The sequence below is a fragment of the Physella acuta genome, unplaced genomic scaffold, assembly GCF_028476545.2.
Source record: "Physella acuta isolate Inbredline_101_S28 unplaced genomic scaffold, ASM2847654v3 ptg000006l, whole genome shotgun sequence".
Lineage (NCBI taxonomy): Eukaryota > Metazoa > Mollusca > Gastropoda > Physidae > Physella > Physella acuta.
In genome coordinates, this window is record NW_026731526.1 from 397,903 (window position 1) to 520,000 (window position 122,098).

At 38.0% G+C, this 122,098-nt stretch overlaps 5 protein-coding genes and 2 non-coding genes across 7 annotated transcripts; 2 read left to right on the forward strand and 5 right to left on the reverse strand.

Moving 5' to 3' along the window:
• Positions 1 to 3,969: 3,969 nt before the first annotated feature.
• LOC131939832 (uncharacterized) lies at positions 3,970 to 11,974 on the reverse strand. The gene is made up of 11 exons (XM_059298385.1): positions 11,852 to 11,974; positions 10,893 to 11,072; positions 10,529 to 10,639; positions 9,134 to 9,244; positions 8,880 to 8,931; positions 8,337 to 8,473; positions 7,693 to 7,931; positions 6,317 to 6,490; positions 5,661 to 5,799; positions 4,988 to 5,064; positions 3,970 to 4,594 (listed from the first exon to the last, which is right to left on the reverse strand). Exons 3-11 carry the CDS (start codon positions 10,542 to 10,544, stop codon positions 4,547 to 4,549), a joined length of 993 nt encoding a protein of 330 aa, XP_059154368.1. The 5' UTR covers positions 10,545 to 10,639; positions 10,893 to 11,072; positions 11,852 to 11,974; the 3' UTR covers positions 3,970 to 4,546.
• A 1,195-nt stretch (positions 11,975 to 13,169) lies between these two features.
• On the reverse strand, positions 13,170 to 18,362 carry LOC131937031 (uncharacterized). Its single transcript, XM_059294244.1, has 6 exons — positions 18,299 to 18,362; positions 15,921 to 17,076; positions 14,998 to 15,065; positions 14,116 to 14,281; positions 13,472 to 13,577; positions 13,170 to 13,355 (listed from the first exon to the last, which is right to left on the reverse strand). The coding sequence occupies exons 1-6, from the start codon at positions 18,360 to 18,362 to the stop codon at positions 13,170 to 13,172; spliced, it is 1,746 nt and encodes a 581-aa protein (XP_059150227.1).
• A 10,204-nt stretch (positions 18,363 to 28,566) lies between these two features.
• Positions 28,567 to 35,513, forward strand: LOC131937721 (thymidylate synthase). The gene is made up of 8 exons (XM_059295370.1): positions 28,567 to 28,662; positions 30,601 to 30,728; positions 31,608 to 31,784; positions 31,879 to 32,049; positions 32,923 to 33,023; positions 34,100 to 34,174; positions 34,940 to 35,011; positions 35,268 to 35,513. Exons 1-8 carry the CDS (start codon positions 28,625 to 28,627, stop codon positions 35,403 to 35,405), a joined length of 900 nt encoding a protein of 299 aa, XP_059151353.1. The 5' UTR covers positions 28,567 to 28,624; the 3' UTR covers positions 35,406 to 35,513.
• Positions 35,514 to 36,793: 1,280 nt separating this feature from the next.
• Positions 36,794 to 42,144, reverse strand: LOC131939922 (protein ILRUN). Its single transcript, XM_059298491.1, has 5 exons — positions 41,798 to 42,144; positions 40,796 to 40,950; positions 40,322 to 40,519; positions 39,833 to 40,011; positions 36,794 to 38,128 (listed from the first exon to the last, which is right to left on the reverse strand). The coding sequence occupies exons 1-5, from the start codon at positions 41,956 to 41,958 to the stop codon at positions 38,066 to 38,068; spliced, it is 756 nt and encodes a 251-aa protein (XP_059154474.1). The 5' UTR covers positions 41,959 to 42,144; the 3' UTR covers positions 36,794 to 38,065.
• Positions 42,145 to 44,529: 2,385 nt separating this feature from the next.
• LOC131940024 (uncharacterized) lies at positions 44,530 to 106,295 on the reverse strand. Its single transcript, XM_059298601.1, has 7 exons — positions 105,719 to 106,295; positions 49,606 to 49,785; positions 48,901 to 49,075; positions 48,174 to 48,456; positions 47,064 to 47,174; positions 46,231 to 46,488; positions 44,530 to 44,993 (listed from the first exon to the last, which is right to left on the reverse strand). Exons 1-7 carry the CDS (start codon positions 105,945 to 105,947, stop codon positions 44,676 to 44,678), a joined length of 1,554 nt encoding a protein of 517 aa, XP_059154584.1. The 5' UTR covers positions 105,948 to 106,295; the 3' UTR covers positions 44,530 to 44,675.
• On the reverse strand, positions 60,325 to 60,398 carry Trnai-aau (transfer RNA isoleucine (anticodon AAU)). Its single transcript has one exon. It is a non-coding gene; the product is annotated as a tRNA-Ile (tRNA).
• Positions 61,846 to 61,919, forward strand: Trnai-aau (transfer RNA isoleucine (anticodon AAU)). Its single transcript has one exon. It is a non-coding gene; the product is annotated as a tRNA-Ile (tRNA).
• Positions 106,296 to 122,098: the final 15,803 nt, after the last annotated feature.

Sequence of the window (122,098 nt, forward strand, 5' to 3'; positions counted from 1 at the left end):
ACTGGGAATATAAATTAAGTCCACCCATAAAAACCCACAGTCCAGCCAGGGCCTAACCCCAGAACCATGTTTAATTACCCCCCACCCCCCCCCCCCCCGGGAAGCCATGCCACCCCCACCCTTAGAACGAATGTTTGAAGACCTACCCATTCACAACCTGTTTGTTCCTCTTACCTCCCAGTCTACGTGTGATAGAATGGCCTGCGTGATGTCAAACAGCAATTAGAAAAGATGGTTGACTGTGGGGTGACAACCACCCCTTAACCCCCCCCCCCCTCCCCCCACCCCACGTCTTAGATTTCATACTAGAGATGTGGGAGTAGAACAAGAAAAAAAATTGTTGCAATAGACAGCATAATGTACACAAAATGTGTGTATAGTGAGGGGAGTGTCTGTTTGGTTTTGACGACATGAAAGACTGCAGTCCTGAACTTTGAACAGATATCTTTATATGGGCATAATTTTTATACTGCAAATAGAATTAAACCTAGTCCATACTAAAGTATCTTTTCCTGTAATATATTTAGAAATATATTTATTATTTTTTATTCTTATTTTTGTTTTTAGATGTAGTTTCATAAATGTATTCAAAAGTATATATAAACTTTTAGTGGTTTTTCATTGTTTAATTTTTTTCTGTTCTAAACTATATAATGAAATCTATAATAATAATATATAGTTAAACAATAAATCCATAGTTAATGCTGGGGGGAGGGGTTGGGAGGGGCGATCAGACATTGTTTACGGCAATAAATTATTGTAAACAGTATGGCATTACGTGACTGTAAAGGCATGGTGGACTGAGGACATGGTGGTGAAAAGCCTACCTATCTATTCCTACTTAGATCTATATCTTAAGTCGAAATGACGAAGTGGATGTCTGTCAGTGGTAGAGTTTGCTGTCAAATTGTGTGTCTCAGTTTTGATAAATTTTGTTGTCAAATCGCGTGTCAGTTTTGATAAAATTTGCTGGCAAATCGTGTGTGTCAGCTTTGATAAAATTTGCTGGCAAATCGTGTGTGTCAGCTTTGATAAAGTTTGTTGTCAAATCGTGTGTCTCAACTTTGATAAACTTTGCTGTTAAATCGTGTGTCTCAACTTTGATAAACTTTGCTGTCAAATCGTGTGTCTCAACTTTGATAAACTTTGCTGTCAAATCGTGTGTTTCATTTTTGATAAACTTTGCTGTCAAATCGTGTGTCTCATTTTTGATAAACTTTGTTGTCAAATCGTGTGTCTCAGTTTTGGTAAAGTTAAAGTTTGTTGTCAAATCGTGTTTTATTTTTGATAAAGTTTGTTGTCAAATCGTGTGTCTCAGTTTTGGTAAAGTTAAAGTTTGTTGTCAAATCGTGTTTTATTTTTGATAAAGTTTGTTGTCAAATCGTGTGTCTCAGTTTTGGTAAAGTTAAAGTTTGTTGTCAAATCGTGTTTTATTTTTGATAAAGTTTGTTGTCAAATCGTGTGTCTCAGTTTTGATAAAGTTAAAGTTTGTTGTCAAATCGTGTGTCTCATTTTCGATAAAGTTAAAATTTGTTGTCAAATCGTGTGTCTCAGTTTTGATAAAGTTAAAGTTTGTTGTCAAATCGTGTGTCTCATTTTCGATAAAGTTAAAATTTGTTGTCAAATCGTGTGTCTCAGTTTTGATAAAGTTTGTTGTCAAATCGTGTGTCTCAGTTTTTTTATCAATTTCTGCTGCAGAAATCTCAGCTAAATTCATTCCAACACAAAAATATTTAATTTGCAAAATATGAAATGCAATATATGATTCTCTTAAAGATACCTGCATCTTATTTAATAAAAAAGAAGGGACATTGCAATATTTAAGTTAGATTGCATCAGATCCCTGTATCCAGCAATGAAAAGGGAGGTAACAAGATTAAGTAGAAAGAAGCATTCACTGGATCAACCAACCAAGCTGTTGGCCTATTTGCGAGTATTTTTTTACCTGAGAGCCGCCCATTGACTCTAATAAAAGAAAGATATTTTTAGTTGCTGACCGGGTTGTAAAACAAAGATAATTTAATTAAAAAGAATGTAAAGGGAAAAACATGATCCTAATTTGATAATGATGTAAAGTAAACAAAAAAGATTTTCTAAAAAGCAGAATTTCGTATTTAGCACTGTAATTAATTAGTAAATATTGCGTGTCCACCCTTTAGTTTCTTAATTGTGTTTATAGATTTTACTTAACCTTCTAATTAAAAGCAAACAATTTCTATTGTTAATTGTTTTTACCTAGTTCCCTTTCTATAGAACAAAACGTAAAAATGTCGTTTATTGAAACGTTTGACAATCGATGACCTAGACTGTTTAACATTGACCGGGGGAGTGGGGTCGTCACGAAGTAAAGAAGTAGAGTTCAAATTTTTCTTGACCTCAGCGTATGAAAGTGTGGTCAGCACTTTGCCCTGCCGCCTTTACTTTCCGTTACATGAGTTAGGCACCTATCAGAGTAGCCTATCCATCTACAGTTTAGTCCACGGCTTCCCCGACAAAATATTTTTGATCCCACCTAGTCTTTGAAGGTAGGGGGGATTTTGAAAATGTTATCTTTTTTTTTTATTTGCTGAAGCAATGTTAATTATAAAATGTGATAACATTTTTTTTAAATTTAAGAATTGCAATTTATCTTGATAAAGATGGCGAAACGACTTTATAATAAGGCTTTTGCGTCTTGCCTGAATAACCTTTTAACTTTCTAGAACACGAACATAGAACACCTGGGACAAGGGTCTTCTGCACCTGAGTGTTGGATGAGTCATTAAGGGCAGGTGGGACAGGTAGATCTTAAGTGAAATGTAGGTAGTTAGAGGGATGAGTGGTGGGGTATCAGGTACGGTCGTCTGTGTGGCGGACGGTGTGTGGTTGACGGTGTGTGGTGGACGGTGTGTGATGGAGGGTGTGTGGTAGGTGTGGTGATAAGAGGTGATAGATTGGGAAATGTAAGGAGATATTTGAGTTTGTGTGTGGCGTGTTAGGCGGTGTGTTTGTGGTGTGTAAGGTAGTGTTAGGTGTTGTGATAGTGGTGCGCAAGATGAGTGTAAGGTGGGGTGTTGGTGGTGTGTAAGTTGGGGTGTTAGTGGTGTGTAAGGTGGGGTGTTTTGGTGTTAGTGGTGTGTTCGTAGTGTTAGGTGGGGTTTTAGTGGTTTGTTAGGTAGGGCGTTCAGTGGTGTTTGGGAGGAGAGGCTACATAGAGTGGAATAAAAGGTTGGATGGGATATGGGACATGTGAACGAAAGGTAGAAGGGTATATTATGATTTGGTTGACTATTATTATGTTATATGGGAAGATCGATTGGGCGTTCAATACTGTTGGCAAATATACTTATCTTAGAGATAATGTGTAGGGTTTTCTGAGGTCGACGTGTGTTGTGAACTGTGAGGTGATGTATGTCAATGTATTAATGTTTTGAACGATTTGCGACCGGTTCAATCTGTTCTACAGTTTTGAAATGCAAATGTGGCCTAAAGAGCCAAAAGCCCGACTAGTTTTATATTTACCGCTCCACTGAGAGGTGGGCTGAAGTCACTCCACCCCTACCCCACCCCCACCCTCACACACACTTGACTTGGTCTGCTTCTAAATTGGTTTTTTTTTCAACTCAACCCCCTCACCCAGTGTGAAGAAAGAACGTGAGGTATAGTTGTCTAGACTGTGTTCAGTTGGTAGAGCTTCTTAAAATATATTTCAGCGACAAACGATTTTTGAGAAATCGGAAATTGATTTAATTAAATCTTCTGGTTACTGGAAATGGCTCAAATATTGTTCAAAGCTATGTTTAAGTTTTTAAACTTACGATTGAAATTTCATCACTTAGTAGAAAGTCTGGAAGAAACACTGGATGCATTGCAAATATAAAGCCCTGGTTAATAAGGTATAGTCTAAGTAGGGCATTATCCTTTTGTTTGTATAAATATATATTTAAACTGACAATACAACACAATAGTATCAATAGACGAATAGAGATCTTTTCTTCACCAGATTTTAATTCAAACTTTATAAAAGAATAAAAAACAGGTACAATAAAAACGTGTAAACTGTAAATAATAATATTATCGTTTGTTGGCAAGTTGACGCTGTGTACGTCTCGATAAATATACTTCATTTACATTGTTTCGGTTTATTTAGAACAAATACATAGCGTGCATCTTTTTGGTAAAAATATAATCTTGTTAACAAATGTGTAATTAAATTATATTTGATGTTTTATCGTATAACATAAATGTTTCAATCAGTTATATATTCTAGAATTTTTTGTGTTTACTTTATGCTTTTTAAAATGTAATATATTGTAAATATTATTATATTTTGTTGTATGTTATAGACATATGAGATAATAATTTGTATTACTTTTATTGTACTGTTTATAATCTCATATCACATAGCCCTTTCGTATCTTAGCTCATTTGAACGACTGTCATTGTGTTTAGCTACATATTGTTGATACAATATTTTTTATTGCAGATGTGTAACAGTTGTTAGAATACTTTTGTTCCGCATTATGCGTCGATGTTTTTATACTTTAATGTTCCTAGTTTTTAGTTTTTATCTCAGGACTGAGTCGATATCCTGGCAGCTCTCGTAGACGGCAAACTGAAACGAAACAAAAGAAAAAGATTAATATATCAGCTTTATGAAAACTTAAAGCACACCATACACATTCGATGTCGTGTATAGTATATGTCTGGTAAATTTAGACAGGTTATGGAATTAAGTGTGTGACAATCCTGAGACCCCGTCAGGTTTTTAATTCATATTCGAAAGCATTGCAAGACAGTATGGAATAGGGAGTTAGGGGGCTGTTCGCTCTGTAAAGACAGCCTGCGATCTCATGTCCGGGTACAGAACTCCTAACTTTTGGGTCATTCGGTGTGTACTACCACTCGGCCACGCCTTCCCCTAACATCACACACTGCGGTACAAAGATGTGGTGTATCGAGAAGTCAACGCTATGGAAATGAGAAAGATCGTGAACTCTGAACTGACCTGATCAATAAGTCCAACGAAGTGGTTGTTGGGACCTCTGCCAAGCTGAATGCCACATTTGTTGATGGCTATGTGACCTGCAACAGATAATGAAAGACTTGTCATGTAGCTTCAATCCAAATACACACAACATAGAATACAAAACGTCTATGAAAATTATTCAACTTTTAAAAAACTGTTTAATTAAAAAGGCGTCATTGTTCCCTAATTATTTTCGTTCAATGGTGTGTTGGTTGTGTTAATCTATATGTATAGGAGTAATGAAACATATTAATCTATGTGTATAGGAGTAATGAAAGTTAATCTATGTGTATAGGAGTAATGAAACATATTAATCTATGTGTGTAGGAGTAATGAAACATATTAATCTATGTGTATAGGAGTAATGAAAGTTAATCTATGTGTATAGGAGTAATGAAACATATTAATCTATGTGTGTAGGAGTAATGAAACATATTAATCTATGTGTATAGGAGTAATGAAAACATGTTAATCTATGTGTATAGGAGTAATGAAACATATTAATCTATGTGTATAGGGGTAATGAAAACATGTTAATCTATGTGTATAGGAGTAATGAAAACATGTTAATCTATGTGTATATGAGAACACCTTGACATTGGCCATAACACTTCCCTATTGAACTAAACACCTGGCTAACTGCCCAACTTACTTCCGGCTGTCTTTCCCACCCTGCTAAAGTCAACAGCCTGGATGACACTGTTGACGTTACTTCCGCTGACCTCTTTCACTTTACCATATATGGCGTTGTCCCCAAACACCACGGTGATGTCCATCATATCGTTAGCGTTCTTAGAAAAAAAAAAGACAATGTCAGTTATAGAAATGTTGGTCTTTGTACTTGTATTGATGATTGATTTCAATATTTGCAAATTGTATGTGTTTAAAATAAAAGGAAATTGTTACATTTAACTTCATTAAACCATAAAAGTAAAAGCAGGTAGCATGTTTATTATTTGATAAATGTACAATGTTAGAACATCATGATAATTAACATTCTTGTATAAAATTAACTAACTAATAAAGTATATCCATGAATGTATATGCAATAATTCTGATCGAATTGTATGTATTGAAGTAAATCAAATTTTGCGTCCAAAATGTTGTAAAATGTCTATAAAAGAAATAAAAATAATAGTAACTTATTAGAAATAGCCAATCTTTGGGCCATTTAAGCTTGGGTGGTTATTGACCTCATGGTAGGAATAAAATACTTTAATTTAAAAAGCCGAACTCATTTAAAATGTAAAACCAATGCAGATGTTCTGGAAATGTGAGTCTAGAGACGGAACAAACGTTGGTACTCACTCTAAGATCAATGATGGCGGATGTCTGAACACTGGAGTTTCCAGTGGTGACAAACATGGCGGTGACCACACGCTTGGTACTGGATGTGGCTGAGACTGTGAGCCGGATGGTGTCGGGACACTGGGAGCAGTAGCTGTTGGAGAAGATGTCGTACTCTCTGTTTAGCTGGGGATTCTGTAGGGAGACGAATAGTGTTTGATTAGTGGGAGCAGTAGCTGTTGGAGAAGATGTCGTACTCTCTGTTTAGCTGGGGATTCTGTAGGGAGACGAATAGTGTTTGATTAGTGGGAGCAGTAGCTGTTGGAGAAGATGTCGTACTCTCTGTTTAGCTGGGGATTCTGTAGGGAGACGAATAGTGTTTGATTAGTGGGAGCAGTAGCTGTTGGAGAAGATGTCGTACTCTCTGTTTAGCTGGGGATTCTGTAGGGAGACGAAAAGTGTTTGATTAGTGGGAGCAGTAGCTGTTGGAGAAGATGTCGTACTCTCTGTTTAGCTGGGGATTCTGTAGGGAGACGAATGGTGTTTGATTAGTGGGAGCAGTAGCTGTTGGAGAAGATGTCGTACTCTCTGTTTAGCTGGGGATTCTGTAGGGAGACGAATGGTGTTTGATTAGTGGGAGCAGTAGCTGTTGGAGAAGATGTCGTACTCTCTGTTTAGCTGGGGATTCTGTAGGGAGACGAATGGTGTTTGATTAGTGGGAGCAGTAGCTGTTGGAGAAGATGTCGTACTCTCTGTTTAGCTGGGGATTCTGTAGGGAGACGAAAAGTGTTTGATTAGTGGGAGCAGTAGCTGTTGGAGAAGATGTCGTACTCTCTGTTTAGCTGGGGATTCTGTAGGGAGACGAATAGTGTTTGATTAGTGGGAGCAGTGGGAGCAGTAGCTGTTGGAGTCGTACTCTCTGTTTAGCTGGGGATTCTGTAGGGAGACGAATAGTGTTTGATTAGTGGGAGTAGTAGCTGTTGGAGAAGATGTCGTACTCTCTGTTTAGCTGGGGATTCTGTAGGGAGACGAATAGTGTTTGATTAGTGGGAGCAGTGGGAGCAGTAGCTGTTGGAGTCGTACTCTCTGTTTAGCTGGGGATTCTGTAGGGAGACGAAAAGTGTTTGATTAGTGGGAGCAGTAGCTGTTGGAGAAGATGTCGTACTCTTTGTTTAGCTGGGGATTCTGTGGGGAGACGAATAGTGTTTGATTAGTGGGAGTAGTAGCTGTTGGGAGAAAATATCGTAGTCTCTATTTAGCTGTGGATTTTTAGGGAGATAAACCGTGTATAGCTAGTAGAAACATTGGGTGTTGGAGAGCAGTGTTTATTTAGAGAGAAACCAACATTGAATCAGTTAGCGGTCAAAGTAAGACAAACACATGGGGTCAAGACTTACGTCCAATCGCACGCGAGCTCTGAAGGCGGTGTTACTGGCCATGTCCTTGTTGTTGAAGAAGAAGTAGTAGAGGAAGGCATTGCTCATGTCAGGGGTGAAGGTCAGGGCGTTGTTCTCCAGACGGACTTCCTGTTGGATGGAGTAGACGTCCAGAGCTTTGTTCAGACGCTCGCTCAGGACGGTTTTACTTCCGTTGTCGAAGTTGGCCAGGAACACGGCGTTACAGACATTGGAGGAGCCTGGGGGTTAAGGGTTTTTTTTTGTATAATATTACAGAAGTTAAAGGGTTAAATGTATTATAGTACACTACTACAAATAATCGAGAGTTAAAACTTTAGAACAATATTACAAAAAAACGTGAACAAAATTACTGAAAAGCGACGATTTTAAAAATCTGTCACTCAGTAATATTGAAGATAGATAAACAAAGATATTAAAATTTGGTACAATCATTAAAGATCAATAGGAGTATAGGTGCTAAACATAAATACCATTCCTGTTACAGATTCTGTATTAAATATGTTACGACATGGGGGTCTGATAAATACAGAATAGTCCTACTCTTGTCAATGAAGTTTGTCATTGCTTATAGTATTACACAACAGATAGTTCGTCTAGTAGTTGGTGTCCATTCCATGTCTTACCGTTGCCTAGGAAATCTCTGTCCAGGGCCACCAGTGTGTTGTAGCAGCGGTCAGTCTTGCTGAAGTCCAGAGAACATTTGGTCTGGTTCCATTCTGTGCCGGGGGCAACGCTCAGGGAGATTCCTTGGTACTGGTATCTGGTAATAGATGGACGTTAGGATTAGGTGATGTGAGGGGGATTAGGCTGCAATAGGCGAATTGGGATTAGCTGATGTTAGTTAGGGTTATAGGACGTTAATCTAAACGTGTGATAGCCACGGTGATACATTAGCTTGGGGCTAGAACTTGTGCGGTTTAGAGTTAATTTAGAATAGATGGGAATGTTGATTTATTCAAACGAGAGCTGGAATAACTCTATTAGTGGGGGGGGGGAGGTAGAGGTTCAATTAACCTATTCTAAATGTAATCACATATCATGCTCCGGTCAAAGTACATGTTGTATCTCAAATAGAAACCATGTTTCGTTTACGTGTGTTTAGAATTGTAAATACACATCAGTGTCCACCAAACTGTAGTATACAACATAGTGTAACTAAGACTTACTTGCATGGGTTTCCAAATGGATCAGGGGCGTATCCAGCACAAGCCTCGGTTTCTGTGATAAAATTTTACAAAAAGTTAACTCTAAGAAACATTAAAACAAGATGAGAATTCGATATCTTGCACTAATCAAAATCTGCATTCCCCAAATATCAATGGAAAAAAATTATCATAAAATTCATGATTTTTAAATCTACAAACAGCCGATAATCTAACAAGGCCGCCCAGACAGGCACCACAAGAAAATCTCAACTCACTGACTGGTCCGTTCCTGTTGACGTCACACTCGAACCTGTTGGTCATCTCGCACACGACCGTCCTGTTGGAGACAGTCTGGCACCTTCTGCTAGTGGCGTCATAAAACTGGTCTGAAAGTCAACGGGAACCAGGTGTCATGTCGTTGTTTCATAGTTTTAAACCGTTCTTATCGTTTCTTTCTTCTTCTTCGTTCTTAATTATTAGTGTTGAAGGGGATCGAGATTTATCTGCCAGTGGGTTTGAACTCGAGACTTTTTTTTTCGAATTTATCAACCATGAGCTTTTTGCCGACTCGACCACGCCTCCAACACAATTAAGCGTTACGTGTCAACTGGTTATGCGCCATTGAGGCCATTGACTCCGATTTCAGCCTGCTTTTCTTTTTGGATTTGCTTCCATAGCCTTTGTCCAACCAAGAACAAACTACAAGGCAGCAGTTGTTTAATTTTGGAGTTGTCTCTCCTAGAAGAGTGGCTGTCCCCAGCTAATGAGCCTCATCTACCCGAGGGTTCGAACTCGAGACCTTTCGGTTTAGCAACCATGAGCTTTACCGACTCGACCACGCCGACCCCTGTTCTTATCGTGATATCATTAGAAATGGCATCATTAAAGCTAACACTAAAATTGAGAATTTCATTTAGCGTTACTTAGGTTACCACAGTTAAAAAAAATATCCCTTGATACTAATTTTAATGTTGATTTAAAATGCAGTTAACATAAAACAACGAATCAGTTTTCCCTAAAGTAATCGATGAGGTTATTCCTAAAGTGAACCATCAATTTATCCTTAATGATAACAAAAAGCTACCCCTAACGTTGACAATAAAGTTATAACTAAAGTTAACAATAAAGTTATCCCCAAAAATAACAATACATTGAAACTTTCAGTTAACAATAAAAGCACGACTATGTTAACAATAACGTTATCACTTAAGTTTGCCATAAAGCTGTCACTAAATTTAACCAAAATGTTATCATCAAAGCTAACACTAAAGTTATCCCTAAAATAACAAGAAAGCTATTACTGACGTTGACAATAAAATTATCCCCATAAAATAACAAGAAAGCTATCACTAACGTTACCAATAAAGTTATCCCCATAAAATAACAAGAAAGCTATCACTAACGTTACCAATAAAATTATCCCCATAAAATAACAAGAAAGCTATCACTAACGTTACCAATAAAATTATCCCCATAAAATAACAAGAAAGCTATCACTAACGTTACCAATAAAATTATCCCCATAAAATAACAAGAAAGCTATCACTAACGTTACCAATAAAGTTATCACATAAAATAACAAGAAAGCTATCACTAACCTTACCAATAAAGTTATCCCCTAAAAAACTATCACCAAAGCTGCCAATAAAAGTTACCACTTCTCTACTCACCCATGGGGCAGCTCATCTCGGTCAGGTTCCCGTTGTTACACTCGTAAAATTTGTTACAGCATCGTCCGCTGGGGTAGCGGGTCCCGGCGGGGGTCCTGACGTCACAAACAGCTGAAACAAGAAACACAGGTAAAAGATGTCAAGTGTTTATAGTATTTTGTTTATCACAGGTAAAATGTTGTGTCGTCATTCAAATGTAAAGTAAGTCTTGTGTTTTTCTGCTGTTTTTGTCACAGGTAAAATGTGGTGTGTAAACTAACCCGTAGATTTAAGACTAAGTAATTTTCTAAACCTGTTCAGTCGCAGCCAGTATTTCTTGGATACTAAATATAGACGTGCCAGGTGACTTTATTTGTTTACATACCGAGTTGACATTTGACCTTGTGGATGAAGTCGCACTGGTCACCGTTCCAGAAGGTTCCAGCAGGACAGAGTTTCTTGATGGGCTCTGAGTCGGGGATACACTGGTAGAAGGTGTCGCAGTACTGGGGGTCGGAGTCGAACCCGAACCCTCCCTCGAACAGGCACTTGCTGCATATGGGAGCTGGTGGGGTGGTGTAGGTTAGGCTTATTATACAAAGTATCAATGTAAGGGGCACTTGGGTTGTTTAAAATCAGCATTTATCATTATTGAATTTGACAATAAAGGCATCGCTAAATTCATAATTGAAGTTAACATTTTAATTATTATCAAACCCATCAGTAAAGATATAATAGTCATCACTGAAGTTAACATCTAAATTATAATGTTAAAATAAATTACAGTTAATAAATAAGTTGTCTTTAAAAGTTATCTTAATTGTCCTAGTAAATCAGGAAAATATGTGTCGGCTATAAAAAGTTATAGTAAAGTTCCCTTTTCAAACCTGACGGTCTATAGGGCAACTGAAGTAGAGTTCATTTGTTTCTGTGACCTCGGCATATGAAGAGAAAGTGTGGTCAGCACTATGCCCAGACGCCTTTACTTTCCCTAACGTGTCGGCTATACTTATTACGAATAGGGACGGCGTCTATGCGGTGGAGCTCTAGGCTGCTTAACCGAAAGGCTGGGATTCGAATCCGGATTCAAATAAATAGGACGTCCCTGAGTTCACCCAGCTATGATGGGTACCTAACTCATGTTAGGGAAAGTAAAGGCGGATGGGCAAAGTACTGGCCACACCTTCTCTTCATATTCAGAGGTCAAGAAACATGAAATTTACTTGATATACTTAATCGATCGCTATGCCTGAAGAGGATTCTTTACTTTGTATACGTATCACAAGTAGCTGACGCATGTACGTATATATTAAAGTTAAAAGCGTGAAATAAATTCAAACTCACATCCGCCAAAAGTAAAAATTTTGTCTGCGAGCGTGGTCGTAGTCGTGCTTCTAGTTGTGGTTGTTGGTGTGGTGGTGGTGGTCGGGGTTGTGGTGGTGGTGGTTGTTGGCGTTGTGGTGGTGGTGGTTGGGGTGGTGGTGGTGGTTGGGGTGGTGGTGGTAGTGGTGGTGGTCAGGGTGGTGGTGGTAGTGGTGGTGGTCGGGGTGGTGGTGGTAGTGGTGGTGGTCGGGGTGGTGGTAGGGGGCAGCTCGTTGCACAGGTTGGCGATGATTTTGTTCAGCTCGGGGGTGAGAAGTCTGTAGCTCTTAGGGTCAGAGTTCGCAGTGTCGTTCAAATACGGAGGTCTGACTCCACCGTTTATCATGGTGAGTTCTTCGAAGTCGATTGGGTTTCTGCCCTGTAAAGTTTATAAGTCAATGACGTTATGGCTTAGGATTGTATAAATACCAAGTCTAAAGTAATAGGTTCTGTACTGAAAAATAATGTATAGGTTGTTAAGGTTTATGGCTTTATAAGTACCAAGTCTAAAGCAATAGGGTCTGTAAAAGAAAAATGTAATAAGTCAAAGATTTTAGAGTTCATGGCTTTATAAATACCAAATCTATAGCAATAGGGTCTCTGTTTTTCAAAAATTTAGTTAAAGTCTGTACCTAGAATTCTGGCTTTATGCTATTTTATATTGAAACTATAAGCAATCAAGTCAACACCATAGTTGGTGGCGTCGACAACAGCTTTAACTTAACATGAGACAGTTTTAACTTTGATGGTCTAAGAGTGGTCTGAACCCTCTTCCTCCCCCCCCCCCCCCTCCCACTGCCCCCAACACTCGTAGTTTACGCCAGTGACGTGCAAGCCCACACCCATGATAGGATGAATTCGTATAGGTTTGCTGCGCAGTAAAATTCAGACTAAGTCAATAAGCTTTATGCCCTTATTATAATTAACTCAAAGTCAATATAATGTTAGCCCTGGTACGGTTAATCCAAAGTCAGCATACATTTCAAATTGAAAATCTAAAGTCAATAAGGATTAAAAATGCCAATCTTTATTTACTTTAGAAAAACAATTACAGCCCTAGCTAAGCCGGCAAGCTTTTACCTGAAGCAAATAACGGCCCTTAAATCAATATGCTCTGTCATAGTCTAATGTTTTTTTCGCATTTAACAATAACATTGTTAGACATAGATGTCAAAATTAATCAAGCTAAATTGGCCAGTTTTCATTTTTTTTTTTCAGAACTTAAATATTTTTCAAACATCAGTCAATCTTCGCAGATAATAATCAAATTTAAAAACTGTGCACGTGCAAACGAATGACGTCATACCTGCAAGGCGATGACGTAAGGGTTCCAGCCCAGCTGTCGGACTCTGAGGATCTCGGACTGTGCCAGGGTTCTGCGAGACGCGGACCCGGATCCTTGGGATGAGATGATGATCAGCTTGTTGTTAGCATAGAGGGGTCGGGTTCGAATCCCCTCCAGGCCAATGTATGTCCACGATCCGGCCTAAAATTAAAAGAAAAAAACATTGAACTTTTTTTCTACTATTCATTATTCCAATCAGCATCGAGAGCGTGCATTATTTCAGTTTAGTGGCTGTTTAAAAGGTAAGATGAACTTACATTGGCGTCCTTGCCAATTTGATTGACAGTAGCGCGCGCATCGTTCAAACTGCTGCCCGCTGGGGTGATGTTAAAAAATGAACTGCTGTAGTCATAGACGCCGACTCTGTTGGCCAGAACAAACAATTTTTTTTATTGCCAGACAGACAATTAACTAGAGTAAATATGGCGGGGAAAAAAACATGTACAGCAGATAGTAGGTAACTTGACCAGAATATGTTGTCGTAATTGCCAAATAAACAAAGAGTAAATTATTTACAATAAAGCCAGGAGAAGGAAATCAATTAACAAAAATGGTTTTCTCAGGTAAAAACTCACTTATTTCTCGATACACGAATATCGTGGAAGTTTTAACGTATGCCTCAAAAAAGATCGTTTAGATCCATAGAAAAAGTTAGCTAGTGCTAATTATGCCAAAAAGTTAATTAGTTCCCCTTTTTTGACGCACAAATTATGTAATTTTATTTGTGGTAGAGTGTAGCGCATTGCAGACACAACAAATAGTTTAAAATGTCATTAATTACATCAACTAATTATACCCCTAAAACTAGATACTGTCATATTTTTAGCTACTTTGTAAGAGGAAAGACACAAAGGACTTGATTCCATTAAAAAAACACAGTGTTTGTTAAGTGAAGTCAGACCTGATAGGGTTAATGCTGCTGGTGATGACGTCATTGTTGTAGAAGCTGGAAATGGAGTTTTGCAAAATGTTGAATTTGGTCAAATCGTTGGACGGGTCGTCAGACGATGCTAGTCTGGCATTTTCTGATTGGTCGAGCAGAAACAGGACTTCTGTTGGTGGGCAAACTGGAAGAGAGAAATTTGCATTTCGTTTCAACAGTTTGATTTATCATGTTTAAAACACACACCAAAATAATAGAACAAGTCGTAAAAAAAAAAACACTTTAGAGAGAATTTTAATTACTGAATATCTCAAATTAGTAAAATGTATATCAAATTGGAACAAAAGTAACACTTAAGGAAAAAAAAATTAATTACTTAATGTATCGAATTTTCAACATTAATGACAAACATATAAAATTGGAATAAAAATAACACTTAATATATTTATTTAAACAGACGAACTCTTCATTTTTAAGGTTCATGTGTACAAAATCTTTATTTTATACCAGCTTGGAAAATCTAGTGACAAGTTAATTGAAGTCTAATCTTAGAATGAAACACAATTTAGTGTTGTATTGTGAATAAACAGTAAATTTATCTACGTGTTCATGAGCTTTAGTATTTATTGCTGGCTATCGCTAGCTGAGAAAAAAAAACCCATCTGCGATAAGACTGCCAAATGGTGACAGAAAACAGTATTAAAAATCCACGAATTGCGTCTAGCAGTAGTTATGATGCGTAAAATAGAGATTTTATAATATATAAACTTTATTCTCCACACATATCTAATGTCAGTACCTACTAATCATCAAAATCAAATACGTCTATTTCTTCATGAGAATGATTCTGTAAAGTTTAAGCTGTGAGTTGTTCAAAACACGTTTTTCACCGAAACCTACCTTGGGCGTATGTGACTAGTATTCCAATGGCGAAGATAAATAGCTGTGTCGGGTTCATCTTTGTATTCCTGTGAGTGTGAAAAACAAACAAACTATCATGTATATCAATTTTTTCTTTAAAAACTTAATTATACTGTATATTACTGTAGACAATATTTAGCGATTAAATTTTTATAAACACCTTATAAAAACTAATATAGTTTTTTTATTACCTTCAATGCGAGTATTTCTTATGGTTTTGGTTTGTTTCTTTAGTAGGCGCAAGAATTTTATATTATTTGCTTCACGTTGTGAAAATTTGCAATTTACTTTAGAGTATTTATGACTTTATTTTTAATTTTATTTTTATGTAATCGTTACTGGTTTCAGAATGTTGTTTCAAATTTAAGTTTCGAAAAAAAAAATTTAATGTTACGTTTTTCGGAATTAAAAAACCTGTTGTTAAGGTTATTCTTGCTCTTGGTTTTAACCGCCGCGTTCTGCGGCTTATATAGGTTCGATCCCGCCTTGTTGGTTTGTGGGTGCCTACGCTGTGAGCCGCCACACCTGTTTGACATGGTTCACACACACGTCACTAATCGGTGTTTAAACATGCAAGGCTTATTGCGCGGACATGCGCACAAGCGTTCAAATCCCAAGCACAACAAAAGACAACAAGGGATGGAACCACTCTAAAACATTAGGTAAACGTAAGCGGCATTCCCGTCCGATTATTGGTGGGGCTATTTTTAGGGATTAATTCAAGTACAATGGGTCACGTGGTTTGATGGCTTCTTCGGAATTACGTCAGTTGCTATGTGTTTGATTTAAGGAACCGGAAATAGATGAGCCATTTTTTTGTTATTTTTTTTTCAAGGCCTTGCGACGTCTTAACGATGACTAAGGTACACTTCCTGCTTAGGGTGTCAACACTTGTAAGATACGGGGAGGAGGCGTCTATAGGATGGGGAAGGGGCGTCTGTAGGACGGGAGGGGGCGTCTGTAGGACGGGAGGGGGCGTCTGTAGGACGGGAGGGGGCGTATGTAGGACTGGGGAGGGGGCGTCAGTAGGGATGGGGAGGGTGCGTCTGTAGGACTGGGGAGGGGGCGTCTGTAGGACCGGAAGGAGGCGTCTGTAAGACGGGAGGGGGCGTCTGTAGGACGGGAGGGGGCGTCTGTAGGACGGGAGGGGGCGTCTGTAGGACTGGGGAGGGGGCGTCTGTAGGACTGGGGAGGAGGCATCTGTATGACGGGATGGGGCCTCTGTAGGACTGGGGAGGGGGCGTCTGTAGGACGGGAGGGGGCGTCTGTAGGACTGGGGAGGGGGCGTCTGTAGGACGGGAGGGGGCGTCTGTAGGACTGGGGAGGGGGGCGTCTGTAGGACGGGAGGGGGCGTCTGTAGGACTGGGGAGGGGGCGTCTGTAGGACTGGGGAGGGTGCGTCTGTAGGACGGGAGGGGGCGTCTGTAGGACTGGGGAGGGGGCATCTGTAGGACTGTGGAGGGGGCGTCTGTATGACTGGGGAGGGGGCGTCTGTAGGACTGGGGAGGGGGCGTCTGTAGGACCGGAAGGAGGCGTCTGTAAGACGGGAAGGGGCGTCTGTAGAACGGGAGGGGGCGTCTGTAGGACTGGGGAGGGTGCGTCTGTAGGACGGGAGGGGGCGTCTGTAGGACTGGGGAGGGGGCGTCTGTAGGACTGGGGAAGGGGCGTCTGTAGGACCGGAAGGGGGCGTCTGTAGGACTGGGGAGGGTGCGTCTGTAGGACGGGAGGGGGCGTCTGTAGGACTGGGGAGGGGCGTCTGTAGGATTGGGGAGGGGGCGTCTGTAGGACTGAGGAGGGGGCGTCTGTAGGACGGGAGGGGGCGTCTGTAGGATTGGGGAGGGGGCGTCTGTAGGACTGGGGAGGGGGCGTCTGTAGGACGGGAGGGGGCGTCTGTAGGATTGGGGAGGGGGCGTCTGTAGGACTGGGGAGGGGGCGTCTGTAGGACTGGGGAGGGGGCGTCTGTAGGACTGGGGAGGGGGCGTCTGTAGGACTGGGGAGGGGGCGTCTGTAGGACTGGGGAGGGGGCGTCTGTAGGACTGGGGAGGGGGCGTCTGTAGGACTGGGGAGGGGGCGTCTGTAGGACTGGGGAGGGGGCGTCTGTAGGACGGGAGGGGGCGTCTGTAGGACGGGAGGGGGCGTCTGTAGGACGGGAGGGGGCGTCTGTAGGATTGGGGAGGGGGGTGAACGGAAAAAAGTCACAGGAAAAAAACCAGAAAAAAGTCACAGTTTTTGCTAGGAAAAAAAGTCACAATGGAAAAATTTTATCGGAAAAAAGTCACAGAAATAAAGTCACAGAAAAAAAGTCACAAAAATATTTTTAGAAATATTTGTGATTTATTAGTTAAAAATTGTAAAATTTTGTATGTTTATTGTTGTGGGTTATATTTTTTGATAGCTTAAATTATTTATAGACGTTAAAAGCATTATGGTTTATATCAATTGTAAGTAAAAATACTCTAAAATAATTTACACAACAATCTCAACTTTTGTTACGGATTTAGTTAAATACGCGGTAGAAAAGTTAATTATAGAAGAAATTTAGGCACATCATTGTGTTTTGCCGTAGGCTGTTCTCTGGTCGACCTCTCCTCAGTAGACCTTGTCCGAACATATTGTGTGTTGGTGACGTTTTGTGTCAATGCAGCCTTTGAACCTTGCCGGTTTTCGGTTTTGATTCTAATGCGCGTTATAAATGTGGGCATTAAAGTTGGTTGAACTAAGCATAACTATTGTTGCGATGAGGGCAGCTGAGTCAGATGAACTTACCATTTCATAGTAAATTAATGTTGCTATTAAAAAAAAATAACGCAATGAAAACCGTGGACTTTGGAGCATTCTATTAATTGTTATTAATATTATATTTAACATAATTACAATCTACAAACTTCATACTAAATATTTTTAGATGAATTATAACAATTACTGTGCTTATACAACCTACACACATCACATTACATTTAATTAATCCTATGTTAATTTGCACTCTCTAAATATTTAATACATAAAAATATCAACGAATTTCATGCAAATAAATATTTGTGACTTTTTTTTCTTGTGACTTTTTCCTGTGACTTTTTTCTGTGTTTTTTTTTTCCTGTGTTTTTTTTTTTCCTGTGACTTTTTTCCTACAATCGGGGAGGGGGCGTCTGTTATACTGGCGAGATGGTGCAACTGGGCTGGGTATGTACGCGTCATGACATTTAGAAGTTAAATAAAGCAGAGGATGTAAGCGTCGTTATGTCTAGTGATGGAGCTACGCCTTTGTCTGGGGCTAGGAGTACCCTGAGATGAAGCGTCAGCATGACTCGGGTGATGCGTCACTTGGAGTGAGGGGGATTCGCCCATTGCGTAGCGGTTGACACGTCATTACTTCTGGTGGTGGATGTTACTATGCGTCTTTGACTATATACGTCATAACGTCTAGGGTGGAGTGCCATTAGGTGTGGGGTGGAAATATCATTATGTCTGTGGTGGAAGTGTCATTATGTCTGGGGGTGGGAGTGTCACTATGTCCTGGGGTGGAAGTGTCATTAGGTGTGGGGGGAGGTGTCATTACGTGTGGGGGTGGAAATGTCATTACGTGTGGGGGTGGAAATGTCATTACGTGTGGGGGTGTAAGTCTCATTACGTGTGGGGGTGGAAATGTCATTACGTGTGGGGGTGAAAGTGTCATTACGTGTGGGGGTGAAAGTGCCATTACGTGTGGGGTGGAATTGTCATTAAGTCTCTGATGGGAGCGGTATCACGTCTATAGATGGACGCGCCCCTAAATTCGATGGTGCACAGTTAAGTACAAGCGAGGATGGACGGCCATTATTCTGAAGGGTGGACACGCTGATAATAGCTGCTGTCTGAGTGGCGACACCAACGTGTGTACACATGAATGTACACACCAGTGTACACACCACTGTGCCCACCCTTGACATTCCTGTAACTGAGCCGTGTTACCGTCGGCTCAAATAAGTTTGAACAGTGTCTATTTTTGGTTTGTTTTGTTTCTATTTTCGTCTGAACGGTCACTTTTTTCATTCATCTTTGATATTTTTTATTTCCTTATTTTTATATATAGAATTTTTAGCGCAATTTCCATTCTGGAGAATTGCGTTTATTAACTCGTCATTTCTGGGAATGGATGGATGGATGAATGTGTGTCCGGGCTTTAAGTCGTATCTCCTCCTCAACGAAGCAATATCGATGACTAGTTCCAAAAGCAATTATGTTAAGCAAGTTACAAGAATGAGCATAGGCCATAAAAATTCCGGGTTTCTTTCATGTATTTCCCGTAAAAGCCAAAAAACCTCGAAAAAATGCAGTTTTTTGCCCATATCTCGGCAACCAGACCACTTAGCGACTTGAAACATGTACCAATCGATTCCTGCCATAATTTAGAACAATATTGCCGAAGAAAGTTTTCAAAAATATCCTCTCGTTCGGTCACAAATTTTAAAATTACATAAACACCTACAAACCGATCGCTCTTCTAGCTTGAACGCACCCCATCATTATACGTCAGAGCTATTTTTAGATAACATAAGGAAATTGCGCATAAATGTCACTAGACTTTTTTAATTAACTTGCGCGCCTACTGAACGTGATGGCGCAGCCATGGAACGCGATGACGCATCTATTGAACGTGATGACGCGTGTGGTGTGGTTGTATATACATGCCGGAAGTAGAGATCTATCATCTTAATGATTATCATGTTGATAATCAAGTTCAACTAACCAATGGTTTTAATGACCCTGCTCTTGATTTCAAGGTGCTGAGTTTAGTTAGTAGTTAGGTTTATTTAATAAAAAACGTTTTAATAACTAACCAATGGTTTTACTAACCCTGCTCTTGATTTACGCTACGACAGAGCTATTTTTAGATAACATAAGGAAATTGCGCTAAAATTGTCACTAGACTTTTTAATTAACTTGTTTTTTTCAGATGTAATAGTTTTGCAAAAAAAAAAAAAAAAAAAAAAAAAGTGTGTATTTGTTCTAAGCAATCAGTCAACAGATTGCTGTTTAAAGAAGACTTCACATTGAAAGTTAGAAGAAATATGAGTCTTATTGAGAAGAAAAGATGACAGAAGATGAGGAGAAGTGACAGACGACTGTCGTGTCAGTTGTGTCAATAGAGTGACATGTCATCCTGTGATACATCTGACAGGTACAAACTTGGCGCCGAGACTAGAAACTTTACTTACATTGTAAAAGGATTTGTTCTGTCTTTTTTTACGTTTCTGTGTTTAAAGACCTTGTTCTAAAACGGGTCAAATTCACAAAGCCCTATTTTCAATTCAAATAGAATTCAGTCAGCTTTTAAAGAGGTCAAGTTTAAAGAAGTTTTAGTTTTAAAGCGTAGAATTTACAAAGCTCTATTTGTTTTAAAACATTTAGAATACATTTAACTGAAAGAGCCCTATTGTTCATGGTGAATTTAAACAGTTTTTTTTTTAAATAAATATATGCGTTTAAATCTAACAATGAAAACTATGCTCTTGATATTTTCTTTATTTCACAATTTTCTCAAGATAAAAAAAATGTCTTAAGGAAATTATGTATCTTCTGTCAGCATTAACTACCAACATTTACCACCCACATTTACCACTTACCACCCACATCTTTTGCCGCCAATAATAGCAAAAATTGCGCTGTAATGTCTGGTTGCATTATTTGATATTTTGGCTTTGATCGGACCAGAGAAACCATTGAAGGGCAACAACTACGGGCAGCTTCCCGGCAGCCAACCACTAAGGCGCACGCAGTTTCAGCCGGCGCGTCAAATATCTCAGGTGCATCCAAAAGCAAACACTCCAAATAAAAAATCCCAACCACTAGATTGACATCCTTGCAGACGACAGGCAGTCTCTTATCTTGGTATTTTTTTTTTATTCTGCACGTGGGAAATTCCTGGGACGGTGTTAAGGAATGTACAAAGACGGGGGTTGTCTTTCAATGGCTTACAGTCGTGATGGGCGTTTCACATCCTTGGACGAAATGAATATTTTATGCAAATTAGGTAATAAATTGTAAAACTTCAAGCTTCGGGTGGAGTGTGAATAAATATTTTTAAATGCCATGCTAAATAAATTAACTTTATTTCGAATGTATGATTAGTTTTATACTTTAACCTATTTTTATAGCGTGAAGAATTTAAAAAATTTTCTTTTAGTTTTGCCTAAACAACAGGCTTTACTTCCTCCAACGATGTATCAGAACATACGCCTATGTATATTGCGCTTAATTTAATTTACAAGGTGTTTTTTTCATTGCGAGTTGTTTATAGAAAACAACTTGAGTATACGTTAACATAAACGGTTATACGTTTATGACGTCACGCGTACGGGAGATGGGAGGCTGAGAAATTGTGACGTAGAATGACCAGTGTGAGTTAATATGACGTCATACATTTAAAGACGTTTGATGTAGACTTGTATGTGGTTGGAGATCGTGCCCTTATTATGATACTCAAAGGGGTGGTGCTTTATAATTTTGTATGGGGTGTTGATATTGGTTTGGATTATTTAACTTTGCACTTAATTTCTTTTTTTCAAATCCTGTTTTAAATAATGAGTGGATGCAGAGTTTCTTTCATGTATCTAGTCGGGGGCGGGAAGAGTGAGGACAGTGTCACTAAAGTAGGTTTGTATTTCTTAAAGTATAGCAAGATTTTGTAATTTTTCTAAGTATATTTTAGTCACTTGTTAGATATCCATTAGAACATATTGAAAAGGCTGGTATAAGGATTACATTAATTATTTTAAATCATGTACTTTACTACCAGGAGTTGTGAAAATATGTATGTACTCTAAACTATGAGATTTCGTACCAACCCCCCCCCCCCCCCCAATGTTATACAACAGTGTCTTTAGACCAACATCTCTCATATTAATCAACAATATCAGCCCACCCCACTCCCTCCCACATACCCACACACACAGCCCACCCCACTCCCTCCCACATACCCACACACATACACACTGAATAATGAACTGCATAAAATTGTGTTTGGAACATTTTATTTATTAAATATCTATTTCTAGTGTTGCTGCTAATAAGATGATTGGTACGAACTTTATAAACGCTGAGGTTACTGCAAGCTTGTTAGAAATAACACAGTCAACATTTGAAAAATTCTAAAAAATTGATTTTTGTACAAAAAAAAAAAAAAGATACACGGGGCAGATGAAGTAGAGTTCATATGTTTCAGTGTCCTCGCCATACGGGAGGATAATGTGGTCAATACAAGGACCAACGCATTTGTTCCCCTAACGCGAGTCAGGTACACATCAAAGCTGAGTGAACTCAGGGACGTCCTACAGTCTAGAGATCTTTCAGACTTTTTTCTCCGGGGGCGCACGTGAAATTTTCGGGGGGGGGGGGGGGGAGACTTTCTTCGGGGGGGGGGGGGGGGGGCGGACACTTAATAGTATATATTTTCTATATAAATTATATAAATTTCATTTCATTTGGGGGAGGGGGTAGAATTTTTTTCGGGGGGGGGGGATGCTTTGCCCCGAAGAGATGCCTGGAAGAAACTCTGGATCCGAACTCAAGACTTTCGTGTTAGAAGTCATAAGGACTACATTGTAACCACACCATTGAACGAAAGTACATTTTCGTTAACAGAAATAAAATTGCACTGACATAAGAGTGCATTATTTTAATTAGTTGTTTGCTTAAATACTACAACTATTCACATCACTAGTGGCTATTTTAAACTCCAATCGGTAGCCCTTACAGTTAAAAATAGACTATTTTTTACTGCATGTTTTACGTCCAACCGTTAGATCCCAGATTAGCATGTGCAGCCGAAGCGCGTCATCGTATTTTCACTTGCAACACTCCGCCAGTTTACTCTCGATCTCGACCCTTCTCGCGAGAACTTAATGTTGAGCAAACAAGAGTTGGCGATGGACCTAAGACTCCGAATTATTTGGTTTTTCCAAGCCAAAAGAACAAAGTTTTTACATAAAAGATTTGTTGGTTATAGTATTTAATGCGCCATGCCAGTTTTTATTTGGAGTTGCAATCAACTTAATTATATTAGGTCTAAACAAACACAGGTACATCAAAAAAGAAAAGTTTTAAATGGATACCTTAATTTTTTTCATTTCGAAGAATCGTGACTACAGTCTAAAACTAAAACCGTCAGTAACAAAAACTTTATAAAGTGCTTTAGTCCTTCTAGAAAAACTTTAAAATATGCTTCATGTTTAATGTGATATAAGTAGATTGGATTCATTTTTAATTAAACTAATTAAGAAAAAATATTACAATTACATAAAACAAATTGAATCCAACAGAAACTAATAGAGCTTTTATATCTGCCAATCAAATGACTGACAACAAAAACACGAACATCAACCTTAGTGTATCGATAGGCAAGAACATAGCGCGTCAAGTCGACATTCATTCAGCAAAGTGGGTGTTAATATATGATGAATCAGCGCCCATCAGAGAGAAGTATTCTATCCTAAGCATAACCCTAACATAATAGACAAATATCGAAGCCTACATGTACCTATTACAGCTGGGTGTACTCAAAGATCTTCAACAGACTTGAACCCGGATTCGAACCATAGATTTCGTGTTAGCAGTCTTATGCTCCACCATTCGACCACGCCTTCCAATAATACTTTCATTGTAGCAGGTTTCATGTTCACAGAAGTAGACTACATCCCTATTCATTTTAAAGCTTAGAATTTATTTTAATAACTGTTTAAAAAATATTTTTTTCTTGAAAGTCTTGGAATCTTTGACAGAATACAGCGCGATCTGCTGATATAATACAATTATAACACACACACACATACACACACACACACGCAGCCCCTTGGCTGAAGCAAAGTCCGACCCAGTTGTGTATTTATGTATGTCCTGTTTGACTTTATATGTGTGCGTGTACGCCTAAGTGTATGTTTATGTGTGCATTTTTATGTATGTGTTTGCCGGTGTCTCGAGTATGATCAAACTAACCCTAGCCTTTACACTTGTTTTTTGTTTGTGTTATGTGCAGCCTAAACTTAGCCATAAATATAACCCTAACCGCTACATTCGTTTTGAGATGGAATGTTTAAGTCAACCCTCGCCTACCAAACCAACCCTATTCAACACCACTTTCTTACCAACTACAAACCTCAGAGGCGTAGCGACCCTTCCCGGCGCCCGCGGACAAACTTTTCGATTTGCACCCCACCCCCCTCAAGATTTCGATTTGCACCCCCTCCCCCTCAAACTTTCAATTTGCACCCCCCTCAACCTTTCAATTTATTTTTCCAACCCATTTTGGCGCCCCCTAAGGTCGGCGCATATGTACCCCCCCCTCCCCGCCCCCCCCCCCCCCTCGCTACGCAACTGACAAACCTACGTAGATCACGCCCATACTTCGTCGTGTGAGCAAACACAAGTGTTTGCTTGGCTGACGTCACAGCTGTCTTTAACTCGTCATTTCCGACCAACCTACTTCCTTAATGACGTAATATATGCATGAAAGGCAAACACTGAAATATAGGTATTGACACATTTAATATTCATAAGGAAGTTTAATCATTCCGGCTAATCTCCATATCACTAGTTTAGCTTAAGTCATTATTTTAATACTTTTCTTTAGAATCAACATCAGGTGGGTGGGAGCGAGTAGGGCGCAGAATTAAGGGCGCTAAGAGTGGTAGTAAAATATTCTTAAAAGTGTATTCAAATAGCGAACGTAATGTTTCACTATACTGTAGCTAGTGCGATAAGATAAATCCCACAAATGCTGCCTATTGTGCTTACAGTTAATTAAACTAGTGTCATGGTGTACTGTGTTCAGAGACGTAGCGAGTGGGGAGGGGGCGGGGATACTTATGTCCTTGGGCGCCGACCTCAGGGGGCGCCAAAATGGGTTGGAAAAACACATTAAAATATCATTTTAGCTGCAGTTTTGCATTATAAATCTAAAAAATATATGGGGGGGGGGGGTGTGCACATCGAAAGTTTGAGGGGGGGGGGGGGGCGACAAATTGAAAGTTTGTCCCCGGGCGCCGGGAAGGGTAGCTACGCCTCTGACTGTGTGTATATAGGGTAGGAAAGTTAATAGTTCGCCCCTGACCCTGGTGTGGATCTCCACGCTTCTGACTGACCTCATTAGGACATTTTCTTTTAGATAACATTTCTTTGCAAGTTTAAATTCCTTTGCAAGTTCCTTGCAAGTTTAAAGTCCTTTACAAAAAAATCAGTCTATTTTAAAATTCGTCATCATATTAAATGTAAAGTAGGTCTTTGTTTTAATAAAGGGGGGGGGGGGGGTCATGCCAGCGTCGATGTAAATTGACTGAGAGGTCACGTGATCAGTACCAGGTCAACATGGAGCTGTTTGTGTAAGGTATAGCTCAGATATGGTTGTACAATGCTACAGGTAAAACTAGGAGTATGTCGGGCTCGATAGTAGAGGCTAGCGTCTATACAGGTTTGTAGGAGCCTGTTGAAGCTGCAGTCGGTTGAAATATGTTATGTCTATACCATAAGTAGCAGGAAAATATGAGTTTGTATGCGTCATTCAGCCAGCCTCTCCCAAGAAATGCTTGAGATATATTTAAATAAAATATAAATGAATCGAGGAACCTGAGTTAGTGTTTGTGAGTTGGGTCTATTGAAAGATATTTTTAACATTTGCTGGCAACACCTTTCACTTAAAACCTATCACACCAATCCCCTATCCCACCTATCCACTATCCCACCTATCCCCTATCCCACCTGTCCACTATCCCACCTGTCCCCTATCATACATATCCCCTATCACACCTATCCCCTATCGCACCCATCACACGTATTATCTGCAGATAGAAAAGTTATTAGTTTTTCACACACACACACACACACACACACACACCGTGGGCGTGGCTTGATCTACCTGGCTCCACGCCTGACGTCACTACAGGATGACGTCAATTAAACATGACGCTCGATCAAGTGACTCCTGACCCAGTTATCTTACGTTTTGATGGAATTAACACTGTATAATAAGTTTATGTAACGTTTGCTCAGTTATCACATTGGCGTAGACTATATTACAGCCAGTGTTAAACCTACCACTAGTGTACGCAGTCAGTTTCAGACCTACCACTGGTGTACACAGCCAATGTTAAACCTACTATTAGTGTACACACCCAACGTTAACCGTACCATAGCGGATAGCAAGAACGTAGTATTTCACCATTTCTAGTAGCTATCGTCTGTTTAACTAAGTCTTTGGGCTGAAATTACTTGCTCAACATTTCTCTAAATCAACATTATCTCATTTCATTAGTTCAGTTTTAATCAGTGTTTCAGACTTTTTCGGGTGGGTGGGGGCACTTGAAAGTTTCGGGGCTCGGGGCGTACTAAATTTTCAAGAGGGTGGGGGCGGACACTGGTAAAAGTATCTGTTTTCTATATAAATACTATTTCGTTTCAAGTGTAGGGTTTTCAAGGGTGGGTGGTGGTAGACGCTCTTAGCCGCCCCCCCCCCCCCCTTTCCCCAAGAGATGCATAAAAGAAACTCTGGTTTTAATGAAATAGTGATATATATTATGAAAAGCGAATTTCCGATAGAAGTGTGAAAGTTTTGACATATTACATGAAGGATACATTAAAATAAATGTACAAGCATAACATAATTATACAATGATAAAAAAAAGATAACGAGGTCCGTTTTGTCAAGCTGAACCTTTTAGTTAGTGATAGTATAGTATTGTCATGATCTTCTAACAATATCAAGTGCAATAACGAAATATCAAGTCCTTTTCGTTATTATTATTAAATTAAGTCAATAAACATATGTCTATTGCATGTTGTCTATAACTTAGGCAACATATAGTTGACATAAAGCTAGGCAGACTTATACACAGCCTACGACCTATCTCACAAGACCCGCGTCTGCTGGTGCGTACTGGGTAGTTATCCCACTGTTAATGCGTGGAAATTAGGTTAGGTGTTTGTTTTTTAAAATCTAGATTCTTGACCTACTAGCATTGTCCAGAAATAATTGTGCTCGACAACTAAACTTTGTACTGTACTTTAATTTTTGTTTTATTGTTTCCCTTTATGAATTGAAAAAAATATATCTTAAGGCCTACCTGATAAACATTTTTAAAAAATGATTTCAAGTAAAGAAATATTGGTTAGAAAATCAAAATTCTAATACATAAAAATGACAAAAATTGGGTGGGATGAGACAGACAAAAAAATGTCAACCATGCTATTAATTCCATTAAATCATTGTTCCCATTAAAGTTTTATGGTTAATGTTTTTAGCGCAATTTCCATTCTGGAGAATTGCTTTTATTAACTCGTCATTTCTGGGAATGTATGGATGGATGAATGGATGGATGTGTGTCCGCAGCTTTAAGTCATATCTCCTCCTCAACGAAGCAATATCGAGGACTAGTTCCAAAAGCAAATATGTTAAGCAAGTTACGAGGATGAACATAGGCCAAAAAAATTCCGGGTTTCTTTCATGGATTTCCTGGAAAAGCCAAAAAACCTTTCAAAAATGCAGTTTTTTGCCCATATCTCGGCAACCAGACCAATAAGCGACTTGAAACATGTACCAATCGATTCCTGCCATAATTTAGAACAATATTGCCGAAGAAAGTTTTCAAAAATATCCTTTCGTTCGGTCACAAACATTTTTTTTAATTAATTAAAATTTGGACCGAATTAGTAGGCATTTTTATCCAACCACACCACACGCGTCATCACGTTCAATAGCTGCGCCATCACGTTCAATGGCTGCGACATCACGTTCGGTAGCTAGGCGCGCAATGGTTTTTAGTCATGTAACGCTATTGTAAATAAAACATGTAAAATACTGAAATTTTTTTAAAATAAAAAACGTTTTAATAACTAACCAATGGTTTTATTAGCCCTGCTCTTGATTTACGCTACGACAGAGCTATTTTTAGATAACATAAGGAAATTGCGCTTAAATGTCACTAGACTTTTTAATTAACTTGTTTTTTTTTAAATTTATTTAATTTTAATATTCTTTTTACGTATTGTATTTCTCGTGGTTGAGCTGCAGCCTATGCTTCTCAGGATAAAGTAGAGTAGGCCCTAAGTTGAGATCTGCTAGATCTTTACACGTCACTTTTACATGACATAATGTATTTTACAAACTCAACATTGTCAACATTCTAATATAGATCTAGATTCTATAAAAATGGACAAAAAAAATAGGGTAGGGGTGTGGGAGAGAGACAGAAAGTGTAACGAACGAAAAGACTGCTGTCCCAATCTCAACGATGCTATTAATTCTATCAAATTATTTTATTCATTTTTCAAATGTAAAGTTTTAAGGGTTTTTAAATGTTTATTATTTTTTTTTTACACGTTTCAGATGTTGTTTAATGAGAATAGTGAAAGAGTGTGAGAATAGGAGAGAGAACAAGTTTTAGAAAGAAAACAGTTTCATTAGACTTATACTCTAGGGCCTTATGGAGTACAAGATCTAGATCTATAGGCCTAGATTTACAGAAGTGATTTGAAATAGATCTAGATCTAGGGCCTAGTCTAGATCTATTCTATTTCCGACTCGGCAAATAATTTTCTTTTCCCACCTGGCAACAGGCAATTGCGCGCCTAATTTCAAGAAAATGGCAGAAAAAGTCGCTCACAATGGGAATTCGTCTTAGTAAGTAGTTAATCTAGATTCTACATTTACTATAATATTTGCAGCGCAATCTTTCTTATTTAAACTTTAAACAATTTAACCGCCTACTGTTTGCATGCATACAGCAATATTCGTAAAAGCAAGCTTATTTTAAAATAACTTGTTTATGTCTTGGCCCTTGGTGGATGTAAACTATTGTAAACCAGAGTTGACATTTTTACTGAAATCAGCCTAGACTAGCTTATTAATTTTCCTAATCAGGCATTAGCTAGGCCTATCTGTATGGCATTTTTGAAGACTGCACGGGCTGTATTTTTGTTTTAGGCTTTTGAATTTAATTTGGTTAGTCTCTAAGCACCATATGCCACAAATAATGTAGGCCTACTCTAAATGTAGGCACTAAGGTCAAAAAAATGTCCAATCTGCAGACCAAATTTGAAAATATTTTTTTTATAGGCCTAGGTCTACATACATCTAGAGAATATAGTCCTAAATTAATAAAATCTAAATAGAATCTATCTATATACATTGGTATGATTAGGCCTACAATTAACATATTTTCCATTTGTATTAGATTAGGGTTTTCATTGTGTTTGTTGAATACTAACTTTAAATTAGTGCGAAAAGACATAAAGATGGAGTTAGTGATTTGCTGCCCTCAACTCATTGCATCATGTCAAAGCAACCACCTGTACTGCCCACATTTATAACGCTCATTACATAAAGCCCACACGGTACAAAGGCAGTCATTGACACAAAACATCAACAACAGACAAGGCAGACTGAGGAGAAGCCGAAGAAGAAGCGGCAAAACAAACATACAAAACACAATGATGTGCCTAAATTTCATTTATAATTAATATTTCTACAGTGTAATTAACTAAATTCATTACAAAAGTTGAGGTTGCTGTGTAAATTATGTTATAGTATTTTTTACTTATTAGTGTTATACCATAATTCTATTAAACAACAAAAAAAAAAACCCACATCAATTCACTTTTTTTTTCAGAAAAAAAATTTCCTTTGTGACTTTTTTTTGTTTTTTTTCATGTGACTTTTTTTCACCATACAAGGACCTCATTTTTTCTAGTTAAAATTTAGGTTTAGAGAATTATAATTTGTACCTTTGGACAGAAATCCTAGATCCTGGTATGATTAAATTTTAAACAATCTAGGTCTACACCTAAATAATAAATAGGCCCACAGGCGTAGCGAGGGCGGTGCGGCCTGAACCAGACAATGCTACATCCAACTGTGTTATCAAAAGACTATAGATAAACAACATTACTATTAAGTCTGTAGTGATTAAAGCTTTTATACATACATGGACATATTTAAATTATAGGCCTAAGGAGGCCACACACATACATGTATATTATATATATATATATATATATATATATATACTTTTTTCTTGGGGGGGGGTGACACCCGACCTAGCGACGCCACTAAATAGACCTACTATATGTAGTAGCCTACATAGTACATTGTCTAATGTCTATATGCTCATCTGTTAGTCTATAAAAATATAATTATTTAGTGGTACCTTAGTTAACAAAGTTATTAAACCTTTATATCCTTAATTTTAACTCCGTAATGTAATTAAATCTAAAAAATAACCATTTTACCTAGGCATATTTCTCAGTCATAGACTGGAACTTTTTGAAAGTCATGAAGATGCTCTATTTTGCTCAAACGCACCAACTACTTAAACTAAGCAAGTGCAAAAGAAGAGAATAAAATAATGTGGAAACATAGGATAGAGCTAGCAGAATTAAAAAAAAATTATATTGATTTCTGAACAGGTTTACTGTATGTTTGTAGAGAAAGCTAAATAAATTAGCAATGGTTAGGGCCTAGGCCTATATATAGTATCATTAAATGTATTCGGCTAATGCAAGTGTTTCATAAGTTATTAAATAAAAGTTGCTGATCGATGATTTTTTTTTCTTCATATAGCCATGATGAACATCAATACTTGAGTGCCATTAGAAAGATAATTGATCATGGGGTCCTCAGAAGTAACAGGACTGGTGTTGATACCAAGTCAATATTTGGAATGCAAATGCGGTATTGTCTTAGAAACAGTAAGTGCTTAATCAAAGTAATCTTTTGCTTTCTTTATGCCAGTTTTATATAGTAAAGAGGCTGTTCTATGCAGGTTATGGAGAGATGTTTTTATTGTATAAACTTTATCACTGGTTATTTTTCTGTGGTTTAAAACAATCTGATCCATCATTCACTAGTTGTATGGGAAGAGAGTTTGTTGATAGTTTAAGTTATATCAGATAGAGGCAGATTCTCTCTGCTAAGGAACTGACAGCGCAACACAATTAAGTACTACATGTCAGCTTGTTATGCTTTTGTCCAACCAAGAACAAACTACAAGCCAGCAGTTGTTTGATTTTGAGTTGTCTCTCCTAGATGAGTTGTTGTCCACAGCTATCGAGCCTCATCTGCCCAGGGGTTGGAACTTGAAACTTTTCGGTTCAGAACCATGAGCTTAACCCACCCTAATATGCCAACCTTCTCTGTATTTTGTCTTCTTTCCTTTAAATTTTCTTGTCTGCAACCTTTGTTGTGTAATGAGCCCTTTTATTCATTTTTTTTTTCCAAAAATATTTGAGTCTGCCTAAGTTATATTTTACTGCTGTCATTTCAATTTCAATGGCAGAACCAGACTGGAAATAATTGTGTGGGACTACACTGTTCTAATTATTATTTATTAATGCATCTTTATATGATACATTCATCAAAGAGTCAAATTAAACCATCTACGTCATATATTTTTGGTTCAATTTGTCTTTGATTTTAAATATAACTGGCTCATAGAGAAAGAACTGTTTTATGGCTTTTTCAGTTACCCCTTCGTAATTAATGTAAATTCCTATAATATGTAACTTAGGTTTGTATCAAATTTCCATGTAGTCTCAGTTATATTCACCTGTCATGTTTTTTTTTACTAGCCTTTCCCCTGTTGACAACAAAAAGAGTTTTCTGGCGGGGAATATTGGAAGAGCTTCTGTGGTTCATTCGAGGGTCAACCAACGGCAATGAGCTCAAAGAAAAAGGTGTTCACATATGGGATTCTAATGGTTCCAGAGAATTCCTGGATAATAGAGGTCTACGAGATAGGGAAGAAGGTAGCATGTTTGTTTACATATTCTTACACTTGAACTCGAATGTTATTTTTGTATTCGATCATGCAAAATGTCCTAAATATTTGTGTTTTTATAGGTGATCTAGGTCCAATTTATGGATTTCAATGGCGGCATTTTGGGGCTGAATATTCAAACATGCATGCTGACTATGATGAGAAAGGTGTGGATCAATTAAGAGACGTCATAACAAAAATAAAAAATGCACCCAATGATCGAACCATTGTGATGTGTGCTTGGAATCCAAAAGGTATTTATGAAATATTTTTTACAGCCTACCGTCAGTGGAATTCATTCACTTACTGATGGTTAGTTGCTTATTTCAAAGGAAGTCTGAAATATTTTTCAGACATGCTTACTGTCCCACCAAAAATGATATTGTTCCAGTAAGTTACGAAAAAATGTGTCTCATTCCGCCTTTTCAATTTTGTTGAAGTTTGTACATAAACATAAGCAAATAAATACATTTTTATTTTATTTTGAAAAATGAACTGCAAAAGTAGAGAGGGAAATGCAATTATTTCACTTCTGGCAATCGTTTCTGATTCAATATGTACGTTTAAAACTTAGGCATACATGTTGATCAATAAATTGTCTGTCGCCAAGATTGCAATAGCTTTGAAAATGTATACAATATTTTAGATATATTCAGAGGAAGGAATGAATACCTAAATGAGTAATCATTTGATTTATTATCGTCGATAGTACATAGCAAATGAGCAGCACTTGAGCATGGAAAGCTAGTCAAAGAATCTTTAATAGTTTCGGATTGTTGTAGCATCAACTAGTTTTAAATCAAACCTATAGTGATATTAACTACATACTAAAACGACATGTAATTCTCATATCAAGTAGGCCTACTACTGTTAGACTTTTTAATTATTTTTAACATCACAAAGTAGCATCCATGCACATGTTCCTCTTTTTGCCTTCAAAATTCAAATTCCATTTTTTAGTATGGCTGTTCCTATTTGGGTAGTCTGTTAGTGAAAAATTTACTTTCATTGGTAGCGTATGTTATTTTGATTGCATTCTGTTGAGGCGAATATGAAAAAATATACTTACAAACTTATACTTATTATATTTTCTCAAACCATGACTAACTTTAATTTTATTTATGTAGATCTTCCTATAATGGCACTACCTCCCTGCCACTGTCTGGTCCAGTTTTATGTTGCCAATGGTGAACTCTCTTGTCAATTATATCAGAGATCAGCTGATATGGTAATATTTGTTGATATTTTTTAATTAGAAATTGCCTTTGACAAGGCTGCAGACTTGTACATTTTTGACACTGATGTTACAATATTATGATCATGCCTAAACAATAACACTATTGCCTTATTTGTTCTTAATTGTATATTATTGTATGGGATTACCTCCAATACTTTTAAGTATTAAGCGACAATAAGTTATTCACCGTTTGGTCAGTTGACTGTTTAAAATATTCATTGTATAAGTAATATAACTTACGAGCCTACCCACGGCATATCATATGCAGCTATTTAGTTGTTTTATTTTCTACTTTTCAGTAATTCATAATTTGTGAATTCGACAGTACCAATGCTGCCACTGAAAATATTTGCATTAAAACACTATCAGTAGGTCGTTAAGAACAACACTACCCTCACCTTCATTTCCTCCTTTCCCCTAACCCTTACCCTACACCCCCCCCCCCCCTGTGAAAGCAGCATCCTCTTAGTTAGCTCCCCTAAGTTTAAAATCGTTTCAAACTAAATTATCTGCCCCTAATAGCCGTCACTTAACCCGGCTCTACGAATGTAAACATTTAGCGTGAACCACAGCTCACCAGACCATGTAGGGGTGGGTTGGTAGGGAGCGCGGTTACAGCTTGTTTTCTAGCGTCTCCCAGAAGAGAATTATATATATAGATAACCATCATAACTAGGGTGTCGCCTCAGATTTTAAACTTAATTATTGTTCATGGTGACTTTAAAAATTAAAAACTAAATTTATTTTCCTTTAATTTGATACCAATTTTATTTATCTGATTTATCAGTAGCCTAGAAAATTATTTGTGGAAAAATGCGCGTTTGTTTTTAAATGGCTACGATAATAAGACTATTTCAGTGATATGGTGGGTTAGTTTTTTAAGGAGTGTTTTTGTGACGCTATCAATCGTTCAGTGCCGTTCAGAAATGTGGCGTCTGCTAGATTTCTTCCCATTCACTGTGGGCAAAATGGGTGGGCTTAGTTAGCTGGAATAAGTGAACTGATCAATTTTTTGTTTCTTTTGACATGAATGTTTTAACTGTTTGACTTTTCATTCTATATTGTAGGGGCTTGGAGTGCCTTTTAATATTGCAAGCTATGCTCTCCTTACCTGCATGATTGCACATGTGACTGGATTGAAGGTACACTACATTTTCAACCTTAGTCTATTTGATTTGTCAACATTCAGTACATTTAAATTGACGATGACACAAAAGGAATTAAAGACGACTGAAAGACTTAATGAATATTTTCGGTTGTCAGTTGAATATAGACAATATGGTCTCCTCTCTCTTTATTTTTTTGCTATAATTGTTTGTGATTTTTAGTCAGTGTTGTTTCAGGTAGTTAGTTCTGTATTATGTTCTAGCACTTAGATGCATGCTTTTCATTTAAATGAAAATAGAATCCCTTATGTTGTTGCTTATAAGGGGTCATCCATAAATGACATCACACTCTGAGGGGGGTCTGTAATCTTGTGACTGTGTGATGAGGGGGAGGGGGGGGGGGTGTTCAGATGGTGTGACGTCCCACTTTTGCATTATAAAAAAGCAATGTTAGAAAACAAAATTTAGTGGTTATTTTGTGTGTTAGAAACCTGTTTTAACAAATTGTAATAGGAATTGATTAAAATACTCTATGTAGACAGTTCAGACAAGATTTTAGAAAAATATCGTATTTTAAGAAAAATTCAACTGCCATTTGGAGGAGGGGGGGGGGGGGGGGAGTTGTGAGGTGTGATGTCATTTTAGGGGGGGTCTGGCTGTTATTGACAGGGGAGAGGGAGGTAAAAAAAAATTGTCAAAAAAAGTGTGACGTCAAAAATGTACTTTTTAATCCAGGTTTTGAATTACTTTCAAATTAATTTTTTAGACTAAATAACTACCATGCTATTGTTTGTGTTTCAGCCTGGGGACTTTGTACACACTTTAGGTGATGCACATGTGTATGTCAATCATATCCAGCCTTTACAAGAACAGGTATACTTACATTATTACATTCTGGAAATATTTTATGTTAGCAGTTCATTGATAGCAAAACATAATTGTTAATGCTTTTAGAGAATTGTAAAATTTTAGGATCTTGTTTTTGTTTACACAGTTGAAGAACAGGTATATACTTACATTATTACATTTCTGCAAATATTTTATGTTAGCAGTTCATTCATAGCAAAACATAATTGTTAATGATTTTAGGGAATTTTAAAATTTTAGGCTCTTGTTTTTGTTTACACAGTTGAAGCGCGAGCCCCGTGAGTTCCCATCTTTGTTAATCAAACGACAGGTCAGTGACATAGAAGACTTCAAAGCTGATGACTTTGAGATACTGAATTACAATCCCCACCCAAAGATACAAATGGACATGGCAGTTTAAACCCATGATGTAGAAATGTATGTTCAGTATTTTATCAAATGTAAATTTTTAATTTTTAGAATAATTTCTGATGAACCTTTTTGCTTAAGTAGTTTATATATATATATATATATACATTTATCTGCACATGTATTAAATCAACTTAATTTTAAAATCACTTTAAATGTGCAAACTGTAATGTAATTGTCAAAATCTTCAAATGTTTCACCTTATTTTTTTTTTATTTTTGTTATTTTCTAGATTATGAAGTGTAAATGTCTTTTTGTACATAATTATAAATGTGTCACCAGTTGATTAACCTATATAACCTAATGATTCTAGTTTTATAAATTTGTTAACTCTTATTTTTTTATAACACATCAAATTTAAATTGTTATAAAATTTTGTTTTTCTTTGTTTCTTTATTTTAAATTTTTAAAATAGTTAACATTTTTCCCAAGAGGTTTTTTTATATATAAAAAGAACTAGTTTATAATTTTTTTCAGCACTTACATCTATTTATAAACTTTAGTGTACATACATTTAAAAAATTATGAATAGCTTCCACTTAAAATACCTGTCAAACCATAAACCTTGAATATACCTTAGTCTATTTTGTACATAACATTGTTTTGATATTGTGCTATTGTCTTTCAATTGCATTATAAACCTTGATATTGTAATTAATGTTGATACAGTAGATGTTTTTAGTGCTAAACATTGGGATACCACAAAATAATGTGTTCACCTGTATATATTCTTTGCCAAGTCAATGCCCATTGTTATTGAATATTTATGACTAATGCGAGGTCACTATTGATGTGTTCAAATCTGATGCTTTAATAATTTGACAGCAATTTTTTCTACACACCCAATAGTTCAGCAGAGTTTTGTAACCTTCAGTGGAATTTGTTAATCATTAAGTACAATAGTAAATAATTTTACAAATATTCTTGCTGCCAGTTGTTTGTAAAAGGGAAAATTGCCTGTTCACTAATGAATAATCACTTCAATTAGAAATGGGGTAAAGTGAAGGTTAGTGGGCTTATCTGGATCTGCTTCAGATTTTCAAGTTGAGTGACCATAAACTGATATTACTTATAATATATTTCTTACTTAAAAGTGCTGTCAAATTATTCAGAGCTTTAATGTTGATGTATTGTCCCATAAAACCAGATTTCACTGCCCATTGTAAATACAATATGAACTAAATAAAATTGTTATTCTTTTATTTTGTGGTAAATAAAATAAATATATACATTAAAAGTACAGGCCCAAAACCCCTAAAAATATTTTGGGATTGGCCAACACTTCACAGCCACATTTACATACCAGATTTTGTATATCATGATCATAATTTCATTACATAGGACATTACACACACTATTAAAAAATATCACACTGAGGCAGATATTGTAAACATTTTTTATTTTTCCTTTGGAAAGCTAAGGACCAGGTCACAGAACTATTTACATCCTCTTTAAGCATGCAGTAACGTTTTTAAAGAGGTAAAGAACAAATACACCGAGGATTATCTTCCTGTTAGAGACCTGTTAAATAATGGTAATCGCTCTCTAAATATGGAATGGGAATTAAAATGCATCATTGGAGTAATGAGAAAGCTCTAGTATTATTTTCATGGATAAATAACTATGTACAGTTTAAAAATGAATCATTCTCTCAGGGGAAAAAATGTGCATACTGCATAAAATTCCACCTTATGGAAAAATCAGCAGAAAAATATTGAAATTGAGACAAGCTAAAACAAGCAAAAATGATATCTTAATTCAGTATAGACAGGAGCAATTAAGAAACTTGAATTTAGTTGCAAACAAAATAAGTTGTTTAGCATGTTTTTGCTACTGACAGAAAACATTCAGTTTAAGTTTTGTTTTTCTTATTTAAATAGTCACAAAGAATTAAAATAAAGAACAGAGGGATAGCACTACTGCCTAATGAACAGATTAAAACTGAAGAAGCTGCTACTGTGAGCTTCTGATACAAGTGAACAACTTCACCATACTGCTCTGGCTATGATTCTGTTGAGCAATACACAACAATCAGTAAACAGAAATAAGATATGCATGGGCAACAGGTTTTATTGCTTGACTAAGCCAGCATAGAACAAAATAATATATAAAAAATAAGACCTTGCTAGTCTTAATATAACTCTTGCAATGCCACTTCATATGATACAATAAAGTATTCATTGAGTAATTAAATAATCATCTTGTATGTCTCAAACCCTGAACAAAATCTGAGATCTACATGATAATACAGCTGCATTAAAATCATGTTGTAAAAATGTCTTATGAACATTGAAAGTCAGTAGATGATGAGTGAAACTAATACAAAACAGTGACCACTCAAAACTGGGGAAACAATTTACCGTTTACTAGCCCACAAAATCCCTGTATTAGAATCAAACCCAATAAAAAATTTAAATATATATAAAAATATTTTATTTTGTTTATTTATTTATAGGATTTCATCTCAATACTAAAGTAATTTAAAAACAAAAATCTGTATAGCTAGTATAAATAAAGATGTTTTACTACAGCTGTATCTAGAGGAAACTATTTTCATCTAGGATATGCGTTTCTTGAACCCCTCTTAAATCACATTTCTTCATTCACCTCCAGTTAGCCAGCTGCTGCATTCATTCAGAGGGGAAGCCTTTGCTAGGACATCTGCAAATCATCTTCAGTAGGTGGTGGTGTTAGCTCAGCATCACGGTTTATACTCTGGTGAAAAAGTAGGGAAAACATAACTTCCACCATATATATATTGTATACATTATGCTCAAATGTGTCATGCTGTTGCTCTTTAAAGGGTATATCACTGTTCTCCCCAAAAAGAAGACCTAGTTTTTTATTATATTTCTAGTTGGTCAATAGTGCTTGTTTACTTATTAAAAAAATAATTAGATAACACTTAGCAGGATAATACAGAAGCTGTAATGCTATATAATTATACGAGCTGACCCGTGACGTAGCATACACCGCTATTTAGTTTAATTCCTATTTTTTAGCTGCGACTGAAAATATTTTGCTTTAAAACACCATCAGTAGCTAGTGAAGGACAATTATCCTCACCCTGACTTTCCACACCTCTCCCCGCCCCCCACCTCCGTGAAAACAGCCATCTGACGACAGTTTACAGGCAATAATGAAAGGAGCAAGCAGTACATGTTATTATCTCCCCTTAGTTTCAGTTCGTTTAAAAACTAAATTATCTGCCCCTAATAGCCGTCACTATTATTGTAAACAGCTCACCAGACTGGTGGGGGTGGTGGTGATAAAGTCTGTTGAGCTTATGTCTTTGTGTCTGGCATGGTCCCAATGAAGAGAATTATATATAGATTCTACTTTTCACTAATTCATATTTTTAAAAATTCTACACTACCAATGCTGCGAGTGAAAATATTTTGCTTTAAAACACTATCAGTAGCTCATTAAGGACGATTGCCCTCCCCCTCCTCGTGAAAGCAGCCGTCTGTGACGACAGTTTACAGACAACAATGAAAAGATCAAGCATAATTTATAATTACCCCCCCCCCCCCCTAGTTTCAAATAGTTTAAAAACTGATTTATCTGCCCCTAATAGCCATCACTTCTATTGTTAACATTTGGGGTGAACCATAGCTCACCTGACAGGTGGTGATGGGGGTGGTAGCGATATGCCTAGAAAGCGGGGTAGGAACGGCTAAGCAGCGTGGTGTCTTGTATGGTCACAATGAAGAGAATTATATATATAGATATTTATTAAATAAATTAAAAATAGGGATAATGATATTTAATAATCATGAACATGGTGTGTGGATATTTTTATAGAATCGCTAATTATAGTTGGCAGTGGCGCTCATCATTGCTACGGGCATTATGATGAGATGTGTTTGTTGTTGGTGCGGCCATGAATTAATTTTTAATTTAATAAAGTTTAGTCTACAAAGAGTACTACCCTCGCTGCCTAGCAACCAAAAAGTTAAGGTTAAATACAGCGTATGCGAAGTCTCAATATTTATATACAAATAAACAAATATTTCTACCACCGACTTTTAAAATTTAAACTGAACTTTAATTTTGAGAGCACTATGATAAAAAAAAAACCACTTTACACTTGAATTAAGGATAAATATTTTGAAAGTATGTTATTTAAAAAATAACAGTTTATGAAAAAGGTATAAATGAGTGTTAAAAAATAGCCACTTTATAGTATTAAAAAAAGTAAAAATTTAAATACTCTTCTGATGTGTCCAGGGTTAAGATACCAATAGAACTAACTTTTTCAACCATGAAACTTATAGGTAAACCAACATTAACCAATAATATAACTCTGAGATAGGCAACTCTGAAACTTATAGAAATGATGGGTACATTTACAAAAGGAAACACTAAGTTAGTATAACACGCAAAACAAACTATTAAACCAAAGATGTGTACACTTACGAATGGTACCATGGAACTACCAGTAAATGGAACTAGTTGATGTGGGGTCTGCTGTATAGAGTGGTTGGCTGCAACGTTGTTACTACTGGTATTAGCATGTTCTCCTCCAATTCTTGCCAGCTGTTGAGTGAGTCCAAGTAAACCACCCTCTGCCACAACCACATGCACATGAATCACATCTGAACAAAAACATTTCAAATTACAATACAAGAAATTTAAAAAAAAAAAAAAGATCTAAAAGTTTAAAAAGTACTAGTATAAGATATATAAAGCAACTTTTTAAAACATCACAACTGTCAGGCAGCAACATTCTGACCAACAAAGAATGATACTGTATTTTACCACCCCTCCCCCCCCCCCCCCCCAATGTTTGCCAGTGTCTGTTTATTAAACAGGTGCTGGGTATCAAGAAAAGTAACAACAAAACTGACAGATTTAAACAACATAATGTATTAGAGGTGTAATGAGTAGCAATGTAATGATACAAACCCCCAAAGTACAATCCAGTAGCGGTACACATCCTCCACAGACTTTGGTAAGATCCAACTCCAGAGGGAGACCTCATTTCTACAGATATATTCACTGTGTCTCCAGGGCCTAAACCATCTACCATTTTCCTATCAACCGTGCTAAGGTTGTCACCACTGCAGAATCTTAACTGGCATCCAGGAGGCCAGCGGTCTGTACCTAATTATAAAGGCAAAAGAGGGCATTGTTTTTTAAAGATTAAAAACTCTGTTTAACGATGAGTGATCACAAAAGAGTGATATGTTTTAGTTTAGGCCTAATTAATATTACTTTTTAACAAGTTTTTAGTTTGAACTCAAACACAAACTATCGTCCTAAGCCCTAACACTAACCCTCTAAAAGAATATTGTATTACTGCTAGCAACCTAAAAGCTAAACACTAAACTAAAACAGTCACTAAAACAACCTTTAGGTTAACTAAGCCACATCACTCACCTGAATTTTTTATTCTCCATGTCTTAAAAAAAGAAGTATTTGGAGCAACAGATTCTCCATCCCCAACAGTCACATCAGCAATGAATGCCATAGATGGCAAAGCAATAGAAGGCTGTTCAAAATCATAGTAGGAACAAACTGCATTCTGAAGATTCCTACATAGACAAATTAACTAAGTATGACAAGTCTAGACTTATGGGACTCATATAATATGAAATAATATAATATGAAATGATTATACTGAGCAAACTGCATTGCCTCCCCATAGCTAGGCGGAGCAAATATGTAAGCGCAAACATTCTTTGTGTATGACATTCAACTTTTTGAAGTTGTGATAATGTCATAATGGTTGTGTATCAGTCAGCTTGTTTTTCGAGGTGTGGGTCCAATTCTTTGGGATCTGTGGTTTGTTCTGCTATTTGTTTTCTTATTTTACTTACTAAATAAAAGCTGTTAATGAACTTTTGAAGTTACGGGTTAGGTTTGGTTTAGGCTTACCATTCATAAAGCCATTAAGGTTAGGATAAAGGCTGCACTAGGGTTATGGTTATGCTGTGTTTGTAAACACACGCGTCCGCAGTACAATCAATAACGTTACGGCGAATAGAATTGTTCTCAATTCTAATAGTAGGTTGATTAGGCCTAGAGCCTATGGCCTACTATTTATTTAATTTGAAACAAAACCACAGGAACCTACTTATTGTTAACATTGCAAGGTTTAGTATTATTAATTAAAAAATTAATAGGCCTAAGTATAAATTGGTCATAAGAAAAATAATTAATCAATGAATTGATGATTGGGGTTGTGTTGTGTTTGTAGGACGTAGTACAGAGTACAGTGTACAAGTGTTAAGTGTAGTGTAGGCACGAAGGTAGGCTTAGTTAGGCCTAACAAGCAGGAGTAAAGTAAATCTGGACACAAATTAACTTTGTAGCTTGACTTTAAAATTTCATAGTTATGCCTTTGTAGATCTAGCACTATTACTTAGATCTAGAACACACCAATTATTCATATCCAGAAAAAAGGCGCATGATTCAGGATTCAGCTTGTTTCCTAGGAGAGCTTGAAATTCAGCGATGAGAACATCACGATCGGTGGTTCCCAACGACCGAAACTGATCAAGCAGTTTCCCATCAAAATCATTGTCAATATCTATATCCATTATGATAAAGCCCCATCTGAGATGCCACAGGCAATACTCAAATTTGAACTCAACTTGGAGGTGAAATCAGTTATTGTGTAGAAACAAAAACTAAATCTACGTCGTCTCTTGACGTTCCCCTTTTTTTGATTCAGTGTAACCGGAAGTTGCAGTTGTCATTTCCTACACACATGCTATTGCGCATGCTCACCTGTAAAAGAGTTGTGGGAAAATATGTAAATTAGCCATGCGAAGTCAGTTTACAAACATGCGCAGATTTGCATAATGACTAATGTGTGAAACTGATGATCGTCGCGGAGTACAATTTATATAGAAAGATAATTGCGTCTATATTATCAATACATTATAATTCTACATACTACATATACATATCGAATAAACCTTCCCATTTAATGTTTCGAATCAAAGGTTAGGTGAATTGGTTGAGACGGATTCTACTATAGCAACCATTAGTAATTAGGTAGTCTTAACAGTAGAAAAACTTAAAAACATTTTTTGCTATTGACATTGGGATCATACATAAACGACACGTTACACTCATTGGAAGGAAGGCGGAGGGGGTAGGGCGGGCGGGGGTGGGGGGGGGGGAAGCCTGACTGACGAATTGTAAGGAATGGTTGAAAACATGTGACGACATAATGTTGCATTTTTTAAACTGAAGACTATTTTAAGCTGCACTTTATCAGCCTTTTAAAAACAATTATTAGATATTTATGTTTTTTTAAAAATAATACCTGTTTAGAAAAGTGTCATACAATTTGAGTAATGAACCTGCTGGTGATCCTGGTTCGCTAAAATTTTCGAATTAAATTTAAAGAGCCATCAATGATTTATGGTCAAAGGGAAAAAACACAATAAATATTTTCACCTAATCATCCCAGCGTAGTTGTGTCCCCTGATAGAAACAAAAATAGTTATATTTATAACTATAATTACACTACTATAAATATTGTTGAAAACTGTTCTTTGTTATTTATAGTTATATACAAAGTGTGGCATTATAATATTAAAAGGAAATCATTCAATATTTTTCTTCACAGTACATAAATAAACGCATGAAATTATAAACTTTTTTTAAAAATTTAAACATATGGTTCTATTTTAATTACAAATGTATCTTCACACTTTCTCCATTTAGAATTAAGTGAATAACTAGTTATTAATAATGATCACGATTTTCAATTGCACAACTATGAAAAAGGGACGCAATGTTTAATGTCCTATTAAGTTCAAAATGTTATCTTTGTTATTTCCCTTAGATTGTATTTTTTTCTATATAGTAAAAAAAAAAATAGTTAAAACAATGTTTTTTGTTACTTCCCTTAGATTGTAGTTTTTCTGTTGTTTTTTCGCCTCATTTCTGACGAACTTTATAGGAGACTTTATTCAAGGAACATGTAAAAAGGTGTGTATGGATATCGGTTTATTGAGAAATGAATTTAGTAGTCAGGGCATATTTTTTGTTTTCCGTGACTGGTACAGATTTGGGCTTCTCTATTTGAAGACGATCATAGGCAAATTTCTAAGGTGGACAAGTGGAATTATAGAGGGTTTTGGTGACTTTGTAAGCTGTACAGTCTCCTATTGTTAAAACTTAAAACTGTGAGGCTGTTTTATGAAAACAATATGAAATAATTAGTCTGGTATACAAGCACATGTGTCATAAGTAGTAATAATAACGTTTATAGACTGTCAATACTTGCATGATATATGACATAGACTACTTGTAGGATTTTTTTAAAATTGTAGTTCAAGAGCAGCCTTACGTGAGCCTTATCACGGACATTTGTATGATCTATACAAGTTCTATTACGGACCTTGGTATGATTTATACAGGTCTTAACTAGGACATGTGTATGATTTATACAGGTCCTAACACGGACATTTGTATGATTTATACATGTCATATTACGGACATTTGTATGATTTATACAGATCCTATTACGGACCTTGGTATGATTTATACAGGTCCTAACACGGACATTTGTATGATTTATATATGTCCTATTACGGACATTTGTATGATTTATACAGGTCCTATTACGGACATTTGTATGATTTATACATGTCCTATTACGGACATTTGTATGATTTATACAGGACCTGTCACCGAAATGTTTATTATTTATATAGGTCCTATTACAGTAAATATTACATTAAACTAATGCCGTCCAATGCAGATGAAGTAGAGTTCATCTTTTCCATTGAGAATATTTCTTGCAGTGGCGAGTACTTTACCCATGAACTTCTAGGGTCGTTACCAGGTCTTGACACCCGCGCTGATCTTGAATATTACAGCAGTATGGTCTAGTAAAGTTCCATTTTCCAACCAGACGGTCCATGTAGCAAGTGAAGTAGAGTTCACCTGTTTCTGTGACCTCGGCATAATCGTCCTTCACTAAAGAGCGGGTCAGCTCGTTAATATTGTTATTGTTACTATTCTTATCAGTATTATTACGGTGAACCTTCTTAAGGAACAAACTATTTTTAAAAAAAAAACATCAGTGAAAGGAAAAATACCAGACGAATCATAAAATAGTAAATTTATTTATATTATAACACAATAAATGAAACAATGTACAAGACATGTAAAACGGATGAACACATTAACAATTAATTAATTAAATTACTATTCACATTAAATGTATGACCAGTATTTATAATGCTTTTAATTTTTTTTTTAAATAATGCAAATTTAAATTAACAGGAAGTAGATTTTATAACTTCCTCCTTGGAGGGGGTATTGACCTGCGCAGTGAGTCAACATAGATCCACTCTAACGCCCTATCAGGGGGGAGAAGCTTACAGAAAAACAACCCGTCTTCAGGCCCGAGGTTTTCAGTGTGGGGCGTCTTGAACGCAATGCTAGTCACGTAGAGTTCTGTCCCTTTGGTCTCGACCTTCAACTTGGTTGTCTGCCACAGGACTTCGGAGTCCGTGACGATATCCGGTTCAAAGATGGCGCCCCTGCGGTACCGGTCATACCTCTGTCTCGCTGTGTCTGAAGCCGTGTTGTAGGCAGTTACAAAGCTAGCCTAGGGAAAAAATGATGTGTAATGTTTTAATACGATTTACATTTACTTACACTTGTGAACATTTCCTTCAGAGAATCGAAAAAATGGATATAAAAATCATATATAATGACAAGATTTTCTATGTACTAATAAAATAAAATAAATTGATTTTCCATTACGTCTCTATTCATATATATATATATATATATATATATATATATATATATATATATATATATATATATATATATATATATATATATATATATATATATATATATATATATATATATATTCATATATATATATATATATATATATATATATATATATATATATATATATATATATATATATATATATATATATATATATATATATATATATATTTATATATATTAAAAGCGTAGGTTGCTATAGCATTAATTCTTATTATGAATTCCCTACTAAAACTATAAGAGCGATCCATATGTCACACTGCATTGTCATCGGGTCTTGAAATATTTTTTAAACGCAAATAAGCCATACCAAAGTTCATATTTAGCTTGTATTGCAAATAAAACCTTGGGTAAAATATATTACTTATGACTAGCTAAAACCATACCACTGCCGCTGACTGATGACAATACGATCACTGACCATTGCTAAAATGTTACCTACATAAACCAACCCCACGTGCGAAACTGTATAAACTTTCTTTCACATCAGCTCAAATACCATTCGGAATTGACAATAATTATCGGGAGAGCGACCAATTACAATATCCCACAGACGGGCGGGAGTTTGTGTTTGTAGACGAGGGCTAATCACGTGATATTAAAACGTTGCCAGTCTCGCCAGAGGCAAAATCAGACACCGCCACACCCCCGCATCACATCTCAAATAACCACTACAGCCACACCTCACCCCACACCAGCACCACATCAATTACCATTACCACTAGCAACACCTCACACACGCTAACTTCAGACCACCTACCCCCGATATACATATATATATATATATATATATATATATATATATATATATATATATATATATATATATATATATATATATATATATATATATATATATATATATATATATATAATCCAAAACCACATCCCCTACCACCACCAATATCATCCCCCAAATACTATTACACACCCACATCACACCACCTAACAGCATCACCGACACCCTACCAAACGACTACACCGCACCAACCTACACCACCAAACACCATAACCACGTATCCTCCCTGAGCCCAACCTACGTAGTTCAAATCCCTGCACGTGTAGTTCTGGGCAATGGTCGAGTTCTTGACGTACGCCTGGATCCGCTCCGGACCCAGCATCTTGGCGGCGATCTCTTCTGGCGCCATCAGGGAGCTGTCGATGACGCCGCCGCCCCTGACGTCATCAGAGGACCGGATGATGTCGGAGAACGTGACGATTTTGTTGATGCCGTGTTCGGTGATGATGGCGGGCGGGAGGCCGAAGTCGTTGCTGTCCTTACCCACGAGGCTCTGCACCTGATGGTGGGGGGGGGGGGAATGACAAATAAACATTGGTTTAATCATCGAGTACATTCCACGGTGCGGTGTGAGTTCATATCAACAGAGACTTTAGTTATTAGATAGCAGGAGCGATATGATTGAGCATGCGCTACACAACACACGCGTATGCGAGCATACATAACGATACAAAAACCTAGATCCACACACACACACACACATACACACACGCGCGCATAGTTACACACGCGCATACACACATACATACAAGAAAATAAATACATACACATTCACACAGCCAACCACATCTAACACATTCCTACTCACTATGAAAAACTAACTGCGCGCACACTCATACATAGACGCATTCACATGTATACACTAATGCAAAAAAACAACAACACTCAGCCACCCAGCGGCTCACATATATCTCCCATTCACTCTTACACAAATACACTACTATACACACACACACACACCATACACGCACCTCCACCCCCCTCCCCAGCTCCCACATACACATTAACACACACATATACGTGACATGACATACAACAATGCTGGTTTAGCGCTGGGATGCATCACTTGATTACCTCAATCTCTGAAGAGTCTTTCCCTTCCATTCCAGACAGCCATTTCTGTGCCGTCCGCACCCAAAAAGATTCTAGATTTTTCTCCGTGCTGTCGCGAAGGAAGCGTATTGGCTGAAAAATAATAGATTGATTAAGGTTGTGTCCAAACCTCACCAAAAAAAAAAAAAAACAACCAACAAAACTATTTTAAATTATTTTAAATCGCTAAATGTTGCTGAAAATATTATATAACATTTCGATCACTCATCGTCACGTAGACAATATAACTTGAAGAACGTACATTGTATTACAAATATATAGAACTCAGTGTAACAACAGAATTTTGGATAAAATGTTTAAATCTTTATCAGAATATAAATCTACACAACAGGCCACCGAACACGTCAAGTGGAATTTATATAAAGCTAACACTTGGCTCAGTCCGATGTCTGCTTCGAAAACATAGCCTAAGACAATTTTTATAGGATTAATGTGTTAACAGTCTTATAATTTGTAAACGTTTCGGACAGCATGGTCGAACGGTCGCGCGCTCGCCTGACAACACGAAAGTCTCGGGTTTGAATACGATGGATATCTGATGGATACCTGACTCAGGGTATGGAAAAAATGGCGGCTAAGTATAGATATGATCACATGACATCTTTATTTGGCAATGTTACAAACACACGTAAACTCTACTCGATCTGCGATATTGAGCGCCAGGTCTGTTGAGCTTAGCTTACTTTTTTAAAATGCATTTTTTAGTGTTAACAGTAATCCAAAGTAAGTAAGTAAAGTCCCCTTTCAAACCTGACGGCCTATGCGGCAAGTGAAGTAGAAAGTAGAGTTCACTTGTTTCTGTGACCTCAGCATATGAAGGGATAGTGTGGTCAGCACTATGCCCAGCCGCATTTACTTTCCTTAACGTACCCATTAGAGCTGGGTGTACTCAGGATCGTTCTACGGACTTGAACCAGGATTAGACCTCGAGACTTTCGGGTTAGAAGTCTAGCTCTCTACCGCTAGCTTACTCCGTCCAATAACAGTAAATCAATGATGCTTCATAATACATTTAGACCTAGATAAATGTCTAGAGAAATAAACACTAAAACCTTGCAAGATGAAAACTACCTGTGTAATATTCACAGCTTTTTCAAACTCCAGCTTAAACTCTGCCGCAGCCGTTATTGCCAGCTCCTCCGGCTCCCGTAGAACGTTGGACAGGAAGTGTGACGTCAGTGTCGAGGCTCGCTCCATGGACAGCAGGTTGTCCACTTCCGGTTCGATGTCCAGCTCGTGCATGTCTGGGGGGAGGGTACCGCTGATGAAAATGGCGTGGTTGCCTCCCTCTAGGATGACCAGGGGGCTTTGTATGACGAACCCGGAATCAAATTGTGACGAGTGTATCAGAGCTCTGTGGAGGGGAATGTGGTGGTTAGAATGTGGTGGTCAAAATATGATGGTCAAAATGTGATGGTCAAAATGGGATGGTCAAAATGTCATGGTCAAAATGTGATGGTCAAAATGTGATGGTCAAAATGTCATGGTCAAAATGTGATGGTCAAAATGTGATGGTCAAAATGTCATGGTCAAAATGTGATGGTCAAAATGTGATGGTCAAAATGTCATGGTCAAAATGTCATGGTCAAAATGTGATGGTCAAAATGTGATGGTCAAAATATGATTGTCACAATTTAACCTTCCTAAACTTACATTTGGCCAAATAACCTAACATTAAGCCAAATAAACATAACATTTAGCCAAATAACCTAATATTTACGCAAATAAACCTAACATTTAGCCAAATAACCTAACATTTAGCCACATTAACCTAACATTTAACCTAACATCCACCTACTGTATAGACTGGGCTATTCCCGTGACTCGCGTGACCCCATCCAATTCACCAATCAGCGTCAAGACGGGTAACGGAAATGACACAAAGTTGAACATCTTGGGTAGAAATGAGCCCAGCAAGATCAGTCCACGTAACGTTTCGTACATGGCCTCAGCATAATTAGCGGCCACCTGACCTGTAGAACAACAAGTTTAAAAGGCATTTTATTTTTCATGGCTGATTATTTTAATGAGCAATGCTTAATGGTTTTTTTAAAAGATGTTCTTGAATTAATTTTAAAGCCAATCTAAATTATTCATTTAAATCAGGGGTCTCCAAACTTTTCAGTCCGAGGGCCGCATTACCTATCAAATTTCATTTCGGGGGCCAGTTTCTTCAAGGCATGTCTTTGATTTTTCTGGGCAAAGTTCCTCAGCCATCACCAATAAACGTGTTTACCGGGGACAAAAAGATCTCCGCGGCCGGAAGAGAGGACCTCGCGGGCCGCATCCGGCCCGCGGGTCGTAGTTTGGAGACCCCTGATTTAAATCATTGATTTAAATCATTAATGTGCCTCATTACACACTGACCATTGTCCCCCTACCCCCCCCCCATACCTGGCTGTCCGTGAGCAGCTAGAAACAGATCATGTTTCACACTAAGGCCCAGCTTCTTTAACTCTCACACTGACCATTGCCCCCCCTACCTCCCCCCCCCCCCCCATACCTGGCTGTCCGTGAGCAGCTAGAAACAGATCATGTTTCACACTGAGGCCCAACTTCTTTAACTCTCGAACCGACTCGTCCATTAACAGGGGCAAGTTATCCAAGGTCAATGATCCCTCTGTCGACGTGTCTATCAGGCCAATCCATAGCTTGGATGGATAAATCTGCTGGATAATCCGACCTAGAATAAACAAAAGAAAAATCCACAATGATGTTAGTTAACTAAATAAACGGACATGAAACTTGATCTTTACTGGGCGAATCACACTGTTAGTGAAGGTATCAAATTCAGTTCATAGATTCGGGTGCCTTGAATGAACCCACCAATGAGTGTGTTGTGTGGGAATGAATACGCGAGTGTGGTGTACTATGTGTTCTGGTATAAGTCTCGGGAAGTTTATATATCAGAACTGGTCGTACGGGTATATAGCAACTGGTCGAACGGGTATATCAAATCTGGTCGTACGGGTTTATAAATTATCGTCGTGCGGGTATAAAAGGTCGTCTGAAGCTGATGGTGTTCCCGTTATGTCATCTCTTTTAGTAGTTAGTTTGTTAGTGTTTTAGGCCTACTTACTGTACGGAAGTTAGAAGTTTCTCGTGGGCTAATTGTGTTTTGTAAGTATGAGCTGTGAAGAGTGTCAGGATTTCTATTTGACATGAAGGTTTTAATGTTTAAATAATAAGTTAAATTAAAAAGAAAATTATTAAATAGTTCTTAAAGAAATTAGCTTTTGAATTTGGTATTGCCGTTATAGATTTGTTTTTATTATAAACTGTACTCTGAGATAGCCTAGAAAAACATGATGTTTAAAATTTAACTGTATTTGTAAAATGTTATTAAACACGCGTTTATTTATAAACGCGGAGGGGGGTGTTATGACCCAGGTCACCCCCTAGCGCCGCCACCGGCATTGCATAACATTACAGCTTTCACATTCCACGGCTTAAACAGGCAGACGAACGTTTTACGTATGTTTACTTCGACAGCCACGAACGTAGCGCGGAATTTTATCGCTTCCGGTTGGCACCTTCTTGTCGTCTGCAAAGCTCGCGTCTGCTGGCTCACTTCTGCTTGACACGATAGCGCCAATCTTGTAGCCACGTTCAAACTGTTTCCGTGTGTGTTTGTATGTGTGTGTGTGGTGTGAGAGCGAGAAGGGGGGGGTGGGAATGGGTAGACATGAAGGACATTTTTTTCTTTCATTCTCCGGAAATTTCCTGAACTTAAATTTCCAACAACGAAAGCTGATTAAAAACATGTTTCCCCCCCCCCCTCCCCCCCCCCCCGGCCTACCCCTTCTATTTACACCTTGCAGTGAAAACCGGTGACACGAATGAATGGGCCACCAGCGTAGACAATTTGATCACGTTGATGGCAGCTTCTAGCATTGTTCAGCATCTACCTAGTTGTTAGGTGGGTGTGGGGGGTGGGGGGGGGGGGGGGTAGGGAATCCACAGAAGGTGGTTGGAGTGTTTTTTCATGAATTTCAATAATTTACAACACCAGGCACCCCCAATTTACAACACAAGGCTCTCTCAATTTACAAAAAAAAAAACAGCCTCTCCAAATTTACAACACGGTGCTCCCCCAATTTACAACACCAGCCTCTCGTAATTTACAACAACAAGATCTCACAACCAAATGCTACTTTTCATTTACAACACCCAGTTCCACTCAAAAATACAGAAAATAGAGCAAATCCTGCCAAATGTATATCCATCTTCTGTAAAAAATATATATATATTGGTTGGCTATGATGAAATGTATGGTTTGCGAAGACCTAACGCTGTTTTTACATTTAAAACATCTTCAATTAATTTTCATTTTAAAAAACAACAACAAAAAACGCGTGAATAATCACCAGATAATTTCACGTGATTTGTAAGCATGGCAAGTGGGACGGGTTCCGGTAAACCGCCGACCTTGACCTTCTCGGCTCACTCGCCGTACCCTCGGGCTGTCAGACGTCTCGTGTTGCACGATAAGAAAAGCCACGCGGAATAAACAAGGCCTATAACGTCTTAATCCGTCTTTGATGTGCAGGACGTGGCTAGGGGGCGCTCGCCGCTCCCACCAGCCCGTGGATTGTCTCATCTCGCGAGACTTTGGATACGTGAGAGTCTTTATAAAAAATGCGAGAGTTGGATCACATCCGGTTTTATTTGTTTATGAGGAGGGAGTTTTTTTTTTTATTGGGCTGTTTTTATAGGGAAAATTTAAGGGTTTTTAATAAGCCAATTCGAGGCTTAAGTCATGCAGTATTTGGTTTTATAAAAACCAAAGTGAGACTATTTAAAAACAATGTTTACTTTCCAAAACGAGGCTATGATAAGGGTTAATACAGGGTTAAAATAAGGCAAGGGTTATACCGTTCTTTTTATTGTATAAAAACAAAGCACTACTAACAACTATCAGAATATTCAATTCGCAACAAAGTTTGTTCTTTTGATTCTGTCGACATATAGACCTAAATTATATATTGGTTCCTGTTGGCTTTTGCGTTTTCCTGCTAGAACTATCCAATTCACCTTCAATGTTGTCACTAAAATAATAATTTTCTTGTTTATTTTTTTTTATTTTTGTTCTATGGCACTGGATACGAACGTAGTTTCGGGGAACAATATTAAACAACGGTAAAAAAATAATTTCAAATAAATGAAACAAAATTTTATTGGGATTTTGTAGGTGTAAGATGTATACATCGGATGTAAATTTAACAATAATAGGTAGGAAAAGTCTATGTAATCATACTAAATTTTAAAAAAAATATTTTAAAAAATATGGCAAGCGATAAAATTATAGCTACAATTTTAAAAATTAAAGTCGATTAGGAACCATCGATTACACTCATTTTCATATTTTTGTGTTGAACAGAAGCCGTTAAAAATAATTTTGAATAATTGTACTAATTTACATATTTTATAAAACCGCCCTCAACCCCACCTTGAACTCAACTGAAGTGGCCAGGGAGAGGTAAACGATGCAAGTCATAACATTTGTTATCCATGATAAATACGGACAAGGTAATCAAAATAAACAAAATGGCGAACAAGGGAAGATTTTCAGTTCGATTCAAGCTTTAAAAATTCGTTTGTATCCCCTTTCATTACAGTTGGCTTATTTTTTTATGACTGTTATGCTCAGATTATTAAGATCTAACATTATTAACATTATTCTTATTAATTGTTTATCTACCTTTTTTTTAAAAGTGTTTTTAACGCAAGTTTCATAATTTTTGTTAGGCCTGCTCTTCTACGCCATGATTGATACTAAGATTCTAGATCTAGATATCTAGATCTAGATCTATCTATTCTATAGTATGCTACGGCTTTTTAATATGTTTAATAAATTATTAAATATAAAAATACTAGTCTAGACTAGAGAGTCTACTAGATCTAGATCTAGTAAGTCTAGATCTATTATAATATTATTATTAGATAGATATTAGACGGTTTTTAACGCAAGTTTCATAATTTTTGTTAGGCCTGCTCTTCTACGCCATGATACTAAGATTCTATATCTAGATCTAGATCTAGAGATCTAGATCTATCTATATTAGTATGCTACGGCTTTTTAATATGTTTAATAAATTATTAAATATAAAAATACTAGTCTAGACTAGAGAGTCTACTAGATCTAGATCTAGTAAGTCTAGATCTATTATAATATTATTATTAATAATAGATAATAGATAGATTATTAGTAGTAAGCCTTAGCGTAAGGAACTTAAATATATTAAATAATACTAAATACTACTTAATACTATATTTTATAGGGGAGGCCCTAGGCCTAAGTATTAAATTTATTAAGTTGATCTAGACCTAGATCCAGACTAGATTGACTAGAAAGATTATCTGTTAAAAAAATATATCTAGATAGATCTATAGAGTATATAGAGTATATAGGCTATTCAATAAAATCAATAAGTATTTAGTATAAATATTCTATAGGCCTAATGATTGTACTAATAAATAGTAGAATCTAGAACTGTAATAGATAGTATCATATCTAGAATCTAGTATCTGAATCTAAGTATAGTAGTGATACTAATTTAATTTACTAATAGTAGGCCCAATAGAAATAAAGTAGACCGTCTGACTAGTGTGGTGGATTTAGACTAGATCTAGATATAGTTTTAAGTTTTAGTATTGCTATACTAGCGTCTATCTTATACTCTATATTTCAGTTAATTATAATAATAGATAAATTAAATTAGGCCCATATTTTATATTATTACAAAGTGTCGCTGGTATAGATAGTTTTAGACTTGTCGTATAGTAAATAGTAATTAGTAGGGCAGTATATACATGTAGTCTAATTAATGATTAGTCTAATTAGTTAGAGCCTACTTGTTTAAATATATTTACTATTTAGTAGTATTAATAAAGTATAGTTACTCTATTCAAAGTATAGTTATTAGGTATAATACACAACCTCATAATCGCAAAATCATGACATTAGTGACTCAGTTATTTAGTAGGCCAATAAGTTCTATATTAATTTAATTTTAATAGTTAATAGTTCTTAAATTACTAGATTTGTACAAATGAATACATTTTATTTTAGATAATTTAGGCTATGATACTGCTGAATACTTCAGTTACATTAGTATTATGAATTAGGGCCTATTTAGAGGTAATTATTAAATTACTAATTAGACGTATGATAACTTATGTTGGTCTAATAACTAATAGATTCATATTTAATAGCAGTAGGTCTGTAGGTATAGAATAGTATTGTAAAAAAATAAAGTATGCTTAATTTTTTACAGTTGTCATATTAATTTTAGTTTTAGTAGGTAGTAGTAGGCCTGTGATAGCGCAGGTAGTTAGTATTAGTATGTAAGTTAAACAAAGTTAACTACTATAACTAAGCTTAATAAGGCTACAATTTTAAACTAAAAATTACATGCAGCCTAAATAAAAGGTTACAGACTAGTGCATTAAATAATATCCAAAATTTAAGTTTAATCTACATTAGTTTAATAATTGTAAAAATTACTGAATAGAACAGTAGGCTTACTTGTGAAGAGCAGTCTTATTTTAGTTCTACTTAATTAATATATGACTTAGTCTACTCTTAGTCTCCTGTAGTTATCTTTTGAACTTATTAAAAAATGCAGAATAGTTAATTAAGCCAAAAGGTGTCAATTGTCATAGATGGATTAACTTACTATTCAAATCAATATAATTATACTTATTTATTCTAGTAGGTGTATGAATTGATGATAGTTTTAGTAGCCTAGTTTGAATATAAATTTTCAACTAATTCTTGAGGTGGCTAAACATAAGTAGTAGACCTTTATTGATACATTTTTAATTTTGTTTTTTTTTATGATATATACATGACTTTTGACACTTTTGAAGACCTATTGTATTTAATGACAAACTCCTTACATTAAAATATTAAAAGAAAATCTTAGATCTATATATTTAATGAATGGTAATAATTAGATAGCCCATACAATCACATGCATAAATAGTCCCATCATTGCTTTATGATTTTTATAAGACAGACAAATATTTTTAATTATACCATAACATGTTAAAGTATATAAATGTAATGAGTTTAATATAACAGTTTGTGAAATTTATTTATGTTTTTTTTTAGATACTACATACAGAGAAGATAAGTCAGATGAAGTTCCTTTTAAAAACTCTTATCACTGAATCCTCCAGTTCTGAAGACTTAATATACAGTATTCTTCAACAGTGGTCAGGCTTGACTGAAAATGGCCTACACATACCTATTAGATCCAACTAGTCCAAGGATACATGTTGGACCCAAGAAAACTTGTTCATATTGAACAACTTTTTTTTTTAATATATTAGTTCTGAATGTAATTAAAAAAGAAATTTATAAAGTTTGTTATGTTTATTTTTTTCAGCACTGGTTGTGTGTGATGGTGTATGCGGAAACTAATTATTGTTACCTTAATTTAATAATTGACTTAAACTGGCGAACTATAAATAGTTTTTAAGAATATGGTGCTGAAGTAGATTTCACCTAGTTTTGTTGCCCTTCCATATTAATAAATTGTATGGTCAGGAAAATATCAAACAGCTTTTACTGTCCATAACCAGTCAGGTACCAGTTAACTGCTTTGAATTTGAATCAGAGACAACCTAAAGGATTAAAATTTAAACTCAAGAACTTTTGCTTTAGCAAATGTGTTCACAAATATGTAGTCCCACTATAAGTCTTTCATTTGAATATTATTTACATATAAGTTTATATCAATATATAATCTATCATTTGTTAATATTATTCCTAGTCCAAACAACATGCTGATATGAAACCCATTGTATTACAAGAAGAAAATAAGGAATGAAAATTTCCCATAAGACAGCTTGCTTATAATAATACAAATAATAATAAAAGGGCAATGTCTGCAAACAATTATACTTTAATTTTTTATTTAGAATTTTCTACTTTGTATTATATCTCGTTCAAAACGAACAATTATTAAAATATCTTATGTTATGGTTTAAGCTTCAACTTTAGTATTTTGTAACTATTACTTAAATTTTCTACAATGTTAAAAATAAAACTACTATATCTATCATAGCTGTAAAACATGATAAGGGAAGAATCAAGAATATGGGTTTTTGTCAATTCTAGCCATACCAGCATATAAATGTAGACCAAGCTTATAGAAATATGGCTGATAACTAACCATAAACCACAAATACAGCAAACTATAATAACTGCTTGTTTCCTGGTAATGTGTTGTTATTGGCTGTGCAAGTTTATAAACATTTTGTAATTGTTTATACATTACAAAAGAAAAAGACTGTAGCTGATCAGATGCATTCCAGATATTTGAGGAAAAGATGTTTTCTATAAGGATAGGCAGCTATAGCAAATGAGGTATGGGGAAATGTTGAGTTAAGATAAACTATTTAATAATTGTAATGACAGAGATACCATCACAGCAACAAATGTATTTGGGTTTGTATGACTAATTAATGAATATCCTATAAATAAATATAAAATGCTGAGGTGGTCGTCTATAAACGACTTTGAGGTGGTGGTGGAGATTTGGACCTTTGTGTCAAAGGGGAGGGGGTTCAGAAAGTAAGGTGACACTTTTCCATGTTCAACAAATACTCATGTTAAGAAACTGAATTTAAGCCTTTATTTGCATTATTAAAAGTTGTTTTATAAATTGTTGTAAATAATTCATCAATAGGCCTACATTGAATGCTGGAAAAGCCCATAGGTCTAAATATTTTATGAAAATCGCTGCTTTAAAAACAAACTAGGGGGGGGGGGGGAATGTTGACTTAGGTTTACTTCTTTGGGGAAGGGGGAGGTCTGGCATCGTTGTGACATCGTTAATAGACGACCCCCATAGTCAGAGGTCGATCTAGATTTATTAGGCCTATATTAAAATGATATTAATTACGCTTTACTTATTATTACAATGGAATATAGCCTAGTAGTTTATTTATGTTAAATAATATAACATCCCCTTTCACCACAACACCCTGACTATACTAATCCAAATTAAAATAAAAATGTTTGGTAAATTACTATTATATTATTAGTAATTTTGTGTTTAAAATTCTAGCCTTAGTAAAAACCGGAAGTGATTTTTACTTATTTCACAAATGTTATAAAATATTCAATTTTGGTTCAAAAATATGCTTTCTGGCAACACAAAGTGGAACCACTTTTGGAACCACTTTTCCTACCTATTGCAATCAAATAAAATATTAAGGAAAATATAATTGTTTCGTGCGATTTCTGCTCATAAAAAATTGCAAAAGCAATTTACCATGAGATTATTTCAACACTTCCGTGTTTTAATCCCAGCAATTTCTCCCCCCACCTCACCCGCTCCTGTCCATAATTATAGCCAAATAGTTGCATGCCTCGCTGACCGACTTTTCTGTGTGAGCAATAATTAGATAAATGAGCGGGTCTCACAAATTATAAATAGCAATTCGCGAGATGGACCGAGCGGACTGGCTACATTGAGCAGACAGTCCAGGTGCTATTGTAGCAGGTGAAAGCAATCAAGGTGTGCACGTGTTATCTGCACCCCCGCGTGACGGCTTCTGGGTAGGAATTTGCCAGCTGGTGACGTAATCTCGTATTGCAGACAGAAAACGATTATGACGTCAAAAACAACAGGGGAAACCTTTTTTTTCTTTACAACTCGAGAAATCATGTTTGTGTGATGAGTGTAAATAGCCAGCGTGTCTAATTTGATGTGTACGATCAACACAGTCATATTTAGATTGTTTTTAGTAAAGAGGACAAGAAAAAAAATTACGTCTGGCCAGTATGGGGATCGAACCCACGACATTAGCGTTATTAGCACGACGCTCTAACCAACTGAGCTAACCGGCCACTTACTTCTTAAGATCTAAATTGCTTTAGATTTCATACCCTGTATTCTACACCAGCGGATAGATGGTGTAAAAAAATCAAATTAACTGATTAGGCTAAAAATTGTCTAATTGAAGTTCTATCCCTACATTTTTTCTTCCTACTTTAAAAGTTCTAATTAAAGCGTTTTTATAATACAAAATTTATATATTTAACATTCTGATTTTAGGCCAAAATCCTTTAATACATCTTTATTAGTCTAACACTAATGTAGGCAAATTATTGGATATAATTAGGCGCTAGGCTAATTTTATACCCTCGGGCCTTGGCTTCTAATCAACGAAAACTTGTTTACTGATGACGTAACACAACTACATGGCTACACGCATTACAGTTTACATTAGGGTTGGAATAATTAGCCTATATTCTAGGTTACAAACTGCTGAACAAGCGTCTTTTTTTAAAGTAAACATCAGCCTTTTTTTATTAATAGGCCTGTATAAAGCAAAATGTGAATTAAAAACAGCAGTGGCGGCTTAAGGGAGGGGCTGACCAGGCTTGAACTAGAGGCCCAAAACATTTTAGGAGCCATGACGTTTTTGCTAAAATCTAATAGAATTGTTTAACAGACAGAGCTTTATTAATACGAGTCCCTGGGCATGGTATAGTTGTTAATAAGGGGCGACGATCATGCATTATCCGCCCATGAAGTTATCAGCTTATTTTAACAACTAACAAACTGACCCATCTGGTTCAACTCAGCAGGGGTCAGAGGTCGCCAGTTAAAGAAAACAGGTGGTATCTGGATGAACTGTAAGTCAAGAGTTTGTTTACAATTTGGTCACGTCTTGTTTACTTTCTAGTCTCGGCGTGTTGAGATAAAGAATTCGCTACTGTGTCTCACTGCTACACGGTAGCAATGGCTTAACTGCTGGCCTGCAATGTACTATGTTAAAGAATAAGAAAATAGGGATCAGTGTTTCTTCCAGACTTTTTTCTCCGTGGGCGGTGGGTCGAGCACTTGAACTTTTTGGGGGTGGGGGTGGGGGGACTAAAAATTCCGGATGGGGGGGGGTGATGGGGGGGGGGGGCGGACACTGTTAAAAGTATATATTTTCTGTTTAAATTCCATTTCGTTCGGGGGTGGGGATGGGTGGGTTTGACTTTTTCGGGGCTTAGCCCCCCCCCTCCCCCTCCCTCCCCGAAGAGATGCCTGGAAGAAAATCTGATGAGGATGGTATTTCCATCTTGTGTCTGGCTGTAAAATCTACCAGTGTCATATTGTACATAGTAATTAAATATCAACCCAAAGATTAAGCTTGAGGTTTTTTAGACTGGGGTTACGAACAATCTTTACACTAGGAAGTAACGTTAATTCATTAATTAGGCCGAGTAAAACCATTAAAACACTCCTTTTGCTTAGCCCCCCCCTCCCCCTCCCTCCCCGAAGAGATGCCTGGAAGAAAATCTGATGAGGATGGTATTTCCATCTTGTGTCTGACTGTGAAATCTACCAGTGACATATTGGAAATAGTAATTAAATATCAACCCTGAGTTAAGATTAAGCTTGAGGTAATTAGACTGGGGTTACGAAAAATCTTTGCACTAGGAAGTAATGTTAATTCATTAATTAGGCCGAGTAAAACCATTATAACACCCCTTTTGCGCAGGGTCATCAATATGCTAATCCGTGAGGTATCCTGAGCACGTCATGAGACTTACGTTTATAATAGCACTGTATAGCTGTGATATGTGGTGACCCGTGGGTTCCTGATCCCAGTGACACGTGATCTGCACCCCCCCCCCCCCTCCCCCCCCCCCCCCACCCTCCTCTCTGACAAATGTAGAGTTCTAAAACGTATATTTTCAAAGGTTTGTGTTAGGTACTGTGCAAGTAAGTAACGTAAATTGGTAAATGCAATCAACTATTTCAATAATAAAGTGGTTGTACGATGTTTAGATACTGTTCAGTATTGTGAGTTGTGACCAACATCCACTAACTTATACAGTGTGGGGTGCTACTATATATAAAACGTTAGACATTAGAAAATTACATGTAGATCTGTTGGCTTTGGCTAAGCTGAGTTGAGAGTATAACTAAACATCAGAGGCGTAGCGACCCTTCCCGGCGCCCGGGGACATACTTTCAATTTGGCGCCCCCCTCGGGAGCAAATTTTCGATTTGCACCCCCCCCCTCGAACTTTTCATTTGCACCCCCCCTCGAACTTTTCATTTGCACCACCCCCCTCAAACTTTCAATTTGGCGCCCTTCTAAGGTCGGCGCCCGGGGACATATGTCCCCCCCGCCCCCCCCCCCTCGCTACGCCTCTGCTAAACATAACTTTGTATATTTTTCATTTTCTTATTTAAAAAAATATTGGCCAGTATGGGGATCGAACCCACGACATTCGCGTTATTAGCACGACGCTCTAACCAACTGAGCTAACCGGCCATCGATAATTATGGCACCAGGAGTTGAGTTGTTTGACAAGCAAGAGATTATTATCAAGTAGTGTAGAAGAAAGAAACAAACACCTAAATAATGTGTACGTTGATGTTAGGTTAACCTGCATACACTTGTGTCGAGATAGAGTGGTTGAGAGGGGGAGGAGAAAAAAAAAAGGGTAATTTGTGCAGATGTGTTGTCTGTATTTTCTCCCATACATATAACGCAGGGGTCTCCAAACTTTTCAGTCCAAGTGCGCATTAACTATCAAATTTCAGTTCGAGGGCCAGTTTCTTCCAGGCATGTCTTTGATTTTTCTGGACAAAGTTCCTCAGCCATCACCAACAAACGTTTTAACGTGAACAAAAAGATCTCCGCGGGCCGCATGAGAGGACATCGCGGGCCGCATCCGGCCCGCGGGCCGTAGTTTGGAGACCCCTGATATAACGTATTAGCCATGGGAAAAAAGTACAACATTGGCTTTATATTGAGAAAAGAAACACCTGCATGAAGTTATAGCCTATAAATGTATTGTGTTATAGCCCTATGGGTTGGGATAGTGGAACTTTTTGTAGTCCGCTAATTGTAACGTTTAGGTCTTTGAGCATAATTATGTGTGTGTATATTTGAGTGTGTATTTGTGTATGTGTGTGTGCTTGTGTGTGTGAGGGATAGTATCCGGATATGTAATACAATATTTGATGGGGTGTGGTGCTGTGTGGTAAGGTTTGAACCTCCCCACCATCCACGTTACACATCATCACTTAAGTCATCACTTCCACCCCTCCCCATCAAAGAATTTGGCGTCAATTTGTTTGTTTTTAGTTTAAAATAAGATGTTTATTGTAATGGAAGATGGACACCGAACGTTAGGGAAACGAACGTTCTTTGTACACGTAGAGACCAGTAGAGAGGTCTAGACTTTTCCATATTATTTCAGTAGCTTAATTCCTTGAAATTATTCTTATGAGACAAACCAATTATTCGTTTAATGAACTAGTAAAATATAATTACTAGTCGTTTGAGGTATATAATTGCTTAACATCTATATATATAATTCTCTTCTTCGAGCCGTTAGAAAACAAGCTGCAAACGCTCTCCCTACCTCCCCACCCCTACATGGTTTTAGTGAGCTGTGTTCACTCTAAATGTTTACAAGCAGAGCCAACGATTTTAAACGTAGGGGGGGGGGGGGGGGGAGGGGGGGGGGAAGGAAGGGGGGGGGGGTTATGGTCCTTAACGAGCTACTTATAGTGTTTTAAAGAAATATTTTTAGTGTCAGCGTTGGTACTGTCGAATTCACAAATTATGAATTATTGAAAATTAGAAACAACTAAATAGCGGCGTATGTTATGCCGCGGGCCGGCTCGTACAATATAATATGCATATTCTATGATATAATGAATGAAAGCTAAATATCAGATTTAAAAATAATTACCATCAGGTAGTTAGTGGCCGGTTAGCTCAGTTGGTTAGAGCGTCGTGCTAATAACGCGAATGTCGTGGGTTCGATCCCCATACTGGCCAAATTTTTATTTACATTTTCTTTCTTAATTTTTGTTAGAAAATTTAAAAGAGCATTTCATACCTATGGTTACACGCTAATATAATACGAATTGTTCTGAAGCTGTGTTATGGAGAATCAAATATATGAAATGAATTTTTGATACCTTAAGCCGAAAAAGGATCTACCACACACTATTATACGAAAGTATTAGAGTTATAATTTTACGTCACTATTTGATCAGAACTGTAGTGTTGTAATTATAAGGCTGGTTGGTTGATTTAGCCCTCGTCAGTGTAGCGTACATAGTAGATGAAGTAGAGTCCAGTAATGCTACCGTGTGAGGATACAGCTAGTTTGCCTCGTCGGCTACGGTTATATCTTCTAATACAACTTGTAGGTCTATTTTTAAATACCAAACAGCTGGCGTTTTATACCAATCAAAGCTCATTTAATTTAATCAGTCCAATTAAGCAGTAGGCGTAATTAACAAACTATTAACCACATGTGCACGTTTTTATCAGCTTCATCAGAACACGCAGGGACCTATATCAGCGGTTCTCAATTCAAATGTAGGTAACTTTTTCTCTTTTTTAACACGAAGATTTGACATGGAGCCGCATTTACAAAATATTTGAGATACACGCGATTCGGCACACGTTTATAAAATACGAGAGATATATGTTTGGGGAGCCTTGCTGCACTTTGTTATACTGTTGTGTCCTGGCATTAGCTCTAGTCACATGGGGTGCAGATGGCCTAGAATTCACTGTACTTTCGATCGTGTATACATTTTAATCGATTATACATTGATACGAAGTTAGGTTAAAACAACAGCCGATAACTACACAAAGCTATGTTTAAGAATAAAAGACAAATAGCCTTATCATAGTAGCTGAGTTTAGTTTTAAAATGACATAGCTTTCATCGGCCGGTTAGCTCAGTTGGTTAGAGCGTAGTGCTAATAACGCGAATGTCGTGGGTTCGATCCCCATACTGGCCAACGTTATTTTTTTTACAATTGACAATTTATCTGATTGCACTTGATGTAATTGTTGTTCCACCATTTACTTCATCTATAGGGCTGGTAAGTAGTCACCAACCAGTTCTATGGCTCATGCAGGTTTTATCCGTAGAACTGGTTGGTGACCTACTTACCAGCCCTATAAAAGGGGTGGGGGCGCGGAGAATTAGGATAATTACATTCATTTTATGCATACACATGTAACGAGTTTGACTTGCTAGGAAACTTGTTGATGTCAGCTTCTACAGTGGTATGCCAATGTTTATCAACAAACTATCTGTACGTAAACAGAACACTCCATTAAAATTGATTTGTCAATAAATGAAGTCTAAACGCCTAATGCGATAAAATAACGTGTACAGCTCAACGCCGTTTCAAATTGTCTTATCATCGTGAAGTCGCCAGCGTTATCCTATTGCTATTTACATCAGCCAGTGCATCGTTCGTTTCACCCGGGTAACTCTTTGATCATTCAATTATTATTGCCCCGAGTAGATGTCTACATTACATAGATTTCTCTGTGATCGCAAGATTATTCTAGTTAAAAACGTGCGTTTTTCGAAATATTAGTGGAGAGGTTATTTTAAAAAAATGATTAGAATTTCAAATTAATAAGCTAGCTGAACATAACTATTTACAACAAAAGACTGCAGTATATTTAGTATTCATATTATACTTCTTGTTTAGATACTAATTTCCAATATAGAGAAAAGCGATTTTCATTGCTTAGTGTTAATGGCAAAGAATAATCTTTTGTAGTTATTTGTATAATAGGCCTATAATTGTTTCTACATATAACATAGCAGGACCCCCCGCCCCCCCCCCCCCCCCTTTACTTCTACACATAACTTTCTAAACACGCGTCATGAGTTCCTTATTCAGCCGTTGATACTACCCCCCCCCCATCCCCCCTCCCTCACCCTAACAGAACAGGAACCTAGCCACGTAGCCTGGCAAATCAAAACAAACACGACAACGCGAGAAACTGGTTAACCTGCTGTAGGCTAAGTTTAACCGTGACGTCAGGCCGGGAATAGATCGGGAACATGCCGTGTAAATAAACGTTCACGTCACAACAAAAGTTACGCTATGTACCCGGTCAACAACACGTCAATATTATCTAACACAAAGCTGGATAACACCACGACAATGCCTGCACGCGAGACCACTATTTTAAGACAACCAATCAGCATAGAGCAAACAGCGTGTAGCTAATGTTGCTTCATAGAAGCGAGCTTGCCCTTTAGCAGAAGAGTTATGTCTGGTTGCTCATTTCTGACCCACCCTACCCTAAAACGACGTTGAAATGTTTTAGCTCTTTTCCTGTTCTACAAAGTTATTCTAAAGGAATATAAAGATTCGTATCTTTTTTAAAAGATATGAAAGATTATCCTATGTCAGATATTTTAAATACGCTACCCAATTACATTATCTTCACAAAACTCGGACTCCACCTCTACTTGAAGGTATTGCATAGTCGGATGGTAGCGCCTATGACTGCTAACCAGAAAGTCTGGAGTTCAGATCCACGATTCAAGTCCGTAAGCCGTCAGTTAGTCCACCTAACTATCCTGGGTACCTGACTTACGTTAGGTGAAATATAGGCGGCACATTCAAGTTCCCGTTTTCCCTTTTTTCGATGGTACAGAAAGAGGTGAACTCTACTTCACCTGCCCCGTGGATCGCCATGTCCGAACGGCAACTGTAATTTTTACTGTTTAAGCCACTAGGATTGTCAAGCAGACTTGGCGTTGAGTGTGTCTGTGTAAAGATAAGAACGTAAAGCGCGACTTCATAATGATAAGAACGTAAAGCGAGACTTTATAAAGATAAGAACGTAAAGCGAGACTTTATAAAGATAGAACGTAAAGTGAGACTTTATAAAGATAATAACGTAAAGCGAGACTTTATAAAGATAGAACGTAAAGTGAGACTTTATAAAGATAGAACGTAAAGTGAGACTTTATAAAGATAAGAACGTAAAGCGAGACTTTATAAAGATAGAACGTAAAATGAGACTGTCTAATGATAAGAACGTAAAGCGAAACCCAAAAGATTGTAACTTCTAGCGAGACTTTATAAAGATAAGAACGTAAAGCGAAACAGTAAAGACCAGAACGTAATGCGAAACTTTATAACGATAATTACGAAAAGCGAGACAGTAAAATCTAAGACGTAAAGCGGAACTGTAAAGACTAAGACGTAAAGCGGAACAGTACAGCCGACTGGGCCGCTAGAGTGAGGCTGTAGTGTTACGACTGTAAACAAACAAATCGGGAACAAAAGACAACGACAAGCTCGACCTGTTCTTTTAGCGCCAGCAGACGGCCTGGCATCATACCGGCCGGTACCAACTAGTCAGGTCTTTAGAGTCAAAGGTCAGGTAAACAGAACCAGGTGTGTCACGCCGTATCAAACAGGTGGAGGTAAATGTTGGGAAATTACTGCAGTTGTTTCCCTTGATGATCTATTAAAGATGGCTGGGGTTGTGCGTGTTGGGTAGGAATTTGGTTACATGGAGATGTTTAGTGGGTTTGTAGTCGGTTGTTAGGGTTGGGTTAGTGTTATGCAGGCATGCAAGCTGCTGGGTAGTTAGGTTGTAAAGGTTGGTCAGGCATGCAAGCTGCTGGTTAGCTAGGTTGTAAAGGTTGGTCAGGCATGCAAGCTGCTGGTTAGTTAGGTTGTAAAGGTTGGTCAGGCATGCAAGCTGCTGGTTAGTTAGGTTGTAAAGGTTGGTCAGGCATGGAAGCTGCTGGGTAGTTAGGTTGTAAAGGTTGGTCAGGCATGGAAGCTGCTGGTTATCTAGGTTGTAAAGGTTGGTCAGGCATGGAAGCTGCTGGTTATCTAGGTTGTAAAGGTTGGTCAGGCATTGAAGTTGCTGGTTAGTTAGGTTGTAAAGGTTGGTCAGGCATTGAAGTTGCTGGTTAGTTAGGTTGTAAAGGTTGGTCAGGCATGGAAGCTGCTGGGTAGTTAGGTTGTAAAGGTTGGTCAGGCATGGAAGCTGCTGGTTATCTAGGTTGTAAAGGTTGGTCAGGCATGGAAGCTGCTGGTTAGCTAGGTTGTAAAGGTTGGTCAGGCATGGAAGCTGCTGGTTATCTAGGTTGTAAAGGTTGGTCAGGCATGGAAGCTGCTGGGTAGTTAGGTTGTAAAGGTTGGTCAGGCATGGAAGCTGCTGGTTATCTAGGTTGTAAAGGTTGGTCAGGCATGGAAGCTGCTGGTTATCTAGGTTGTAAAGGTTGGTCAGGCATGGAAGCTGCTGGTTATCTAGGTTGTAAAGGTTGGTCAGGCATGCACGTTGCTGGTTAGCTAGGTTGTAAAGGTTGGTCAGGCATGGAAGCTGCTGGTTATCTAGGTTGTAAAGGTTGGTCAGGCATGGAAGCTGCTGGTTAGCTAGGTTGTAAAGGTTGGTCAGGCATGGAAGCTGCTGGTTATCTAGGTTGTAAAGGTTGGTCAGGCATGGAAGCTGCTGGTTAGCTAGGTTGTAAAGGTTGGTCAGGCATGGAAGCTGCTGGGTAGTTAGGTTGTAAAGGTTGGTCAGGCATGGAAGCTGCTGGTTAGCTAGGTTGTAAAGGTTGGTCAGGCATGGAAGCTGCTGGTTATCTAGGTTGTAAAGGTTGGTCAGGCATGGAAGCTGCTGGTTAGCTAGGTTGTAAAGGTTGGTCAGGCATGGAAGCTGCTGGGTAGTTAGGTTGTAAAGGTTGGTCAGGCATGGAAGCTGCTGGTTATCTAGGTTGTAAAGGTTGGTCAGGCATGGAAGCTGCTGGTTAGCTAGGTTGTAAAGGTTGGTCAGGCATGGAAGCTGCTGGGTAGTTAGGTTGTAAAGGTTGGTCAGGCATGGAAGCTGCTGGTTATCTAGGTTGTAAAGGTTGGTCAGGCATGCAAGCTGCTGGGTAGTTAGGTTGTAAAGGTTGGTCAGGCATTGTGTTTATGCTGGGCAGGTGTTCAGCTATGCGGAGCTGGTGTTGATATTGTGAGGGCGTGTCAACATGGAGCTGTTGGTTGTGTTCTAGTTAGGGTGGGATTCAGCTTCATGTGTATAAGTTGTCTGCGTGTCAGATAGATATTTAGCTACATAAAGCTAGATAATGTGCATGCCACAGAAACATTTCGCGACATTGCATAAGGTTCTCTATGCTAGACCAGAGGCGTAGCGACCTATTCGGCACACGCGGGTGTGTGGGGGACTATCAATTTTTCCCCTCCTCCCTCCCATTCTTGTCTGTAAAATTAAACTGTGTATAATTCGATTCTTCAAATGAGACTTTAAATACGTATTTTTGTACCCATTTTTGGCGCCCCTTTGGGTCGGCGCCCGGGGCGTTCGCCCCAACAGCCCTCCTCTCGCTACGCCACAGTGCTAGACACAATAAAATCGGCATGATAAGGAGATAAAATACACTTCGTCGTAACACTTTAATTTTACTGCATCACGAAAATAATCTCAGCTCACTGATAAGCTAATCAAATTATATTCTACGCACTCGGAGTTATTTTTTTTAACGTGGAATATACATAGTCTTATTTTTGACCGAGTTTATACTGTGATTATGAGAAGAGCACTGTTTACGCTTTCCAAATTACGACTGTTTTACAGCTTTTTAAAATGTGTTCTCATGTAAAACAACAAACTTCAGACTTTCATTTACGGATGCCTGCGCCGCGTATTGAGCATCAATTCGCTAAAAAAAAAATACCAATCCTGAGGTGTTGAGAAAAAAATGGTTAAGAACCAAATGGCTAAGAAAACAAAAGCTCAAATGGGGATGGGTTGGACACACCCTGCGTAAACCAAATAGCCACATCACTAGACTGGAATCCTCAAAGAAAGAGAAAAGTAGGTAGGCCAAAACACTTGAAAAAGGTCAGCTGTCAGGGAAGCAGAAGCAGCCGGAATGTCGTGGGCCTAATTTGGAAGAACCGCCCGAATGAGAGTACGATTTAGAGAAGTGGTGGCGTCGCTATGCTCCAAAAGGGATCCACAGGAAAGGTGATGACGACGATGAGAATAACACTCATTAATTAATTCTGTTGCTTGTTTATTGGCCATCCCATGATAACAAAACGAAACAATTGTTATAATCTCGAAAAGTCAGTACCGTCTGTAGCAAGTCAACCATAAGTTTTAAGTTCCTAATTCCCGTATCCTTGACGCTGTCGTGTGAATCTGATACGACACACGGCGCCTGCGTCGACTTACTCTCGTCATTTCGTCTCCGTCGTCTCGTTACTATTGTGGTACACAAATACTATAGGTCATTATTGTGATACACACGTACTATAGGGACTAGACAATAATGGCACTTGGTCTTTAATGTTATAGTGCATACTATATTGATGCTGGGACGGTTGACCTACTGACAATATGGAACTGTGTTGGCGAGATTATCAAATTTACATCAGTTTACTTGACAGTTTACTTTGGTGTCTTGATCTCCGTAATTTCTTTTTTTTTTAATATGGAAAAGAAAGCAATGAAAGCTCGAGCCCATGGGTCCGTGTTCGAGAGAAAGAGGGAGTGGGGATACGTAGTGGGGAAAAATGAGAGGGGGTGGGGTAGGAGGTGTGAGAGGTGGAAGGGAGAGGAGGTGTGAGAGGGGTATGAAAGAGGCGGTGGGAGAGGGGGAGGGATAGGGGTTTGGGATAGGGGTGTGAGAGAGGGGAGAGAAAACTATAGGGGTAGACAGAGGGAGGGACTATTGAAGATAAAGGTGTACAAAGACAGATAGATAGAGAGAGTGAGAGGAGAATAGAGAATTAGGGAGAAATGTATAGAAAAAGAGGCAATTACAAGTGTGTATAGAAGTTTTGAAATTTTCTAACATTTACAAAGTGGGTGTTCCGGGTTCACGACCTCAAAATAAAAATTAATCGATTTGTTTAAGCTATCAGATAAGCAATTCACTAACACTCAGTTAAAGTGGTGCTTATAATACGTTAGGATTACTTCTAGTTAAATTTGATTAAACGCGTCTGCAGACATATTCTTTCTTCGCGCGATCAAGATTAGCCACAACTTCACGTGAAATGGCGTGAAATATTAAAAAAAAAAATCATCTTCACAAATCTAGAACAGCCATTCTGATAAATCTCACTTTCCCATGATTCCACAGTCTTTTTTCACACACCCACCCCATGGTCTCCGCCCGCCCGCCGCAGTTTTCATCAATCAAAGCTCTGAGATTTCTCGAGATTTCCTTGTCAAAACAGTATAGAGAAATCAAGAGAGTTATCTCCCATTATTAATTGACTACAGAGAGTTGCCCCGCTTGAAATGGCCTGCAATCGTCCACATCTCCCGTTGTAATGGGTTAGTGGAGAGAGGAGAAGTGGAACTGATAAACATAATACAAACCTCATTTTTACTTGTGTATAACACAGGAGGCCAACAATTTCTATAGCTGGATAATATATATATATATATATATATATATATATATATATATATATATATATATATATATATATATATATATATATATATATATATATATATATATATATATATATATATATATATAAATATATATATATATATATATGTTACGGTCAAAGCCCGAAGTGCGGCCAAAGCGCGGATTGGTCGGCCAATCCGCGCATTGGCCGGCTCTCTTGGCCAAAGCCCGAAGAACTTAGCACTAAGATCGTATTTTGTTTTGTAGATTGGCCGGCCAATGCGCGCACTGGCCGGGACGTACTGGCCAAAGTCCGAAGCGCTTAAACTTGACAGCGTATTTTGTACATTGGCCGGCCAATGCGCGCACTGGCCGGGCCAACGTTCTAAAAACGTGCGTTTTCATTGAGAGTAACGTATTGTTTAGCTCTTGTTTGTATATCATTCTATATGCAAGGCGACATTGATCAAAAGGGCCGTCAGACCATAAGACAGACATAGCAGATGGCTGTCAAAAGAAAAAAAGTGTAAATCCATGTTAGTTTCCATATATGGGCTCTCGATAAAATAGTTACTGAGGAAGATCTTGAGAACATTGAACAAGAAATGGAGGTTGCCATAAATGCAACGACATCCTCAGCTAACACATCTACTGCCGTTGCGGAACGCCCAGACCAGTTGCGTGACAATAATGTGGCCAACAGATTCTATATAGTTTGTGAAAAACATTGTAGTGCAGCTCATTCTTTTGGATCCTGTGGCAACGATGTCCATGCTATTTGTGGAATACCCAATGAAGCAGACGAAGGGTACGGAGGGAACATTACCTGCAGATTGTGTCACAACAAACAAGACATCATGGAACACAGATCAGCAGCTCATACTGGCTTGCAAACTCAATGTGCTAAAATGCTTAAAACATCAAATACAAAATTTAAAGATGGTGAAGTGGGTGAAAATGTACGCATCCGTGTTCCAGATGTTGACAGAGGTCGCTGCAATAGCACAACTAAGTGCACAACAAATCGCTGCAAGTGTAAAAATAACAAGCTATTATGTAATTCTAAATGCCATAAAAGTTCAACTTGTTGTAACAAATGATGATATTGATAGATTGAGACTATAGTACAATAAAAATTTTGAATGTTTCTGTCATTTACTTTAATTAATAATCAATAAAGACTTAATTTCATGATCCTTACGGCATAAAATAAAAATCTGCTCATGATCTTCTAATTCGGACTTTGGCCGGTCGTCCCTAGCCAGATGATCTTCTAATTAAGACTTTGGCCGGTCCACCATGGCCAGTCTGCGGATTGGCCGGCCAAAGGCCGAAATCAAGCAAAGTTTCGGACTTTGACCGACCTATGTGAGGCGATATTGGCCAATGCGCGGATTGGCGGGCCAATCCTAGCATTGGCCGACTTCGGGCTTTGACCGTAACATATATATATATATATATATATATATATGTATATATATATATATATATATATATATATATATATATATATATATATATATATATATATATATATATATAGGTAATACATGTTTGATAATTAATTAAATAAGAGAGGTCTATTTTTAGCTTTTGTGCCACTGTTGCAGCGCCGGCTCTGGTCACATGCTAAGGTAAATGTTCCGCGACAAATGTTCCCGGCACAAATCCCAGCCAGGAATGTTTACTGTGATAGTACACAGAGCTTTACGCATGTAAACAATGACCGAAATAGAAAGTTTGAAAGGTAAACTTTTGAAAACTTGTCTCTATAGTAAAACCATTAAGTAGTGTCCCCTGTTCGCTCAAGTTATCTCCCTGCTTGTGCTTATACTCGGTGAGTAATTTACCTTGTTACGTTACTCTTGTGTTAATCACTTATCTCCCAAATCAAACGAGTTTTCTCCCTTTTACTGCCACTCGTTGTAATGGCGAGTGATCCTGATAACAAGATCGCATAAGTGGCTTACACTTACAGAACATAAAAGTCATTAAACTAATCTCTGTTGTCTAGTGCAACACTGCATTAGCATCAAAACGTGTCAAAAAGTACTGTCAAAATTCTTGTTTTTTTTAAAATTTAAAATGTGTGATTTTTAAATAAAGGAGTTATATTGAAATTAATCGAATTTGAATAAACAAAAAAGTTTAAAATCAACATTAATAAAAAAAAAATGGGAAAATAACCTCATAATAATGCGTATCCTGCATTTTTATATCTTCAGTATGAGTTTATCTTGCACGTCAAATTGTCAAGCCTCTCCTGCAACATCCGCCTCTGGATACAATATCCGCATCTGCCTAAATAGTTCATCCCCCAAGATGAAAGGCACCCCACAAATTTGTTGTACCCCCGTGTTAATGATGTTCCCCTTACGCCGCTTCATCTCCCTGTAAACATTAATGATGAGCGCTAGGGGAGGGAACTCTCTTTGCTTTTGAACTCCCCCCGGAGTTACCTCGACTCCGTGTAGCTATTGAACTACGCGGAGTGACTTGTTATTCTCACACATCGCGTCACGGTGTGGGGTTTTATGGCCAGGAACAGCGCTCTGTGACGTTGTCATTCAAAGCTTGTGGCCAAGTTTGAGAGTGTGCACTATTACACAACACGTAAACATGCGCTCGCCCGTCCCAACCCCGTTGACCTGAGTCTTTGTGATAGACAGCCAGACGGGATCCGAACCGGGACATCTCTCCACTCAGCACAGATTCAATGCAAATACAAGGTCAATTGTATTCAGTTGGAACATTCAGTGGCCAAAGTTCACGTCGTATCCCTGTATAGGCTAAGAAAGTGGATGATCACAAGCGCTTAAAGTACGTGAAGCAAATGGCCGTAGGCTTTACACTTCAGACCTGAGTGAAGGAGTGATGGGTTCAAATCCTTGTCAGGCTAAAGCACTTCTATCTCCATTAGAGCAATATTCTAGACTTGTAGAAAGGCCCGACATATCGCAAACACTCGCTCAACATCTGCATTGGATTTAATATATGTTAAACCAAAATTAATGTTTGATGGTTTTTTAATTATTTATGTCATTGATTAAATGTACACAATTCTAAATCTAGTCTTTATTAGAAAAGACCGCAAAGTAAATAGTGCGTCAAAAATGTGCTTAATAAGCCGGTTTGTCAAATTATTTATACAGAGTTTCTACATTTAAGTTTACACAAAAACTGCTAGGCGGTGCTATATAGTATTAGATTAATACCGCACTATTCTCCACAATTTGAGAAATTGATTACCCCCACTTTGACTTTTTTGTGTAAAATAATTTATACATGAAAACTTAAACTGAACACGTTTAGCACACGTGTGTTGTACCCGAAAGGTCATTACATATTGTTTTGGTGTAATGTATCTTTATTTAATTAACACCTTTATCAATACCTCTACTGGCTACTGGAAAACTCTACTTTATCTGCACTTTAGACAGTCACATGCAAAAGAATATTCGACTGTTACTGCAACCTTTACAATCGCATTAAACTGAAACTCAACAAGTTGAGCCGGCGTGGTCGAGTCGGTAAAAACTCATTGTTGCTCGACAGCTGAGGACAGCCCCTCCTCTAGGAGAGACAACTCAAAAATCAACAAGACTGCTGCCTTGTAGTTTGTTCTTGATTGGACAAAGGCTATGGGAGCAAATCCAAAAAGAAAAGCAGGCTGAAATCGGAGTCAACTGCCTAAATTGCGAATACCCAGTTGACACATATACTTAGTTGCGTTGGAAGGAAACCCTTCCAACACTAAAATTAAGACCGACGAAGAAAAAATGTTCTAAAATTCCATCACCAAAAGCCAATCTATGAGAACCAGTGACGAACGTAAACCTAATCCGCTAAGCCTACTCAGACAGCTGGTGCTTACTTAAAGTACAAACACCGAAATGTGACGACATTGATGTTACCGCGCGCTAACAGACGTACTCAAAAGACTAATCTATTTACCGGCAGCTCAAGATGTAGCTGAGATACGCCCTAAAAAAATGTATAATGCGGGCAACGACATTTTCATCGACTTAAGAAATGTTCTTAAAAAACTACTTTCATTTAATTTATTTTTTTATTTTTACGGAAAGATATTTCTCACGATAAGTAGATTTGATTTTGGTAAAATAATTGGGATAAATTTAATTAATCCGAGAGGTGAGGGTGGTTGAGGGGGGGGGGGGGAGGAGGGGGGGGGGGGCATTCTGTACATCTCTTTAAGCTCTTTTCTTTTATGGTAAACTGGAATTGTGCATTTGCTTATTGAGATTAGATACGGTGACGGTACATATCTATGTGAATTATATTTATTCGAGTACCATTTATTAAAAAAAAATTGCTATTCACTTTCATTGTCGGTAAAACATACATTTCAAAATGTGGCGCCATTATCTGATAACAATTTTGCAAAATTCAATTATTTTTAAAGATAAGTTTACTTCAATTTTTTAATGTTTATTTTTTTTATTATACATTACAGAAGAACAAAAGATCAGGATACATTAGTAAGACACATTCTCTAAGTTTAGAGAGCGGAATGACAAAGTAAAAAAAAAAATTGTAAAAAAATTGTTCCAGGCCAAACAAGAAAATGCATAGACAATAGACAAACGATTAGAAATAAAACAGAAAAATATCTGGCAAAAATAATCAAGAGGGATATCTGGTTTCAGCACGCGTTTCATAATGGCGGTCGAGGAGAAGAAGCGTTTCCTGTCTGTTATCTGCTTCCACGCATGCGCACAACTGGTTATCTGATAAAACGGTTATTTAACCACTTTCCTGCCACGTGGTGGTAAGAGTGGGACTTGTGGTAATTAGAAAGTCTCGGAGGTTTTTAAGATGAATAGTGGCAGACGGCGGGGTTTGTTAGAGTGAGGCTATTGTTGCTGGACAGATAGTGTTGAGGAAGGGTTTCGATAGATTACAAGGTTACGCAGTGGTTAAAGTGAACGCTTTTTGGAAAGGGTAGGTGAAGTAGAGTTCACCTCTTTCTGTGACTTCAGCCTGTGATGGAATAGTGTCGCCAGCTCTATTCCCAGCCGTCGTTACTGGCCCTAACGTGAGTCCGGTGCCCATTAGACCCGTCGTTACTGGCCCTAACGTGAGTCCGGTGCCCATTAGACCCGTCGTTACTGGCCCTAACGTGAGTCCGGTGCCCATTAGACCCGTCGTTACTGGCCCTAACGTGAGTCCGGTGCCCATTAGACCCGTCGTTACTGACCCTAACGTGAGTCCGGTGCCCATTAGACCCGTCGTTACTGGCCCTAACGTGAGTCCGGTGCCCATTAGACCCGTCGTTACTGGCCCTAACGTGAGTCCGGTGCCCATTAGACCCGTCGTTACTGACCCTAACGTGAGTCCGGTGCCCATTAGACCCGTCGTTACTGGCCCTAACGTGAGTCCGGTGCCCATTAGACCCGTCGTTACTGGCCCTAACGTGAGTCCGGTGCCCATTAGACCCGTCGTTACTGGCCCTAACGTGAGTCCGGTGCCCATTAGACCCGTCGTTACTGACCCTAACGTGAGTCCGGTGCCCATTAGACCCGTCGTTACTGACCCTAACGTGAGTCCGGTGCCCATTAGACCCGTCGTTACTGGCCCTAACGTGAGTCCGGTGCCCATTAGACCCGTCGTTACTGGCCCTAACGTGAGTCCGGTGCCCATTAGACCCGTCGTTACTGGCCCTAACGTGAGTCCGGTGCCCATTAGACCCGTCGTTACTGACCCTAACGTGAGTCCAGTGCCCATTAGACCCGTCGTTACTGACCCTAACGTGAGTCCAGTGCCCATTAGACCCGTCGTTACTGACCCTAACGTGAGTCCAGTGCCTATTATCTCAGGGACGCCCCACGTACACAAGTCTGGGATCCGAACTCGAGATTTTCAGTTTAGCGGCCGTAAGCTCTAACGTCCGATTTTGCCATCCCAAAAACGCAGTGATTATTGCATAGGTTATTGTAAAGATTATAAGTGTTCATGGATAAGGCTGTCATAAGTGTATAACTAATTTATAGTCGGAGCTAAAATAGGATGATATTCAGATTGCCTAAGATGTCACCGCTTCACCAGACAATTCATCACCACGTTACCTGCGTGGTCGATTGTAGAGTGTTCGCCCGCTAGCCCGAACGTCTCCAGTTCGGGTCTCGGTCCGGCCCCCCTGAGTGTACCCAGCTCTGAATGGAAAAGTAAAGGCGACTGGGCATAAGGCTGACAACACCATTTCTTCTAATGCAGGGATTAAGGAACATATAAACTTTACGTCATCTACCCTATCGATCAATACGTTTGAAATGAGAACTTTACTTTTTTTAATCCACTTCCCTAACCCACCATATAGTTCCTGAACTTTCTCCACCCCACCCCTCCACCATTGAGTCCCTGAACTGTGACTCTACTTACCTACCCCACCATTGTGACCTTACTCCTCCCCAAAATGACCCCCCCCCCCCCCCCAGATTTTCAGCCTACAGCATCTGATCGTGCAGTAAACGCTTCCACTAATTACTAATATCAACGTTATTAGATCAACCCCTGTGATTCAAGTCTCACAAGACCAGTGGTCAAGTGTGCCCATTAGAGCTAGACACGACTCTACCATTCCACTTACCGACATCACTTATTGTTTTTGTTACATCATTTCTCCAGCCAAGTACATCCGTTTCCCCCGTCTGCGCTAAAAGCGCGATATCTATTTTTATACACAATATTGCGTTCTATCATACTATATTGTGAGAAGGTCGCCTAATAGCCGTTCATTAATTAACTCACATGATTCAACCCTCTAAGACCAGCATGTTGTAAATATGTGACACTAAGGAACAGGTTTAAGTGGTTGCTACTTCACAGTGGCGTCGTTAGGATATTTGACGACGGTGGAACATTTTCTTAACGCTTTACCTAATTAACTTTTGTAACGAGTTTTTATTTTAATTATAGGTAAAACATTTTTTTGGCACCTTCTAAAATTTGGGGTTTGTCAGTTTTGGCGTTCTCTAAAATGAACGATAACTCGCAGCTTAACTACACTGCTTCCACAGGGAGCATTCAACAGTAGCTATAGAGGGTAAAACGTATCAGATTTATAGATACAGTAAATAAAATACACTGAGATACAATGTATGACCCTAGTAGTGGCATATGCAGTCAGACTCCAGTAGCACTTGATGCCAGACCCCAGTAGCACATGATGCCAGACCCCAGTAGCACATGATGCCAGACCCCAGTAGCACATGACGCAGACCCCAGTAGCACATGACACCAGACCCCAGTAGCACATGATGCCAGACCCCAGTAGCACATGACGCAGACCCCAGTAGCACATGACACCAGACCCCAGTAGCACATGATGCCAGACCCCAGTAGCACATGACGGCAGACTCCAATAGCACATGACGCAGACCCCAGTAGCACATGACGCAGACCCTAGTAGCACTTCATGCCAGACCCCAGTAGCACATGATGGCAGACCCCAGTAGCACATGATGGCAGACCCCAGTAGCACTTGATGCCAGACCCCAGTAGCACTTGATGCCAGACCCCAGTAGCACATGACGCAGACCCCAGTAGCACTTGATGCCAGACCCCAGTAGCACTTGATGCCAGACCCCAGTAGCACTTGATGCCAGACCCCAGTAGCACATGACGCAGACCCCAGTAGCACATGATGGCAGACCCCAGTAGCACATGATGGCAGACACCAGTAGCACTTGATGCCAGACCCCAGTAGCACATGACGCAGACCCCAGTAGCACATGATGGCAGACCCCAGTAGCACATGATGGCAGACACCAGTAGCACTTGATGCCAGACCCTAGTAGCACATGACGCAGACCCCAGTAGCACATGACGCAGACCCCAGTAGCACATGACCCTAGTAGTAGCACATGACGCAGACCCCAGTAGCACATGACGCAGACCCCAGTAGCACATGATGGCAGACCCCAGTAGCACATGATGGCAGACACCAGTAGCACTTGATGCCAGACCCCAGTAGCACATGACGCAGACTCCAGTAGCACATGATGGCAGACCCCAGTAGCACATGATGCCAGACCCCAGTAGCACTTGATGCCAGACCCCAGTAGCACATGACGCAGACCCCAGTAGCACTTGATGCCAGACCCCAGTAGCACATGACGCAGACCCCAGAAGCACATGACGCAGACACCAGTAGCACATGACGCAGACCCCAGTAGCACATGACGCCAGACCCCAGTAGCACATGATGGCAGACCCCAGTAGCACATGATGGCAGACCCCAGTAGCACATGATGGCAGACCCCAGTAGCACATGACACCAGACCCCAGTAGCACTTGATGCCAGACCCCAGTAGCACATGATGGCAGACACCAGTAGCACATGATGGCAGACCCCAGTAGCACATGACGCAGACACCAGTAGCACATGATGCCAGACCCCAGTAGCACTTGATGCCAGACCCCAGTAGCACATGATGGCAGACCCCAGTAGCACATGATGGCAGACCCCAGTAGCACATGACGCAGACACCAGTAGCACATGATGCCAGACCCCAGTAGCACTTGATGCCAGACCCCAGTAGCACTTGATGCCAGACCCCAGTAGCACTTGATGCCAGACCCCGGTAGCACTTGATGCCAGACCCCAGTAGCACATGATGGCAGACCCCAGTAGCACTTGATGCCAGACCCCAGTAGCACTTGATGCCAGACCCCAGTAGCACATGACGCAGACCCCAGTAGCACTTGATGCCAGACCCCAGTAGCACATGATGGCAGACCCCAGTAGCACATGACGCAGACCCCAGTAGCACATGATGGCAGACCCCAGTAGCACATGACGCAGACACCAGTAGCACATGATGGCAGACACCAGTAGCACTTGATGCCAGACCCCAGTAGCACATGATGGCAGACCCCAGTAGCACATGACGCAGACCCCAGTAGCACATGGCGGCAGACCCCAGTAGCACATGACGCAGACCCCAGTAGCACATGACGGCAGACTCCAGTAGCACATGACGGCAGACTCCAGTAGCACTTGATGCCAGACCCCAGTAGCACATGATGGCAGACTCCAGTAGCACATGACGGCAGACTCCAGTAGCACTTGATGCCAGACCCCAGTAGCACATGATGCCAGACCCCAGTAGCACTTGATGCCAGACCCCAGTAGCACTTGATGCCAGACCCCAGTAGCACATGATGTTAGGCCCCAGTAGCACATGACGCAGACCCCAGTAGCACATGACCCTAGTAGTAGCACATGACGGCAGACCCCAGTAGCACATGACGCAGACACCAGTAGCACTTGATGCCAGACCCCAGTAGCACATGATGGCAGACCCCAGTAGCACATGATGGCAGACCCCAGTAGCACTTGATGCCAGACCCCAGTAGCACTTGATGCCAGACCCCAGTAGCACTTGATGCCAGACCCCAGTAGCACATGATGGCAGACCCCAGTAGCACATGACGCAGACCCCAGTAGCACTTGATGCCAGACCACAGTAGCACTTGATGCCAGACCCCAGTAGCACTTGACGCAGACCCCAGTAGCACATGACGCAGACACCAGTAGCACTTGACGCAGACCCCAGTAGCACATGATGGCAGACCCCAGTAGCACATGACGCAGACCCCAGTAGCACATGACGCAGACACCAGTAGCACATTATGCCAGACCCCAGTAGCACATGACGCAGACCCCAGTAGCACATGACACCAGACCCCAGTAGCACTTGATGCCAGACCCCAGTAGCACTTGATGCCAGACCCCAGTAGCACATGATGCCAGACCCCAGTAGCACTTGACGCAGACCCCAGTAGCACATGATGGCAGACCCCAGTAGCACATGACGCCAGACCCCAGTAGCACATGATGGCAGACCCCAGTAGCACATGACGCAGACACCAGTAGCACTTGATTCCAGACCCCAGTAGCACATGACGCCAGACCCCAGTAGCACATGATGGCAGACCCCAGTAGCACATGATGCCAGACCCCAGTAGCACTTGATGCCAGACCCCAGTAGCACATGATGGCAGACCCCAGTAGCACATGACGCCAGACCCCAGTAGCACATGATGGCAGACACCAGTAGCACATGATGGCAGACACCAGTAGCACTTGACGCCAGACCCCAGTAGCACATGACGCAGACCCCAGTAGCACATGATGCCAGACCCCAGTAGCACATGATGGCAGACCCCAGTAGCACATGACGCAGACACCAGTAGCACATGATGGCAGACACCAGTAGCACATGATGGCAGACTCCAGTAGCACATGACGCAGACACCAGTAGCACATGACGTAGACCCGAGTAGCACTTGATGCCATACACCAGTAGCCTTAGACACGATGGATACCAGGCACCAGCAGATCATGATGTCAGACCAGAGTAGCACCACGGTAGCTGCGGTACTTAAAGGTCACCCCCCCGGTACCAGTACACCCACGGGCGCCACGTGTACGCCAGTACGCCATACGGACCTGGTATCGGTGCCATCAAGGAAACGGACGTAAGTTGAGAGCGGCTAGGTCCCCTCTGGAACAATGTGATAATCTTCAGTAGATGGGGAGAATCGCAGCGAATCTTGCCGGGGAAGGCCGACTATTACCGAGAGTAAAATGTCAACGAGTGCACGGGAGCTTTTACTAGTCTATCGCCCCGTCGGAAACACGGTCTCGAGTTTCATAGATAAACATTTAATAGGGTTGTGTTAAATAATTAAAAGAATATAACATTCCCACGTAAAGCCATACAATTAGGAGAAATAGTTTCTACCTTAAAAAAAAAATTGTTTATTTTTGGAATGATTTAGGCCACGCGTTTAACTAAACAAGAAAAATGTAGCATGTAAATAGTATTATCCGAACGTACGTTTTCTCACGTAATGCTAATGTTCAGGTAGTTAATAAGCTAAAATTGGAAACATGGAAAACAGAATAGCCAGGGTCATGACGCAAAGATCCACTATAGTGAAGCTATAAAAATAACCTTTAAAAAAATAAAAAAAATAATAGTAGCAGTAGGCCTAATAATAACTATATATATATATATATATATATATATATATATATATATATATATATATATATATATATATATATATATATATATATATATATATATATATATATATATATAGCCAGGTGATGATCTACGTAGAAGTGGAGGAAGATAAAAATCAACAACGCTCTTGTCTGACCGAAGTTATTTTGTTTGACCGCTGAATTATTTCTTTCAGAACATCCGACGGCTTACTCAACGCTATCCAAACACAGGGCTATCAGACACCTTTCGACCCAAGTAGCACCCCACCCCCTCACTTTACCACCTTTTTTTACCACCCCGACACCTTCCACTTTAACGCCATATCCCCGACCGTCTGAGAGGGACCCATTGTGATCACGTGGAGATGGGTTTCAGATATCCGGTAGAAGAAAACAAAACACCGTTGGCGGATCTTGGGCTACCAAATCACCATCAGAGAATGGCAGGGAGTCGCTGAACAACGTACCGTATTCATGTCGGTAAACACCCCAGTGTTTTGATTTCTCAAAAACAGTTTTCATTACCTCGCGAAAAAAAAAAGCTTTACACGTGCTGCTCACGTAGGCACAACCGGAAGTTGTTTACTCTCCCAGTTTTTTGTGTTGTTGTTTTAGAAATGTCAAACCTGCTAGGGGAAGTAGGTCAGAAATTAGCTGTAGAAGAATTTAGGTTTTCACGCTGTTATTTTGGAGTAATCTGGAGTTTCAAATACTCATCTGTAATTGAAGTCGTTAGCTCAATGTTGAGAGCAGCGTCGTTTAATAGCTGTTTTTTTTCTTTTCTTTTTTTATGTTGAAGGAGGATAGTTGTTGAAATAATTAAATGTTTTATAAAATAATTTTTGTTGATGAAATAGTTTAATTATTGGAGCTGTTGATGATGAAGTAGTTTCATATTTGTGATTATTGTTGCTGTAATACGTTTTGGGACATGTAGACAAAACTATGAAAGCTTGAAACATTCAATTTTAAAGGAAAACCTTATAATGTTAAGTTTTTTGTTGTTGTTAAGGACATAGTTTAATTGTTGGGGTTTTATAGAAAACTTGATATTATGGTTTTACTGAAAAATGTAAAACTGCAAGGTAGGGTGGCAGTGCGTACTACTGTTAGCCAGAATGTCAAAATGGCTGACACATTCCAACTGATAGGTTGCTAGTTGCAGTTGGGGCGTGGAAAACGGCTAGGTAAATTCCTTCATGTAACGATTCTACAAAACAGGTGAACTCTACTTCATCTGCAGTATTGAAAGTCCAGTCTATAATGTTACCTGACCTTACTTTACTGAAAGATGTTAAAGCAAATTGTAGAGTTTACAAAATGGCAAACACATAAAAATACAATTAGTAACATATAGGCTACACATTCAAGTGCTAGGACTTTCCACCGTCCTACATTCGTCTTTATGACTTTTTGTTTTCGCAACTTTGTTCGCTATGCATGTTTATAATTTGTTTATATAGGACCACCTTTAAAACGTTGAGGCGAGTGTATTTCACAGATATTATATCAAATATTTTGGTTGTTGACGTAATTTGATTGTTTATATTGCACATACACTTCGTGCAAAAAGCAGTGACGAGATTTTGCCCACAGTGTTGGCCTACAATAAACAACACAAGATTTACACGGGGAAACAATGGTTGGAAATAAGCTGACATTTTAGAGGTCAGCGACTCGCCCATGTAAGGTCGGCACCCAAAGGGCTTACGTAATGATCGAGTGGCTCAAGTTTGGGGTGGAGGGGGGGCCTGAACAATTGAGTGAAAATAGAATATTTAGTTTTATAGCACTAACTGCTGTGTGTCAAAATAGGCAACACATAAATATTTTAATTCTAGCAGTTGGGCGTAAAAAAGGTTTAAACAAAAAATTATTTTAATACAAGCAGTATAGTGTATACATGAGTTAAAAACAAATATTCAATACAAGCAGTATGGTGTATGAAAAGCTGTAAACAAATGAATTTTGTAATACCAGAAATGCGGTGTGATTCATTAAATGAATACTGTCATATACACGAATAAGTTTAACAAATAAAATACAACGTTAAGCTGAAGGTAAACATAGCTTATCTTAGCTGGGTCAGCAATGTCTCAGCTATGGCCATATTTAGAAAAAAACTTACAGCGCTTGTACATGTTGGTTAAACAGTGTGTTGCATGTAAGAGAAACAACTCTCTAACATAAGTAATTAAACGAGTTAATAGGATTAAATGTTTAGTATTTGTTTATCGCTTGATAAAGATAGAAGATTTATTCACATTATTTGAAGACAGGAAAAGTTTTTGGCAATATTTTCGTTATAGAAATTTAATTTAAAATCTCGCACATCCAGAAAATGTGCACCGTTTTCACGTTTGGCGCATTGTAGTGCCGTTTTGTGTGGTGCTTTGTTGGTGTCTGTCTGTGTTCCCCTACTAACTACACCTCTGTTCTGCTATAGACTACACCTCTGTTCCCTACTGACTAGACCTTTATGTTCCCCTACTGACTATACCTCCATGTTCCCCAACTACACCTCTTTGTTCCGCTACAGACTACACCTCCATGTTCCCTACTGACTACACCTCCATGTTCCCCTACTGACCACACCACTATGTTCACCTACAGACCACACCTCCATGTTCCCCTAATGAATACACCTCCATGTTCACCAACTACACCTCTGTTCCGCTACAGATCACACCTCTATGTTCCCCTACAGACTACACCTCTATGTTCCCATTCTTACTACACCTCTGTGTTCAAGACACCCCCGAACTGCGTGAGGCCCTGGTGATATCAGGTAAAGTTTATTTCCCTTTACCCCAAGATTAATAGGCTGACCCTAACCTTTACCCCAACTGTGAGTCTCGGGTCACTGTTTTATGATGGCTATGATCAACGGCACGGGGAGGTAACCGAAACCCAATGAGGGTAAACAGCGCCTTCTCATGTCATGAAAGTGGTTCGAAATAGATCCGTAAGTTTATCACTGATTTTTTTTTTATCATCCGTCCATGAAAGAAATTAATCATAGCGCAAATAATTTAGAACAGCGATTGTTTAGCATATAATAAGCTGTGGCTGATTTGGGAAAAGCTGATTGGGCACTCTCTGGGACCCCGAAGAACTGTTTCATAGTTACGTATCGATATAAATAGTTCTTCTTATATCATCATCTGGTCCCGTTTGTGACCACAAATGGGGCAGTTGAAGTAGAGTTCATCTGTTACAGTGAACTCGGCATACAAAGGGATAATGTGGTCCGCACAATGCCCAGCCGCTTTTTCTTCCCTAACTTAGATACCCATCAGAGCTGTGTGGTCTCAGGGAGGTTCTACAGATTTAAACCCGGACTCGATTTCGAGACCTAGCTCTGTACCGCTAGGCCACGCCATCTTGTTTATATGAGTATAAAATTCAATACATGGCCAGAGCTTATGTTTACTATATAAATTCCAACTCGTTCGGGGGGGGGGGGGGGGGGGGGGAATGCCGGGCAGAAACTCTGTACATGGCACCTGAATAATTTGTTTCAAAAACTTTTTCCAAATTTAATTTGTTTCTCTTCATACTGGTTTAATTATCTTTAAACAAATTTTCAAGCACGTCCATTATAGATCACTACTCAAAAAATGGTTGGTGTCCGTATATCTTATAGTCTCATGCATAATGATCGGTTTGTGTTGAGTGAGTTAGCTTTAAATTAACAAAACTATAGAGACCAGTACTGTAGTGGTGAGATTTTAAGCACCGGGATCAAAAAGTACCAAGTTAACTCTATACAAACCAACATACGCCAATTGTAAAGAACAAAATGTCATAGAAAAAAAAATCTCGGTCACCTTTTGTTTATATGAGTAAACGTATGGGAACATCATAAACTCGAATCGTTTATTTCCCCTTACAGTCGGGCCCTGCCCACCTGCTTACCTCCCGTATCGGTAAGGGCTTTCATTACACCTTGGAACATAACAGAGCCCGGAGAAGCTCAATTTAGCTCAACTTTTCGTGCAAGTAATAACAAAGAGCGTCGCTACTTCAAAGTAGAGAGAGTACAAAGTAGCCGGGCCGTCTTTTGAAATGATTTACCGGAAGTGACGTGGAGAGTGATTGTTTTTTTAAAAAAAAATCCGGGGAAAACAGTGCTATGCACTACACAAGGGGAAACGATTCGCACTTGGTTTCTTTAGAAGGGGCGCAACTCGTGTCAAGTTTGCGGTATTGACTGCAAGGTGGAAATAATTGAGAGCCGTACTGGTGACGATTGCTATCTGTTGAGAGAGTCATTGTATGCTATAAAGTAAGTCAAGAGGGTTTGGATACTGCCACAATTATTGTTAAAACAGTAAGGTCAGTAGGTTTCGATACTGCCCTATTTTAAACAGTCAGTCACAAGTGTTATGCTACTCAGACAACAGGTTGCCAGCAGAGTTTCTTCCAGGCATCTCTTCGGTGTGGGGGGGGGGGGGGGGGGGGGGGGGAGGTGTGGGGCACATTCCTCCCCCCCCCCCGGAGGAGGTCTACCGCCCCCCGAACAAAATGGAATATGTAGGCCTATAGAAAATATATAATTTTAACAGTGTCCGCCCCACCCACGACAATTTTAGTCCGTCCCCTGTAAATTTCAAGTGCCCCCCCCCCCCCGCATTTTATGTCATTTCATTAAAAAAAGAAATTCGCTACACCTTATAACGAAGCAATATCAATATTTTATATAAAAGGATATTTGCCAGGAATTCTATGTAGATATTTAATACAAAAAATATATTAGCTTCGTTTATACAGCTTTTTATAAGCTATGGTCTCTAAAGATACATATGTTACTTGTACGTATACAATTCTGTTTTACACTACCAAGTAGTCAAGGTAACTGTAAGTCAATGTTTAGTAATTAATTAGATTGAAACTAATTGGATGACTAAAAAGGCGATATGCCATTCAGAGCGCAAATAGATGTTGATGTTTATATCATATGAAAGATGAAGTAGAGTTGACCTAATCCTTTATCTTTCCTCCACCTCCTATTCCGCAAAAAAAGGTACCCTATTGGGGCGGGGGACTTGTAAGGATCTGCCACGATATCTTTTGGATCCGAACTCAGGACCCTGATGTTAACAAACGCTGTAATCACCTCCCCTGTCCGCCACTTTGCCCCACATAAAAAAATAACTACAGTATAATCCATGCCTCTTGCCGTGAGATATTGTCCATTTTTTGTCGCCAGTTAAGATAAGAATTTCCCCAAATTGTCTTTTTAAGTGTTATGGTTTGATAGGCAGGAGTTGAAATAGGAGGGGCACTGATAATACAGAAGTGATAGATGAAAGAACAGAAGCTTGAAAAAAAAAAACAAAAAAAAAACAAACAAAGCAAGTTAGCTCCCCTTGTTCTAGAGTTAAGTGCCCCTTGAAGCGCTCTTAAGAAATTCAAATAAAAATCCCCCCCCCCTCCCACCAGGGTAAAAACAAATTCCCACACGGTACATTTAAAACTTAACGGGAACCAGGCAAGGGGGTGTTTAGGATCAAGCGTTAAATTATACCCTAACCTTTTCTAAACTCGACCTTCGACCTTTTAAAGTAGCGCTAGGATACCGGCGAGAGCTGGTATGTTGGGGCGTTGCTGTCTTTTATAGCGCTAGATGCGATAGGTGAATTAGATACGATGGGATGGCATTTGTGCGTGTGTGTGCGCGTGTGCGTAAATTGTGCGGCGGTGTTATCAGTAAAAGCAGATATAGACGGTTAACAGAGAAAACTTCCGTTTTTTTTAAATGAGTGGGAAGTCTAATTGAGACTTTAAAAAATGTTCAAGTCCGGTCACTCAGTTATCTGGCTAAGGGTGACCGAAAAGATGCGCAATGGAAAATGCGCAACGGAAAAATGCGCAAAAAAAAATGCGAAAGGGCATTTTTATTTTCTTAAATGGAATATTTATAGATATTAACAAAAGGTGACTACATGGACATTGTAGCATAAACAACAAATATCCTCGAAATATGACAAAATTAAAGTTTATTAGTATAATTAGCTTTTGACACGCCAAGCGCTTGAGTAGAACCCCAGGCAGGGCCGGCGTTACCTATAAGGCGAACTTGGCGGTCGCCTAGGGCGCCCTCCCTAGGGGGGCGCAAAAGGTTTAATAGCTATTATCAAAAAGTACCTAATTAATACTAATAGTTTCGCTGTCTGTCTATCTATCTATCTATCTATCTGACAAGAACGCTCTAGAGAAAACACAAGGAAAATAAAAACATGCATAGTAATTCGAAAAACGAAGTATGACGTCGACACATTTAGCACAGAGTAGAAAATAATCTCAAGCCGGATAGTGCACACATTAATATGACGTCATTGATTATCGAGTAAACATTCAATACAAAGGCAATTTGGTCTAATCTAAGTGGTTTGCGTGAAGAGTTTCTTTCATACAATTCTTCGGGTAGGGGCGAAGCCCCACCCCCGCGTAAGAACGTCTGGTTTTAATTTAGACTTTTTCCTCCCCGGAGAGGGGTGGGGGTACTTGAAATTTTCGGTGGCGGGGGTAGAATTTTCGGGGAGGGGGCGGGCACTGGAAAAAGTATATAATTATATTTCGTTGAATGGGACGGTAAACATGTTTTTTTTGGGGGGGTGGGGGTGGGGGGTGGTGTGTGTGTGGGGGGGTCGGGTGGTTTTAGTTTAGAGAAAAGAGACAGCACTATCAGCCTAGCGCCCGTTGTATCCTTCCTCAACGGGCCATTTTTCTCGTAATTAATAGTTTTTATAAAGGAGTAGCGATCTATTTCGGCACCCAGGACGAACTATCAATTTTGCACCCACACCCCAAAATTAGGTCTATATAGGCCTATATTTATTCGCGATGGTGAAAATGCAACCCCACCTTCGTAATTTAGTAAGGTCAGGGCGCTTTTTACAAGTCACTTTGCCTTTTTAATTTGGTGTCACGTAATTCAAGTAGAAAACGATTAAATAAGTTCGTAATTTAATTTCGAACATTTCAAACGGTTATCTAATTTTAATAGGGCTTGTAAGTCTCGTTTTTTCTGACTTTGAATTAGAAATTTGTCCTGGTGTATAGAGTTTTGTAATGACGGGGTGTTCAAAGTATTGTACTTGTTTGGTAAGTTTCGATGAATCGTTTAGATTTGGGAGTAACGGCGGAAGGCTGTTGCTGATATGGTTTCATAGGTATAAAGTATCGAAGGGTTAAAGTGTCATAATTTTTATTCGGTTGTTTTGTAGTTGAAGGTCTAGTGGAATCTGATTGGTAATAAAGAAATGGGAATGCATGTGATGAAGTATCGTAGTTCTGGAGTTCGGGAGTATTGATTCTTGTTGTATTAAGGTATCGAATTATATTGACTGTTAAAGTGTAGTAGTAGGTTCAGTGAAATCGTTGTTGATTGGGAGCATCGTTTGTAGAGCTTTGTGAAGTTAAGCGAGTTGGTGTCGTAGTTCTGGAGCATCGAGTCTAGTTATGTTTAGGTATCGAAGTTTGATATGTGGTGTGAATTTAGTAGAGTATATCGAGTAGTCAAGTTAATCGTAAGTTAGATGATTTCAATTCAGTACGGAACACACTACAAAGAAAAGTAGGCGTTCTCTAGTTGAAAAATCCTTAGTTTTTTAGGAATCTCTATTACCACCCTTAAAGTATTAATATATAATATTAAATAGGATGGAATTTATAACTAACCGTAAACTTTGTTTTTTCAAATTAATTTTTTAACATTTAATCAATAATTCTAGCATCGTCTAAAACAGTGTTTGATCTTTTGAAAGACGTCCCTTGATTTAGGGGGGATCCAAAATTTTATAATCTGCTACGTATCGAAACTACAATTGATTTTATGTCATCAAAATTGATTAGAAGTATGTTATAATAAAGCTACCCTTTTTAGACTTTTAATCAAAACCTACAGTTAAAATTAAAGATTTATTATAATTATGACGTAATGAAATTTAGAGCGTTTTATTGTGTTTTTCAAACATGTCTTAGTTACAATAGGTTAATTTAGCTATTCTTGTGAAAGCTATTTCCCTTGAATAAAGTTTTGGCATTTGGATTTTCAAATGGGAGATAATTCGATGCTTACCTTTACATTCATTTCAAATTCCTGCACCTTAGATTGACCGCTTACATATAAATACAACTTTAAGTTATTGTTTGCTATTGTAAAAGTTATATACGGCTTAAGTTCTAAACAAAATAGTTTGGTTGTTTTTTTTTAGCATTATCAAGTTGAAAAACAAATACATCAGTAGTCGTTGTAGATTGCAATAATGTTAGTAGTCATACAGTCTTAGTCGTAAATTAAACATCTAATTTATTGTCTTTTCATAGTTTTCACCCTCTCCAATAGGATTCATATATAACAATTTTATCTGTAACATTTATAACCTTTTATTTTTCAGACTCAAAATATAGACATTTTACAATTATAATTAAAGTCAGTCAAGCTTAAAACAGGTAAGGTCCGTTTTGGAACTCACCCAGTGGCGTAGCTAGGATTTTTGGGTCCCGATGCAAAAAGTGTTAGTGGGCCCCTCAGAGGCGTAGCGACCCTTCCCGGCGACCGGGGACAGACTTTCGATTTGCAACCCCCCCCCTCAAACTTTCGATTTGCACCCCCACACTCAGACTTTCGATTTGCACCCCCCCCCCCCTCAGACTTTCGGTTTGCACCCCCTCAAACTTTCGATTTGCACCCCCCCCCCTCAGACTTGATTTGCACCCCCCCCCCCCATCAGACTTTTGATGTGCACCCCCTTCAAACTTTCGAAAAAGGGCCCCTATGCCTTGCTTCTCCCGGGAGGAGGGGGGGGGGAGCACTTAAAATTTTCTAAGGGGGGGGGGCAGTGGCGTAGCTAGGATTTTTGTGCTCCTACGCAAAATTTATTAGTGGGCCCCTTTGTCAGCCGTTGTGCTACAACGAAGTGAAACGAAGAAATCAACAGCTACTTATGATGTAGGGTTTTAAATAATATAAATATTCTGTACATTTTGTATTGTATACGCAATGTTTGTATACGTACTGTTTGTGTATTTATACTATATTATTATGTAGGCCCCGTAGTTGTGTAAAAATGTTACAGGCTTAAAGTTAATTTGTTTTTGTTTTTCAAGTAACCAAACCCAGTAGGGTCACAGGACGGGGGGCAGATGTGCGGTCCGCATCGGCTGACAACATTTGGGCGTGACACCATGGGGGGGGGGGGGGGCTATTTCGTAAAGTACAAAGTAGATTCGTGGATTTAGCAACAATTTCAATAAAATGTGATTACGCTTGCAAACTGGAATTTAAGGAATTAGTACAAACTTTTGAGACGAAGGAGGCAAGTAAAAAAATTTGATTTTGATGCCTACTTATAACGTGTGTGCAATTGATAATAAATTAATATGTCCCTTTTAAATAATTGTTTTCTTATACATATGTTATAGTAATTAATTTGTGTGAAAGGGGGCGTTTTAATAAGTTTTGCCTAGGGTGCTAAATAACCTGGCGCCGGCACTGCCCCCAGGGAAAGCGGAAGAGAGGGCGCCCAAGACAGAATTAATGACACATTTTGCATTGTGGCAAAAAACCCATGGATTAATTTATTATATTACCTAACCTTATTTGCGCATGCATTTTAATAAAGTTGTAAGGGGCTAAACTGAATGGTGGCGTCCTAAGCCTATATTAAGGCTAACCTGGACAGCACCCTATATTGTTATTAACTGTGTACAGAATGTCAGAAAATGCAAAGCTAGGTTTCATAAACTAGCGTTTTTTTTTTAAGATTGGTACAGTTTCATAAAACTATGTGTCATAAAGTATAGTATCTTAAAACAATGTTTCATAACGTATGATTCCACAAAACGATGTTTTACATAACAGACTCAACTAAACTACGAAACCATGCCAGAATTCAATGCCTGGATTTGTGTTCTTTGTTTTGGTTACTTGTTTGAAAAGTACTTCGTGTAACAGCTTTAGTTTTTACATAGTTTATTAATAAAAATACTCGCTAAAACTGTTTAAGAAACTATAATTAAATATTTAATTTTATATATATCATGTATTCCAACCAAGTACTCAGAGATACATTACTCGAGAGCAGAGTAATTTAAGATTCTGCAAAATGCACTTACACTAACAAAAAATTCATGAGTTTTTTTTATTAGCTGTTTGCTGGTATGGCTCGTAAAAATATAAAGTCTAGAATTCGGCCCATTTGTCTATTTAGGTGTCTGTATGGTGTCTGTCTGGTGTCTGGGTGTCTGTCTGGGTATCTCAGTGGCTACCTGAGACGTAGCCAGACACAGGAGACAGGCATTTTTTTTAATCCGTGGAAGTTTCTCGATTACAGTCAGGTTAGCAGTGTCACGTGATAAATTGTCACATACATTTGTCACATGAATGTCACTTGATGCGTGTGTTTACAAGGCTCGTGTTATCTTGAATCTGATTGGTTAGTTGGTCAACTAAACTATATCTTGAGCCAAATATCTAGAACACAATCTAACTTACATGCTAGACCCATTCTAGATTACAAGTAGATCATAAACTACTATTCAAGCTAGACCACAATCTAGATTACAGGCTATACCACAATCTAGACTACAGGCTGGACCACAATCTAGACAATAATCTCATCCATATTCTACACCAGATCTTCAATCATAAACTATACTGTCACCTGGACCAACAAGGGGACCAACAAATGAACCAACAAATTGACTAACAAATAGACCAACAAATGGACCAACAGATGGACCAACACATGAACCAACAAATGGACCAACGGATGGACCAACAAATGGAACAACAAATGGACCAACAAATTGACCAAGAAAGGGATAAACAAATGGACCAACAAATGGACCAACAAATGGACCAATAAATGGACCAACAAATGGACCAACACATGAACCAACAAATGGACCAACAAATGGACCAACACATGAACCAACAAATGGACCAACGGATGGAACACCTTATTGACCACAACCTTTACAACACTCTGGACCACATTATGGGTCGGGTCGCAATCTAGACCACTAGCTAGACCTAGATTTTGACCACTAATTAGACCACTAGTTAAACAGCTTAGACCAAGAGACCACAAGGGAGTTCTATAGAATGAACAGGACAACACAGCTAGCATTTTCAAACAAGGCCACGTCTCAAATTAAACCTACACGTAACACAGAGATTTAGGAGGCATATACATGTATGTATAAATTGTATGTGACGTAACAAACACGTGGTAATAAAGTATATAAACCTGCGTGACAAACTCCAGATTTATAAATAGACGTGACGGTTCATAGCAAAGGGCAATAACTGTAGCAGTAGTATATTAGGTCCCTTTTGGGTCGCATTTGGGTGGCGCAAAGGTTATATAGCAAAATACTCGTGGCCGCAGGAACAATGACATATAGCAAAATACTCCCTAGGGTGGCGCAAAGACATATAGTAAAATACTCCATGACCTAGTTACGTAATTTTAACGGGTTTTTAATTAGGTTTAATGAGTTTTTAAAATTTTAATTAATTTTTTGACCTAGTTACGTAATTTTATAATTTAATTACTTTGTTTATATTGTGTAATTTTTATTAACGAGTTACGGAGTTTTTAAATTTTTAATTAATTTTTATTATCGAGTTACGTAATTTAATTACTTTGATTGTATTTTTATTTTGTTTAATTTGTTTGTTTACTTGTTGTTTAATTTAATTACTTTGTTTATATTGTGTAATTTTTATTGACGAGTTACGTAATTTTAATGAGTTTTTTAATGAGTTTGAATTTAATTTTTAAATTTTAATTAGTTTTTAATTAGTTACGTAATTTGATTATTTGTTTACTTTGTTGTTTAATTTGTTGGTTTGTTTGAAGGTCACCACCGGTGACCTCGTGACGTAATCACCGATCTTGTGACGTAATCAATGACCATGTGACGTAATCAGTGACCTTGTGACGTAATCATTGACCTAGTTACGTAATTTTAATGCGTTTTTAATTAGTTTTAATGAGTTTTTAAAATTTTAATTAATTTTTTGACCTAGTTACGTAATTTTAATGTATTTTTTAATTAGTTTTAATGAGTTTTTAAATTTTTAATTAATTTTTATTATCGAGTTACGTAATTTAATTACTTTGATTGTATTTTTATTTTGTTTAATTTGTTTGTTTACTTGTTGTTTAATTTAATTACTTTGTTTATATTGTGTAATTTTTATTAACGAGTTACGTAATTTGATTATTTGTTTACTTTTTAATTATTTTTATTGACGAGTTACGTAATTTGATTATTTGTTTACTTTTTAATTATTTTTATTTTGTTTATTTTTAATTTTATTTTATTTTATAATTAGTTAAATTATTATTAACTAGTTACGTAATTTGATTTTAATTACTTTGTTTAATTTATTTATTTGATATATTTCTTTTCTTTGTTGTTTAATTTGTTGGTTTGTTTAATTGGTTGTATGTATGTTTTAAATTCTCCCCTACAACGACCGTGTACAAAAAACAGGTTAAATTCTCCGCCACAACGAACGTTACAAACATAGAACATTCATTAAAGAGAACGATTAACAACACCTGTTACTCGCTAATGGCACCCGGCACGTATCGATCCGCAATCCTTTGTTCTTATCAAGCACCGTACAAGGGCCAAGTTCATATCGATCGCACCCACCGGCCATCACACCTAATTAATTTTGTTATGCATCGTGGGTTTTTCCCCACTCGGTTTGATAGGTCATGATGATTTATGTGGGTTCGCGAAGCGATCCCACCGGGGGGTATGGTAATTAAAGCAAAGCCAGCGTTAAGTGTGGCGACAGATGTTACCAAGCGGGTGGTGGTAAGGTGGTGGTAAGGGGGTGGTAAGGTGGTGGTAAGGTGGTGGTAAGGTGGTGGTAAGGTGGTGGTAAGGTAGTAGTGGTAAGGTGGTGGTAAATTTGCTTAAGATTATAAACTTCAAGTTTTAAAAACTTACATAATTTAATTATTTGTTTGATTTTAATGAATTTAAATACTTTGTTTATTTATTTTGTTTTGTAATTTTTATTAACGAGTTACGTAATTTGATTATTTGTTTACTTTTTAATTATTTTTATTTTGTTTATTTTTAATTTAATTTTATTTTATAATTAGTTAAATTATTATTAACTAGTTACGTAATTTGATTTTAATTACTTTTGTTTATTTATTTATTTGATATATTTCTTTTCTTTGATGTATGGTATTTAAAATAAAAGACACTGTTTATTTGATTGTATGTATGTTTAATAGTAAACGGATAGGGGTGTTGGTGGATGAGAGGGGGAGTAATGATGGGGTTTGAAGGTAGGGGTGCGTTAGCGTGTACTTTGTGAATAACATCCATTAACCAGGCATGTAACACCTGTTACGTATTGATCGCACCCACTGGGCCATCACAACATGATGTCCCACCTAATTAAATTTTTGTTATGCTTCACTGAGTTTCCCCCGAGCGGTTTGATAGGTCATGATGATTAACGACGTACATTAAGTGCCTCTCCGCGTTAAGTGTGGTAACAGCTGTACCACTTTAATTGATTTTTCCCCGCTCGGTTACTAGAGTGAGAAGCCATCACGTAACAGCTGGTGCTGTAATTACGCCGAGTAAGGACATTGGTTGTAACTATTCGCTTATAGCGAGGGTCAGCGAAAACAAAAATATATTTAAGGGTCGGAATTTTCTTTCAACCACCGTTAAGTCAGGTTTTGAGACGAAACGAAGTCTCGGTAGGTTCGTGTTTTTTAATGGGCGACAGGGCGACTTGGTGCGTTGGTACGTAGGTATACGTGGGTAGACATGTTTTTTACAAGTCTGGAAAAGTAATTAAGTTTTTTTATGACCGTTCCGATTTTCTTTTGATCTGACCACCATTTGACCACACTGAGCCAGATAAATTTAACAATTGTCGCAGCGGGGTTTATTTTAAGTGCACCCCGTGCACGCTTGTTTACATTTTAAAAGACGTGTCGCGTGTCTTCCCCTTACGGCTTCCCTAATAGAGAAACGAGAGGAAAGACAACTGTTCTAAAATTAGAACAGCCTTGTCTACAGACACGAGTATCGTCCCTTGTGAAAAAATTCGCGTCAGAATCCTTAACTAAACAGTCAATTTCTTTAAAAAGTTAAAAAATAATTTAGGAAGACAAGGGTTAACAAAATATATATTTTAATCTTGCAGCAGATTACCTTCTCATGTTCGCTTTAGTATTACAGTTTTCATCAATCTTCTTTTTGACTTGAACTTCTTTAATTTTTAAGAAAGTTTACTTATACATAATACATTACGTCTAATGACAATTTTTTATTTTTTCCACTCAATGTATTTTCTTTTTCTATATCTTACATTGTCATCTTAATTTTTTTTGATTACCTTAGGTGGTGGTAAGGTGGTAAGGTGGTGGTAAGGTGGTGGTAAGGTGGTGGTAAATTTGCTTAAGATTATAAACTTCAAGTTTTAAAAATCAATACATTACGTCTAAGGACAATTTTTTTTTATTTTTTACCACTCAATGTATTTTCTTTTTCTATATCTTACATTGTCATCTTAATTTTTGATCACCTTAGGTGGTGGTAAGGTGGTAAGGTGGTGGTAAGGTGGTGGTAAGGTGGTGGTAAATTTGCTTAAGATTATAAACTTCAAGTTTTAAAAATCAATACATTACGTCTAAGGACAATTTTTTTATTTTTTACCACTCAATGTATTTTCTTTTTCTATATCTTACATTGTCATCTTAATTTTTGATCACCTTAGTAAAAAGTTGCTTAAGATTATAAACTTCAAGTTTTAAAAAACAACAACGTTATAGTACGTCGTGTCAAATGACACACCGTTTAAAATGTCTACATTTAAAGTTCACCAAAATAATGACGTAAAAACTAAATATGATATGACGTTAGCATACATATCATTCAATCTAATCACTCTAAAGTACAAATCAATAATTTTTATTGATTAAGGGGCTGGGTGAGTTATTTTTATCACTATTCGCCCTTCCCCTTCCCTTTGTCCGCAACCCCGTTCCCCTTCTCCCATCCAACCTTGCGTCATCACACTAACCTCAATACCAACCGTTAGATAAACAGACCGCACTACTACTACTACCCGCACTATACCTATTCCATTTAAGAGACAAAGGCTGTATGACAATCCTACAGACAAATATTTATTCAACTAATATCACAACCCCCTAGAAACCACTCCAACAGACTGGGATACATAACTTGTAGACACCACTCCTCGTTGAATATCTCTTGCACCCTACCTACATCGACAATTTTGTCCGCCGCCCTCGCCCCCGTCCCTAGTATGAACTCGGTTACCAACAATTTCAAAACATGCATGTTCCGAGTTCAAAACCAACCTTCACCGACACTACTATGAACTCGGCCCCTAACACTTCCAAAACATGCCTGTACTAACTTTGAAACCACCATCGGTGAAAACTTCACCGACCTTAGTATGGACTCTACACCTACCGATTCCAAAACATGCATGTTCCGAGTTCAAAACCAACCTTCACCGACACTAGTATGAACTCGGCTACCAACAATTCCAAAAACATGCATGTTCCGAGTTCAAAACCAACCTTCACCGACACTAGTATGAACTCGGCTACCAACAATTCCCAAACATGCATGTAACAACTTTCCAACCTGCCTCAGTGCTAACAAAATTCCCCGACCCTAGTATGAACTCGACTGCCATCAATTCCTAAACATCCATGTACCAACTTTGTAACCTACCTCGGTGAAAACTTCACCGACCTTAGTTTAACTCTACCTAACAATTCCAATGATGCATATACGAACTTTGTAACCTGCCTCGGTGAAAACACCCCCGTCCCTAGTCTGAACTCGGTTACCAACAATTTCAAAACATGCATGCTCCGAGTTCAAAACCAACCTTCACCGACACTAGTATGAACTCGGCTACCAACAATTCCTAAACATGCATGTACCAACTTTGCAACCTGCCTCGGTGTTAACAAAAACTCCCCTGACCCTAGTATGAACTCGGTTACCAACAATTTCAAAACATACATGTTCCGAGATCAAAACCAACCTTCACCGACACTAGTATGAACTCGGCTACCATCAATTCCTAAACATACATGTGCCAACTTTGCAACCTGGCTCAGTGTTAGCAAAACTCCCCGACCCTAGTATGGACTCTACACCTACCGATTCCAAAACATGCATGTTCCGAGTTCAAAACCAACCTCGGTGAAAACTTCACCGACCTTAGTTTAACTCTCCCTAACAATTCCAAAACATGCATGGTCTAGATTCGAACCCTGCCTCGGTGAAAACGTCACCGACTCGTGTATAAAATCTGTCCCAACCAACTCCAAACCTTCCCTGGGCACCCGAATAAAAATAACTCACCCAGCCCCTTAATCAATAAAAATTATTGATTTGTACTTTAGAGTGATTAGATTGAATGATATGTATGCTAACGTCATATCATATTTAGTTTTTACGTCATTATTTTGGTGAACTTTAAATGTAGACATTTTAAACGGTGTGTCATTTGACACGACGTACTATAACGTTGTTGTTTTTTAAAACTTGAAGTTTATAATCTTAAGCAACTTTTTACTAAGGTGATCAAAAATTAAGATGACAATGTAAGATATAGAAAAAGAAAATACATTGAGTGGTAAAAAATAAAAAAATTGTCCTTAGACGTAATGTATTGATTTTTAAAACTTGAAGTTTATAATCTTAAGCAAATTTACCACCACCTTACCACCACCTTACCACCACCTTACCACCTTACCACCACCTAAGGTGATCAAAAATTAAGATGACAATGTAAGATATAGAAAAAGAAAATACATTGAGTGGTAAAAAATAAAAAAAAATTGTCCTTAGACGTAATGTATTGATTTTTAAAACTTGAAGTTTATAATCTTAAGCAAATTTACCACCACCTTACCACCACCTTACCACCACCTTACCACCTTACCACCACCTAAGGTGATCAAAAAAAATTAAGATGACAATGTAAGATATAGAAAAAGAAAATACATTGAGTGGAAAAAATAAAAAATTGTCATTAGACGTAATGTATTATGTATAAGTAAACTTTCTTAAAAATTAAAGAAGTTCAAGTCAAAAAGAAGATTGATGAAAACTGTAATACTAAAGCGAACATGAGAAGGTAATCTGCTGCAAGATTAAAATATATATTTTGTTAACCCTTGTCTTCCTAAATTATTTTTTAACTTTTTAAAGAAATTGACTGTTTAGTTAAGGATTCTGACGCGAATTTTTTCACAAGGGACGATACTCGTGTCTGTAGACAAGGCTGTTCTAATTTTAGAACAGTTGTCTTTCCTCTCGTTTCTCTATTAGGGAAGCCGTAAGGGGAAGACACGCGACACGTCTTTTAAAATGTAAACAAGCGTGCACGGGGTGCACTTAAAATAAACCCCGCTGCGACAATTGTTAAATTTATCTGGCTCAGTGTGGTCAAATGGTGGTCAGATCAAAAGAAAATCGGAACGGTCATAAAAAAACTTAATTACTTTTCCAGACTTGTAAAAAACATGTCTACCCACGTATACCTACGTACCAACGCACCAAGTCGCCCTGTCGCCCATTAAAAAACACGAACCTACCGAGACTTCGTTTCGTCTCAAAACCTGACTTAACGGTGGTTGAAAGAAAATTCCGACCCTTAAATATATTTTTGTTTTCGCTGACCCTCGCTATAAGCGAATAGTTACAACCAATGTCCTTACTCGGCGTAATTACAGCACCAGCTGTTACGTGATGGCTTCTCACTCTAGTAACCGAGCGGGGAAAAATCAATTAAAGTGGTACAGCTGTTACCACACTTAACGCGGAGAGGCACTTAATGTACGTCGTTAATCATCATGACCTATCAAACCGCTCGGGGGAAACTCAGTGAAGCATAACAAAAATTTAATTAGGTGGGACATCATGTTGTGATGGCCCAGTGGGTGCGATCAATACGTAACAGGTGTTACATGCCTGGTTAATGGATGTTATTCACAAAGTACACGCTAACGCACCCCTACCTTCAAACCCCATCATTACTCCCCCTCTCATCCACCAACACCCCTATCCGTTTACTATTAAACATACATACAATCAAATAAACAGTGTCTTTTATTTTAAATACCATACATCAAAGAAAAGAAATATATCAAATAAATAAATAAACAAAAGTAATTAAAATCAAATTACGTAACTAGTTAATAATAATTTAACTAATTATAAAATAAAATTAAATTAAAAATAAACAAAATAAAAATAATTAAAAAGTAAACAAATAATCAAATTACGTAACTCGTTAATAAAAATTACAAAACAAAATAAATAAACAAAGTATTTAAATTCATTAAAATCAAACAAATAATTAAATTATGTAAGTTTTTAAAACTTGAAGTTTATAATCTTAAGCAAATTTACCACCACCTTACCACTACTACCTTACCACCACCTTACCACCACCTTACCACCACCTTACCACCACCTTACCACCACCTTACCACCACCTTACCACCACCCGCTTGGTAACATCTGTCGCCACACTTAACGCTGGCTTTGCTTTAATTACCATACCCCCCGGTGGGATCGCTTCGCGAACCCACATAAATCATCATGACCTATCAAACCGAGTGGGGAAAAACCCACGATGCATAACAAAATTAATTAGGTGTGATGGCCGGTGGGTGCGATCGATATGAACTTGGCCCTTGTACGGTGCTTGATAAGAACAAAGGATTGCGGATCGATACGTGCCGGGTGCCATTAGCGAGTAACAGGTGTTGTTAATCGTTCTCTTTAATGAATGTTCTATGTTTGTAACGTTCGTTGTGGCGGAGAATTTAACCTGTTTTTTGTACACGGTCGTTGTAGGGGAGAATTTAAAACATACATACAACCAATTAAACAAACCAACAAATTAAACAACAAAGAAAAGAAATATATCAAATAAATAAATTAAACAAAGTAATTAAAATCAAATTACGTAACTAGTTAATAATAATTTAACTAATTATAAAATAAAATAAAATTAAAAATAAACAAAATAAAAATAATTAAAAAGTAAACAAATAATCAAATTACGTAACTCGTCAATAAAAATAATTAAAAAGTAAACAAATAATCAAATTACGTAACTCGTTAATAAAAATTACACAATATAAACAAAGTAATTAAATTAAACAACAAGTAAACAAACAAATTAAACAAAATAAAAATACAATCAAAGTAATTAAATTACGTAACTCGATAATAAAAATTAATTAAAAATTTAAAAACTCATTAAAACTAATTAAAAAATACATTAAAATTACGTAACTAGGTCAAAAAATTAATTAAAATTTTAAAAACTCATTAAAACTAATTAAAAACGCATTAAAATTACGTAACTAGGTCAATGATTACGTCACAAGGTCACTGATTACGTCACATGGTCATTGATTACGTCACAAGATCGGTGATTACGTCACGAGGTCACCGGTGGTGACCTTCAAACAAACCAACAAATTAAACAACAAAGTAAACAAATAATCAAATTACGTAACTAATTAAAAACTAATTAAAATTTAAAAATTAAATTCAAACTCATTAAAAAACTCATTAAAATTACGTAACTCGTCAATAAAAATTACACAATATAAACAAAGTAATTAAATTAAACAACAAGTAAACAAACAAATTAAACAAAATAAAAATACAATCAAAGTAATTAAATTACGTAACTCGATAATAAAAATTAATTAAAAATTTAAAAACTCCGTAACTCGTTAATAAAAATTACACAATATAAACAAAGTAATTAAATTATAAAATTACGTAACTAGGTCAAAAAATTAATTAAAATTTTAAAAACTCATTAAACCTAATTAAAAACCCGTTAAAATTACGTAACTAGGTCATGGAGTATTTTACTATATGTCTTTGCGCCACCCTAGGGAGTATTTTGCTATATGTCATTGTTCCTGCGGCCACGAGTATTTTGCTATATAACCTTTGCGCCACCCAAATGCGACCCAAAAGGGACCTAATATACTACTTGTAGCTAGCGTAAAAATCGTCTCGGATTGTTTTTGTGTGGTAAAAAGCTAGTAGCCTTGAGCGACACAAAATGAACATGATTGATAGTAACAACATATCGAATAGCACCAATCCCAACTGTTATCGAAAACGTGACGACTCAGAACGTAGACATTTACGTGACAGATGTAGGATTTTGGTTAGGTTTTTTTTTTATTAATGTGGAACCAGGGGAGGCAACTATGTAAAAGGGAGATAACCTCACTGTTTATGTAATAAAGTGAGATAATTGTGAGGTCAGGGGAACTCACTCTTCTGTATTAGTATTATATTTATATTGTTATCTTGAGTGATGTCCCTTGTCATTGTACTTCCTTCCGTCCTCTCTCTTACCAACATGGCCGTCTGTACATAATAAAGACTGTTATATACAACCACAGGCTTCTGTCGTCAATCTATTATAACTGGCGACGAAGGATAAACATCTACTAGAAAGAGCACCTACTTACGCAAAAAAGAGGTTTGCTAGAGCTTATTAGCTAATTATTTCTAGAATTATGGCGCTGTATGGCCAAATAAAAGAATTTGATGCGAATGATGAAATCATTCAAGATTACCTAGAGAGGTTAAGCTTTTACCTAGAAGCTAACAACGTGACGATAGAAGCCAAAAAGAGAGCTGTTTTGTTAACAGTCATAGGGCCTCAACAATTTAGGCTACTAAAGGACTTATGCGCTCCAGCTAGTCTAAATACCAAGAGCTTTAACGAGCTGAGCAAATTGCTAACAGACCACCATGCGCCTGTACCATCAAAGTTTCTATGTCGAGCTAGATTTGACAGTAGGACTCGTCAACCAAACGAGTCAATATCAGAATATGTTGCTGCTTTACGTCATTTAAGTGAATTTTGTGAATTTGGAGAAACGCTGTCTGACAGATTATGTGAAAAGTTTGTGACAGGTGTAAACAGCCCTGATATTCAAAGAAAGTTGCTGCTCGAGTCAGATCTAAAATTGGAAAAAGCAATACAACTCGCAACTTCAATCCAGCAGTCATCAGATGCGGCGAGATCTTTAGCACCTTCAGAGATCCATGCAGTAAACAGCAGGTTAGTCAATAAACATCAACCCCATCAGAGCATTCCAACTTATGCTAAACAGCCTGCTCGTTCAAATCCTAGATCTAAATCTAGTAATAATTATCAAAAATGTCATCGATGCAAAGGTCCCCATGCATCTCATCGGTGCAAGTTCAAGTCTGCAACTTGTTATAAGTGCAGTGAGCAAGGTCACATTGCTAAGGCCTGCTTTGCAAAGTCTTCGTCTGTTGCTAAATCTAGCCAGTCAAGACAGTACCGCAGCCAAAAGCAGCACTATGTTAACTCTCACCAAGACTACCTAACCCAACCAATGAACCACTCTACCTGTGAAAATGCTCAAACTGATTCGCAGCCGGATTTCAACCTGTTCTCTGTGAAATCAATAAGTCATGCTCCCATCAATGTACCAGTTTATATCAACGGTAAGAGCATCAGCTTCCAACTGGACACTGGAGCATCTCTAACAGTCATAACAAAGAAAGATTTTGACGCTGTCATAGGAGGATCAGTGCCTCTACAGCCATGTCACAAGTGTCTAACAACATACACTGGTGACAATGTTCCGGTAATAGGAGAGTGTATGGTTCATGTAAGTTATAATGGTCAAAGTGTTAAACTTCCTCTTCTTGTGGTTGAAGGAAATGGTCCGCCATTATTAGGTAGGAACTGGTTAAGTGATCTTAAGTTAAATTGGGAGAGTATTTGTTCATTGAAGAATGTAAAAGAATCTAGTCTTACTTCACTAGATAGAGTTATATCTGAAAATAAAAGTGTTTTTAGTAATCCAGGATTACTAAATGATAGAACAGTGAAGTTAAGCATTAAAGACACAAATCCAAGATACTGCAAAGCTAGAGTTCCACCTTATGCAATGAGGAATAAAATTGAAAATGAGCTAAGTAGATTGGAATCTAATGGCATCATAAAGAAGGTAGACTATTCCGATTGGGCGACACCCATTGTGCCAGTGTTAAAGAAGGATGGTTCTATAAGAATTTGTGGAGATTATAAAACTACACTGAATAAGCAAATAGAGCTAAATAGGTACCCTATACCTAACATTGAGGAAATTTCTTTGAATTTGGCAGGAGGAGACAAATTCACTGAATTAGACTTTAGTCATGCTTACACTCAACTAGAACTGCATCCAGATTCAAAAGTCTATACGACAATAAACACACATAAAGGACTCTACCAATATGAAAGACTATGTTTTGGCATATCATCCAGCCCTGGAATTTTCCAAGCTGTCATGGACAGTATTTTTAAGGATATTCCAAATGTTTGTGTGTACTTTGACAATGTGTACATAACTGGTAAGAATGACACTGAACATCTTAAAACACTTGATAAAGTATTAAAAATTGTTGGTGAAAAAGGTTTAAAGATAAACAAAGATAAATGTCAATTCATGTTGACAGAAATTAGTTTTCTTGGTTATATATTAAGCAAGCAAGGTATCAGACCTCAACCTGAGAAAACAAAAGCCATTAAAGAAGCACCCAAAAAGCACTATCAGATTACCTGAGGAAATTGATCAATCAAAGAAATCTATGCCAGTTAAGGATCTGAATAATAGCATAATACTTTCAGATGCCAATTCAAAAAGTAAATCATGACAGAACACCCATTGAAAGAGAATTTGGTATTAATGAGAATGTGTATCTAAGAAACTATGGGAGAAAGGAAAAATGGATACCAGGTCAAATTGTTCAATGTAAAGGACCTGTGTCTTATAAAGTTAAAAATAACTTGTGCAGATAATAAGTGTGAATCTGCCAATCCCACCAAATCAAAAGCCACTGAGAAGGTCAAGCAGGACAATCAAAGTCCCAAATAAGTTAGACCTATGATTTTAAAGGTCAAAAGGACTTTGACATCATTGTTTTGTATCTTGATTATGTTGTGGCATATTGTGCATTGTTTGTAAGGATGTAATCTACCATAATGTTCATGTTACAATATAATTGGTGATTTTAGGATACCATCAATTGTTCTATTGAGAGATGTGTTGTTGTGTTCTAAGGGTAAAGGGATGTAATAAAGTGAGATAATTGTGAGGTCAGGGGAACTCACTCTTCTGTATTAGTATTATATTTATATTGTTATCTTGAGTGATGTCCCTTGTCATTGTACTTCCTTCCGTCCTCTCTCTTACCAACATGGCCGTCTGTACATAATAAAGACTGTTATATACAACCACAGGCTTCTGTCGTCAATCTATTATAGTTTACATTCAGCAACTGGCCCTTGATTCTTCCGCTGCTTGAATAGCCTGCCCCTTTGTTCTCTATTTATAACCATATCGTCTCGTTTGTCATCAGCAGATATCGAAAAACAGAAGCTTTTGTTGTAGCCGAAATCGAATACAGGAGAGTTGTATTTTGTTTACTGAGGGGGGCGAGTGTTTAAAATTTGTTTTTTGGGCTATCTCCACCGCACATGTCGGAACTCTGGCGATGAGCGCTCCCAGAGTTGAGATAATACATGAGATGTTTTTTGTTTTGTTTCGTAGAATTCCTGACCTGGCATTTGAGTCATGCTTTTTGATTCCGTATTTTTTTTTTTTTTTTGCTGTGTGTGCGTCATGGTGGAGGGCGAGAGATAACAAACTTTGTTTTATTTTGTCTGTGAGGCCATTGGGTCCACGCCCAGCAAGGCTGGTGGGTGGAATCTTCGTGTCATACGCAGGTTTGTGGAAAAAGGGATTGGAAGGGGTGCGTTAATACAGCATCATTAGAGTAAGTTGATGGATACAAGGGTATCGTCAGAATGGGTGGGTGGACACATGCTAAGTCGGTGTGGGCGGATATTCAATTACCATTGGTTTTTGTGGGGGAAGGCACGTTTTGTTAAAGGCCATATTACACGGCGCACCCATTGTTAATTCCGAGTTGAAAAAATTTATCAAATTCTTTTATGTAAAAATAGCCGAGATCTAGGTTGCTGATTTACAAAAGTAAGGCCTTACATGCTAGCAGTTACATTTTAAAATTCCCTCTAATAGCACCCCAATCACACCATTAAACCATCCATTTATATTCATGTAAGCATACCATATGTACATCTAATTAAACACTCATTACGTTTCTATGTACCCCTGATCATCCCTGATCAGTGGCGTAGGCAGGGGTGGGGGTTAGGGGGTTATAACCCCCCATAGATCCTGCAAATCGAAAGTTTGAGGGGGGGGGGTGCAAATCGAAAGTTTGTCCCCGGGTAAAAATTGGACCCCCCCCCCCCTTGAGATGATCCTGGCTACGCCACTGTCCCTGATGAACCCTAAGTATTCATCTAATATGAATCAGGAGTGGAGCCCTTTAGACTAAAAGACTGCAATTTCTGTTTTTATTTCAGAAATTTGTGCAACCGAAGTATCATCAGTTAGGACTATACCCTCAAAGGTTCACGATGCATGGGTAACCAATGATCTCTTTATCGGAATTCCTGGCACGATCTCCATAGCGGATTTCGCTGGAGTATAAATCGTGTCCGGATGCAACAGGATATATATATTCTTATGACATATGTATACAGTAAAGCTGATACAATCCTCACATACCCCTTATTTCATCCCGATCACTCCTTATACACACAGGAGCACTTTAATACAAAAGAAAGTCACTGGAGCTTCCTCAAATACAGCTCTCCAGTAACGGGGTGTACTCCAATAAAAACCCTATGCAACCGGTTGCATTTTAATGCAAACCAACAGCACCTTCAATGACCCCCCCCCCTCCAAGTTCTCCCTAACACCACTCCCCTTCAACTTCTCCCTAATACCACCCCCCCCCCCCCTCTTCAACTTCTCCATAATACCACTCCCTTTCAACTTCTCCCTAATACCATCCCCCCTTCAACTTCTCCCTAATACCACCCCCTCCAACTTCTCCCTAATACCACCCCCTCCAACTTCTCCCTAATACCACAACCTCCAACTTCTCCCTAATACCCCCCCCCCTCCAACTTCTCCCTAATACCCCCCTCCAACGTCTCCCTAATAAACCCCTCCTCCAACTTCTCCCTAATACCCCCCCCCCCTCCAACTTCTCCCTAATACACCCCCTCCAACTTCTCCCCAATACCACCCCCTCCAACGTTTCCCTAAAACCACCCCCCCCCCCCTCCAACTTCTCCCTAATACCCCCCTCCAACCTTTCCCTAACCCCCCCCCCAACTTAAATGACCACGACTAGAGTACTCACCAAACAGCTCATAATCCAAGTGACTCACTCCGACCTCCGGCACCAACAAGATGGCGGCGTCACGTCCACTACCACTTGACCGCTTGTCGTCCAGTGGTTCCAGAGCCTTGTGCTCACCCTGAACCCACGTGACCAACAAAGCCGCCAGCACCACTATCTGCCCACCACTCACACCCCGCCTCACCCTATTTGATGCTGCCATTATACCGTACACATTGGTCAGCTGCATCTCCTACAAATTGTCAACTTGATAAATGTTCTTTCAATTTTGATCTTAACTTTGCGGTATATGAACATGAATACGTAAGTCTAGATGTCTAGTTCACAAGATAATATTCCAATTCATGAAGTCGTAGCAAGCACCGATATGAATAAAAACGTGAACAGTCTAAACATGAAGCTGTTTCCCGTTCAATCTTGAAATAGCCAAGAGTGAAACGACTTGAATCCTTGCTGATGTTTGTACCATAGTTTCCTGGGTTGTAAACTTATGCTGCCTTGTCGAGTATTGTACCATTATTTTCTGGGCTATAACTAGAACCTAATGCTACCTAGCCGTGTATTGTACCATAATTTCCTGGGTTGTAACCTAATGCTGCCTAGCCGAGTATTGTACCATTATTTAATGTTACCTAATTGAAAGACGCTCTGTCATCTGAAACGAAAAATGTCAATATTTAAACAGAGACATGATAGACCAACGGTATCAAACTAGGCGGAATGTTATCTTAGGATACTTGAAGAACTGTTAGTTCAAGTATTCTTCAACACTAGTTTATGATCTATTAACGTGATTACTTTATATTCCCAAAGTCTACTTGAGCAGTAGGTTTATGATCTGGAAATTTTTTTTATCAATATTTTAAGACCTATTATAATGGCTACTTTATATTAAGACAGTCACATTGATTAATTTAATATTGTATCAGGTTTTCTAAAAAAAAAGATGATTTTAAAAATTTGCCTTTTTAAAATTAGCTGACATAATTTCTTTTGTTTTTTTATCTGTGTTCATAATTTTTTAGGGATTATTATTTATGAGCTCTAGGCCTACACCATATTTTTATGATCCTCAAAATTCTTATCTTGGAATATATTTTTATGACGTATTACAACACTATTATGTTAATAACAGCAGAGCTGTTTGAAAGTAAGGCGGAAAAAGTCTTGTTTAAAAATAGTATCAGTGTGTAATTTGCTAAGTCAGAGGGCCAAAACGTTTTTCGTTAAGTCGGTAGAGCAAAGAAAAATTTTGCTAAAGAAGAAAATGTTCGCAAAGTCAGTAGGCTTAAAGAAGAAAATGTTCGCAAAGTCAGTAGGGCAAAGAAATGTTGGCTAAGTCAGAGGGCAAGATATAACCCTATAGCCAGCTAATCATATTAGCCTATGAATACTAAAATCATTCATCCCAACACACTACTTTCAACTGAAAGATTAGAGCAAAATAAAACGTTCAGCAGATAAGACTACGGACAAACTACAGACAAACTGCAGACAAACTGCAGACAAACTGCAGACAAACGACCGACAAACACGACCAGATTCCAGCAATACAAACAGCTTTCAACCAATACATGAACAGATTAAGTGGGACAGTTTTAGATAAATGTGGGCAAACATCGCTTCATACGTAAAGTCAATTAAACATGACAAGACTAAACAATCTAAACCAATCCAGGATTTTTATAAACACTCACTAAGTTTAATTATTTAAAATTTTGAAACATAAAATGTGTTTTGAGTTGTCATTTTGGCTAATCAATACGGGGAATATCATGAATGGAAAGGGTTTCAGATACAAATATATCGAAGTTCAAAAGTGTTTTCTCTTTCAGAGAATGTAATTAATAGTAATAAGAGTAATTCTAATTAATTGAGCATGGGTCTCTGGGACCCATGACACAAGAACATAAATATACAACTTGAGATTTTACGAGAAAAACGAATATGTCCACAATTTGAAATTAAACATTTAACATTAAAGTAGAACCTTCACTTTAATGTAATTATGTGAATCTTGGAATAGTAAAGAGATACTAGGGAGACGAGGATACTTACACAATAAGACAATAGGATAGTAGAGAAACCATTGAGAGATACTAACGAGATCTTAGAGAGACTGGGATAATTATACAATATCTGTGACAATAGGATAGTAGAGAAACCATTGAGATACTAACGAGGTCTTAGAAAGACTGGGATAATTACATAATATCATAGACAATAGGATAGTTAGAAACCTTGAAAATATAGGAACAAGGCCTTGGGGAGGCTGGGATTGTAACTAGTCCTTAAAAACACTAATGTACTATCGACAAATTTCACACACATACTATATCACATACGGTTATGTTCAGCGATTAGAATAAATAAGTCCAAATATCCACACAATTACTCAAACAATGAACACGTCAATGATGAGTAGATCCAGAAATAAATAAATTGTGCAACGCGATTTCTTCCGTGCGTAAACTGTACCACACACCATAAAAAAACAATTCACCTTACTCAGGGGACAGCATTCAGTAGATCTCACTCAAGGGAGATAACTCAAGGCAAGCGAACGCAGGCGACAGGAAACAGCTGAGCCGATATAGGTCAACAGCGGTTTTAAATTATCATGTAATTAATAACATCCACAGTTGGCGTATCGAATTTGGAGCCTCGCACACGAAACCCGTCCGTTCTAAACACGTTCGGATACACGCAGACTATTTTAATTGAGGTATAAATACTGTGTTCCTTTTACTCTACTCCCACTCAATGCAAAAGTCAGAGCTACACATGATAAATATACAGCGTACGTAGCGTAGTATTTTATATTCAATACGTTTCTGCTCTCTATGAGTCTCAGTAGGGGGTGCCGGTAGCCGAGTATAAGCGGTGATCGCGTACCCTGGCGCACAGGTTGTGCGCAGCGCGGAGCCGCAGGTTGTGATTAAAAATAAACAAAGCGCGCTAGGTGGCGGATGTACTCAGTCCAGGGGAGGCGACTTTATCGTAAGGGGAGATGACTATCGCAGGTGTTGTACAAATCGTACTCAGATTTTTACAAATGTATAAATATAATTCTCTCTCTCTCTCTCTCGCTCTCTCTTCTTTCTCTCTCTCTCTCTCTATATATATATATATAGGCCTACATATAAATATATATATACATACATATATATATATAAATAAATAAATAAATATATATATATATAAATATATATATATATATATATATATATATATATATATATATATATATATATATATATATATATATATATATATATATATATACTAGTATATATAGCCTATATATAAGCATATATATAAATAAAGATATATATATATACATACATATTATACATGTATATTCTAGCATATATAGCCTATATATAAGCATATATAGCCTATATATAAGCATATATATATATATATATATATATATATGCAATGAGTGGAATATAGAGCATTTATATCGATTACTTAAAGAATGATTCAGTGTAGATGTCATTGAGTACATGTTATGTGTCACTTGAAAGTTCATTAGTGCACACACCTGTTGCTGTGTTGTGAGTAATGGTTGCAGCTCACACAGAAGAATGCACATCATTAGACTTGTAAGTTGTCATAGAGCTCGCCCAGGAATTAGTTTGTTTTGCAGTTTATGTCTGTCTGACATTTTTTTCACAGATATAAGACAATTGTTGGTGGGAGGGGTGTGTGAAAATCGTTTAAAATCATTAAAAGATTGTTGACGTTATTTGTGTGTGACACGAGATACTACGCTTACAATGAGAATGCATAAGTTATTTTAAATATCCACGTATAATGACACAAGTGTACCAATCATACAAGGATATTTGAAAGAATAACTGCATTCGCGTGATATTAGGTACAAGTTGTAATTAATTAGATAATTAAAGTTACTATCCAAGTATAAATTTTTGCTAACGACAACGTCATGGATCCTTAACCACCGTAGTAATTATTAATTAAAGCAACGTAGCTACTAATTAGCTGATATCCGGTTTAACGGGAAACTACAATTATAATGGACGGTTACGGTGATTTGAGATGCCTCACAGAAGCAGAGCTATAGCTCTGATAGCTGGCGAGTGACTAAAAACGTGTTTGCTCACCTCTGATGCACGGGCACAAGTCAACTCACACTTGATGAGAATTATGCTGCCCTCAACAGACGACACAGTAAAAGATATACAATCCTAGCCTTATCCTATATCAGATAAGACGGTCAAGAAAGACTTATCCTATTTTTATCCTATAATATAGCATTATTCAGTAAAGTCTTATCTTAGCATTATCTATATCACACGCGAGTGGACACCAACGAACTCTCATAGCCCTATTCCATACCACACAGAGATAATTAGTAATACATTATCACACAGAAATAATTAGTAATACATGACCACACAGAGAAAGTTAGTAATACATAACCATAAAGAGATAGCTAGTAATACATTACCACACAGACATAGTTAGTAATACATTACCACTCAGAGATAATTAGTAATACATTACCACTCAGAGATAGTAATACATTACCACACAGATATAGTAAGTAATACATTACCACACAGAGATAATATTAAATAATCCTTTCTCTTTCCTATATCAGAAAACACTGACTACGACCAGTTCAGTTAACCTCGTCTTATCTTTGATTATACATCCCTGGCTAGTGAGCAATGATGTGCATCGATGTATATCATAATACACTGCAATATTCAACAAGTTGGTGCAGCTTCAAATACACAACACAACACGTTATTTTTATTATTCTTAGAAAAAAACACATTACAATATTCCACTGTGTAACATTCAACACGTCTGTTTTGCTCCCTGCACGTTCATAACACCAACACACCTTTGGTACTAACACAACAACAACACACTCTGATTCTTAGAATCAACACACCGCAGTACGTCACCGTGTCATATTCAACACGACGGTGCTTCTACTAACACAATCACAACACCAACACTTTCTTAGAAGCAACACACCGCATTACGCCACCGTGTTGCATTCTACTAGTCGCGACTATCGGCCGTACACGGCATTTATCATATTAACCACCATGACGCCGCCGTATGTGACTCATGGTGCGACGGTTCTCACTGACGTCGCGTCAGCAATGCTAGTCTGGCACAATGATGTAGTCCCAGAACTGCGCTGCCCCTCTGCAGATATTTATTTATCGCAGGGAGTCTCAAATATTTACTTCTAAAGCACTGAACAAGTTTTAAGTATGAATTTACATCTCTCTCTCTCTCTCTCTCTCTCTCTCTCTCTCTCTCTCTCTCTCTCTATATATATATATATATATATATATATATATATATATATATACATATATATATATATATATATATATATATATATATAAGGAAATATGTGTCTCATTCAAACATATCTGGAGACATTGTTCTTTTTTTACCTTCAACCAATCATTTATCGACTAAGTAAAATGGCATCTAAGGTTAGTGTTCAGAAAGTTGTCGATGCTGTTTTTATATCCTGTTACGTGTATCCGGCTAACGGAAATGTACCGTGTGAGTACTCGCAGCTGACGTGAGCAATCTGTGCCACCTGTTACACGCGTAGAGTGGCGGTGGTTGGAATATTAATGAGCACTTCAGAGAGCACACACAACACTACGATTACAAGCAGAAGGTCGTGGGGGGGGGGTGCAGACTGTGTGAAACAAAGGGAAATAAATGACAGATCTGAGCAGCGAATATGTAGGACACTGTCAAAGTAACTTCACTTGGTTATCTACCCATTGCTACAATACATTGTTTTAAATTTCGAATCTGTTGGTATAAAAAATATATCCATACATCCAAATTTGGATGATATACGAGAAATTAGTTGAGCATGCGATACATATCAGTGTAATTGCTGTTAACGTTTGAAAAATATATATAATGAACTTCCTTCTTCGGGGTAACATACTATTAGCTCATAAAGATTGGATTACCTGCTGTAATACTCACAAATCCTATATCATACAGGATTAAATGAAGGACGAAATAAAGGGATATATCGACATATTACATACTACATGGAGTACACGGTAGCATTGTGCTAACTCTACACATCTAAACTGTAAAATTAAAGGCTCTCAAAATCAAGATTATACAACAACAACAACAACAACAACAATAACAACCACACAGAAAATCACATCTAGCTACCAACACAGTGCCAAATCTAAAACCCCCAATTTAAAACCAACATCTATAATCCCAGACACGCTAGAACGGCAGGTTAAAGACACGCTTGTACTCAGGTTAAAGACACGCTAGTACTCAGGTTCAAGACACGCTAGAACGGCTTGTTAAAGACACGCTAGAACGGCAGGTTAGAGACACGCTAGTACTCAGGTTAAAGACACGCTAGTACTCAGGTTAAAGACACGCTAGAACGGCTTGTTAAAGACACGCTAGAACGGCAGGTTAGAGACACGCTAGTACTCAGGTTAAAGACACGCTAGTACTCAGGTTAAAGACACGCTAGAACGGCTTGTTAAAGACACGCTAGAACGGCAGGTTAGAGACACGCTAGTACTCAGGTTAAAGACACGCTAGTACTCAGGTTAAAGACACGCTAGAACGGCTTGTTAAAGACACGCTAGTACTCAGGTTCACGACACGCTAGAACGGCTTGTTAAAGACACGCTAGTACTCAGGTTAAAGACACGCTAGTACTCAGGTTAAAGACACGCTAGTACTCAGGTTCAAGACACGCTAGATCGGCTTGTTAAAGACACGCTAGAACGGCAGGTTAGAGACACGCTAGTACTCAGGTTAAAGACACGCTAGAACTGCAGGTTAAAGACACGCTAGTACTCAGGTTAAAGACACGCTAGAACGGCTTGTTAAAGACACGCTAGTACTCAGGTTAAAGACACGCTAGAACGGCTTGTTAAAGACACGCTAGAACTGCAGGTTAAAGACACGCTAGTACTCAGGTTAAAGACGCCAGGTTGTAGATACCAACACGCATGGCCACAATTCTCAAGACAGATTTAGTTAACTGCATAAATATGCAGCCTGCATACAAATATCTTCATGAATGGGTGACGCCATACCCCACACTATATTGTCACCATCATCTCCAGCGGGATCACATACAAACTGTGGCGGGTCCTGTCTTATAAGATTGCCATGTCTATCGTGAATTCACAATATCTAGTTCTGTGATCATATAACACGTCTTTCACCTGTGAAGGTGTGCGTTCGTCGTTAAGGTTGCCCTAGCCGTACCGTAAGTGTGGCAATGGTTATCGCAGTGGTTTGTGTTTAGGTTTCTACATAAAAAAAACAGCGATTCTGTTTGACCTGTTTTGTCAATAGGCAGAAGAAGTAAACATCAAAGCGCCAATTGCCTAAGAGGATATTATAAAACCGATTCTTAAAACTGCATGTACGACGAAATTTAAGAATTTTAATTATGACTAATTTGATTTCTAATAGATAAGTATTTTATAAATCACTCCAGATTTAAAAAACAAACATACGTCGGATACATTTTTACTTTGATGTTTTTTTACGTTAATATTTTTTTTCCCGTTTTTTCCCGTGTTTATTAAAATATCTTCTTGATAAATTATTGGCATATTCCCGTTTTCTTTTGTTTCTTTTGTCATAAATTTGTATTTCTGAGCTGCAATTAAATCAACATTTCCGGCACTAGGCGATTTATAGATCAATTTGGCAATAGTAAAACAATCAAGAATCATTTCTATCTTCTATCATCGCCGCTAGAAAGGTAAAAAAAAAGGCCTGTAGTTATTCACACCGACTTGTTTATCTGCATAACATAACCTTGCATCACCTCTCCCTCTCGACCCAGCTTTACGATGTGCTAAAACGTTCATTCATGTTCCTGGTTAACGAGCCGCGTAGCGCTTTTGTCGCGAGGAAACAGACCAAATTCTCCAAGTTTAAATGGTACACGAAGCACTGAAAGCGCCAAGACTTGTGAGATCGGTCGCAGCACCACCTCCCACAGATAGGATCAAAGATGTCACAGTCTGATTGACACAACTCTCTCATTGTCTCGTTTGACGTGATGATAGCAAACAGACGCAAGACGTCTCAACGTATCTCACGTTTGGATAAGTTGACGTAGAGTTCCAATGACTAGATGTAATGATAGTAACAATTCCGTAAAAATGTTTTGAAGTTTGTGCTAGCTTAATCGACTGATGGATCCCAACTGAATTCATGGAAGCTCTAGTCGCTGGCAACGGCTTTGTGGGGATTTTAGTTTAAAGATGGTTTTGTCTCTCAAACCGTCAACAACAATCCCAAGTGTCTATCTACGACATAGAGCATGTAGTTTATAAAAGGTAACTGTAGTTTTCTGTGTTTTGGTGACAGTCAACAACGAAGCTGGGGTGTCTTATTCAGTGCGCAAAGGTGAGTAGGGCAAGATAATACTGCTGTATGATGTCTCCATCTTCCACACGTCTGATGGATCCAATAGAGAGAAATTATCTGTACAACTTGACACTGCCTGTGTCGTAGAAGATGGAATTTACGAGGTGTGATGACGCAAAGTTAGGTAAGGTTAGAAATAGGTCCATCAGAAAGGAGAAAATGTAGAAGTTAGGGTAGCCGTAGGTCAAGCATTTGAGAATAGGTAGGAACCAAAGAGATGCGAAATGATGACCGGTCATGTGTGACGGTCAGCTGACCAATCCAAGCCACGGAAACTTGTAGCGACAGTTCATCAAAGATGGCGGAGTTGATAGGTCGAGCGTTTAGGAGAGAATCGAGTGTTAGAAAGCAGTTGGATATGGTTATTATGTTAGAACTCAGTAGAGCAGAGAGTGTGTATTAGTTAGGAGGCTACAGTTGAGTAGTTCGGTAGGTAGTAGAAAGTTCTAGTGGACAGTTGGATAGCAGAAGTGTGTGGGATAGTTGACGCCAGTAGAGTTAGGGGCAGGATATTGGAATGTGTATATAGTAAACGAGCCGACCCGCGACGTATACGCCGCTATTTAGTTTTTTTTATTTTCTACTTTTCAATAATTCATAATTTGTGAATTCGTCAGTACCACTGCTGTCACTGAAAATATTTCTTTAAAACACTATCAGTTGGTCGTTAAGGACGATAACCCCCCCCCCCTCCTTTCCCCCAACCCCTAACCCCCCCTCCCCCGTAAAAGCAGCCTCCACTTAGCTACCTCCCATGTTTAAAATCGTTTAAAACTAAATTATCTGCCCCTAATAGCCGTCACTAAACCCGGCTCTACGATTGTAAACATTTAGTGTGAACCACAGCTCACCAGACTTCCTAGAGAGGAAGAGAGGGGACTGCAAGGCGAGCTTACAGCTTGTTTTCTAACGTCTCTAAGAAGAGAATTATATATATAGATAAACGTGAATATCATTAAATTTGACTTGTGCTGATTTCACACTGGGTAAAGCAGGGTCGATCCTCCAGCCACATATATACACATTACAGTGATATACACTAGAGAATCTCTTGTCACACCACTAGGTGATAGGCAGACAGTGTACAGACTTAGGGGCCTCGGCTATAGGTTTTAGTTAGAGGTTTACTTGCCTATCCTTCCCTACCTGCTAATAGTTTAGAGACATAGGCCGTGACGTCTCCAGGTGTGTGTGTGTAAGGGGGGGGGGGGGGGGGTCAGGCAATCTCTCTTTACCCAAACAGCGGATATCTACGCTGGGCAGTTTAAACTTGTTTAAACCTCTTATTGACCTCTCCAGCTTCCATGGTGAAGTGGCTCTAAACTTTATTGCAGCTGTAATCAAGCCAGAACTAATTTTGCAGGAGTTTGGTTTATGGTCCTTAAAACTCTAGCGATGACGTCAGAAACGGCGACGGTTGTATAAAAGGCTAGGTCAGCCTGACCCTAGACAGATCAAAGTTAGACTGAAATCCAGTTACTGTTAGTAAAGTCAATGGTGTATGATATATGCATATGTTGAGTGTATGGTATATATATATATATATATATATATATATATATATATATATATATATATATATATATATGTATGTGTATGTATATGTATATAAACACGTGTGTGTGTATTTGCTTGTATGATGTATATGTGTAGGTGTAGTGTATGTGTGTAGAGTATAATATGTTGAGGTGAATAGTGTATGCGTGTATCTAAATTTTGACAACATTCCACCACCAACGCCTATGTCGATTAACGTATTAAATAGTTAAAACAGTCTGCACACACTCACAGTTAATATTCTCAATTTACTTAAGTAAAAACAGTTCTTTCACACACTCCACACCCTCCCACCCACCAGCCAACGGTATATTTATAAAAATAAACGAACGAGCATGTTTGAAAACATAATACATCGACATGCTTACAAATACTTTTCAGACCTCAGCATTTTAATGATAGCTTCACTTTTATACATTACACACACAAAAAATCTTGATTGCAAAATCTTATGTCCTAAAATAATGATGCCTTTTGTAGTTTTTTTCAAATTCAACAAAAAATAAGAGCACTTGTATTTCTAATTGCCTTTACATTAACATGGAATATTAAACATTGAAAACGTAAAGGAACAGTGTCTTCTTTAAAGCCTCCGCTATCTGCAAAGTTTGTAATCACAAAGGCTGGAGATTCTTTCATGTTATAAAAAACTTAGTTCTTGCCCTTGTTTCTAATTTTAGCTCCTTCCTACAGTCCATAGCCACAAACATACTTTATGATTGCTCAACGTCCTGTTAATTTGTTTATTTCTCATTAACTCACTAGCTGAGTTAAACATCAGATAAATTTACCGCCAGCAAGCCTTATATGCGAATAGAATTAATACTTGCTAAGATTAACACTTGCTAAAATTAACACTTGCTAAAATTAAAGCTTGCAAATTTTAACGCTTGCAAAAATTAACACTGACCGTAACAGTAGCTCCCCCTAACACAAGCTGATCATAACAGTGGATAATGTTTAACACTGGGTAAACCTAACACAAGTTAAACTCAACTAGCTAAACCAAACACAAGTTAGACTAAACACTGACTAAAAATAACACTATCAACCGTGTAACTCAAGTTTTATACCATCTAGACTTAACACAATGTGAAAATCAAATACTTCATATTTACTAAACACCTTTGTATTCTAGCTTAAATATTTATACTCTCCATACACCACTATCGAATATTTTCAGTTAAGTCAGTGATGGCCTCTATTTTTACTTTACTTTACTCACCCGAGTCTAACAATCGCTGATAGAAAAAACCTCGATAGGCCCAGGAGTGAGATTTACAACTTTCTTTTATAGCTATTTTTCTCACAACCCTGGAGATAAGAGTGTATAAACATGCTTGAAACAACTCCACGGAGAGGTGAAATATGACAGGTATGCAGGCTGTTATCGCTGGGTAGGCAGTTTTCTTTTGGTATATTGATGCTGTAAGTCATATACGATTGGTGATGGTGTCGGGGAGAGGGAAGGAACATGAATGGCATGGTAGATTGTTATTGCCACCAAGTTTCATTTTGCATTCCTTACTATATATATATATATATATATATATATATATATATATATATATATATATATATATATATATATATCATAAACATTCTTGAAGGATTATTTTTGTTTGGAACTAATAAATACTTTGAAGGATTAGCGAGACGTTCACATCTTGTGTTAAACGGTAGTTCAACACCAAGACGATGACGTATTGCACTATTTTAAATTTAACAAGGTTGCAGAATATTTGTTTACAAAACTCCAACACGTATGTTTTTAGCCTTGACACCAGCGCGTTATTAACTTGACAAATAGCTTTCTGTTTTCATTGTATTGTATGTTAATCATACTACGATCTTACATAAAAGCATTTTTTTAAAGAAACACTCGCTATGCAATTGCCATACCATTCAATCTGACTTTTTTATTTAATTATTTATTATCATTTAATAATGACCGACACGTTAATTTTTTTTTTCTGTTTATATTGTAAAAAAAAATTTAAATACGTTCAGGGGCAACAACTCGTGTACAGCCCGTCACACAGAAAAGTAAACAGATAGGCTGCGTAAACGTTAAGATCTAGGACCGACAACTCTCAAAAGCGAGGTATGCGAAGAACGACTACTCTAGTTGTGTTACAAGGTAAGAACTTATCGTTAACCACTTGTTGATAGAGGTACTAAAAATCAACAAGCCTGTATGCTTTACGTTAAGAAATATTTTTAATATAAATTTATATATATATATATATATAAATATATATATATATATATATATATATATATATATATATATATATATATATATATATATATATATATATATATATATGTATGTGTGTGTGTGTGTCTACCTGTGTGTAATTAATCAATTCAAAATTAGTCAAAAATTATAAAAAAAAATGTCTTAACCTTTAATTTAGAACCTAAATTAACCTTTTCTACAAATGAATATATTTTTATTTTCCAAAAGCTGAATCGAATTATTTTATCATTTCAATATTTTATCAAATTTATTAATCTCTTTTTTTGCTTTCCCTTATAACATTTCTTATTATTTAATTATTATAGCAATTTTATACATACAAACAATTCCATGTTTAGTCTAAAAAGCTGACATTTTTTCTACGCACAAAACTTGCATTCAAGAACACGAATGGCTGTATCTATAAATGCGCGATTCTTCTTCTTTCTTCTTCTTCTTCGTTCTTAATTCTTGTGTTGGAAGTGATTCCCTCCAACACAATGCACGATTAAACGTGTTGATTCTCGCAAACCGTTTTTAAATAAGCGGACACAATTTCCTTTTTGTTTAACCTGAAACTATAGGCCTATATCTCTTTTAAAAATTATATTTTTACTTTAAATGCTTCTCAAACACATAATCCCAAAAAATGATCCTTTGTTCTAAAGTAATAATACACATTTCTATCTAGTGTAGTGTGGTTTTCTATGTATGCGTAAAAATTTGCCATCTACCTTTCACTAATGCGAGTCGTGCCCAAAAGTCTATCTATTCATGCTCTTTTCCATTCCGCAATGCTCTTAAAGTCTTAACCTCGGAGCTTCATTCACTACTCCATGAAATGCTGCTCCGCGGAGCTGAATTCCGCGATGACCTACTCAGCGAAGCATTTATAAAATGTAAAAGAAGGAAGACTCAGAGACAACAGAAAGATTCAAGATATACCTGGGGGAAGGTGGTATGGATGTGTGTGTGTGTTTATAATAATGTACGTGTGTGTGTTGATGTTTGGGACTTAAAAGCCATTAACGCAGGATTAGATAAGGCTATACACACTGAGCTTTTGCAAATCTCCACTAAATTACATTTTAATACATTTTCCACTCTGTTAAAGATATATATACATATATATATATATATATATATATATATATATATATATATATATAATATATATATATATATATATATATATATATATATATATATATATATATATATATATATATATATATATCTCCGAAAATAAAACCGAATTAAATGCAGCCTTTTTACATTTGTGCAATCTAGTAAAAAGAAGCCACCCCTTTGATAAATGTGGGCAACGATCTGAGTGTTGAATAAAGAACTCTATGTATAATTTTTTTGGTGTCTCTGTTTATCATTAGTTTGTTGGTGTCTCTGTTTACCATTGATTTTTGTGTGTCTCTGTTTATCGTTTATTTTTTTTGGTATCTCTGTGTATCATTAATTTTTTATCATTCTCTGTTCATCATTATTTTACTGTGTGTGTGGCGGCACGGTGCACTGCTGTTTGTCGAGTCAGCAGTTTTAAAAGTTGTGCAGCTCGTCTTACATCTGCCTGCCTGCTTGTCATCTAACCTTGACCTGAGTGAGGGTCAATGCACCTTGACCGCTGAGAATAAAAGTCATGTCATCTTGACCGGATCAACTTACCTTGACCTGACAGAAGGCCATTCACCAATAATCAAGTTTAAATTTACTTCTAAACATATGCTCTAAATATTACGTTATGTTATTATGAGATTAAGATTTTATCGTAAACAAATGCTCCGTTTGTCTAATGTTATACGATATTCGAAAAAAAAGAAATACCCACATCTGAAGTCTGTATGTAAACATTTAATAACAAAACTCCCGTATATTTTGAATAAATAAATAAACACTTGAACATGGACGTACTCTGGCATACTAAATATATCACCCCCCTCCCCCCAATCCCACGTTGTGGAAGCTGAGCAAATTATCTCCCCTCATTAACACTTTGACCTCGTCTAATTGCCGCCCTGAAGTCAGGTGGTTTCTTTCACCCCCCCCCCCGCCCACAGCTCACCACAGCACGTTCAAATCACATGTTGGTGCTAGTTTATTAACTGTACATGATGGTGCTAGTTTAATAAGTGTACCTCATAATGTGGGGGGGGGGGACTCTACTAGTGTTACCTCAATTTACACGTAAAAACCAACAGTCTCAAATGCAAAGTTTCTTTCAAGCATCTTTTTAACGAAATATAATTAATATAAAAACTATACCAGTGTACGCCCCCCCTCTGGAAAATTTAGTTCACTCCCCCCCCCCCCCCGAAAATTATTTCAAGTGCTCTCATTAAAAATTACGAAGGAAAAAAAGAAGACGAAACCCTTACCCCACTCAATATGACAATCATAACTACAATGTTAACACACCCGCATTCGATTTCATATTGGGACATACAAGTAAAAAACCTGCAGTTGAAAATACCGAAACAAAAGGGCAACCAAATATCAACGTAGTTTTAATGGCAACCGGTACCGGTACTCTACCGGCTATGGAACTCACTCATAGAACTCACTCATAGAACTCACTCATAGAACTCACTCATAGAACTCACTCATAGAACCCACTCATAAAACTCACTCATAGAACTCACTCATAGAACTCACTCATAGAACTCACTCATAGAACTCACTCATAAAACTCACTCATAGAACTCACTCATAGAACTCACTCATAGAACTCACTCACTCATAGAACTCACTCATAGAACTCACTCATAGAACTCACTCATAGAACTCACTCATAGAACTCACTCATAGAACTCACTCATAGAACTCACTCATAGAACTCACTGTGAACTCGTGCAACTCTTTCATCTCCCGCTATTAAAAATCCAGGTAATCGCCATTAGCTAAACAGGTTAATTATGGTACAAGCATGAAGTACATGTTAATCAGTCGAGATGAACGGGTACATGTCATATCGGCAGGTAACAACAGTAACGTGCCCAGAAAGACATTACGTGTTTCATGCCCCCCCCCCCCATCCTCCTGCCTGTGTAACAATCCCAATGGTAAACACTAATAATGAAACGACTTAAATTAATTTACAACTAACTGAGAAATTTGTATTTTGCGCAGAAGAGTTAATTATTAATTACACCTATTTAACTAATGGAGAAAAATATTTACCAAAGCTGATTTCAGACATGCAATAAATATAGGATATATATATATATATATATATATATATATATATATATATATATATATATATATATATATATATATATATATGTTACGGTCAAAGCCCGAAGTGCGGTCAAATCCCGGATTGGCCGGCTAATGCGCGGATTGGCCGGCTCTCTTGGCCAAAGCCCGAAGAACTTAGAACTAAGATCGTATTTCGTACATTGGCCGGCCAATGCGCGCACTGGCCAGGACGTACTGGCCAAAGTCCGAAGGGCTTAAACTTGACAGCGTATTTTGTACATTGGCCAGCCAATGCGCACATTGGCCGGGATGTCCTGGCCAATGTTCTATCTAGACTAAGTTGTGATCGCGTTTTCGTTATTCTGGGTGCGGCTTCATTGTGAGTAACGTATTGTTTAGCTCTTGTTTGTATAGCATTCTATATGCAAGGCGACATGGATCAAAAGGGCCGTCAGACCATGAGACATACATAGCAGATGGCTGTCAAAAGAAAAAATGTAAATTCATGTTAGTTTCCATATATGGTCTACAACTGTATGTGACAGCCTCCTCCATGATGACGAGGAGAGACAATCAAACAGGCTAAAGCAAAGCAGACAATAAAAAAAATGTTGACTATCGTCGACTAAACAAATATGATGTTATTGTAGTTGACGGTAAAGAAAAACTTATTGTACCAATAACAGAAGACAATGGTGCTATTTTGTACTACGTGCACTCAGAAGAGTTGTTCGACTTGATCAATGAAACTGCTTGAAAATCGGACATGGAGGTCGCACAAGAATGGAAAAAGGGCTCAAGAGAAAGTACAAAAATTATCACCAAAGAAATCATTACTATGTATCTTCGGTTGTGCAAGCATTGTCAGACAAAATTGTCTAATCCGAAGAAAGGTCGTGTTTCCAAACCTT

Coding starts and splice junctions, on each gene's coding strand:
- LOC131939832 (XM_059298385.1), bottom strand. Junction 7,932..8,336: donor CAGAGATTTCCTAGGCAACG/GTAAGACATGGA, acceptor CTTAACCCCCAG/GCTCCTCCAATGTCTGTAAC. Junction 5,065..5,660: donor GGTGGGAAAGACAGCCGGAA/GTAAGTTGGGCA, acceptor TATCTGTTGCAG/GTCACATAGCCATCAACAAA.
- LOC131937031 (XM_059294244.1), bottom strand. CDS start 18,362: ATGGGCGAATCCCCCTCACTCCAAGTGACGCATCACCCGAGTCATGCT. Junction 13,578..14,115: donor AGCAGCATTAACCCTATCAG/GTCTGACTTCAC, acceptor TCTGGCCAACAG/AGTCGGCGTCTATGACTACA. Junction 13,356..13,471: donor AAATTGGCAAGGACGCCAAT/GTAAGTTCATCT, acceptor TTTTAATTTTAG/GCCGGATCGTGGACATACAT.
- LOC131937721 (XM_059295370.1), top strand. CDS start 28,625: ATGGCAGAAAAAGTCGCTCACAATGGGAATTCGTCTTA. Junction 31,785..31,878: donor TCTACGAGATAGGGAAGAAG/GTAGCATGTTTG, acceptor GTGTTTTTATAG/GTGATCTAGGTCCAATTTAT. Junction 33,024..34,099: donor ATCAGAGATCAGCTGATATG/GTAATATTTGTT, acceptor TCTATATTGTAG/GGGCTTGGAGTGCCTTTTAA.
- LOC131939922 (XM_059298491.1), bottom strand. CDS start 41,958: ATGGATATAGATATTGACAATGATTTTGATGGGAAACTGCTTGATCAG. Junction 40,520..40,795: donor ATGGAGAATAAAAAATTCAG/GTGAGTGATGTG, acceptor CTTTATAATTAG/GTACAGACCGCTGGCCTCCT. Junction 38,129..39,832: donor GTAGTTCCATGGTACCATTC/GTAAGTGTACAC, acceptor CTTTTTCACCAG/AGTATAAACCGTGATGCTGA.
- LOC131940024 (XM_059298601.1), bottom strand. CDS start 105,947: ATGCAGCTGACCAATGTGTACGGTATAATGGCAGCATCAAATAGGGTG. Junction 48,457..48,900: donor GGAATAGCCCAGTCTATACA/GTAGGTGGATGT, acceptor TCCCCTCCACAG/AGCTCTGATACACTCGTCAC. Junction 46,489..47,063: donor AAGACTCTTCAGAGATTGAG/GTAATCAAGTGA, acceptor CCCCACCATCAG/GTGCAGAGCCTCGTGGGTAA.